This window comes from Tamandua tetradactyla, chromosome 10 (genome assembly GCF_023851605.1).
Source record: "Tamandua tetradactyla isolate mTamTet1 chromosome 10, mTamTet1.pri, whole genome shotgun sequence".
Classification (NCBI taxonomy): Eukaryota; Metazoa; Chordata; class Mammalia; order Pilosa; family Myrmecophagidae; genus Tamandua; species Tamandua tetradactyla.
In genome coordinates, this window is record NC_135336.1 from 76804812 (window position 1) to 76948990 (window position 144179).

Sequence of the window (144179 nt, forward strand, 5' to 3'; positions counted from 1 at the left end):
GGTCAATATCAAATCAAATCAAATATATCTCTAAGATACACAAAGGAAATATACACTGTGACCTATAAAGTAAGTTAATTCATAGTCTCCAACCTACCTCACCACTGACAACTCCTCGTATTTTTCATCATATTTTATAACATATATTCTAAATATAAATACTATAAAATATTATTTTGCCCAAATTAAATTCCAAGAACTCTTTATTAAAAATACCTACTCTGTGTCAGGCACTATGCTAGGCACTACGGATAAAATGATGAATATAAATTAACAAAGATGTTCTCCTTACGGTACTGGCATAACATGGGATTGCCAAAAATTAAAAAAGAAGTTAATATCAAGTGTAATCAGGACAATAATAAGTGGCATACAAGACATTATGAGAGCAAAGAAAAGACACTCAATCTCTGTGGCCTAAGGGAAATTACATTTTGGCTGAGACTTGTAGACTGAGTAATCAAGTGATGACAAAGAAAAAGTGCTCAAGGTACAAAAAATTGCAAGAACCAAAGCCTGAAGGTAAGACAAAGCCTTTAAACTCATGGAAATGAAAACATGTCTGCATGGTACAAAAGCTTGCAGGGTGAAAATGGCCAGATAAGGTAGAACATTTTTAATAATGTTAGATGCACATTAAGTAAATATTGGAAACTATGACCCCGTATTTCAAGCTTATAAGAAAAGAGGTGAAAATGTCCCCATGATTTAGTATTACATAATACAAATTCTGTGTAGTGTGTTCATGTATATGAGAAATTGTCAAGGAGGCACACAGGGCACCCATTGAGATGTTAAGGACAAAGAATTTTATGAACAACAAAAAAAAAGGTTGAATTCAAAAGTTAGAGACCTGGAAGATTAGCCATCTGCTTAGTCGGGAGCTACAGTTTTGAAAATTACTTATGCAAAGATTTGTGCTTACTGTGACAGACCCCTGCTCTAACTTTAAAGAATCAGATAAAAGGACACCCAAAGCAAATATACCCAGAAAAAGTGGTGATGTCTTCTGCTATTTCAAGGGTCATTTGCTGACCCTATGTTGCTCTAAATAGTTTACCAAATGAGTATGAAGGCAAAGGGGCAGTGTGAAAATCTGAGAACAGTTCATTTAATGGCATAAACTTTGTTCTGGATCTTAACAAGCTCTCCTAGAAAACTATTGTCGAGAAAGAATTAGAAGACAGTAGTGTTTCTTTTTTTCAATTATAAATTTGTCTCTAATAGATAGTGAGGCCGGTTAGGAAGTTATTCAAAATAATCAAGACAATAGGTAGTGTATTAGGATATGTGATAGTGAGCATTGAGACATAACGTTTTTAAGGGGGAAATAAAGGAGCTCAGATTGATACTGGGATACTTGGTTATAGGAAATGGTGATGCCTATCACTGCATAGGGAATGCAGAAAGAGAATGAATGTATTTTGCAAGAATGAGATTTGGTTCGTTCATTTTAGTATAGTTCAGTTTTAGTTGCCTGCAGTATATCCAGATCAAGATGTCTCACAGGTGTTTTTCTCTATAGGCCTGAGATGGAGGGAAGAAAATGGAGAAACTAATTGTAGGTAAGTTTTTCAAGAAATTGTAATGAGAAACTGGGCAAAATGTGGTAAAGCTATAGCTGAAGATGTATGTTCAAGAAAGGGTTATATTTGTGATTATATGCAAGCCATAATCATGTTTAAATGTAAATGGAATTAAATAATTAAAGAGGGATAATTGAAGATTCAGAAAAGGGAATTGAGTAAAATAAAGTCATTAGGAAGGCAGGTGGCAACGCAGCCCAGGGGACAAATGTGTGATTTGGCATTTAATTGGATGAAAGAAATTCTTCTATTGTTACAAGAGGGAAGGTAGAAAGATCAGGTGTGCATGCATTAGATACAGAGTAAGGAAAATGATGTCCCATTAATTTCTTGGTGAGTAGAAGGTGTCTTAGCTTGCTGGGTCTGCCATGAGAAGTACAAGCGTGCCTCATTTTATTGCACTTCTTTTTATTGTGTTTCATAGATACTGTTTTTTTTTTTTTTTTACAAACTGAAGGTTTGTGGCAACCTTGCATCAAACAAGTATAATGGTATCGTTTTCCCAATAGCATGTGCTCACTTTGGGTCTCTGTGTCACATTTTGGCAATTATCTCAATATTTTGGAATTTTCATTATTATTATATCTGTTATGGTGATCTGTGATCAGTTATCTTTGATGTCACTATTGTAGTTATTTTGGGATGCCACAAATTGCACCCATTTAAGATGGTGACCTTAATTGATAAATGTTGTATGTGTCCTGAATGCTCCACTAACCTGCCATACTCCATCTCTCTCCCCTTCTTTGAGCCACCCTATTCCCTGAGAAACAACAATATTGAAATCAGGCCAATTAATAACTCTACAATGACTTCTAACTGTGCAAGTGAAAGGACATGACTTTCAATTAAAATCAAAAGCTAGAAATGATTAAGCTTGGCGAGGAAAGCCTGTAGAAAATGAAGATAGGCTAAAAGCTAGGCCTCTTGTGCCTGTTAGCCAAGGTGTGGAGGCAAAGGAAAAGTTCTAGAAAGAAATTCAATATGGTACTCCAAAGAACATAGCATTGAAAAAGTGAAACAGCATTATTGCCAATATGGAGAAAGTTTTAATGGTCTGGTTAGATCAAACCAGTCGCAACATTTCCTTAGGCCAATTCCTAAATCCAGAGCAATGCCCTAATCTCTTCAGTTCTGGAAGGCTGAGAGAGTTGAGGAAGCTGCAGAGAAAAGTTTGAAGCCAGCAAAGCTTGGTTCATGAGGTTTCAGAAAAGAAACTGTCTCCACAACATCAAAGTGCAGGGTGAAGCGGCAATGCTGATGTAGAAACTTCAAGTTATCCAGAAAACCTAGCAAAGATCATAGCTGAAGTTTGCTACAGTAAAAAGCAGATTTTCAATGCAGATGAAATAGGCTTCCTTTGTAAAAAGATGTCATCTAGGACTTTCATAGCTAGGGAAGAGAAGTCAGTACCTGACTTCAAAGCTTCAAAGTACAGGTGACTCTCTTGTTACATTAGGAACTAATGCAACTCATGAGTTTAAGTTGAATCCAATGGTCATTTACAATTTCAAAAATCCTATGTTCCTTAAGGAACGTGTAAATCTACTCTGCCTATGCTATAAGTGGAAAAAGAATGCTTGAATATCGGCACATCTGTCTACAACATGGTTTAATGAATATTTTAAATTCACTGTTGAGACCTACTGCTCAGAAAAAAAAATCCTTTAAAAATATTATTGCTCTTTGACAGTGCCCCTGGTCACCCAGGAGCTCTGATGGAGATGTAGAATGAAATTAATGTTTTCATTCCTGCTAACATAGCATCTATTCTGCAGCCCAGGGATCAAGGAGTCATAACAGAAGGCAAGGCTGAAAATGTGCTGGCAAGATGGTGTCTTGGGGAAGAATTTCTGTTGCTGAATAGAGAGAATATCTAGTAGAGAAGGAGAAAGACTTGTTTGGCAATTCTAAGGACCAAGTTAATGAGATTTTAGTTTTTACCAAAATATTTTCTGTTAGTTTTTCTCCAGCAGGACCCTCTAACCTGTGTACAAGTAAAAAAAATGTTGAAGAATTCACAAATAGGTTTCTGACTTAACCTCCATCCTTTAGTATTACCCCCATGAATTACTCTAATGAACTATTTCTTAAAATAATAACTAAATATTATAAAAGACTTAACACAATACTGGTAAAATCATACTTTTATGATAACTTCAATATGACAAAGTTAAAATTTGTTCACTTATTTGACTGTTACTTCCAATTATGGTTCATTCCACTTAAAAATAAATCAAGAAACATTTTATTTTGCAAAAAATGGCAGAAATATAAACACATTTAGAAATGTTAATCAATAATTGATGTAAATGTCAGTTTCTGCTACACCCATTAAGCAGAACATGTGCACTATCGAAATTTCCCTAACATTTTTAAAGGTTAATTTTCTCCCAGAAGGGAAATCATTTTGGCTTTTTCTGTGCTTTTTTGCTCTAAGTTATTTTAAAATGCTTAATTTCATAATTCCTTTGCACAATGTTCAATAAAATATTGCTTCTACTTTAAAGTCAAAAAAATAGGTTGACAGATTTAATTTTCAGCATTTTTAAAAAGAATTCCTAGAACATTTACTATATGATCATGAAATTCTATTAAAGAATTAGTTCAAAGACGGACTAAACTAAACCATCCACTGGATATGTACAAAGATTAGCATATTTTGATACATGTTCCCTGTTTTTCAATAATTTCCTAAAAAGAATTAATAATTTCTTCAGCCACAATGAACACTGATTCATAGAGCAATGTGCTGTCCACAAGCAAAATGATTTTTAATAGTTTCCCATTTTCTCTGCTTACCATTGTTTTAAGAATTGCTAATCCTATAGAAGCATAAAACATTTGATGGAAGAATAAAATAATATTTCACTTTCACAAAATTCCATCATAATTTTTAAAACATATATTTAGTAGTTTATCTCTAAGTTTGTCCTTCTACCTTGAACTCTGATAAACATCATTTCATTTTTAATTTATGTGGTGATTTCATTTTGTCTGTTCAAATTATCTGTTTAGCATTGCAAGTTAAAATACATAGGGTACTTCTATACAATCTATATAATCTATGTAGTCTTATATTTGAAAATGTTGGTGACTCATATTTTTTTCAAGTTATTCATCTTTTTTTTTCTATAGGCATTTCCAAAAAGTAACAACAATTTTCATATTGTTTCCTCTTCACTTATTTTAAAAACTTCTCATTTTATTTATTTATTTATTTTTCTTTTAAAATTTCTTATTTTATTATAATTTTTTTATAGAGGCTTATAATACAGAATATAGGGGATCTAGAGATATGCAGAATCTTGAATGGGTGAGTAGTTTGCTGCCTCTTCATCTTTTTGACAAACTCTTTTGAGACACAAAAGCATTTGATTTTCAGGAGTTCCCAGTTTTCTTTTTTTGTTGTTGTTGCTTGTACTTTGGGTATGAAGTTTAGGAAGCTACCTCCTATTACCAGGTCTTGAAGATGTTTCCCTACATTTTCTTCTAGGGGTTTTATGGTATTGGTTTTTATAATTAGGTGTTGATCCAATTTGAGTTAATTTTGGATAGTGTGTTAGGTAAGAATCTTCTTTCTATTGATATCTGGTTCTTCCATGCCTATTTATTAAAAAGACTATTTTGTCCCAGTTAATGGATTTGGGGGCCTTTTTGAAGATCAGTTTACCATATATTTGGTGGTCGATTTCTGCACTCTCAATTCTATTCCTTTGGTCCTAGTACTTTTATCTTTGTGCTAGGCCGTGCTGTTTTGCCACTGTAGCTTTATAATAAGTTTTACAATTGGGGAGTGTTAATCCTCCCACTTTGCTCTTCTTTTTTAGGATGCTTTTAATTATTCGTGCTCTCTTTCCCTTCCAGGTGAATTTGGTTACTAGCTTTTCCAAGTCTTCAAAGTAGGTTGTTGGAATTTTGATTGGTACCGCATTGAGTCTGTAGATCCATTTGGGTAGAATTGATATCTTAACTACATTGAACCTTCCTATCCATGAGCATGGAATACCTTCCCACCTATTTAGATCTTCAATTTCTTTTAACAATGTTTTCTGTGTACAAGTCCATTACATCCCTACTTAAATTCATTCCTAGAAACTTGATTCTTTCAGTTGCTATTTTGAATGGAATTTTTTCCTTAATTGACTGTTTGGTTAGGTCATTGCTTGCATATAAAAACATTACTGAATTTTGCACATTAATTTTATAAGCTGCTAACTTGCTGAATTTGTTTATTAGCTCAAGTAACTGTTGCAGATTTCTCAGGATTTTCCAAGTATAGTATCATGTCATCTGCAAATAATGAAAGTTTTACTTCTCCTTTCCAATTTGGATGCCTTTTATTTCTTTTTCCTGCTTGACTCTCACTAGAACTTCTAGTACAATGTTGAATAACAGCTTGTTCCCTATCTTAGGGGGAAAGCTTTCAGCATCTCACCATTGAGTACAATGCTACCTATGGGTTTTTCCAAATAAGCCTTTTATTATGTTGAGGAAGTTACATTTGATTCTTCCTTTTGAAGTGTTTTTTTATCAAAAAAGGATGTTGAATGCTTTTTCAGCATCAATCAAGATGATCATATGATTTTCCCCTTTTGATTTGTTAATGTGCTGTATTACATGATTTTCTTGTGTTGAACCATTTTTGCATTCCTGGTATAAACCCCACTTGATCATGGTATAGAATTCTTTTAATGTGCTGTTGGATTTGATTTGCTAATATTTTGTTGAGAATTTTTTCATCTCTGTTCATTAGGCAGATTGGCCTGTAGTTTTCCTTTCTTGTAGCATCTTTACTTGGTTTTGGTATTAAAGTGATGTTAGCGTCATAAAATGAGTTAGGTAGTGTACCTTTTTCATTTTACTTTGACTTTATTTATTATTTTATGATTTGTGACACTGAAGTCTGAAATATTGTTTTACTTTCTTTTGGCATGATTTCTGACAATTAAAAAAATGTTTTTATCCACAGATATCATAATCACATAATATTATATTAGTGGTAAATTATATTGTCTAAAATATAAAACATTTCTCTAAATGTTTGCCAGGCATAACATAATTCCCTCAAAAAGCAGATAATAACATTTGCAATAGTTTGTGACAAACTTGACATTCACTTATTTTCCAGCTGAACCAGCAGCTCCTCACAAGAAATATTCTTTCCATTTTGAAAATGCTACTTTACTCTGACTCAGTTTGCTTCCCCATACTCTATACTCTTCACCAAGACAACTTTAGCATTACTGTTCTCTGTGTTAAAAAAAAGAAAGAAATTTAAAATTTAGAATGAAGAGAAATGAAGAAAAACAATTTCTTCATATTCTCTTTATATAAAATTTCACAATGGAAAAACTTCCTGAGTATAATGATGCTTGGCTGAAACAAGGCATCCATCTGGCATCTCTGGTCTGTGGCTCAATCTCTTGCACCTTTTAGGAAATACTCTTTGTTTCATTGAAATTTGTGAATTACCTCCCAGCATTCCTTTATAGAAATAATCAATAGTTTTCTGCACACATGAAAGAGACTGGTTGTCATTTCAGAGAGCAGAAATTTAGTTTATGTAAAATTGAAATGTTTTACATGAACATTAAGTGATTTTATGTAGATAAACCTTTATTCTTTGAAGGAAATTAAAATGAATGGGACATTTTCATAGCTTCTAATTACTTAAAAAGTATTAGATACTGCTTAGCCCAAACCATGATTTAAATACTGCATCTAAAGATAACTTTAAATCACAGTAAGGGACTGAAGAAAGTATATTAATAGAGTCTTCACTCCCATGGAAAGTATTTTTTCACAATTTTTTAATCTATTCTCTTATTTTGATAATTGGCTCAAATATGTCAATAGAGGCAATTGAAGTTTTCATCACATTTATAGCACTGTTACAGAGTCTTTATATAAGAGGATCAAAAGTGGCACTTTGATAAGGAAAATGAATGAAGGATTGAAAATGCTCTAAATAGCTTTGCTTAAAAGGGGCAGGAACATGAAATAAATATAGACAACAGCTTGTCAAGTTGGGGAACAATTTAGAGAGCATTATTTGGGAGAAAAGGATAACTTTTAAAATTAAAAAAATAAACCCTGCTAAGGTATTTGGAAAAGAAAAAAAAAGCAAAAATAAAACAAAAAATACTTCATATCAGTAAATCAGTTAAAAATTCCAGTAACACAAGTTTTGGTTTATCCTATAAATTCTCCCCACTTTCCACCATATCATGTATTATTTCACTCTCTAAGTAATCACTCTCAATGGCCCAATAGCATGCAAAAGTACTGATTGTTATTTTTCCCATCTTAAAAAAAACCATCCCCTTCTGACCTTGCTCTCCTCACTATGTATTCCTTATTCTTTGACCCCTTTGCACCAGCTCTTTAAAAAAATGGTTAGTGCTCTTTCTCTCCAATTCTCCTCTCTCATTCTCTCTGAAATCCACCCCAAATTGGCTCTCACTTTCATCAATGCATAGAAACTGCTCAACTTTCATTTTACTAAATCATATCATCAATTCTCACTCATTCTCCATTAATTAAAACTCAACAGCATTCAATCTTTCCTTCTTGAATACATTTCTTTTGGTTGAGTTGCAGGAATCTAAACCTTCCTCTAGCTTTTCTGCTGCCTTACTGGCATTCCCTTTGTCTCTTTTATTTATTCCTCCACTTCTTTCAATTTCTGAATATTTGATATCACTGGGACATATTACTTGAGCATTTCTTTCCATTTTTACTTGGCCTCATTCACTTGGATAATCCTATCCAATCTTAGAGCTTTACATACAATCTGTGCCAATAATTCTCAAATTTATATATTCAGTTTGTATCTCTCTTTTGGACTCCAGGCCTACTTCTACCAACCCAATAATATTCCTTCAGTATTTAATAAGCATCTAAAATACAGCAAGAGCAAAACTAAGAGCCTGATCCTCTTCCCCCAAACCTGCCTTAATATTTGGCAATTTTGTTGCTCAGTACAAAATTTCAGAGCCTTCCTTAATTCCTCCTTTCCTCCCATGTGCTCTATCACGTTCCTCAGTAATTACTTCGGCTCTTCCTTCAGAACATACCTAAAACCTGACCAATTCTCGCCTGTCCAGGTAGTCATCTCTTATCTGGAGCACTGCAATAGCTTATGAAAAAATATCTTCATACTTTTCCTTTCTCCTATTCCATTGTGTTCTCAATAAGGGTGGCCAGTGAATATTGGAAAATGATTTTTAGAAGTCTTGTTAAGAGCCCCAAGCATTGCACGGTGTAAATATATCTTGACCCAAAGATAAATCATATGAGTGTTAACATTATTCAATATTTTTCAAAAAGCAGAAACTCCATAGAATGTAGATAATTTATTGATTAAAATAGAAGTGGACAATTAAAATTGAACTAGCACTTTTGAAATGATTCAATATTATTATGTTTTGATTGGTCACTTAAAATATATTGATCTCATAGAGCTAAAGAAATGTACTCAGCTGGTTGTCATTAAGTTTCAGACTACATGGCATTCTTATCAGGCACTTCATTGGCAATGTAAAATTCAAGGAAGCTACAATGAATTCTGCTGTCTGATCCACTCATGCAAAAAATATATCTCAGATATTGTGCTAAGTGTCAGCATTTAAATTATAAATTTCAGCAAGTGTTGTGTGTAACTGACGCTACCAATCTTAAGGCATAAGAACGCAAGTGTATCTTTTTAATAAATGACATTCTGATTTGACCCTAGCAAGCAAAAATTAAAACAAATTAAAGAGCAAGAGTCAGTATTTTATGACTATCTTTTTGTGATCTCTCTGTAATGAATTCTTCACTCACATGCAGCTGATAAGTAAAGCAGTGTGTTTTAGAGTAAGAATGCAGTAAATATGAAGTCAGAAAATGTGGGATTGTGTGCCAGTTTTCTAGCTCTTGGAAGAATGAAATATGATAATGTGATATAACGTTTCTCATTATATATTAGAAATAAAAAAATGTGTTCAATCTAACTCATAGGCTTGGGAGGAGAAATTTGATGCTAATTTGGTAAAAAAATTTTAAATTATTATAATTGATTATATAACTGTAAATAAATACCATGCCTAAATAGCTCTACAGTATTTATAATCCTCTGTTTACCAAAAAAAGCCCATCATATTTAAAAAGCAGATTATTTTGATACATTTGAAATAAAGTAGGAATGAAAATAAGGATGGAAAGGAGCAGGAAATGCAACTAAAATAATTAGAATATTCCCAGGAGTTTTCTAAATATATTATTTTATATGTTCTGCAATAATTTCCACACAGATATATAATAAGAATAATTGGCTGTAATAAAAATCACAGTAAAATACTCCTAATTATCACATCTAGAAACTTCTGTTTTTTTCCAATTTCTGATTTATGAGCATTTAATTACCCACATATACACAGAAATAAAGTGTCAAATAGATAAATTAATTAAAAACGTGCATTTACATGGTCAAATACGCTACTCAGTTACCTACCATTAAAGTGGATATTCTAGTAGAAAATTTAGGACATAAATGTAAAATATGCACACTGCTTGCTTTTAATTCTCAAGAAGATGGTGCATCTCACAGGCTGTAATAAGAACAATGCTTAATCTAGGGACTACTATAATAGGTCCCTTAACATATATATGAAATCTCACATACAATTAATTTGAAAAAAGTTAAAGATCATAATCTATGTATAGTATAATAATGAACAGCTATCTTATCCATCTAGGATACATTGTTTAAGCTTTTTTACTTTGTTGGCATAGGCAGACTCTGGGAATCGAATCCAGGTCTCACTCAGTTGCCACTGAACCACTGTTGCACCGCCCAGTGCTAAAGCTTTGAGGACATAAAAACCTGCCAGCAAAGTTCTTTAATCAATATGGAGAAAAATTTTCCACAGAAAATAACAAAAAATTTAACTCTGTTGAAATCTATGGAGAACTATAAGACTGCTGCATATTAATGTTAATGATAATGTTGTCCCAATGGCAGGTGCTTTTAAAATTTAGAGGAAGTAATGACTAATCAATGGTACTATCTAGTGCTTTATGAGAAAAGTGAGAATTAGATAAGAGGAGAGAAGAATAGACAAAGTAAACAAAGACAAGGGCACAAACATATCTGTGTATCAAAAGGCTGTCTATACCATGAAAAGCCTAAAAAAAAAAAAAAGATCATATATGACGATATTAAGGGCTGAATTACGTGGCAGATATAACCTGGGATATCTGGAAGAGGACCTGAAACTAAAGACCTCCAATTAGGTAGTTCAAAATGTATTTGGCTAATACAGCTAGATTCTCCAAGGAACCAGAACTGGAAAGATATATATGAAAATATAATGAGATTTTTTTTATAGATATTTGTTCATACAGCTGTGGGGATGTGCAAGTTTGAACTCCACAAGCTGAGCTGCAAGCTGGAAACTCTGATGAAGGTTTTAGATGAATTGTCCAGAAGACATTGGCTGACTGAACTAGAGATTGAAATTTTTCCATCTGATAGCTGAAATCATCAGTTCTTCCAGTTTTAGTTTTCTAGGCTGCTACAGCAAATACCATGTAATAAATTGGTTTAAAAAATAGGAATTAATTAGCTCACAGTTTTGAGACCTGGAAAATGTACAATTCATGACATCATCAAGATGATGCTTTCTACATGAAGACCAGCTGCTATTGGTCCTTATTTCCTCTTCCACAAAGCACAACATATGTGGCATCTCCTGGTCTCCTCCTTCTTTCCTCAGCTCCACTTGAGCTTCCTGTTTCATATCTCTCTCTCTCTCTCTCTCTCTCTCTGGAATAATTAATTCTGTTTATAAATGACTTGAGTAACAGTATTAAGACACATCCTGATTGAGGTGGGTCACACCCTATGATGGTTAGGTTCTGGTGTCAACTCGGCCAGTGATGATGTCCAGTTGTCTGATCAGGCAAGCAATGGACTGACCATTGCTGCAAGGATATTTCATAGCTGGTTGATAAACTAGAGGGACAGGGCATTAAATCATCAGTCAGTTGATTGCATATGTGGCTGATTACATCTGTGATCAACTAAGGCATGTCTCCTACAAAAGAGATAATCCAATTAACCGAGGCCTTTTAAGGGGGAAGACAGATTTTTTTTCACTGATTGATCAGCTAGCAAGCCTCTCCTGTGGAGTTCTTCCATACACTTCATCACAGCTGTCAAACTTCACAGCCTGCTGTATGGATTTTGGACTCTGCTATTCCCATAGTGGCATGAGACACCTTCATAAATCTCATATTTACAGATATCTCCTGTTGGTTCTGTTTCTCTACAGAACCCTGACTAATACAGCTTGTTAAGTTCTTAAGAAACAGAATCTTAAAAGTGAGTTTTTACAATTGGTTTTCTACTCTGATTATATTTAAAAGAACTAATGACTCTGTTACCAATAATCAAGATGGCACTGAGTCCACGGGGTAGGTTGGTAACAGAGATATGCAAATATCACCATTAGATTCTGCTAACTGTATGCTTCTATGAAGCAAGGCTATCAGTGAGAATGTTTTTTGACAACTTTACAGAGTTTTGTGGAATTAAGATGTATAATGTTGCTTTTTGTTGGCTGTTGTTAGATATGCTAGATACAGTAATAAGGGAAAGGGATGAGTTGAAAACTTCAAATTTGCAACTTAAATGCCCTATAAATGATATAAAAGTTTCCATGTGTGCCCTGAATGAAAATCTAATGCCCTGTGGTTTCAGACTTGAGATGTCTTAAAAGCAAATGGAGAGCCTCATTGTGTGAGTAGCAGACTTACAACAAAAAATAAAATCTTAACTTTGCAGAGTGTCTACTGTTAAAGTAAGGAGGTTGATTGGAAAAGAATGGGATGGTGAAATGTGGGATGGGGATATATGGCTCGATAATGATGTTGATGGGGAAATGGAGTCCCTGGAATCTGCTGACCCTTTGCTAGATAGATGTAATGGAGACTGCCTTGAGGAAAAAGCTGCCCAACTTCCAGCCTACCTTGAAGAAACAGCTTCCCAGCCTTCAGTCCACTCAGAGGAGTCTGACATCTAACCTTCATCTAAAAAGAGAAACTTTTCAGTGCATACTAAACATGTTGCCACATTCCCTTGGAAATCGGCCCTTACTCCTCTCTATGGAACAACTAATCCTGTTTCACCAGATGAAAATGCAATGGGCTGAGATAATTGGTTTGAAAGATATAGCTATTTCTTTTCATGACCCACCCATACCACCCCTGTTTTCTTCAAGACCTGTAACTAGACTTTGCCAACATGCCCTGAAAGGTGAGGTACAAACTGTGAACCATGAAGAGGTATGCTACACTCCAAAATAATTGTATAAGTTTTCCAATCTATATAGACAGATATCAGTGGAATATGTGTGGGAATGGATATTAAGAGTGCAAGACAATGGTAGAAGTAATATAAAGTTGAATCAAGATGAATTTATTGATATGGGTCCACTAAGCAGAGATTCTGCTTTCAAAGTTTTAACTTGAAGGGTTAGAAAGGGAACAGTTTGTTTGGATGGTTGGCTGAAACATGGATCATAAGGGGCCAACATTACCTGATGTGAAAATGCCAGAACTACCCTAGTATAATGTAGAGGAGGGGAAATAGAGGCTTAGAGAAATTGGAATGTTACAGTGGATTTATCATGAAAGACCTTCTCACAAGCCCCAGGAATGCCCAGAGGACACATCTTTCACCAGAACCATGAGAAATAAATTCATGAGACTAGCTGTATCCGTGAAGAGCTCTATATTTGCCTTTCTCTGTAGGTCAGACATTACTGTGGGAAATGGCGTCACTGAGCTATAATCATTAAACACAATGGGAATGATTGGACTCCAAGTTGTCAGAAGCCAAGTGGCAACAGTTAATCTCCATCAGGTCCATCTCACAGTAGGCCAAGTAGGTGTGGCCACCTTAATGGACAAGAATATCAAAGCTGCATTCAAAACAATCTGTATCATGGAGATCATAACATTTGTTGGTAGATCATGGGGGACCAAGAAGTAAAATAAATGGGCAATCTACTCAATTCTCATTTGAGCTGCATAAACAGAAACATTCTAGGTCAAGAATTCTAACTTGAATTACAGAAACAGAGACTCATGGCCTCTTAATCAATTCCCAAACTTGAGACAATTTACAGACCCAGAGCTCTTTGAATGAGGGGGGGGGGCAGGTACCCTTGGGGAAAGACACCTTTAAACTGCACAAAATTGATACTGTTAAACTTCCTCACAGGCTTCCCCATATGGTTTTTACCAGGGTGACCAAGCATTGGGGAGAAGGAAATGATTAGATATTTTGGGCATTATTATACAACAGCTCAGAAATGACACTAGTTCCTGGAGACCCAAAATATCACTCTTGTCCACCAGTCAGAGGAGGCACTTATGGAGGTCAGGTGATCCATGAAGTTTTAACTCAATCTCATTTCACATTCTGTGGTCATTTTCCCATTTCCAGAATGTACAATTCAAATCAACATACACAGCAACTGGCAGAATTCCCACACTGGAGTGAAGGTTATTATGGTAGAAAAGACCAAGTGGAAGCCACTAGAACTGCCCCTACCTAGCAAAATAGTGAATCGGAAGCAATATTGGACTCCTGTAGGGATTTCAGAGATTAGTTTCACTCTTAAGGACTTGAAGAATACAGGAGTTGATTGCCACCACATTCTCATTCAATTCTTCTATTTAACCTGTACAGAAAACAGATTGGTCTTTGAGGATGACAGTGGATTACCATAAACTTAGGTAATGACTCCAGCTGTAGTTGCTGTTTGAGATGTGGTATCACTGCTTGAGCAAATCAAAACATCACCTGGTATGCAGCTATTGATCTGGTAAATGCTTTCTTCACAATGGCTATCAGTAAGGGCCACCAGAAGCAGTTTGTATTCTGCTGGTAATGCTAGCAGTGTATCTTCACTGTCCTGCATCAGAGGTATATCATCTCTCCAGCCCTGTGCCACAATCTTATCTGCAGGGACTTTGATCATTTCTCCCTCCCACAAGACATCATACTGGTCTATTACATTGATGATATCATGTTGACTGGACCTAGTGAGCAAGAAGTAGCAATTACTCTAGACTTATTGGTAAATCATTTGCATGTCAGGAGATGGGAAAAAATAGGGGCTTTCAACCTCAGTGAAATTTCTAGGTGTCCAGTGGTTTGGGCTATGCTGAGATGTCCCTTCTAAGCTGAAGGATGAGCTGTTGTATCTGGCCCATTCTATGACCAAAAATGAGGCACAATGCCTAGTTGGCTTCTTCAGATTTTGGAAACAACATATTCCTCATTTGAGTATACTACTCTATCCCATTTACCAAGTGACTAGAAATGCTGTTAGTTTTGACTGGGAACCAGAAGAAGAGACTCTATGACAAGGCCACACTTCTGTCCAAGCTGCTCTACCACTTGGACTATATGAACCAGCAAATCCAACGGTGCTGTAAGTGTCAGTGACAAATAGGGATGCTGTTTGGAGTCTTTGGCAGGCCCCTCTAGGAGAATCACAACGCAGACCTTTATGATTTGGGAACAAAGCCTTACCATCCACTGAAGATAACTACTCTCCTTTTGAGAAACAACTTTTAGCTTGCTACTGGCCCTTAGTAGAGACTGAACACTTAACCAGGGCCACTAATTTACCATGAGATCTCAGTTGCCTATCATGAGCTGGGGTTTGTCTGACTCATGAAGCCATAAAGCTGGCAGCAGCCTCCATCATAAAATGTAAATGATATATAAGAGATAGGACTCGAGTAGGTCCTGAAGGCATAAGTTAGTTGCATGAGGAAATGGTCTAAATGCCCATGACTCTTACTCCTGCCACACCTTCTCTTTCACAGACCAAAGCTATGCTCTCTTGGGGAGTTCCTTATAATCAGTTGACTGAGAGATAGAAAACTTGGTCCTGATTTTCAGATGGTTCTTTACCATAAGTAGGAACCACCCAGATGTGGACAGCTACAGCAATACAACCCCTTTCCGATATGTCCTTAAAGGACAGTGGTGAGGGGAAATTCTCTCATGCACAGAATTTCAAGCTGGGCACTTGGTTGTTCATTTTGCTTGGAAGAAGAACTGGCCAGAGGTGGATTTGTATATTTATTCATGGTCTGTTGCTAATGGTTTGACTCTTTGGTCAGGGACATGGAAGGAGCATGATTGGAAATTTTGTGACAAAGAGATCTGAGGAAGACGTAGGTAGTTAGACCTTTCTGAGTGGACAAAGAACATGAAGATATGTATCCCATATGAATGCTCACCTGAGGGTGTGTTCAGGGCAGGAATCCCCTATATGACACCATTCCCCAAGGTGATCAGCCTGCTATGTAGTGGCAGATTAATTACACCACTTCCGTCATGGAAGGGACAGCAATTTGTTCTAACTGAAATAGTCTGGATATGGGTTTGCTTCCCCTGCATGCAATGTTACTTCAAAAATGGCCATTGTGGACTTACAAAATGACTTATCCACCATCATATTATACCACACAGCATTGCTTCTGATCCAGGAAGCCACTGTACATCAAAGTTCAGGAGCCAGAATATGCTCATGGAATTCTCTGGTCTTGCCATTTTCCCCATTAGCCAGAGGCAGTTGGGGTGATACAATGGTGGACTGGCTTTTGAAGACCCAATTATGGTGCCAACTAGGTGGCAATACCTTGCAGGGCTAGACCAATGTTCTGCAGGAGGCTGTGCATGTTCTGAGTCAGCATATACCCATGGTGCTGCTTTTCCCATAGCCAGGATTCACAGGTCCAGGAATTAAGAGGTGGAAATAGGTGTGGCACCACTAACTATCACCTTTAGTGATCCACAAGGAAAATTGTTGCTTCTTGTCCTTGAAACCTTAAGCTCTGCTGGTCTACATGTCTTAATTCCAAAAGGAGTGGTGTTCCTACCTGTAGATAGAGCAGTGATTCCATTGAGCTGGAAGTTAAGACTGCTACCTCACCAGTTTATTCTTCTAATGCCACTGAATCAAATGACACAAAAAGAGATTACTGTTTGGGGTGACTGATCCTGACTGTTAATGGGAAATAGGAGTGAAACTACACAATGGAGGTAAAGAAGAATTTTCCTGGGATATAGGAGATCCCCTAGAGTATCTCTTAGCATTCTCTTGCCCTGTGATTAAAGCCAATGGAAAACTGCAACAACATAATCCAGGAAGGACTACCATTGACCCAGAAACATCAGGAATGAAGGTTTGGGTCATCTTCCTGGCAAAAAAAAAAACCATGGCCACTGAAGTGCTTGCTGAGAACAAAGATAATCCAATCAGTTGAAGACATTTAAAGAAGAAGGACTTTTTCATTGTTTCTTCAGCCAGCAAGCCTCTCCTGTAGAATTTGTCCAGACCCTTCATTGGAGCTATCAGCTTCACAGCCTGCCACATGGATTTTGGAATCTTCTGTACCCATGGTTGTGTGAGGCACCTTTATGAATCTTATAATTACAGGGATATCTCCTGTTCTGTATCTCTAGAGAACCCTAACTGATACACACCCTAGCCTCAATAATCTCATCAAAAGACCCTGTTTACAATGATGCACACTTAGAAGAATGGGTTAAATTTAAAAACATGTTTTTCTGGTTAAATTAGAGCTTCAAACCATCACAGTCTTCAACTGAATAGAGGAGACTTCCCTTATTGTTGAAGATAATCTCCTTAGTAGATTGTAGATGTAATCACCTTACTGATTATTTAAATCCGAAAAATATCCTTAGAGTAACAATTAAGAGTGTTTGACTGACAGATAACTGGATAACATAATCTAGACAAGCTGATAAATGAACTTAACCATCATAAATTACCCCTTGTCAAATTAGCACCCATTCATATCACTGTAAACTGTACTTAATCTTTAAATAAAAACAATGTCATATTTTGAATTACAATTTTCAGATGTCCTGCATATAACCAGAAACTCACTAACTCATCCCAAGAAGAGAGTATTTGGATAATATTCACTCATAAACTTAATGTTCTGTAGTCTAAATGCTATGACATAAAGTTAATGCAATTTATGTGATAAGGTGATGAGATAGGGAAGAAAATAAAGATATTTGCTTTAGGTATATTTTCCAACATATTCATAAAAGAACAAGAAAGAAATATGTATAACCATTACAGACTTCACTTTTGTAACTGGTCATATGGTCATAGCTTCTACAGTCTTCTATTATGCATTCCATATTCAATATTCAATCCTGAAGTTTCGGGGTAATTATTCTCCCTCCCTGGTTTGAGATTTCACAGTTTTCAGTTTATTTTAGTCACATTTGTAGTTCTAAGAGGCATTTTAAGGAGCTCCTATATTCTGGACCACTCTTCTTTGCCTTCATTGTAGTAGTGATCATGTTTCCACTTGATAATCAGTATCAATCACCCCTGTCAATACAGAAATTCCCATCTTTGCCTTCAGAGGCACTGGGGGTGCAAAACTTCTATGTTGTAGTCTTACCTACCAATTCAATGGAATCATTTTTTTTTCTCCTGGTGGAAATACTCTTCCTTTTGGATCTAAGATCTGTAGACAAGCAGAAATTAATGTGATGGAGACAGGAAGAAAAAATCTTTCCAGTGGATCACTAGGGGTAATAGTGAGTGGTACCACTCCCATTTCCATGACTTCATTCTTGGATCTGTGAATCCTGGCTATGGGATCAACAGTTCCATAGAATGAATAGTGATTTAGAGTATGCACAGACCCTTGGGAAACATTTTTTTTTCATTCATGAAAAGTACTGCCACCCATGTAGTGCTATAATTGACTCTTCAAATGTCATTATTCTATTCCACTGTTCTATCGATTGAGCTGCTCAGGATGGTGGGAAACACGGTAAGACCAGTGAACAAGTGGTCCTTCCATGCTTCATTTGCTGAGGAGTGGGCTTCCTCATCAGAATCAATGCTGGATGCTATAACATTATAGAGAATAAGGCATTCTGTAAGTTTACAGTTGGTAGTTCTGGTAAAAGCATTGTGTGCAGGGAAGGCAAACCTAAATTCAGAGTATGAGCCTAAATGGAAATTTTCAGGAGTTTACTTTACTTAAAGTCTAGCCAAACTGAATCAGAATGATCTTAATCTTATTACTGAAGGCCTTATATGGAAATTCAGAGAAAGAAAGACAGAGGGAATGGCCAGAGGCTGATACTCAATGGAATAGGGTTGAAAAAGGATAAACAAGGGGAGACAGCAATGTGCATTGCCATTTGACAGAAATGCCAAAGACCAAAGATCTCTGGCACCCAGCCCCAGGATTCCACAGTTTCTGGGAGAAAGCACTGCCTTGATGACACCTTTAATTTGGGCTTCTCCCAGAGTCAAAACCATGGGCCAAAAAATTTGCATTGTTTAAGCCAACCCATTGCATGGTATTTTCTTCAGTAGCCAGGAAACTAAAACAAAAAGTTAGCAAATTACACTTAGAGAGATAAAAATGATGTCCATTCATAGATCTGAGCTGAAGCTCCACTTTTCTTAAAAGCTGATAACTAAAATGAACCTATAATGAATAGACTCAGTTTTCTTGTTTACAACTGAAACTGAGTGAGATAACCTAATTGGTATGTGGTTTGACAAATTCAAATTAACACATTATCTTTTCTGGTCTTTTAAAAGCCCAATTAAGCTATTTATTTCCAGCATGAAACTAAGTTCTAAGCTAAAGACTAGTATTTTCTCAGTAGGTCTAAAGTAGCAGCTTTCAACTACAGCAAGCTCCTCAACTCTTCCTGCTGGTTTTAATGCTGAATCTTAATGGTAAATTAGATTCAGTGGCATAAATATTTCAATCTTTGACCCTTTCACACACTTCAAGCCTCTTACCAACCACTCTTGAAAGTACAGGATTTCATTTGAAGAGTTCTTCTTCAGATTTACTGAGTAGATATTGGCATAATTTGGAACCAGAGCCTATCATTTTACTACCTGAAGCCATAGGGTTGTCATACAGTTCTTTACCACTATTTCAAGAACTGAGTTATGGTATAACAATTCTTAAATTGTCAGCAGACTTATGTTCTAAATATTCAATTTATGCTTAATATGAAAAATTGGGGAAAGAGATTTATTGCCCTAAAATTGTGAGTTCTTAAATTTTAACATGCACCAGCATAACTTGGTGGGTTATTCAATGCAGATTGCTGGGTCTCAAACACAAAGTTACTGTTTCAATATATATTGTGTGGTGACCTAGAATTTGCATTACTAGAAAGTTCTCAGGCAAAACTGAAACTGGTGGTCTGAAGACTACATTTGAAAACTACCACTCTAAAATCCTTAACACAGATGTTTGATATACCTGAGTCTCAATTTCTATTTCCTTAGTTGACAATAAGTATAATTATCTCAAGACATTATTGTGAGAATTATGAGAAAATGTGGGTGATTCCTCAGAGATTCTGACACATAATTGAAAATTAGTAAACACTGTCTTCCTTCTCTTCCAAAACAAATAAAACTTTTGAAATATAGTCATTTGAATATTCCCTTTGCAAGATTGGTGAAGAAATCATGAATCAACATTGAGACAGAGATTGGCCTGAAGAGGAACAGGTGAGGCTTAGTATTTTCTTACAGTAGTGATGATCAACGTATGTTAGTGTCATCATGTTTCTTAACAGCCTTGATATTGGAACATACTACAATTTAAAACCAAGCAAGGAAAGTAAAAGACAGGTGTGGAGAAGGTACTATATCACCAATTACTAGTGGGTCTTGCAAGTGCCAGAAAGCCTGACGGAGAACAACTTAAACAGATAAGTTTCGGTTACCTTATCTAACAAAGTGTTCAGACATAGACAATTTTTTCTGGATTTCAGCTCTGCCATGCCATGTTTTTGCCTTTCTGGTCTCAAAATGGTTGCTGCATTTCCAGATAACAAGTCTGTGCACCAAACAGGAAGAAGGCAGAAGAGAAAAACAAACCATTGTTTTCTAGTTTGGCTTCACTCTTCTGTTTTATCCCTTCACTCATGGTTAATTGGCTTGAACTTGTCACTCAACTGCATCATCTGCAAGGAAGTCAGGAAAATTAAACATTTTAACTTTCTCCTCAGTTGAGCAAAGGAAAGTCAGGAAGAAAAAGGTTGTGAAGAGTTCTTGCAATAATCACTTCATGTTGTCCAGTATAGAAACTTCCCAGGATGAAAAGAGTTTCTTGGAAAAAGTTCAAAAATTATTTTAGGCACTGTGTGTTGACAAAGAATGATTGAGTCATGTGCTGGTTGCCAATATCTAATTAGACTTGATGTCTAATAAGAGGGGGCACTAGGACAAAGGCTCAACGCCTACATCTATCTAATAAGAAACAGCAAAATAATGGGTGCTGTTTTAAAGGATGAATCCAGTGGAAGTCAGATGCAGAATGCTTCCAAACTCCAAAAGCCAGAAATACCGACTTTGAAGGCAGCCATAACATTTAGGAACTTCCTACATAGTTAAAATTACATATGCTGAATTGTAGCAACAGACATAGATGCATAGCAATAAACTAAAATGTTAATAAACATAAGATTGCTTTAAAAAAGGTCTAGGATCTATATTTCTTTAAATATTATTTGCTGTCTTATTCTAGACAAGATAAATATTTAGGTCAGTTTTATTCACAGAAAAAGTTCATTAATTTGCTTTGCTATGACAGTTCCATATATTCTTGTTTTAATATTCATTAATATGCATAATTAATTTCCTATTTTGTGATATTCAGAAAGTAATTAAATAGTGAAAAAAATAAAGTTTACTTTGCAGCCAATGACTATCTCATTATGGACCTTGGTTGACCAATTAATAACAATGTTAAAAGATTAATTTTACTATCTAATTATGAGCTTTATTATAGAAATCTTTGAGTAAAAGAATTTTCTTCTGGCCTTGACTGACAAAGTGGAAAATAGACATAGTCATTATTATCCCAGTCTTCCTCAATCACATTTTTGTGATATTCATTTTACTAAACATGAGCTAAAAAAAGGATAAATTCATGCAAAATGCAAACTCTTTTAATGAAATATTATTCAAAATAGCTCTATTAGCTGATTTCTAGATACTTATAGGTAGTCGTGAATTTCTTTACCTATTTAAAAATCAGATTACTAGCATAAATTTCCCATAACTCTTGTTTATTAATACAAGAATATTTACATAGTCTCTTAAATTGCATGAATACTATGAAGGTATATGCTATATAGCACATGGTTTTCTCTCATATAGAAAAATAAGAATTTTCATGGTTAAAAAATTATTTTAGTTTGGTAAAGTTGCTTGAATGCAAAATACAAGAAATTGTTGGCTCTTACAATGGGGATATATTAACTTACAATATACAGTTCTCATGGCATGAAAATGTCCAACACAGGGCATCAACAGGATGATACCTGGATCCTGAAGACAGACAGCTGGTGTCTGGGATACCTCTGTCAAATGGGAAGACACATGGCCAGCATCTGCTGGTCCTTCACTCCCAGATTTCAGTGCTTTCAGCTTCTGGTTCCTATGACTATCTCTCTCAACTTCTGTGGGTCCTCTCTTAGTTTCTCCAGGGTTTTTCTCTATGTGCTTCTCTTAATTTCATCTCTTAGCTTCTGCAGGGCTTCTATTAGATCTATGGACTTTTGTCTGTATGCCCATGATCCTTTTATAAAGGACTCTAGTGAGGGGACTGAGACCCACTTTGAATAGGATGGGTAACATCTCAAATGAAATAACCTAAAAAAAGAGTCCTGCCTACAATAGACCTGCACCTGCAGGAATGGATTAAAAGAATATGGACTTTTCTGGGGTGCATTACAACTTCCAAACACCACAAAAGTAAATAAATCAAAAGGAAACCTCTGTCAAAAGAACCAGTGAATAAATACATAATAGTCAACTAAGTAGTAGGTGATAATTCTTCCTTTTTTAATTCTATTTATTATTAGATCCCATTAAATTGTTATTTTTTTTCTTTACATGTAAGTCCTTGCATTCTAGTTCGCTAGATGCTGTATTGCCTATACCAGAAACAGAACAGCTTTTAAAAGAGGGAGTTTAATAAGTTGCCAGTTTACAGTTCTAAGGCAGGGAAAATGTCTCAATGAAAACAAGTCTATAGAGATTTGCAATCAAAGGCATTCAAGGAAAGATACCTTGGTTCAAGAAGGCCAATGAAGTTCAGAGTTTTTCTCTCAAGTGAGAAGGCACATGGTGAACACGGTCAGGATTTCTCTCTCAGCTGGAAGAGCACATGGTGAACACAGCATCATCTGCTAGCTTTCTCTTCTGGCTTCCTTTTTCATGAAGCTCACTGGGAGGCATTTTTCTTCTTCATCTCCAAAGTGCTGGCTGGTGGACTCTCTGCTTTGTGGTGCTGCAGCATTTTCTGCTCTCTGAATCTTTAGCTTTCTCCAAAATTATTCCAATAAACTAATTAAGGATTAGTTTTTTTTTTTTTTTAACATGGGCAGGCACTGGGAATCGAACCTGGGTCCTCTTGCGTGGCAGGCAAGCATTCTTGCCTGCTGAGCCACCGTGGCCCACCTAGTTGTTGTTTGTTTTAAAATAGGATTCCAGTAAACTAATCAAGGCCCACCTGAATGGATGGAGACACATCTCCACCTAATCCAATTTGACAACCACTCTTGACTGAGTCACATCTCCAGGGAGATGACCAAATTACAGATTCAAACATACAGTACTGAATAGGGATTAGAAAAAATGGCTGCCTTTACAAAATGGAATTTTAATGTAGGATTAAAGCATGGCTTTTCTAGGGTACATACATCCTTTCAAACTGGCACATCTTGTTTACATTCCAGTAGCTATAAAGTCATGCAAATTTAAACTATTGATTGGCTTGATAAATAATTTTGCAATGTGGAGAAAATAAATACCATATAAATTAAAAAATTACCTAAATGTACCTTTCCTTCACTATATCTCTTAGCTATTTTTCTACTAAACTTGATATCACTTGTAGCCTATGGGCCACCCAGGCCTGATTCCTATAAAAGCATAATATATAGAAAAGCTTTCTGGATAGTGAACTCAGCTGTCCAACTTTTATAATAGTCAGTGCTGACATTTGCTGCAGAGTTTCCTTGCTTTGGTCATGTCCTTTTGAATATTATTTGTTTTCTTTCAATCACAAACACTGTTCAGGTGCCAAATATACATTTTTCTTCCCACTCATCCATTTTTTGTGTGGATTTAAATTTGAAAGAATGTCATAATTTACCTGCTTGTCTGGATTAAAACATTTCACCTTTCTATAAAAACATCTTTCAACTTTCTTTAAAAAATTTTTAAAAATAAAAATTCTTAGTTCCTTACATTTGGTCACCATTATTTTTCACCTCCCTATTAATTTAACTTTAGCATCAATTTGTCTCTTCCCAACTTTTTCCATTTAAACCTACCTCAATTTTAGCTCTACTGGTTTCATGTCACACTTTGTTTCAGGCCCTTGGCACTCCATTTCTCTCTGCATGAAGGCTCCAGGGCTTCCTTTCCAGCAGTTACTCAGCTAACTCAGATCATTGATGCTAACTGTGACTGAGATTTTAGCTCACTTATCTTAATCAGGTGTATTAATGCTTTCTTCATGTCCTGGTAATATAATAAATGTTATTATTGCATTGTTTGTTATTTCTTTCAATAATGTGTGTGTATATGTGTGCCCGCTATGTGTCAGAAAGTGTTCTAGGGACTAGTGATAAATAAAACAGAGAAAATACCTTCTTTCATGAAGTGCACAGCACAGTAAGGGAAGGGAACACCTAAATTGGTAACAGATAAGATCAAGTAATAATACCAATCAAAATCCCAACAACTTATTTTTCGGAAATAGAAAAACCAATAAGCAAATTTATCTGGAAGGGCAGGGTGCCCTGAATTGCTAAAACTATCTTGAGGAAAAAAAACCAAGCGGGAGGTCTCATGCTGCCGGACTTTAAGGCATATTATGAAGCCACAGTGGTCAAAACAGCATGGCATTAGCATAAAGATAGATATATTGACCAATGGAATCGAATAGAGTGTTCAGATATAGACCCTCTCATCTATGGACATTTGATCTTTGATAAGACAGTCAAGCCAATTCACTTGGGACAGAACAGTCTCTTCAATAAATGGTGCCTAGAGAACTGGATATCCATATGCAAAAGAATGAAAGAGGACCCGTATCTCACACCCTATACAAAAGTTAACTCAAAATGGATCAAAGATATAAACATTAGGTCTAAGACCATAAAACAGTTAGAGGAAAATGTAGGGAGATATCTTATGAAACTTACAATTGGAGGAGGTTTTATGGACCTTAAACCTAAAGCAAGAGCACTGAAGAAAGAAAGAAAGAAATGGGAGCTCCTCAAAATGAAACACTTTTGTGCATCAAAGAACTTCATCAAGAAAGTAGAAAGACAGCCTACACAATGGGAGACAATATTTGGAAACGACATATCAGATAAAGGTCTAGTATCCAGAATTTATAAAGAGATTGTTCAACTCAACAACAAAAAGACAGTCAACCCAATTACAAAATGGGAAGAAGACTTGAACAGACACCTCTCAGAAGAGGAAATACAAATGGTCAAAAGGCACATGAAGAGATGCTCAATGTCCCTGGCCATTAGAGAAATGCAAATCAAAACCACAATGAGATATCACCTTACACCCACCAGAATGGCCATTATCAACAAAACAGAAAATGACAAGTGCTGGAAAGGATGTGGAGAAAGAGGCACACTTATCCACTCTTGGTGGGAATGTCAAATGGTGCAACCACTGTGGAAGGCAGTTTGGCGGTTCCTCAAAAAGCTGAATATAGAATTGTCATACGACCCAGCAATACCATTGCTAGGTATCTACTCAAAGGACCTAAGGGCAAAGACACAAACGGACATTTGCACACCAATGTTTATAGCAGCATTATTTATAATTGCAAAGAGATGGAAACAGCCAAAATGTCCATCAACAGACGAGTGGTTAAACAAACTGTGGTATATACATACGATGGAATATTATGGAGCTTTAAGACAGAATAAACTTATGAAGCATGTAATAACATGGATGGACCTAGAGAACATTATGCTGAGTGAGACTAGCCAAAAACTGAAGGACAAATACTGTATAGTCCCACTGATGTGAACCGACATTAGAGAATAAACTTGGAATATGTCATTGGTAACAGAGACCATCAGGAGTTAGAAATAGGGTAAGATAATGGGTAATTGGAGCTGAAGGGATATAGACTGTGCAACAGGACTAGATACAAAAACTCAAAAATGGGCAGCACAATACTACCTAATTGCAATGTAATTATGTCAAAACACTGAATGAAGCTGCATCTGAGCTATAGTGTTTTTTGTTTGTTTGTTTTGTTTTTTTATATATATTTTTTGTATTTTGTATTTTTATTTTTTCTCTATATTATCATTTTATTTCTTTTTCTGTTGTCTTGCTATTTCTTTTTCTAAATCAATGCAAATGTACTAAGAAATGATGATCATACATCTATGTGATGATATTAAGAATTACTGATTGCATATGTAGAATGGAATGATTTCTAAATGTTGTGTTAGTTAATTTTTTTAATTAAAAAAATGAAAAAAAAGGATCAAGTAATGATAATTACAATAAAGAAACCTATAGTTGGGGAAGGGAAACTTTGTTAGTAGAGTGATTAAGGAAGATCACAAGAAAAGGTGTTTTTTAGCAAGCAACTGGGATGAGAGCTTCCCCTTTGTTGATATGTGAAGCAAGAATATTCCACATAAAAATAGAGCAACATTAGGGGTCCTGAGGTGAAGGCAAACAATATGTTTGACAAAACATGTATGACATGTATGATATATATGATAAAGGGACAAGTATAGAAAAACTGAGTGAGCAATGTGGAAAGTGGTGCTAATTATGAATTATTGTTTAAATTGGGAGATACAGTCCTTTTATCAGTCATAAAAAACAAGAATACCCAAGGGTTAAACAAAGAAATAAAAACCTGAAAATATCATTAGCTTGAATCACAACGGTTTATTTCTTACTTATGTCCATTATAGGCCCATTATAGGTTAACATTGGGTGTGATTCTATGTTATCACTTAGAAACCCATGCTGATAGAGGTTCCATTTCAATGCTGGTTTCCACAACCATGGAAAGTGGCAATTCATATACTGACTTAAAAAGAATTTGTTTTGATAATTTCAGGTCATGCTTCATTGTGAATTCCACAGAACTGGGATGCATAATTCTTCTTCATGGGAAGACACTATGAGAAGGGATACAGTGCAAGTAAATAACAATAGTCTTACATTCTACTATATGTCATATGTTTAGAAGTTAAGCACATATTACAGCTTTTTGCACAGCTATATAAACTTAACAAGGCACGAATGCAGTTTACAAATAGAAAAGTTGTAAACAAATCAACGGTAAGGGATAGGGAAGTATTTTGAATTTCATACATCAGAAAAGACAAAATTTGTACTGCAAATTGTAACTTATACCAACAGATCAATATAATGAACTTTTAATAATGTGATATATATTTCAACTTCTCAGTAACTTATTTGTTTAAATAAAATTTGGTATACTATAAAAATCGTTATTCATTTTCCTAATAACTACAATTTTCTGTGAAATCGCATCACCATCAATAAGTTCAGGATTGCTATATGCGTGGGAAAAAATAATTTTCCAGTAAATTATCTGTTTGGACTCCAGGAAGTTCAGAGATTTTCTTTTGAAAGATCATGTGGTTTTCTTTTCTAGTTTGTGATAAGAATTTCATTAAGCTAATTTTATTGTTTCTTTTTGCTTCCATATAATATCCTCCAGTATTGATAAGCCTTGTAACAGCAGATGGTGGTTCATGAGAGACTCAGGCTGAGTTCACTATCATGAGGAAAGAGATGGATTTGGATACTTTATTTTCTCCTCTGATGTATTTCCTAAAATTGATTTGAGTTGTCTTTGGGGAAATATACCTGTACCAGTTACCACATGCATAATTTTCTATTAAGAAAGATTCTACATGGGTCTATTCTACCTTAAATTTAAGGAAAAAAATTAAAAATACTATTCTTAGAAATGAGCTGAAGGTAGATGCATAGTGTATATGACAGTCTTTGATTCAAAAACAGTAGAAATTAGTACAGCATGACCTTTTCTGTCTAATATTTAGAAAAAATTTAATAGTTATTGAAATGACTTCTATAATATATTTCCTTAATTTGAGTCAGGCATTTCAATGTAACAAAATTCAGGCTATATGGTTAAATGTGATTTACAGCTATGGTAACTTAGACTAATTCATTTCCGTATATTCAAAGAGGTGTAAATATAAATACACAGATATATCCCAACATAAGCAAATGTCATAGTATGCACTCAGACTACAATGGAATTACACTATAATTCAATAACAGAGAGAGGGGTGGAAAATGCCAAAGTATTTGGAGATTAAACAGGATATTTCTAAATAGCACATGGATCAAAGAAGAAATCATTAGACATTTAAAAAAATATTGAATTAATTGAAAAATATAACATGCGAATTTTGGGGAAGCAGCAAAATAGTGCTTACAGGAAAATGAATGGTATTGAATATATATAATAGGAAAGTAGAAAAGTCTAAAATCAATCATATGAGCATAATCTTAGGAAAGTGTAGAAAGAAGAGCAATTTAAGTCAAAATCAAGTGGAAGATGGGAAATTTAAAAAAAAGAGCACAAATTAATGAAATTGAAAACAGAAGTCAATAGAACAAATCAGTGAAAACAAAAGCTTATTTTTGGTAGATTGAATTATGTACCAAGAAAGAAACATGTTCTTAATCTTAATCTATTCCAATTGATGTAAACCTATTGTAAATAGGACCTGTTGAGGTATTATTTTTAGCTAAATTGTAGCTACCTGAATCAGATTGGGCTTTAATCCTGGATCATTGGAGTTCTTTATAAGAACAAAATTTAGTAATAGAGAGAAGCCAGGGGAAGATTCAGACACTGGAAATCAGCAGAATTCAGGAGAGAAAAAAGATGTCATTGTGTGCATTGCCATGCGATGGGATAGCCAAGAAACCTCACAGCCAGACCTAGAATGCCACAGACTTCAGAAGGAAGGAGATTTTGGACCTCTCCTATCTTCTGAATGGTGATATATAAATCCCTGGTATTTAAACCATACAGCCTTCACAGAATTAACTTGAAATGGATCATAGACATAAATATAAAATGCAAAACTATGCAGTTTATAGAAGTTAACATAGGAGAAAAAGTCAGTGACTTTTAGCTTGATGATGATAATTAGAAACAAAACCAGAACTAAAATCCTTTAAAAATATTGATCAAGTGAACTGCATTAAATGAAAACATAAGCCACATAATGAGAGTAAATATTTAGAAAACACATATGTTAAGGGATTTACATTGAAAATATATAAGAATTCATAGATCTGATCAATAAGAACATGAATAATCCAATCGAACAATAGGAAAATTATGTGAACAGTTGCCTGACTAAAGAGGTATACAGATAGAAAATAAACATATAAAAAGATATGCCACATCATACGTCATAAGGGAATTGAAAATTAAAATAATGAGGAACTATCATACAGGAGTAGTACTATACAGAACTACTACACAGTAGTACTATACAGAAATACTATACAGAAGATATAAAATTCAAAAATGGACAATACCAAATGCTGGCCAGTATGAGAAAAACAGGAATTCTTGTTTATTGTTTATAGGAATGCAAAATGTTTCAGTCATTTTTGGAAGCCAGTTTGGCAGTTTCTTACAAATCTAAATTAGTTTTACTATGTAGACCAGCAACCACTCTGCTAGGTATTTTCCCACTTGCATTGAAAATGTGCGCTCTCAGAAAAATCAGAATAACAACATCTATGGCGCCTTTATTCATATTCACAAAACTGTAAGCAACCAAGATGTTCTCCAATAGGCAAATGGATGACTATACAGTGATAGATCCATAGGGCAGGATGTTATTCAGTGACAAAAAAAACACTGAGCAGAGGAGAAATTCTGGGGAAGAGGGTGGAGTGAGGTACTCCAGGACTCGTCCAAAAACAGATAGTGGACAAGAAGAAACTGTCTGAAATTGGTGTTCCGGGGCCCCAGAGCCCCAGAAGAAGAAGAATGGGGCAGGAGAAAGAGACACTGCAGTGAAAAACTCTGAGGAACCCATAGTGTGATGGCTGCTAGTGCCTTTCCTTCCTCTCAAGGTAAACCCCATCAGATTCAGTCCTTGGCTGACTGGTGAGGATGGAGAGGGAGGTGGAGGCCATCCTTCCCAAGAATAGGTTGGGGACACAGCTGAGTACTTGATTTTTGACAAATTTTGATTTTTGGGTCCTAGCTCTGAACCACTATTTTAGCCAATACCAGATAGGGACAACCACAGCCATTGTTTCAATCCTACCCCCAACAGTGGCAAAAGCAGTGGAAGCTTAAGACACAGGACCTCTCTAGTGTGGCAGGGAACAATTTTCTGAAGAGAAAATGGGAACATATCATAAAGGCTTTTGGGTGTTTTTGCTGATCTTCTAACCACGGCTCTTTGGAACTGATCTGTGTCTTCTTTGTGGGTCCCTGGCCTAGTTTTGACTATGAAATAATGACTTGGAAAAGTTCCCTCCAAGTTGACCCTCTCCCTGAATTTTTGCTCTAAGCAAAGGCAGCTATAGACAATGAAAAGAGAGTAAAAACTACACTGGTTAAAGATAAACAAACAGAAGAGGTCAAGAGTCCTGGAGAGGGGACAGAAGAAAAAGTTTCCCCTAGAGGTGAAATACTGCACAAATAGGGCAACCTTAAATATTGTAATACATACCCAGGACAAGAATCAGATGAAGAGTTGCATAAATTTGAACAGTTAAACATGGGAAATTCTAAAATAAGTTAAACCAACAGTTAAAGAAACCCTAATGCAAAGCCAATCAATTATAACACCTCAAGAAAGACAGAGAAAATGACCTACAGAGTAAATTCATAAAGATAATCAGATGACTAGACATCAGCAAAAACAATTACATGCCATAGTGAAAAAAAAAAAAACAGAAGATGTGGCCCATCAAAAGAATAAACTTTATAAAATGTTGTAGGAGACACAACTAATCAAAGATGTTCAAACAAATATGTTAAATTAATACAAGTAGATAAAGGAAAAAATGGCTAAAGAGATAAAGGGTATTAAGAATACACTGGGTGAGTCTAAAGAAGAATTTGAAAGTATGAAAAAAGAGCAAAACAGAACTTATGGAAATTAAAGACACAATGGAAGAGATTAAAAATACATTAGAGGTATGCAATAGCAGATGTAAGCAGGCAGAGGAAGGAATAGGATAATTGAAATCTTACAGACTAGAGAACAGATAAAGAAAGCAATGGGGCAATGAGCAGGGGCTCAGGGAACTGAATGACATCATGAAGTACACAAGTATATGTATCATGAGTGTTCAAGAAGAAGAAGAGGGGAAAAAAGGGGGGCAGAAAAGTATTTGAGGAAATAATGGTCAAACATTTCCCAACTCTCATGAAAGGTTTAAATATGCATTTACAGAAGTGCAACATACGACAAAAATAATAAATTCTAATGAACCTATGCCCAGACACATACTACTCAGAATGTTAAATGCTAAAGATAAAGAGAAAATTACAAAGGAGCAGAAGTAAAGTGATTCATCACAAAGAAGAGACCCTTAGTAAGACTAACAATTTCTTATCAGAAACAATGGAGGTGAAAAGGAAGTGGTATGATTTATTTAAGGAACTGAAAGAGAAAAGCTGCCATCCGAGAATTCTTTATCTTACAAAACTATTCTTCATAAGTGAAGGAGAGTTTAAAATTTTCAGATAAATAGAAACTGAAAGAGTTCAACAGGAGATCTGCCTTATAAGAAATTCTAAAGGGAGTTCTGAAGGTTGAAATGAAAAGACAGGTCAGAGAGATTTGCAGTAGAACGTAAAAATGAAGACTGTCAGTAAGAGTAACTAAAAGGGTAAAAAGTGAGACAAAAACAAGATACAATATGAAAAAGCAAAATATAAAATGGTTGAAATAAACACTGCCTTTACAGTAAAAACTCTGAATCTTAATGGATTAAATTTCCCATTCAAAAGTCACAGATTGGCTGAATGGATAAAATAGTATGATCCAACTTTATGCTGTTGCAAAAGACTCACTTTCGACCTAAAGACACAAATAGGTTGAAAGTGAACGGTTGGAAAATGATGTTCCCTGCAAACAGTAAGTAAAAGAAAGCTGGGATAATTATACTAACACTGGGGAAAATAGACTTTAAATGCAAAACTACTAACAGACACAGAATGACTATATATTAATTGAAGGGGCAATCCACCAAGAAGAAATAACAATCACTATGTTTTTTCACATAACCAGGATGCCCAAAATACATGAAACAAATGCTGGCAAAACTCAATGGAAAAACAGATGTCTCTATGATTATAGTTGGAGACTTCAATACATCAGTCTCATAGGTAGAACATCTAAACGGAGGGTCAATACAGAAACAAAGAACTTGAATAATATGATAAATGAACTAGATCTAACAGACATACACAGAATGTTGTACCCCCAAACAGCAGGATAAGCATTCTCAAATGCTTATGGATTACTCTCCAAGATGGACCGCATGTTGGGTCACAGAAAAAAATCACAACAAATTAAAGTTTGAAATAATACAATGTATGTTCTCTGACCATAATGGAATGAAACTGGAAATCAATAACAGGTGGAAAACTGGAAAATTCAGAAATATGCGAAGGTTGAGCAATTCATCTAAACAGTGAATCAAAGAAGAAATTGCAAGAGAAATCACGAATATATTGAGACAACTGAAAACAAGAAAAGTCAATTTTCAAATTAATTTGGAAAGATAAGGTACCCCAAATAGCCAAAACCATCTGGAAAAGGAAGAACAAAGTTGGAGGCCTCACACTTCCTGACTTCAAAGCATATTACAAAGCGAATGGTACTTTCAGTCCAAATAGAATGGTACTGGCCTAAGGATAGACAAATTGACTAACAGACTTGAATTAAGTGCTAAGATAAAGACCCTAATTCTAAGATCGGTTTATATTTCACAAGGCTACCAGATCCACTCAGTTAAGGCAAAACAGTCTAATAAAAGGTGCTTGGAAAACTGGATATTCATATGAAAAAAAAATGAAAAAAGATACTTACCACACACCTTATCCAAAAATTAACTCAAAATATATCAAAGACCTAAATATAAGAACTAAGACCATAAAACTTAGAAGAAAATGTAGAGAAGCATCTTCAAGAGCTTGTGTTAGGCAATAGCTTCTTAGACTTTATACCCAAAGCATGTGAAATGAAAGAAAAAAAATGATAAATGGGACCTTCTCATAATTAAACTCTTGTTCTACAAAAGACATTTTCAAGGAAGTGAAAGGCAACTTACTCAATGGGAGAAAATAGTTGCTAAACCACCTATCTGATAAGGGTTTAATATCCAGAATACACACAGAAATCCTACAACTCAAAAATAGAAAGACAAAAACCCAATTAAAAAAATAGTTAAAAGATTGAATAGACATTTTTCCAAAAAAGAAATACAAATAGCTGAGAAACACATAAAAAGATGTTCAACATCACTATTAAGGAAATGCAAATCCAAACCACAAGGAGATATCATTATACATCTTCTAAGACCATTATTTAAAACAAAACAAAATAAAACAGAAAACTATAAAGTGTTGGAGAGGATGTGGAGAAATAGGAACACTCGTACACCACTGCTGAGAATGTTAAATGATGCAGTCACTGTGGAAGACAGCTTGGCAGTTCCTTAGGATGATAATGACAGAATTGCCATATTATCCAGCAGTAGGTATATGCCCAGAGGAACTGAAAGCAGGACTCAGACATTTGCACACCAATGTTCATACTGGCATTATTCACAATTGGCAAAAAGATGGAAGCTACCCAATTGTCCCTCAACTGATGAATTGATAAAATATTTGGTTTATACATATGATGAAATATTATTTAGTTATAAGAGGGAATGCAGTCGTGATGCATGCAACAGCTTGGATGAAACTTGAGGATATTATGTTGAGTGAAATAAGCCAGACGCAAAAGGACAGATATTGTATGATCTCTCCTAATGTGTATTATTTATAATAGGCATAGAGTTAGAATCTAGATATAGGTGATCAGGAGTTATAATGGGCATAGTGAATGGGGAGCTGATACTTAGTTTGTGCAGAATTTCTAATTCGGTTGATTGCAAATGTTTAAAAATGGATAGTAGTGACGGTAGAACACTATTGTGAACACAATTATCAGCACCGAATTATGTGTGCCAATATGGTTCAAAGGGAAAATTTGGGGTCGTGTATGTTACAAGGAGAAAAGCTAGAAAATAAAACATAGAACTACATAATTTACAATGAATCCTTTTTTGGATGATTGCTGTGATTAGTAGTACAAATTTAAGAATGTTCTTTCATGAAATAAAACAAATGTAAGTCACTATTATTGGGTTTTATTAATAAGATGATATATGGGAAAATGTATCTAATGCAAACTATGAGCTACTGTTAAGAGGGACATTTTAATATTCCTTTATAAATTGTAACAAAAGTATCACACCAATGCAAAATGTTAACCATAGGGGAGTATATAGGACACTGTATTCTTTACATGACATTTATATAAACTTACAACTTCTTCAATTAAAAAATGACAGTAATAAATAACACTGTGCTAAGTGAAATAAACCTTACACAAAGTACTACTTATTGTATGATTCCATTTATAAAAAAAATTAGCTATACATAAATCTAAAGAGGCAATTAGATTAGTGATTATGTAGGTCTAAAGAAGTAAAGAGGGATTGAGAGGTTACTGCAAAGTCATATGGTCTATTCCTTTCTGGAGTAATGAAAATATTCTAAAATTGACTGTGGTGATGAATGCACAACTCTGTGGTTTTCTAAAAGCCATTGATCTTTCACTTTGGAGGAGCTGAATGGTGTGTGAATATATCTCAATAAAACTGCTTTTAAAAAAAGAAATGAGCCATGAAAATATGTGGAATAAACTTAAATGCTAAGTTATTAAAGCCATTCTGAAAAGACTACTTACTTTATGATTTCAACCACACAATATTATGAAAAAGACAAATATAGTGAGAGTGAAAAGATCAATAATTGATAGGAATCTAGGGGAGGGGTGTATAGGTAGAACTTGGCAATCATAGAGCTGTGAAACTATCTGTATGCTACTGTACTGATGGGTGCATGATATTATGCATTGGTCAAAACCCATAGAACTCTAAAGCCCAAAGAGTGAACCTTAATGAAAACTATGGAATTTTTAAAATAATAATGTATCAATATTGGTGTATTAATTATACTACAGCAAGGCAAGGTGTTTACAATAAGAAAAACTTTGTGTGGGGATGGGAAGTGAGGAACTCTCCATACTATTTGTCAATTTTCCTGTAAATCTAAAACTGTTCTACAAAAATATCTATTAATTAAATAAAATGAAAGGTCAGCATTTTGCTAGTATGACTTGAAACTAAATAGGACAAACCTGAGCTCCATCTTCTCAATCTCATTTATATTCTATCTTTATAGTATTACTTTAATAATTCCATTGCAAAATTCACTTTTTCTTGCAATATTATATGTGGTAGTTAGATTCAGTTGTCAGCTTGGCCAGGTGAAGGTACTAGTTCTGTTGCTGTGCGCATGAGTCAATGACACATGAACCTCACCTGCTGCTAGTTACATCTGCAGTCAGCTAGGAGGCATGTCTGCTGCAATGAATGATGTTTGATTTAATTGGCTGGTGCTTAAATGAGAGAGCTCAATGTAGCACAGCCCAAGCAGTTCAGCATACCTCATCTCAGCACTGGCTGCTCAGCCCAGGCCTTTGGAGATGCAGAAAGAAATCACTCCGGGGAAAGTTGTTGGAACCCAGAGGCCTGGAGAGAAGGCCAGCAGAGAGGGCCCTGTGCCTTCCCACATAAGAAAGAACCTCAGTTGAAAGTTAGCTGCCTTTCCTCTGAAGACCTAATGAAATAAATCCCCTTTTATTGAAAGCCAATCCATCTCTGGTGTGTTGCATTCCTGCAGCTAGCAAACCAGAACATTATAAGAAGATATTCATTAGCTCTTTAAGGGAGAAGAGCATATACATGTATAAGTGTATATAGTGTCTTTTTATACAGTTTTAATTTATTTACATTTGTATTAGAGTCCAAAAAGTATACAGATTTAAATATCAAATAGTTCCAAAAAGCTTGTAAAGAAAAGAACATTTATGTGACTTAAGACTTCCTGTATTCATTTGTTACTCCCCAGTAGCCATGAATTTAATCTTGTTCACCTGCTGATTTAATTCTGTGTATTACATGTTTTTATTGACTTTTCTCAGTGAAGCCACAATATCTCATTTGTCAATATTGGCCTTTCCCTCCCTGCTTCGATATGTCCAGTATAATTTTCTCTATCTCAATTTCAGTTCCATCAATATTAAAGCAATTGTTTAAGTCTCTATGTCAATATTTTGTATAGCTAAATCATGTAGTGAATTATGAAATTTCTCTGGTCTTTTATTTTATTTAATAGCTGCTTTATTTTTAAATTAATTTTTATGTATTTATCAAAAATTTGTCTCCAAATCTCCTTTAGAGTTATAAATGGGCTCTCAATTTTTTTGTTGCTGTTGTTGTTGTTGTTTTTATGTGTGGTTTGGGTACCAAACTCTCAAGTTTTTATTTCAGAAACAAAAATCAACCTAATAACTTCATTTCCTTCCAGGAAATATACCGCTTGTAATCCTCCAGTTCTCCACTGCTACTTGGATTATGTGTTTTGCATTCAGAATATACACATCACCCCAGGATTTTTTTTTTTTTTACATTCACCATTATTCTGGACATTTTCTTTGCCTCCATTTTGTTAAGATACCATATTTCTGGGTTCTATGCTCCTCTTTTTGGTTTTGCTTTTTCATTTTGATATTGCAGACTTCCTTCTGTAGTAGCATCGTGAGAATAATTTCTTATGAAATTTCTTATGAATTTCTTATGAAATTCTTATGAATTTTCTTATGAAATTATTGAGATTTTTTTTTGAGAAGTAGAATATATGAATATGATTGGACTCTCTTGTGTTTGATAATTTTGTCTAGATTAAAATTTATATGTTAGCAATATTTCCTTTTAATTTTGAAGCCAATTCATTGTGGCATTCTAGCTCTCAGTTTTGCTGTTCAGAATTTTATCCTATTAAAATTCTATCATTTGTGCTGAACAATATTTGCTTATTTACTTTATTCTGATTAATCTTTATTAATCCATTAAAGGGTCTTTGGGTTCTCTTCACTCTAATGTGAATGAGCTTTATAAAATTGCACTTTCTATTTTTTTTTTTAATTGCTCAGAACTTTATGAGTTTTTTAAAAATGTAAGTTAAGAGATCAGGGAAATTTATTGGTTAATATGTAATTTCTTCTTTCTATTTTCTCTTCTTATTTATCATATATTGCAACACTTTGATTTATTCAGAAATTGCTGAAAGGAAACAACAATTTTCTGTGACATTGTCTTCTATCATTTATTCTACTTTTTGCATAATTTTCTCAATTTTATCTTCCAAAACTTTGCTATCATATTTAAAATTCCAAGTACATTTTTCTTATTCCCTGTACGTTCTTTTCTAGTACCCTGTCTTTGTATCATGGGTGTGCTAGCTTCATTTATCCTTTATAATTTACTCGTTATGAAGCATAAGTTTTGGGGTTCCATTCTGTTTGCTACTATATTTTAACTTTCTCTGGGGTTCTTATAGAAGATAGCAAAGACAGAGGAATGCTTCTTCTTTTTACTTAGAAACATGCTAAATTCCCACAAAAAGCTAGTTATATTCATGGTGGCTGTTTTGAACCTATCTATCATGAAACTAAGTTTAGCTAGATCTCCATTTTCCCTACTAGTTATGTAAGAGTTGGTAGCACAAAAATGTCAACACAGGAGAACATGGATGTGGGGGTTGGGTGTCTGGTACAATTAGAAACAAAAGGGTGATATTGATATATATCTTTTTCAAGTATCATTGAAAACAGTCATTTAAGAGTTCAGCCCCATGATTACACTTTTGATATTCGGGCAAATATATTTTGAAAGAAAATTCTCTGGAAAGATTGGAGTTAGTCAATATATATGGAGGGAGATGTCTCAAAACAATTAATATATGATGTATTCATTTATTCATGCATTGACACCATAGTCAATTGCAATGCTTTGCATTTAGTGTACAATGTTAACACAAAATAGACACGGTCTATACCTACAAGAAAAAGACAGTGTACTGAAAACATGAACTTTCACAAAAAGATCATAAAATAAATATATAATTACTATATTAGGTTTCTCCAGAGAAACATGGTGTCTCATGCAACCATGGGAATAGAAGATTCCAAAATCTGGAGGGCAGACTGTGAAGCTAGCAGGTCTGATGAAAAGTGTGGACTAACTCCACAGGAGAGGCTCACTGGCTGAAGAAGCAGTGAAAAATTCTGTTTTCTTCCTTAAAATTCTTCAACAGATCAGATAAAATCTGTTTGGTTCTTCTATTTGCAGGAGATGTGTCCTTATTGATTACATATGTAATCAGCCACAGCTGTAATCAACTGACTGATGATTTAATAAACCAGCCTTCTGGGCTATCAACCAGCTATGAAATATCCTTGCAGGAATGGTTAATCCAGTGCTTGCCTGACCAGACAACTGGCCATCACCATCTGGCCAAATTGACACCAGAACCTAAACATCACAGTCCATCCTTGTTAACTCGGCAGCTATATGTACCACCTTGAAACATGTTTAATTTCTAAATAGAACACAATAGCAGATATATGTTTCACATAACAATACTCTACTGTCCTGCATACAAACAGAAATGCACTACATCTCTCCAGAATAGTGTGCAAGTACTTAGGTAACATTTGCTCTTAAACTTCATATCCTATAACTTAAATTCTATAACACAAACAATACAAATTGTGTTGTATGATAAGAAGAAAACAACATATTTGACAAATACAAACATACTCATAACAAACAGGAAGAAATATTCATACCATCAGAATCCTTGTATCTGTACCTGGGGTCTTGTGGTTGTGGTTCATATTTATCACTAACTTATTCCACTACCCATTCCATGTTCTCTTTACCCTCAACAAGCACTTCAGTTGGTTCTTTGCCTGGTGGGATGACCCAAACCTTAATTACTGAGGTATCTATGCCATTGGTAGCCCTGTCTGGATTAGGCTGCTGCAGTTTTTTTACTGACTTTAATCACATGGCATGACAATATTAAGAGATGCACCAAGGGGATCGCCTGTATTCCAGGAAAACTCTTATTTACCTCCATTGTGTAGTTGCACTCCTATTTCCCATTGAGAGTTGTAACCAGTCAGTCCAAACAGTACAGTAATTCTCTTCCTTGCCTGTTGGCTCAGAGGCATGAGAAGCCCAAAGTGGCCAAGTGGCTGTACTGACTTCTAGTTTAATGAAATCATTGTTGTGTCTTCTGGTAGGATTATATCTCCTTTTGGAACTAAGAACTGTAGACCAGCAGAGCTTAAGGATTCGAGAACAGGAAGCAAAAATTTTCCTAGTGAATCATAAGGGGTCATAGTGAGTGGTGCCACTTCTATTTAAAACCCTTAATTTCCTGGACCCAAGAATCCTCACTATGGGAGAAACAGCACCATAAAGTGAACACTGATTCACAGCACATGTAATCTCCTGGAGAACGTCTCCCTAGCCCTGCAAGGTATTGCCACCTAGTTGGCATTGTAATTGGGTCTTCAAAAGATCATTCTCCTATTCTATCAACCCAGCTGCTTCAGGATGATGGGGAACATGGTAAGACCAAAGCACTCCATGAGCATGTGCTAATCCCCACACTTCATTTGCTGTGAAGTGGCTTCCTTTATCAGAACCAATGCTGTGTAAAATACCATGATGATGGATAGGGCATTCCATTAGTCCACAGATGGTAGTTTTGGTGGAAGCATTGTGTGCAGGGAAGGTAAACCCATATGTACAGTATGTTTCTATTTCAGTTAGAAGAAATTGTTGATCTTTCCGTGATGAAAAGTGTCCAATATAATCAACTTGCCACCACATAGCAGGCTAATCACCTCAGGGAATGGTGCTGTCTTGGGTACTGTGTATGGGTCTTTGCTGCTGGCAGGTTGGGCACTCAGGGGTGGCTGTAGCCAGGCCAGCCTTGGTGAGTGGAAGTCCTTGTTTCTGAGCCCATGCATAACTTCCACTCCTGCCAGTCTGTGCACTTCATCCATGAACCCACAGGGCAATGACTGGAAAGGCTGGGGAAAGAAGAGGACTTGTATCCACTGGAAAGATAATCTTATCCACTTTATTATCAAAACATTCCTCTGCTGAAGTCACCTTCTGGTGAGCATTCACATGGGACACAAATATCTTCATGGTTTTTACCTACACAGAAAGGTCTATGCACATACCTCTTCCCCAGACCTCTTTGTCACCAGTTTTCCAATCATGCTCCTTCTAAGTCCTTGATCATCCAACCAAACCATTAGCAACAGCCCATGAGTCAATATACAAATGCACTTCTAGCCAATTCTCCTTCCAAGCAAAATGAACAACTAAGTGCACTGCTTGAAGTTCTGCCACTGGGTGAATTTCCCCTAACCATTATCCTTCAAGGACATCACAGATAAGTGCTGCAGCTGTCCAGTTCAGGGTGGTGCTTGCATGTCATGCAGAATCATTGGTAAACCAGGCTCCACTTTCCTCTTCCTCAGTCAGTTGTCTATAAGGAATTTCCCAAGAGGCTGTAGCTTCTGGAAAGAGAAGGTAATGTGCAAGAATGCGGGGTCATGTAACTTACTTGTGCCTTCAGGACTTGCTCAAATCCTTTCTCTTATATATTAATTTCCCTCTTATGATGGAGTGCTGCTGTGCATGCCAACTTTATGGCTTTGTGGGCCAGACAACATGCAACTCATGATTGGTAACTCAAGACTCATTGTAACTTGGTGGCCCATGGTTAAGCATGTAATTTCCATAAGGTCAAGTAGAAGGCCAAAGATGTTTCTCAAAAGAAGAACAGTTATCTGCAGAAGATGGTAAGGCTTTACTCCAAAATCCCAAATGTTTGTGTTCTGATTCTCCTCTAGGGGCCTGAAAATCCTCCGGATAGCATCTCTATTTGTCACTGACACTTCTAGCACCACTGGATCTGCTGGATTATATGGCCCAAGTGGCAGAGCATTGCACAGCAGCCTGGATCTGTTACAGAACCTCCTCTTGTTCTGGTCCCATTCAAAACTAGCAACTTTTCTGTCATGTGATAAATGGACCAAAGTAGCACACCCAAAATGAATATGTTGTCTCAAAAATGCAAAGAGAAAAACTACATACTATACCTTTTTTTAAGTCGTAGAAGAGGTCACTTGCAATACTCTATCCTTCATCTTAGAAAGGATATTTCAACATGCTCCACGTCACTGGACACCTAGAAATTTCACTAAGGTGGAGGGCCCCTGTAATTCTGTTGGATTTATCTCCCTTCCCCTGACACACAAATGTCTTACCAATAAGTCTAGAGTAGGGGCTACTTCTTGCTTACTAGATCCAATCAACATGATATCATCAATATGATGGACAGTTTGATGTCTTGTGGGAGAGAGAATCAATCACATTTACTACAGGCAAGATTATGGCATAAGGCTGAAGAGTTGATGTACCCCTGAGGCATAACAGTGAAGGTATGCCTCTGGCCTTGCCAGCTGAGTGCAAATTATTTCTGGTAGTCCTTACTGACAGCTATTGAGAAAAAAGTATTTGCCAGATCAATAACTGCATATCAGATACCAGGGACTGTTGAGTTGCTCAGACAATGATACCACATCTGGAACAGCAGTTGCAATTGGAGTCAACATTTGGTTGAGTTTATGATAATCCGCCTTCATTCTCTAAGGCCTTTCTGTTTCTCACACAGGTCACAGGAGAGTTGAATGGGGATGTGTTGGTAATCACCACCCTTGCATCCTTCAAGTGCTTAAGGGTGATACTAATCTTTACAATCCCTCCAGGTGTCCAGTATTTCTTCTGAGTCACTACTTTGCTAGGAAGTTCTAGTGGCTTCCACTTGGCCTTTCTTACCATAATAACCTTCACTTCATGAGTCAAAGAACCAATGTAGGGATTCTGCAAGTTGATGAGTATGTTAATTCGAATTCTGCATTCTGGATTTTGGGAGATGACCACAAAATGGGTCTGGGCACCTACTGGACCTACTGTGAGATGAACTTGAGCTAAAACTCCATCAGTCACCTGACCTCCATAAGTGCCTACTCTGACTGGTGGACCAGAGTGACATTTTGGGTCTCCTGGAATTAGTGTCACTTCTGAATCATTGTCTAATAATCCCCGAAATATCTGATCTGTTCCTCTTCCCCAATCCACAGTCATCCTGGTAAAAGGCCATAGGTCTCCTTGGGGAGGACGGGAGGAAGATTAGCAGTGTAAATTTTGTGCGGTGTAATAGAGTCCTTCCCCAAGGGTACGTAGCCCTCCCCTCATTCAAGGAGCTTTGCAAACTGTCTCAGGTCTGGGAATTGATTATGGGGCCATGAGTCTCTGTTTCTGTAATCAAATTAGAAATTTTGTTCACTTGATGTAGAATTCTTCTTATACAGCTCAAATAAGAACTTAGTAGATTGCCTGTCTATTTTACTTCTAGGTTATCCATTATCTATTAAGCAACACCACAAGTCTCTGTGAGTCAGATTATTTTGACTCCTACTTTGAGTCTGTGGTCTGTCATGGTGACCACACCCACTTTGTCTATGGTGATTAACTGTCACCACATGGTTTCTGCCAACTCAGGATCTGATCATCCCCATTGTGTTTAAGGATTACAGCTCAGTGACAGCAGTTCCAGCAGTAATATATGCCCTATAGAGAAGGGTGATTGCAGCACACTTCAGGGATGATGAAGCTAGTTTCATAAATTTATTTCCCTAAATTCTTGTGAAAGATGTGTCCCCTGGACATTCCTGGCGTGTGTAAGCAGGTCTTCCATGATAAAACCATTGTAACATTTCAATCTCACTAAACCTCTGGATACCCTCCTTTACCTCACACCAAGGCAATTCTGGTATTTTGACATCAGGTAATGTTGGCCACCTTTTGATGCATGTTTCAGCCAAATACCCAAACTGTTAATGCTCTTTCTAACCCCTTAAATTACAACTTTGAATGTAGAATCTCTGCTTAGTGAGCCCATATCAATGAATTCAGCTTGATACAACTTTATATTCCACCATTATCCCACACCCTTAATATCCATTCCCACAGATATTCTCCTCATTTTTGGTCTATATACATAATTGGACAACTTAGGCAGTTCTTTTGCAGTAGAGCATACCTCTTTACGGGTCATACTTGTACCTCACCTTTCAGGGTCTGTTGAGATTTAGTTTAGTTATAGATCTTGAAGAAAAGAGAGGTGGTGGGTGTGGGTCATGAAAAGAAGCGTCTTTCAAGCCAATTTCCTCAGGGCATAGCTTTGCAGATTCACCTAGTGGTTCAGGATTAATCTCTCCAGACAAAGGGTAAAGGCTGTTTCCTCGGAGGGGTGATTACAAGTTTAGTAGACACTGAAGGGTTGATCTCTTTAGGTGGAGATTGGATGGCACTATGAAATATCCTTGCAGCAACCTTTAGGCCAGTGCTTGTCTCACCACATAACTGGGCACCACCACCTGGTCAAGTTGAAACCAGAACCTAGCCATCACAATTACTAACTGTTAAAAACTGCAATGAAGAAAAAGTTCAAAGTCATCAGAGAACATATACTATGGGACATGATTTGAAGCAGAGAGATGTTTGAAGGGAGAACTGAATAATGAGTAGGAAGTCCCTCACGAAGATTGAGTGGGGAAAAAAAGAAAAAAAACTCTTCCATTCACAGCAAAAGTGAAAAGCAGAGAATATTGAAGGAATTAAAAGATCAACTTGTGTGTCTAGATGACATACAGAAGACAGAGGGCATACAAAGCCCTCACTTTAGAAATGAGTGGTAGGATTATGTAGTTTCTTGTAGACCATAGTAATATTTTTGGATTTTATCTCAAGTATTATTAGAGTAACAAAACAAGTAACTGATCTACTATAAATTCATAAGTTATTTGTATATTAATGAAACAGTTTTATTTTACTGCCATTGGAAAAGTACAGACAAGTGTTTACAATGTCATGGAGAGCCAGATTCCAAGCACAGTGCTGCTACTTCTTAACTGTGTGGCACTGGCAATTTACAACTCTTTTTCTCGGTCTCAATTTCTCTGGCCATGAATGGAAATAACACCGTCTATGTTTAGATAGTATGGGATTTTATATTGAATAAGAAATGCATGTGGCACAAATTTGCAGCTAATTAAACACTTGATATCACTGTTTTTAAGATTGTTCTACACCAGATAATCTCTCTGAGTAATCAAGTCAATGACATATTTTTCCATTAGAACTTCTCTGGTTGAAAAGAGTTAGGCTCTAATCTGTCTATATAATAAATGCTCTAAATTCAAATTTGATGTCTGGTATGAGAAAAGCTTAAATCTAATGGTAGATTTATAATCTGTCCTGTTGACAATCTAATAATGGGAGGTTCATACTGAAAAATACATTTGTTTGGGTAGGTTCATGCTCTGTAGCTACTTTCTGGAATTATTTCATAGATAAGTCACTGATTTTATATGCAAAATATGACATTTAAAAGAGGACAGCTATTCATTTTGATGTCTTCATATGAGACTTACCAGAAAGAGAACTTTTGATGATGTAATAATTTTGAACAGAATTAAGTGAAGATTCAGTACTTCTTAATTTTTCTTTATAATACAGTGCCCCTAAGAGATTAAGTGTTTTAGAACAGTAAAAGCCTGCTGATATTGTGACTGATATGAACACTAAGATCCAGAGAGTTTAATGTCCCTGAAATGTACCCAGAGGAGAGGCAACCAGGCTGATGCAATTATAGAATTTATAATTCACTAACTAGCTTCTCTACCCTACACAAATTTGTAGGTGCCAACTTAGAGAAGCATGTGTTCTTATGTCTCCTAGTACCATATCAAATGAATTGCACTATTAAATATAAGGTTCTCACTTACAAGATCTGTTTAGATGCATTTAAAAGCATACGCTTAATGTTAATTAATTGCAGTGAGATTGATATTTGCTGTTATAGTGATTTTATTCATCATGATTTGCAAGACCTTTATAAGGAGAGATACACTACTAGCAGGACATCTGCTAGGAAAGGATTCCTATGTAGGGAGATGAGGTAGCCTCTGTGGGCTCTGATTTCAGGCTTACTGGAAAAGCACCTTGAATAAATATTTTCTTTCATGTTCTGTAAGATAACTGCAATTCCTTTAGCAGGACCTAGCGCTTAAATAAAAATAAAAATAAAAAAACAACCTTGAAAGGTGAGAAATGTTGAGCTAATCTTCACATTAAAGTATAAATTATTCATAGTCAATCTTTTTCCATAGAGAAGGGTATACAAAGGGGAATCATAAGAAAGCAGAAGAGTACATACCAACTATGGACAACATAATTAGAAAAAAAGGGTATGAAAAGCAAAGAAAAGTTAAGGAACTCTGGAAGCAAATTTCCTTTTCTCATTTTTGTTTAGTTATATTATGCTTATGTTATGTTGTTTATTCATTACCAAAGCCATTCCTTTAAAATTTTCTTTTTAATTTACTTAGGAACTTTATTCATTTTTCCTGGAAAATAGCAGTAACATTGGGCTTTATATGAACTAGTTTCAATCTAAGCTTTTCCCTTTTTTTTCTTAGGGAGAAAATTAAAAATGAAGTGCTAATAAAAGTGGTAGTGGTGGATGGGGGGGGAAATTCCAAAATCTGTACAACCTAAAGAATACATCCTATAGATATGCTTGGAGTATAGGAAGTATGGAAACTTGATACCATAAAGGGGAAGTGATTTATGCAGAACTAACCAAGAAGGTAAACTTCTTCTGGAAGATGTATGAGTAATGTTATTTGCAGAGTGAAGTGTCCTTGTGATGAGATGGAAAGAGGGAGTACAAACATCGCCTATTTAAAATAAAACTATAACAAAGTATATTCTTAATATAGTTCAACCTTAGGAGTTATGGTTTTTATGTTTGGGTTAAGAGTCCATCTATGAGAAAATGACAAGTAACAAAAATACGTGTTTCATTAGGGGAAATAATGTCTACTTCTATAAACATAATAGGAATCTTGCAAAGACATGCATAAACATTCTGATCTCTTTGAAAAGTGTCTGATTAAATTCAAAATATCCTTCCATTTGTTGCTGTTGTTGTTTTCCCTGGTTTCCTTGGTTTCACCTTAAATTTAGTTGACTCTTTCCAAGTGAGATTGATTACCGAAAACATTCTTCCATAAATAATGACATCTAAAACTCTTGAGGGTATCCAGAATTCCTATAATGAATATAACAAGGTCAACTTATAAATAACATATATTTGGTAAATGGTTTTATTGCTTTATTATTGTTTTAGACTTGAACATTGTAACTAGAAGGGAGATTTTCTAATAAATCTGAAGTCAGTACTGACTTCTGGTATAAGAGTCACAGAAGAGATAATACAGCCACTTTGCCCAAGGTATGCCTATGTTACTTCGTTATTTATGAGTCACTGGCACTGGTGGAAAACAAACAGCTGCATCAGTATTTTCCTGGATATTAAAGTCAGTTTTATTGATGCTTCTGAACTTGATATATCATCTCATAGGGACACTGCAAACAAAGCCCTTGTAAATATACAATTTATTACCAAGGAACCTATTTAATGAAAATGTCTGCTGCATGTAATAAAAGTTACAATCGTCTGTTTGGAAAACATTCAAATTCTATTTCCAATTATGTGTTAGTGTTAGGTTTCCTGGGGTTTTGCGCTTTATCTTTCTCTTTTAAAACCCTGGGTAAGATGATTATTGATCTGTCTTCTACAAAGAGACAGCTGTAAATGTGAAAAAGCAGTATATATATTTGGAATATTATGAATGTGTTGTAGAAGTACACTTCTAACACATACACGCTCTCTATAAAATAAAGTTTATTTATTTTGTAAGTTGGCTGAAATGAATATAACATTTTATTTCAGGTAATATTCGAAGTTCAGAGTCATTTTGATCTTTAGCCCATCATAAGAAAACATTTAGCACATCAAGTGTATAATTATTAATCACTGAAAAATTCTTTTCTCCTCAAATACAGCTGTATTTATTGGCTTTCACATAAAATTTATAGAAAACATCCAATATAGTTTCTTTCATCATAAACATTTGTACTTTTTTAGAACAGGATCAATGTATATCTATGGAAAAAATGTCCGATTTAATCCAAATCAAGCCATGTCTTTCTTCATCGAGCATGTAGTTTGTTTTGTTGTGGCCTAGATCGCAAAATCATTCAAAAATTCATTTTTTTAGAATGAGATTATTATCATAGTATGCTAATTTCATTTTTAAAAGGAAAAATGCAGTTACATAAATGTAAAATATTAAATTACAATGTAAACATGACTGTGTGAATCAACAATATCGCTTCTTTCTTTTGGACATCAAACAAAGGAACAACAAAATTAAACACACACACACACAAATTCTCAGCTCTATTTTTAATGAAATTAGAAAGCAGACATAATTCACATACTCTAACTATATGGAAGATTATTCAGGGCTGTATTTGCACAGAAGCTACTTAGGAGGAAGTTAAAGGACAGAGTATGGTAATTGTGAAAGGGGCAGGCAGCAGACCATCTCAGAAACCCCAACAAAAATGTCATGTTCTGTGGATTAGTGCCATATCTTGATGTGGAACACCAAATCTCCTGTTCTTTACCCTACTCCAGTTGAGTTAAGAGAAACGTGGTGACCACAATTATTTAAAAAGTCAGTCAGATGTTCTCTGAGCCAGCAGAAAAGGGGATGAGCACTTAGACACTTTCAGCTTCTCCAAACTTCTTCAGACTTCTGCAAATAGGGAAGGCAGGCAACTTCAGTTCATTTATGATTAGTAATTCAAGGGAGCAAACAAAACAAAACAAAACACGCACAGTACAAAGCTATGTTAATATAGAAGATGGAAAAGATAAATGAAACTTACTAACAGATGATGGATGCTAAAAACTGACATGACAGAAAATAGGAATCCTAATTAAATATTTGTCAATGGATTAAAGAATGCATAAAGCTATTACCTCCATAAAGGAATATCACAAAATTATAAAAAAGGACAGAGTGAAACAAAATAATGTCATGATATATGAGCACTGCCAGCAATTGGGAAAGCCGAAAAATGAAAACCATCATGAAAAAGATGGAGTTGGAATGGACTTTTGAGAAAAGAGACGCTGAAAAAAAAAAAAAAAGCCATGAAAAATAAAGAGAATAAATATTGGAAAAGAGGAAAAATAAAGAGGTAAAAAAAAAGTTGGCATTTAAATTACACCTCAATAAAGCTGATCAGCCATAAAAACCCAGAAAAAAATAATGTGATATTTTGACAGAAGCACTTGACTTTATGTTATGGCAGCAAGATGAAAGGCATTCCACTGCCCAGAATTAAAGTCAATTATGACCCTATGGAAAATAAAATACAGCAGTTCATTCCACAAATGAGAGTGGGAAACTGGAAGTATTTATTCTGGAAGCAATGCTTAATGAGCAGCGAGGAGGTCAAACTATTCAACACATCTGCACATTTGCAAGAAAGCATGAAAGAGACATGATCTCATCTGCAGAATCATGTATTCTATCCATGATGTGTCACATGACATGTCACCCCTGATTTCTAAAATTTATTTTTCATGTAAGATTCACTCCTTGGCATATCTTTGGATATTTGGAAACCTCTGTAATCTTTACGGATAGAGATACAAATTCGTATCAATAGTACTTTTGTCATAGATGCAGGTTCTCATTTCATAGATGCAGGTATGAAATGACATGTGTACAAAATTATTCGTTATAATTTAGAATGCACTAACAAAAGTTTAGAAACAATTAGGTTAACAATGCTAGGCTATATAAATTAATTCACATGGGTACAACAGAATGCTGTGCTCCCTATAATAGAATGAGAAATTCTTTTTTGTTCTGATATGGAGAGGTCTCCAAATATTACTGAGTGTATTGAAAAGAGTTTATAAAGTGTATTTATGTTATTTAAACAGGAAGAAAAATAATAGTATGTATTTGTATTTTATTATAGGTACCTTAAAATAAATCTCTGGAAGCAAACATAAATCCTAAAAGATAGTGCTAGCCTGAAGGTATTATGGTGGTAGAGTTGTCAACGTTAGGAAAACGAGCTGTTGGGAAACAGGAACAGGAGGTTGAGTTTCCAAATAAATTATAGTTATTAAACCAGTTGACTACAGTAATGGTAATACTAGATTAAAACTAAGCTAGAACACCATTAAACTCTGTGTTTATAAATCATATCTGGAGCTTTTTGAATATAAAATATTTCCTCTACCTTCTCACAGAAAAATTAATATACAGTTATTAAGAAGAAGAAAATCCATTAGTATAGGCATAACAGTGAGTTAAAAGTTTAAATTTTACTGATTTCCCTTGCTAAAAGCACACTGGGCAGTCCTATGTGCTTTAATCTCTCACACATTATTAAAAATGCCCCAAACAGGCACACATAAACAGTGAAATAATATAACAAGACATTTTCCATTTGGAAAATAAATCATGCAAAAACTGTCTATTGTGTTCTTTAAAGAAGTATTATGGGACTAAATAAAATAAATAAATAAATAAAGGCTTTTTGGTTAAGATGAGGGTTGAGGAATCTGCTTTCAGAAATCTATCACCTCCTAATATCATCTTAACAATGACAATAAAAACAAATCCCAGTCTACACCTAAATGAAATTTTTCTTCCTGCTTTAGGCAAGCACAAAGTTTTAGTAATCTTCATCCTAATTTTAGCTATTTTCCTAATAATACCTTTTTCTGTATTCTATCTTAAACAACTATTTTTCTCAGAATAAATAATACTTGTTATTAAATAATGATACTTACAGAATTTGCACATAGGCGGGACCATAAGGTGAACAAAGCAATGGGCGTGTAGGATATGATCTTGAAAAAGTGTTATTTAACAGACATTGCTTATATTACGTTATTCATTATTCATTTGGAATGGCTTAAAAGAGGCAGATAAAATCTATGGTGTTTACAAAGTAAGTTAATTGCTCAATGAAAATTTTTGAATACTTTTATGAAGGAAGAATATCAAGATTAAAAAACTGTTTCAACTAAAAATAATTTATGAAATTTACTGTTTGCCAAATATCTGTTTAACTTTAATGTATATATCTTTACAATCTCTATCACCTTGACTTTACATATTTAGGAATTCAAGTACTCAATATAGTTGAAATAATAACCAGTGGGAAAATAATTTTTATTCACTTTTTTATTTTAATATTTTAACATAAATTAATTTTTGTTGTGCAAAAACATATTGAGCTCCATCAAAAAGTGAATGAAACAAGATGAAAATTAAAAAATGAAATGAATTAGATCTGACTTGTCATCTGTTTTAAAGATTCAAGTGTCCTGTATTTTTCCTTCATTAAAAAAATGCTCTATTACTTTAGAGTGTTTAATCAGTTAGGAAAAAATATTAACAACCCTAAACTGGTTATAACTTTCTTATTTGTAATTTTTTCCTATTAATTTGAACTCTAAATAAATGTAATCCTAATGTTTTGGAGAAACAAAATGAGATTGATAGTTTGATTCGAAAATGGTGTATTAATGCTCACAAGTACTGTCATTATATTCTATTTACTCTAAAGAAGATGATGCTTATTAAACACCAACTATGTAGAAGAGCCAATATATATTACTTTTTAGTATGAAAAAATGAATATAATTCTATTCATTTGACAGTAGACAATTGGGTTAATTTATAATTTGTTGATATTTTCTGAATCCAAAACCCATTCTTGTGCTGTTACCTACAGAGTCTGTCTAGGAAAGATTGACCTATTGTGTGAATGTTGTCACTCATTTTTATTATTTTATCATGTTGTTGAATGTCTTATTCCCTTTTAAGAGATTTTCCCCAAGCAGGAAGAACTTCTAGAATATTTTTGTCATAATTTGATTTAAAATAAATTTAATATAGCTGTCACACTTGTGATAGTTTGTCAAATCAATCAGTTCCAATCTGTCTAATAGCGTTCTGCTTGTCCTTCCCCGATTGTCAGAGACATGCCCATTGAGTGGGTGAAATGCACAATCCCAGGACTTAATGAGTAAGATAGGACATAGCATTCTATTTTAGGTCTCAAATAAACCAATTCAAATTACTCTTATGCAAGTTTTTCATCTATTTAATTTGGATTGTGCATTTGCATTTATTTTAGTAGCGAAACGACGATAGCAATTGACTCATCCCAAATAAAAGGTCTGAAAAATTTATTGATGAAACAAAATATTATTAGCTCATAAATTTATTTGGAGTTCAAGTTATTGTCAAAAGTCCAAAGACTCTAAAGGAATGAAGGCACTCTTTTTCTATTAGTTTCCAATGTTTCTCTGAAGTATTAGAGTTACATATATTTAGAGTTTAATCTAATAGAAAATATTCTTTTAAGGAGAAAGTTATAATTATCTAATTTAAGATTCAATCATTATTTTTAAATATACTGAAATGTTACAACTGTATAAAGCATTATTTAAAAATTAACAAATTTGATTTAATTATACTATAGATTAATCTTCTAAACAACTCTAAAATATTTATTTTTAAAAATTTATATTATGTTAAACATATATTTAATTGAAATATTAATAGTAATTGAAGTATTAATAGTAAAAAAATTGAGATATATGGAAATGTACACAATGTAGCTTAAGAACAAGAATATTCCTGACCTCAGAAACTCCTCATAAGATAACTTCCCAGTCACATCTAAATCACTCATTGCAAGAGCTACATTCTATTCTGAATTCTGAATTTTTGTATATCAAAAATGCATTTTATATTTTCTACATATTTTGAACTTTGCATTTAAATACATCATGTTGAATGGTCTCTCATGACTTGGTTCTTTTGTTCAAAGTTACTTTTGTGCTGTTTTTCCACATTCATATCTGTAGCTGAGTTTATTCTTTAACTTATTTTTTGTTTATGGTACTCCATCTACTTGACATTTATTTAAGGGGTTTTTGTTTGCTTCTTCTTGCTTTTATTTCCAGGTTTTACAAAACTTGCAATTATGGGTAAAGATTCTTTGTACATAGCTCCTGAATTATAAGTACAGGTGTTTCTCTAGGAGCAGAGATGCTGGGTTATGTATTTTTAACTTATTAAGTGAGCTGGGACAAATCTACATGCCTCACCATATCATTGACCCCCAGATATTGGTTATTTGTTTAATGGACAGCCTAGTGCATCATCTCATCTCCATAAATATCTGTTGTGCTCAATTGGATAGCACTCACATAGGCTCCATTATCAAGGACTAACCCAAGCAGACCACAGAAGGTCAAAAAGGCTTCATCACATCACTCTAAGTACTCTTGACTTAGTACCAAATGGGCCAATGGTGACCAAGGACAGATGAGAGACAGGAATAAAATGACATATTTCTCACCTTTTGTCCCTTTATTAGACTGTTGGTACAATGGTTTCATAAAAGCTTTCCAGAAACGTCTTTCATGATCAAGCAAGCAGCTTCTTTTCCTGGGAGGTTGCAGTATTACGCATTTGTTTTTCCTCCTTTCCTTCCTCACTTCCCTCTTTTCCCTATTCTACCTTGGGTTAAGAATTTAGGTAATGCCAACTCTCTGTGAAGTAACTGACTACTTTTGCTTCAAACAAGAGTGGTTGAGAGACATATTCCTTCATAACCTCATTAACACTTTCTATTATCTGATTTCTAGCTTTTTGTCAATATCAAGGTTTAAAGAGCATTTAATTTTAGGTATGTATTTTCCTGAGAATTAATAAAGTCAAAAGTTTATAGACCAGCCCTGCTTCTTTTATGGAAGATCACTCCATGAAACTTGACTCTCCCTCCTCTGTTTCGCTTTTCTTGTCTTTATAGTTGCATGATTCTTCTTATATATGTATGCATATAATCTAGATATTGATTTTTCATCAATTAGTACAGATTCTCCTGATTTATGATTTTGAATTTATACCCTTTATGGTCTCTGTTAAAATATAAATTCTTAATTTTAATCCTAATGGATATATCAAGGTTTTTATTTAGGATTTATATGATTTTTGTCTCTTTGGAAAAATCCTTTGATATTCCAAAGTCATAAAGATATACTCCTTTATTGCTTTCTGAAAGTTTTAATGCTTTCCCACATTTAAGTATTTAATTCATTTGGACTTGATTCTTATCTGTAGTATATTTTGGCATACGAACTTAGTATTATTTGTTATAAAGTCCATGATATACTGATAAACAATATTTGTTCCGGCATCAAATTTAGATCATGTTTCTTGACCCTCTATTCCATTTTAACAGATTAATGTTCTGTTCTTGCTCTAAGCCCTAGTGCCTTAATTAGTAATGTTTCACAATGTGTGGAATATTTAGCAGAGCAAGTACTAACACATTTATTTTCTTCTCCTTTGTAGAGCTTGTAGATTCAGAAGCTATCTTAAAACCATAAACACAAGAACAAAGAATTTGACCCAGCTGTTTCGCCACCTACCTGATGGCACAATTCTCCTACTTCTGTGCCCAAGTCTTTAAAAAAAAAAAAAAAAAAAGAATTTGACCCAAAGATCATTGAACTGCTGAATAAAAATCAACATCTGCCAACTTGAGATTTCTTGGCACATAGAAAAACAATAATTCAGTTTTGGAAGGGAGTGTTGAGATTTCTGTTGTATGAAATCAATATATCCCTAAATGACAAAAACCTGTCTGTGAGAATAATTTCCAGATTCTAAAAAGTACTTTTACTTAGTGCCGATGCTTAGTTATTACATGCAACCTAACTAGTTTCTTACTGGTAGCAGTCATTAAAATGCTTCAGTCCCTATTCCTTAGGGATTATTGGATTTTTGCCACCCAAATTATTGCAATTTTCTACAGAGATCACTTAATATCCCCTAACTATTCCAACCTCTCCCTGAGTATATAGTCCACAATGAGCCACACTCTGCAGAATTCCTGGGAAGTAAACCATGGACTGACAGTTTTGACCCTTTAGTTTTGAGAAGAATTACCTCTAATGATTTTCTTAAATTTTACATAAAAAAAAAAACACAAGCTTGAAAAGCATAAACTAGGTATAGCCCTATTAGAAAATAAAAACTGGACCATGTACTTATAAAAGTTGCATATTGATATTTAATGCTGTGCCAATTTGAAACTATTATGTACCCCAGCCATATTATTTATTTATTTATTTATTTTTTACATGGGCAGGCACTGGGAATCGAACCCAGGTCCTCTGGCATGGCAGGCAAGCATTCTTGCCTGCTGAGCCACCATGGCCAGCCCCCTCAGCCATATTTTAATCCTGATCCAATCTTGTGGGGCCAGACCTATAATTGTTAAGGTGGGAAACTTTGATTGAATTGTTTCCATGAAGATGTGACCCATACCCAATTGTGGGTATGGCCTTTTGATTAGTTGGAGATGTGACTTCATCCATTCAAGGTGGGTCTTGATTAATTTGCTAGAGTCCTCTAAAAAAGAAACATTATCAATAAACCTCAGATGCAGATGCTTAGAGAACAGTTGTTTCAGAGCTGACAGAGGCTCAGATACTTGGAGTGCTGACAGAGAGAGCAAGCTTAGATGTGAGCAAACTCCAGCAGACATCACCGTGTGCTTTCCCATGAGATGCTAAGCAAGCCAGGACCCAGAGTTATGGAAGAGCTAACTGAAGGCCCACTAGTGCATAGAGACAATACCACTGGGATCAGAAGCTAGAAGCAATGGAACCAGGAACAAGGACGAGAATATGCCAGCCACATACTTTCCCATGTGACAGATCATGGCCTTTCTTTGGAGTAAAGGCATCATTCACTGGATGCCTTAATCTGAACATTTCTATGGCCTTAGAACTGTAAACTTGTAATGTACTAAATTCCCTTTATGAAGGTCATTCCATTTCTAGTATATTGCATTATGGCAGCATTAGCAAACCCATACAAGTGCATATCAAATTATGTCAGGAGCAATGATGAGTAAGCATAATAAATAAATAATATTTAATCTGTATATTCCTCTTGGAGTCAAGGATGTTATGTATTTTTTTATCTCCAGCTAAACATATTTAGGTCTGAGTAATTTTTGTTTCTTCAATTGTCCAGTAGAAAGTACTCAATGTCAGAAAATGAATAATATAGATTATTTGGTTTGCCACAAATGCCATGTTCTTGTACTCTGTATCATAGCATTTTGTGGTATCTTTCTGGCCACTGTTATTAAATCTAACTATAGAAAGTTGACCAGCCTTGGAAAATGTTCCTGCGGAGAAACACATGTATAAAGTTCTCCTGCACAGATCACTGATGAAACATCTGAACTCTGATGTTAATTGAAAAGCATTCTTAGAGATTCCTATTAATTCTCCTCTGATTGTGCCATCAATTGGTTTTCTTCACTCTTTTGAAATTTCCTTTCTTTTGTCATGTTTTGTTTCTAAATGTCCTGTGGAGTATAATTGCCACCAGTGCTAAGAAATTCCAGTATGATTCTCTGACATTGAGAAGTGGTATAGTATGGATTGAGTCAGGGCTTCTACAAAGACATGCTCAAAACTTGACATCTAGTTCTATGGCCGTGAAATAGGATGTCAAATGTCCTGTTAAGAGAAAGCCATGGGCGGGCCTTCATGAGGTCTTGCCTGCCATGCCAGAGACCTGGGTTCAATTTCTGGTGCCTGCCCATGCAAATAATAAATAAATTTAAAAAAAATTAAAAAATAAAACCATACCGAATCAGGGTGGACCTTAATCCAATGTGACTGGAGTCCTTATGAGCAGAGGAGCAAGAGTGGTCGCAGGCAGCAAAGAAGCAGCCATATGACAGAGGCAGGAATTGAGTTATAGTGTCCAACAAACCACCACCCAAAAACCAAAGACCAGAGAAAACATGGTCTGCCTTTATTTTGATTTTGGACTTCTAGCCTCCAAAACTATGAGACAATAAATCCTTATTGTTTAAGACAAACAATCAATGATATTTGTTATATACAGCAACCATGGAAAACTAAGACAGGGTATGAATTATGACAATATTGTTAGCCTCTTTAGATTCAGTTTTCATTTATAGAGTGAAAGAATATTCAGTGACTCTAAATGCTGCTAAATTTTCAGTTTAGGCAATTGTATTATAGAACTTTCATACTTTATTAACTAAAATAGTGCATGTCATCTATGTAGGAGTTAACTTGAAATGTCGAGTTCAAAATTAGGTTACTATGGTGGTTTAAAGCTGCATGTACCCTGAAAAACATTTTAGTAAATTTAATCCATTCCTCTGGATGTGGGCCTATTATAAGTAGTTTTTTTTTTTTTTTTTTTTTTTTAAGAAGGCTCTTCAGTTAAGGTGTGACCCACCTCAATAAGAATGGGTTTTAATTCTTTTATGTGGTTTTATAAGAGAATGAAATTCAGACAAAGAGGGTAAAAGTCACAAAAACAAGAAGCTGAAAGCAAAAAAACTTGAAAGAGAAGAGACAAACAAGCAGACACCACTATGTGGTAGAGAAGCCAAGGATGCAGGTAATAAGTCTTAGGGAAGAACTATCATCTTGATAACAGCTTGATTTGGATACTTTTCTGGACTCTCACTGTGAGTGAATAAATTTTCACTGCTTAAGCCAGTCCATTTCATGGTATATGCTTGGAGCAGCCTAGGAAACTAAAACAAATTTTGGTACTAGAAGTGGGGTGCTGAAATTACCAATATCAAAATAGAGAAATTACTTTGGAATTGGGTAACAGATAGAGACTAGAAGAATTGTGAAGTACTTGAAAGTGAAGGCCTAGATTGCTTTGAAGGCTGTTAATAAAAATATGGAGGCTAAGGTACTTCTGATGAAGCCTTAAAGGAAAATGATGAAAGTGCTACTGGAAACTGAAGGAAAGGTGATACTTGATATAATGTAGCACAGAAGTTGACAAAATGGAATTTTGAGGTTGGATATAAAGTAAAATTTGAGAGTGATGTGCTTGGATATTCAGCTGAAGAGATTTCCAACTTAACTGTGAAATGTACAGTTTTGTGTCTTCCTCTAAATTATAGTAAAATGCTAGAGGAAAGGGATAAACTGATAAGTGAACTCCCTGGCACAAGAAAATCAGAAATTGATGAATTTGAAATGTCTGAACTTCTGGAGAATGGATCACCAGAGAATAGTGAATCATGTGAGGATTTAACTGAACATGGACCCAGTAAATCATTTCAGGGGAAGTCAGGATTGAAGGGCCAGTTATCCAGGAAGGACTTGGAAAAATTCTTTTGTCTGGTGGTTTGGATCCCTGTGTTCTACCTGAAAAACTGACAAGTTTTTTTGTGAGGTCTGTATGACTGGACCACTGCCAGCCTGGAAAAAATTGGACATGGAGTGGAAAGACAGAAGGAAAACCACTTCAAGGGAAGAAACATGGAAGCGGAGGTCTGATTTGAAGACATCTTTTGGACCCAGAGAGCAGTCACACCCATGTAGCAATAGTGAGTCTGCCCTGGTGTTGAAGAGGATGGGCTTTCCATCCCATTGTTCATGAAGGTTATGACCACCCCAGTGGTCTCAGAGGTGATGTCTCTACTGTGTGGATTGTGGAGAGTAAGCTCAACATGTCAGTGTTCTGAGTGGATTCAGCGTTTGCTCTGGGGACTGCAGAGAGTCTCCCTATCATGTCAAAGCTTGGAAAGGGTGGAACCTTCACCCCAGTGTTTGGAGAGAGAATGGCCACTGTACAAGCAATTGCAAAGGGTGTGACCACCACTTTATCAGGCCTGGAGTACAAAATGTCATTTTTCAGATGACTCTAAGACCTTGAAATCTCATGTAGTATACCTTGTATGGTTTCAGAATTGGGGGGATGTGTCACTTGTTTTCCTTCCTATTTCTCCTTATGGGAATGGGACTGTTGATCCTATTCCTTTCCTTCCATTCTAGTTTGGAAGCATATAGCTTGTTCTCTGGATTTCACAGGTCCACAGACAGGAGGAAATTGTGTCTGAGGGAAGACCACACCTATGACTGATTGTGGTGAGACTATATACTAGGCATCATTTCTGAAATAGCCTAAGGCTTTTGGGATATTGTGGTGGAATGAATGTATTTTGCATATGGAAAGAACATTTATTTTGGGAGTCCAAAGTGTTGAGTGTGATGATTTGAAGCTCTATGTACACCAGAATAAAAACATGTTCTTAAAGTTTATTCATTCCTCTAAGTGTGGACTCATCATAAATTCAATCTTTTGATGAGGCTACTTCATTTCAAGTGTGACCACCTCAGTCAGAATGGGTCTTAATCCTCTCACTCAGGTCTTTTATAGGAGAATGAAATTCAGCTAGAGGGATAGCCATAGGATCAAGAAGCAGAGAGAAACCAAACCCAGAAGAGAACAGAGAGACAAGCAGAGGCTGCCTTGTACCTTGCAATGTGATAGAGGAGCCAAGCATCATCTCAGCTGGTCTTCATTTTCCCAGAGTCTAACTGTGAGTGATTACATTTGAATTGTTTATTTTCTTTGAACAGTCTAGGAAACTAAAGCAGTTGCTTAACATGTAGAGATACTGGCTATCTTTACTTAAAATGGCTGATGGGGAGTCCAGCACAGGCTTGTCCTTTGTCTTTTATATACTGCCATTAGAATACTTGTTCTTCAAAATGCAGACTCCTTTAATAGTCAACACCAGCCACATGTTGATTTGGAACTGTTATGTAACCCAGAAAAGCCATGTTCTTTTAATCCTAATCCACTACTTTAGAATGGGACCTTTTTATTAGGTTGTTCCCAGGAGATGCTTGGAGAACCAACTTAGACACAGATGTTTGGAGATGCTTGGAAATAGACAGAAGCTCAGAGAGGAGGCCACTGGAATTACGAGCTGAGAGAATGAAATCTGGGAACAAAGGACCAGCAGATGCCAGCCACATGTCTTCCCATGTAACAAACACTGACCTTTTTTTAGAGTCAGGGTATCTTTTTCTGAATGCCTTAGCTTTGACATTTTAAAGGCCTTACATCTGTAAACTTCTAACCTAATATTCCCCTTGTAAAGCTGATCCGTTTCTGGTGTATTGAATTCTGGCAGCTTTAGCAAACTCAAACACCCAGCAAACACCTTTAATGTATACTGCACTGTAGTTTTTTCCTGTATGTGGCTTTATCTGCAGCTTTTCCTTTAGCCTGAAATGCTAGTTTGAAACTGTTAAATATCTCAAAAAAGCATGTTCTTTCCTAATCCAATTTTGTGCAGGCAGAACTATTGTTTAGGGTGGGAACTTTGATTAAGTTGTTTTCATGGAGATATTGTGGATGAGATTTTTTTTTATTAAGTTGTTTACATGGAAATGTGAACCATCCAACTGTGGGTGGGACTTTTTTATTAGGTGGTTTCCATAGAGATGTATTCTGCCCATTTCAAGGTAGGCTTTAATTTGCTTACTGGAGTCTTTTACAGCCACAGCCAACACAGAGACATTTGGAGAATCAGAAAGAAAATGTCCCTGGGGAAACTATAAAATCAGAAGTCACAAGACCAGCAGATACCAGCCATGTGCCTTCCTAGCTGACAGCATTGTTCCAGATGCATCAGCCTTTCTTGAGTCAAGGTATATTTCTCTGGCTTAGTTTAAGCATTCTTATGGACTTAGAACTCTAAACTTGCAACTTAATAAATTCATTTGATAAAAGTCAACCCATTTCTGGTGTATTGAATTTCTGGCAGCATTAACAAACTAAAATACTTGGTTTCACTTTTATTCCAATTTCAACCTCTTTCTATCTTTCTTGAGAAATTCCTTGAGGGAGGCAGGGCAAAACGGTGGCATAGTGAGGTGTGGAATTTAGTTCATCCTCTAGAACAGCTAATAAAAAGCCAGGATGGTACAGAACAACTGCTGGGGGAATATCACTTACAAGACACACACCATACACAAACCTATACCTGGCTGGAACAGCTGAGACCCCACAAAGAACTGTAAGCCCCTCAAACTGTGGAGACCAGGGCCACTCCCCCACAAGCACATCAGGCTGGTTCCCTACGGGGAAAGGTAACAGACTTTATTATCAGCAAGGGTTTAGTATCAATGAAGCTCTAATTGCAGAATAAATTAACAAATTCTGACTACTGAAAATAGGCTCCTGGCACAGAAAATCCTGGAATAAGTTCTAAAGGTACTAGGAGTTCCATGCCCCCTCTGACAGAGAGGGTATGGTTGATGGGAAAATAAATCAGAGGCTTTTTGAGTTGGACAACACAAAACGCTGGAAAAGGGCTGGACCCCAAGTAAAGGGGATGCAGAGAGCCTGGAGATACATAGAGCCATAGAACAACTTAAACTGTTGATTGGCAAACCTGAGGAGCAGGGATCAGGGTTGTTTTTTTTTTTCCTGTTTTTTCTTTTTTCCTACTCCTTAACAGCTCATTAGATAGGTATGGAAGCACTCTCAAGCTCAAGCACTGCCCCAAGCAATGAGAGAATCAAGCTAGTCTGAGAGACAAAGTAACTAGTCAGGTGAAAGGAGATAATTCCCTAAAAGGTGTGCCTTCCCCAAAACAAAGGGAGGCCCATCTCAAGTGGAATCCCATCTTTAGAGAATTCAGTCCCCAGGCACTGGAAAACTGAAACAATTAAAGCATCACCTCTATCTTAACAACAACTCTGGCAGGGAGAGTCTGCTGAAATCAAATGCTCCACATCACTTTAAGCTGGTGGAAAGCTTCAGGTAGACAAACCCCACATACTAGAAAGGACAGGAAAAAGAAAGATTCTAGAGGCTTCGTAGTAAAGTCTGACAACCTGCTGGATCTCACCCTCAAGGAAAAGTGATGCTAACTACTCTTTCCTCATGAGATACGGGCCTATCTGGTCTCAGAAAATCTAACTGATGTCTATAATATCTGAGGACACCCTCTTCCTCCTCCTCAAAAATAAAAGGCTCTGTATAGGCAGGGCAAAAACAGGAAAACAAGAATTGAAAAAGTATGATCAGTTAAAACAAAACCTATGCTACAGGTCTAGAATAAGTTGAACTGAATTTCAAAGAACAGATAGAGAACAAAGCCATCCATCAAGAAAATTCTAGATAAAAGAGTCAAAAGAATATCCAGAATAAACTAATTAAGGAATTCAAATGCCTAGATGCCAGCAAAACAAACAAACAAAACACAGGTCATCTGAGGAAAAATGAAGATATGGCCCAGTCAAAGGAATAAACCATACTTCAAAGGAGATACAGGAATTAAAAACAAATTCAGGATGTTCAAACAGACATGGAAAATCTCAACAAAAATCAAATCAATAAGTTGAAATAGGATATAAAGAAGATATTGGGAGAATAAGAAGAGAAACTCAAAAGTTTGAAAAAACAAATAACAGAAATTATTGGGATGAAAGATATAATAGAAGAGATAAAAAAAGAATGGGAAGCTACAAGAATAGGTTTGAAGAGGCAGAAGAAAGGATTATTCAACTAGAGGATTGGACATCTGAAATCTGACACAGAAAAGAAAGTTATAGGAAAAATAATGGAAAAATATGAGCAGGATCTCTGGAATTTAATATGTCAACATGAAGGGCCTGAAATGAATATAAGTGCTGTGGGTCTTCCAGAAGGAGAAGAGAAGGGAAAAGGAGAACAAAGACTAATGGAAGAAATAATCACTGAAAATTTTCCATCTCTTATGAAAGACATAAAATTAGAGATCCAAGAAGTGCAGCATACACCAAAAAGAACAGATCCAATAGACCCACTTCAAGACACCTATCAAGCAGATTGTCCAATGTCAAAGACAAAGAATTCTAAAGCAGCAAGAGAAAAAGCAATCCGCACATGCAAGGGAAGCCCAATAAGACTACGTGTGGATTTCTCAGCAGAAAACATGGAGATGAGAAGGCAGTGGCATGTTATATTTAAGATTCTAAAAGAGAAAACTCAGTGAACTGAAGCTGAGAGCATGGGTTATCAGGTTGGGGTCTACTGTGAAGGATCCTAGATTGTAAGCTCTTATAGCAGTCACATATATTCAAAAGTTGTAACTGTTATTTCTAAATTCTTAAATACTGAGCTATTTGTATATAACTTGGTCATTTCCAGAAACTTTGTGTATTTATGTGACACCTGAGGCCAGAGTTAGATCTCAGAAGCTGTGAAAATCAGCAATGTCCCATACAGGAACTGTTTACAAAGTTGAAAAAGGGATCAGATATTGACTAGAGATGTGAAGGAAGCAGATATGTACTAAGGTACAGCAGAATATAGGGTAAAGAATGATATCGTCCATATTTTAAAAGTTCAATTTCTGTGTGAGACCAAAGGGATAGATGTTTATTTGGTGCAAAATTTATATTTTGAGTAGTGTATTACCTAATTTAACTTGTGTAGTCAGTTTAGTTGAACACCACAAGTACATGGAATCTTGGATAAGGTGTGAGATTTTATTGGTTTTTCCAGGTCAGTGTGATACCCCAGTATATCCCTAAGTCATTTGGACAGTGAATAAAGAAGGATTTGCAAAGTCCCATTGAGGGATTTGAGAGAAAGGAGGAAATATCCAACTTTCCCATTTGGAGAATTTCTGGTATTCTCACATTCAGTGGTGACAACCAAGTCAATAGGCCAAGGCTTTGATCTTGAGGTTTGCCTTTATGAAACTTATTCCTGCAAATAATAGGCTAAACCTACTTAAAATTATGCCTAAGAGTAAACCCCAGAGACTCTCGTTATTCAGATGTGGCCTCTCTCTCTAAGGTAACTTGGCAGGTGAACTCACTGCCCTACCCCTACATGAGACATGATCCCCAGGGGTGTAAATCTTCCTGGCAATGTAGGAAAGAATTCCCCAGTTGAGCCAGGACCCAGCATCAAGAGATTCAGCAAGCCTTCTTAACCAAAAGTAGGAATAGAGAAATTAGACAAAATAAAGTTTCTGCAGATGAGAGATTCAAATATTTGTTGAGTGGTTAAGCTGGAGGTTATTCTTATGCATCATATAGATAATCCTTTTTAGTTTATAGTGTATTGAAGTGGCTGGAGGGAAGTACCTGAAATTGTTGAGCTTTGTTCCAGTACCTTGATCCTTGAAGATGATTGTATAAAGATACAACTTTTACAATATGACTGCTTGATTGTGAAAACCTTGTGTCTCATCCTTTTATCCAGAGTATGGACCAATGAGTAAAAAAAATACGGATAAAAATTAATAAATTATAGGGAGCATAGGGATAAATAAATTGGGTAGATGTAAATATTAGTGGTCAATGAAAGGGAGGTGTAAAGGGTATGGTACGTATGAGTTTTTTCTTTTTTCTTTTATTTCTTTTTTCTGGAGTGATGCAAATGTTCTGAAAAAGATCACGTTTTGATGAATTTAAAAAAAATCCTTAAAATGACTGGATTTGCTAAAAAATCCTTTTCTGAAATTTACCATTGTGGGTGGATCTATTTCTTTAGAAGATCCTTAACATCATTTCAAATGAAAGATTATGGGAAAATGTGGCATTTCAGAAAAATAAATAATAATGCATGGAAACAAATTTAAAGTGGGGAGGAAACAATGGCATAATAAGAAATGGCTCTAAAGTTTTTGCATTGTAAAATAAGAAAACATTAGTACTACAGATATAAAGGGAGTATTCGGAAAGCAAAATGTGTTTAGATGAAAAGAAAAATTCAGATTGTTACTGAAATAGAGAAAACCAGTAAGATTTGTTTGAAAAGTTATTTCTTTCCCTCCTCTCCTATATTAGGACTGAATGAAAGAATTAGTAAAAGGTTACTTTTATATTGAGGAAATTAAGAGGGTTAATAGGATATTAAATGACAGATTTCTCAATCTTTTCTCAATAAGGTAAGAAATGACCTCAATTGAATGAGGGCAGATTGTGGCTAAAAGAAATGAGTGTTTAAGAGGGAACAATGAGAGAGTAATCAAAATATCTATAACCCCCACACACACACAAAAAAAACAAGTTTAAGTTAGAGATCATGAATAATTTATATCTCTTCCTATTAATCAATGATGCTTTGTTTCTCAGGGGAGAGACAAAACAGAGAGGACAGTGAGACATAAGTTAGTTCATTAACTATTCAATGTATTATTTCTTTCATCAGTTTTTTTGTACTTATTAGGTGGTAGGCAGGTACAAATCAACATAAAAAAAGATTTTCTGCTGTAATTTTTTTTATAAAATACCATGGAAGAGATGTTTATTGTAAAGGTTTTGTGAAATATTTGAAGGTAATTTTCTTAGACAGGATCAAATCAGGGATTGATTTGCAAAGAGGATATTTTTTTTTCAAAGTATGTATTATTCATTAGACTCTAATTGAATAATTTGGAAATTTTAAAGAGTTAATGATGTTATATCATTGCAGTTTTCACATATCCATAGGAAAAGAAAAACTCTCGTTCAATAAATTTGAATTAATTACCATGCTCATAATTTCCGTCCAACTGACATATGCCAATCTATGCGCGTATATGTAAATTGTTAGTTATATACCATATTCTTAAGGAAATATATCAAGTAAAATTGAGAGAAATCTCCAAAAGAGCATTCTCTAGCTTAAAAATAATTAAATATATAGAGCTAAATTTAGTCAAATATTCCCTTTGTACTTTCATCTGATTAGGAAGCAATTATTTTTCAGAAGGAAAATGTCTTTTTGAGAAATAAGGAAATAGATTAGTTGTAAAGAACTTGCCTCACATTGTTTTCTTAACTATTTATATATGTATGTATATGTATGTATATAATTGGTTACTTGTTTGAGCATGAATGTAGAAATACTTTTATCTTTGTGTTTTCTCTAGTCATTGCTTTTCAATTTGATTTTTTAATACTGATAAAAATATAGGTAAATCATTTAAAATGTAGAGCAACTTAATAAAATGTGATTAAAACATTCTGAATGCCTATCATTCGGCACAATGTGCCATCAAGAATTATAGTGCTGGAAAATACACTGTAAAATGTATTCAACATAATATGTTAATGAGAGTAGTGATCAAATCAGAGGCTTGTGTTAAAACCCTATGGAGTTGTGCACTAAAAAGACATATGTTTTATCAGTGTGTGTGGTGAATAGTCTAGTCCTTTGAGGTTGTTCTATTCCTCATAGATCTAATGCAATTTTATCAATTGTTTCAAAGTGGAGATTAGGTATTTGAGAAATTAGAAGACAGGTCAGCTGACTTTGGAAGGGAAAGGGATATTCATAACTCTTTAACTAATGAGGATTCCTAAAGAATGAAGAACCCAATTGTAAAATCTGAAATTAACATGAAAGCATTTTAACCTCAGAAAACAGTTTGTAGTAAGAAGACAATACTAAAAATTGGCTAGTCTGTTTCATGATTTGCTTAGGAACTAGCTTCAATGAAACAAATTATTCTTTTCCTATATATGATTTGCAAATGAAAACATTCTAAGAAATAAATGTTAGAACTTGGGAGCTATTTGCAAGAGAAAAATTACCATTTCACATTTGTATCTTTCTTTCTCTTTAAAAATGCATACAAATTCTTTTGTGCACAGTTGAATTTGCATCCCTATTCTTCCTTCTTCTCTTCTCTTCTCTTTTCTATTCTCTTTCTTCTCTTCTCATCTGCTGTACTCCTCTATTTCTTCCTGTATGGCCTGAGATGAATTTTTAAGTTTGTTGTCTGAATCACAGATTTTATTTTCTATTAATGGATTGTAAATTTTAATTATGTTGCTTTTTCATTTCTTTAAGGTCTTTCTTAATCCCATCCAACTCTAATTTTCTATCTGCCTCTAGGATTATCTTATTTTTCTCATATGGCCTATATTTTCTTAAAACAAAGAATGAAAAATAAGCAATTTCCTAAACCTCTTTTTAAAATCATTTACACTATTTTCTCTTTTAATTTACGTTATTTTTTCTAGGTTTCATATTTATTTATGATTTTGCTTTGCTCCTTTGACTGAAAGATCATCAAGGTCTATTGGCCTACATACCACAGGCCAAACTCTCTGTGGTGCGTCAAACCCACTTATTGGTGTTTTGGCTGGTAGGGTTCCTGATTATTTGTTATAAACTTAAATGGTAGCCCAGAGATTCTTCTCCCTAGGAGAAATGAGGCAGGCTAAAAAATAAAACAAGGAGTTCCACTCCACTGCAGAGTGGGCCAATAATTAAAAATTCATAAATATTCAAAGAGGATTAAGAAAGATTTAAGGTTTAGTCCAGTCTGGTGTTCTTTGCTTGAATGATAATTTTAATTTGTAAGTAGTTACAAATTAACCATTGTATCCTTGTATTAGGATTATAATCCGGGGGTTCTCATTCCTGCGATTGTGAGCTTTCTACCCTCCCCAAAGGCTAAGACCACCTGAGACAAGTGTATACTTTGTACTGACGGGAATCCTGGAATATGGACGCTGCTCATGACAAAGATAGCTTGGAGAGTCCTATTTGAATGTAAGGGAGATTTTATTGTAGATGAAGCTTTTTCCTTATTTTTCTTATTTTTACCCTAACTTCAGGATCTTTCTGAGTGAATTGGTGGTTTGGTTTTAGAGCCTTACTCCATCTCAGCCACAGCATATTTCACAATGGTTTGCAAGATTTCTTGACGCATTTTCCACACACGCTTTATCAAGGCCATGTAGCAGGTCACACGCGCTGATAGATATTTTCTTGTATAAGTTTTATAAAAGACCAAACTGCTCCATCCAACTGCACAGAGTAACTGAACTAGAAACAAGTCCTCTGACACATCTATTTAAATCCCTATCAGGGGTGAAGATGATATTTCTCTAATACTTCAAGAGAATGAACCAGCTAAAATTACATACAGTATACAATACTAAAAAGAATACTTAGTATTTTAATCTGCAGAATCTGTAGTTATTTGTAAACTGACACAACAAATTCCCCTCCCCACCCAAGAGCAATATTTGGTTCTTTATATTTCTCTTAGAAAAGATCCCATTTTGAAACATATTTCCAAAACAAAAGAATCAGATCTGAAAGTAAATTGTTGTACAAGGTCAAAAATGTAATGACTAGCAACATCTAAGGGCCATTCTGCCTGTTAAACTAAAATGGTATATTCCATACTCCACCGTTTGTCCATTCACATATCTGTCTGTCTTCCTGGCTTTGATGAAGCTAATGTGCTTCTAGGCAAAGGGTGGTGGTTTCAGAGATGCGGCAGCTTTCTCCATTCCTTTCTGCTTAGCCTGACGTCCTTACCAGACACACACCATGGCCATACCCTGCTACTCTCTGGGTTTCAGTCTGCTCCATTGTGGAGACGCCTCTACTGGTTACAAGAGCAACCAGAGAGGAGCATTTTTGAATGGCACTGACAGATAGTCATAAATGCCATCTTAATTGGAGATCTTCTCAGCAGCCAGAGGGCCAGGGCCCCATCCCAAATCAGAGGACTGTTCTTCAGAGAAATGAACCCACAGGCTACATACAGATATACACAGCTTTCAGGACTTAAACTATTTCATCATTCTCAACTCAAACTTACAGCAGTTATCTAACTATTATAAATCAAACAGAAGAAAGTTAGTGATGTCAACCATATTTTAATCATTCTGATGTACTGTGTAGCACTCAGTCTCTTCAAATTAATTGGCCCATGCTTCTAAGCATTTTTTCCTTTATTAGAGAAGTTTTGGGTTTACAGAATATTTTTGCATGAAATACAGGATCCCCATGTACTACTCTATTATAACACCTTGCTTTAGTATGGAATATTTGTTACAATTGATGAAAGTAACTTTCTATAATTGAAGTGTTAAGAACATCCATGGTTTAACCTAGGGTTCACTATTCCTACTTTATCATAATTTTTTAAAAATCGTATTCTGTTACCCTATATACAACCAAACATTTCCCCTTTTAATCACATTCATATATATATTTCAGCACTGTTAATTGTGTTCACAATGTTGCACTACCATTGCCATCATCCATTACCAAAACATTTCAATCATTCCAAAAACCCAGTACATTTAAAGCCTTAACTTCCCATAACCTATCCCCACCCCATCTCCTGCTAACTTATGTTCTAGATTCTGACTATATGAACTTTCTTATTCTAATTATTTCATATCAATGAGATCATATAAAATTTGTACTTTAGCAACAAGTTTTATGGCTTATTTCACTCAACAAAATATCTTAAAGATTCATGCATGTTGCTACATTTATCAGAACTTCATTCCTTTTTATAGTTGAATAACATACCATTTCAAAAACAGATCCCATTTTATTTATCCATTCTTCTGTTTTTGGACACTTGGATTGCTTTTACCTTTTGGCAAATGTAAATCATGCCACTTCGAACATCAGTGTGAAAATATCTGTTTAAGTCCCTTTCTTTAACTGTTTTGGATATATAATTTCAGCCTTTTAATCCCATTTCTTGGGGGTTAAAGAAAAAAAGACAAAGGAGACAAACAGCATCACTGGAGAACTGGGGAGTTGTGAACCTTCTGAGTCAAACCCAGGATTTGAATCCCGCACTCTCTCTTACTTTGTATGCAACCTTGGACAAATGAGTGAAAATCTATGAGTTTCATAATCATCTTAGATAAAGAAGATATAACAATAGTCCCATCCACTCACATCCAATGAATTATTGGAAAGATTATAGAAAATAATCATTAAAGCACCTAGCACAGTGAATAGCATGCAGAACTAATTTCATAAATGGCTGCTATTGTTTCATTATGATTATTATTAATGTTTAAATTTATGGATAAATCAGGGCTCTAAACTTTTGAGTGCAAGTTGAAAGTCCTGTTAAAAATTCCTCATGACTTTTCTGGGATTTACTACTCATGAAGTCCTCTGCTGTTTCCAACCAGAAGCAAGGGAAGATTATAACTCCCACCTCCATTGACCAGTACAAATTCCAAAGGAATAGTGAGAAACTAAAATAAAATTGGTTGTGGATTACAACATCAGCCGTGATTGTTTATCATATGAGATAGATGTGGCTGTCTTTCGAATCTGTATCTTTAGCCCAGAGAGTACATGACTGGGAATCACGAGACAAAATGTTTAAAAATAAAAATGTAAGGAAACCATGCTGATCAATGGGCCTGGAAATTATTTATATGAACTGAATAAAAGTCTTAGTCCTAGTTCTTCTTACAAAAGTTAAAATATTGAACCAATATATCACTTTCTGTATTAAATGCTGATAATATCCCAATTTCATTATTTGTCTTTATCTTTTTTGCTAGAATCTTTTTTATTCAGAAAAAAAAAGAAAAATCAAAACAAAACAAACGAAAAAACCCCAAAACAAAACTTTTCCAACCACACACAGGAGGGGTGTGGGTAGGAAGAGGTGTCTGTACATCCAGCCCCGGCTCCAGCCCCATGTGGTTTTGGCAGCAATAAAAGATGTGGGGTAATGACCCCCAAAATAAAAATGATGTATGTGTGTATGCATGGGAAGGAGAGGGGTGCAAAAGCAGTGGGGAATGGTGAGGGGAAGGGATGGACGAGGTCCGTACTGGGAACGCCAGCAGGTGGGAGGCCATTTCATAACATTTCTTGTTCATCATACCACCGTGGACACCTTCTTTGCCCATCAGCAGTACTAGCGTCTTGGCGGTCATGGTGACAGTGAGGTTGAAGGTAGGGGCTCCACCCGTGCTCTTGGTACGAAGATACATGGTGAATTCTCTGTCCTGCTGCAGTGAGTCCTGGATCACAGAACATTTCTGGCCCCCAAGTGTCAGCCCATACACGAAAAACTTGACCGGTCTTTGCCAACCAGGACACCAATCTCAGCCGGTGTGATGCTGATGAAAGTTTTCCCGGGGACTGTCAAGTTATTAAAAATAATTTATTATTTTTTTAAAGTTTCAGTTAGTTAAAACAAATAAATCAGCCATGTACTCCCCTAATTGATACATTTATGTACCAAATGTTCATCCTTTGAGATATAATACCACTTACAAGGGGTGCCAGATTTGGTGAAATTAAGATATAAATTCAAAGGAAAATAATTAACTATGTTGATATCTTCCAGATTAGGGAAATCATACCCATTCTGTGCTACTTTAGTATGAGAAGGGAGCTTTATGTCAACAGTAACTTCCAAATAGTGAGAGATATAAAGAAAGAGCCAATGTTTTTAGTAAATTAATGACTTTCAAACTTGGAGGACAACAGGGTCCTAAATAGAACTCAGGTGTGTACTCTTATTCAAAGAAAGGTTTGTAATGCAAATATAACCATTTTTAACTGAATCTATTGTACTAAAATAACAACCTTTACCTCCTGCTCCTCAGGAGTGTGTTAAAAATAAAGAAGTAATATGTTATGACAAGTTAATTAAATGTAATATAGCAAAGGAAAAAAGTCAATATTTTATTATATTTGGAGAGTTTCAAAGTATTTAGGAGGCCACCAAAAATTTTTGCATTATGAAGAATAACACAGTATCTAGACATAGGCACATTCAACCTCTCTCCTATTTCAGCATTATTCATATCAGTTACCTGTCCAGTTTGCTTTCTCTGTCAGACCTTTATGCCTATTCCATTTGATGTTTACTTTCATTTACATTTCTATAACACCTAGGAAAAAATACGTCAGTCTATTTTGATACCAACTCTTTCTGAAGCCATAAAATATTTCTTGATCAATTTCTTCATTAGGTATAAATTTAAACTTACTCTATTAGCTTCCCTTGGTGTTGTAATAAATTATCATAATATTAATGGCTTAAAACAGCACAAAATTAATTTCTTAAAGGTCATCAGAACTCCAAACTGTGTGTCAGTGGGCTAAAAACAGTGTTCAGTCAGGTCTGAGTTCCTTTATGAAATTTTCCAGGGGAGAATCAATTTTCTTGACTTTTCTAGCTTCTAGAGGTTTCCCACTGTTTTAGCTTGCTAAGGCTACTGGAAAGCAACACACCAGAGATGGATTGACATTTAACAAGCAGATTTATTTGTTACAAAGTTAAAATTCCTTGGAGGAAAGGCAGCTAGCTTTCATCTGAGTTTCTCTTTACATGGGAGGGCACATGGCAGCATCTGCTTGCCTTGTCTCCTGGCTTCTGGGTTCCAACAGCTCTCCCTGGGGTATGTCCATTCAGTACTTCCAAATGAGCTGCCTCTGGCTCCTCTCCTCTGATTCCATTTAAGCCTCATTCATTGCGGAAGGCCCTTGCCGTAGCTGACAACACATGTAGTCAGACATAGATGAAATTCACATGCTCATGATTTAAGTCCACAGCAACAGAACAACTGGACATCATTACTTGGCCAAATTGACACCTGAATCTATTACAGTGTCCACCCATTGTCAACTTGACAACTATACACATCACCTTAAAACATATTTAAAAAAATAGGAAACACTTACAGACTTTTTTTTTCCCTAACAATGCTCATGGTCCTGCACACAATGCACTACATCTTTCCATATTCAAAATACATTAATTTCATCACAATATCGCAAAAGCCCTAAACAATTTTGGTAACAATACAAATACAATACGTACTCAAAAATAGTATGCAATCTCATCAAAGACAGTTACAGGCATGGTTTGTCTTAAGGGAAAATTCTCTTATACCATGGACCTGTGAACCTAGAACAAAGGATCTGTTTCCAATATACAAAGAAGGAACAGTTAAGGGATAAATGATCCTATTGCCATAAAAAGAAATTGGTAGGAAAACAGGGATTACCAGACATAAACAGTTCTGAAAACTTACAGGGCAAATTCTATTAGATTTCAAAGCTAAGAGTCATTCATCTTTGGGGCTTTTGAAAGCAGCAGTTTCACTTTTTTCCAAGGGCCTACACAGCAGCTCTGCTTTCTCCAAACCCTGGGATGAGGATTGTGATATTGAGGAGTATTGGGGAGACCACCTTTACTTCAGCCCCACCCTCCAAAATCACCAGTTTTGAGAAATCTTCACATGGGGCACTCTTCTCCAGGATCTCACTTTCCAGAAGGCTGGAATTTTCCAGACAATCAATTTCTGATTTCTTTGGACCCGTAAATTCCGTCCTCTGTCTATCCATTTCTTGTCACATTTTACTATAAGCTGCATGGAGAAACCAGGCTGCATCCTCCACATATAGCTTGTAATTTCCTCAACCAAGTACTCCAGATTGTCATATACAAATTCCCCCTTCCATACACATCAGGGATCAATTTTACCAAACTTTCTGCCACTTTAAAACATGGTCTCCCTTCTCCCAATCTGCAATGGAAGCATCTTTAAAGTTCTTATTTCTACAACAGTCTCTTCAAAGCAATCTAGGCTTTTTCTATCAAGCTCCTCACAATTCTTCCAGTATTTTCCCCTTATCCATTTGAAAAACCATTCAACATGTTTGGCATTTGAAAACGCAGAAGCACTCCATTCCTCTGGTGCCAAAATCTGTTTTAGTTTGCTGGGGTTGCCAGAACGCAACACACCAGAGATGGATCAGCTTTTAGTAAGGGGATTTATTCAGCTACAAATTTACAAATTTACAAAATTTCTTTGGAGGAATGCAGCTAGCTTTCATCTGAATTTTTCTGTCACGTGTGACATCTGCTGCCCTTATCTCCTGGCTTCTGGTTTCAAAAAGCTTTCCTTGGGACATGTACTTTCTGCAGTTCCAGAAACTTCCCCAGTCAAGTAAATTGAAACAATCACTTTCCTTGGCTCATGGACCCATTCAGTTTTCGAAGCCAACAATGTCCAGTACACTCTAATATGGACTTTTCTATTTTCCTCTTTCATATTTAAGAACCTTCTGATTATTCTGAGCTTGGATAATTCAAAATAATTTCCCTATTTTAAGGACAGAATATTAGTAACCTTAATTCTATCTGCTCACTTAATTCTCTTTTGCCCATTAATGTTACATATTCACAGGTTTCTGGGATTAGGTCATGGATATATTTAGGCGAGCTGTTATTCTCTTTACCAAAGTTTCTAGCTGTAATGTTAAATCACAATCTTCAGTGTCGATGTTTATAGCCACCTAGCACCCCAATCTCTGAGATATTATTGCTTTAGGAATTGAATTTAAACACTAGTAATTCTACACGCTTCATGGAAATTATTCTCAAAATGAGATCATACAAATAGTTTCAACAAAATGATGAATCAAATTTTATAAAGAATTCTGAGCAGACATATTCCTTTTGTTTGGATGCCCACCAAAAAGCAGATCCAGACAAAAGTCTTGAATTCAGATAGTTTATTTGGTACATGATCCCAGGAAGCACAAATGAGGCAATGAAATATGAAAGGGAAAGAAATTAATAAGTGGTTCATTAATCAGTAGCAATGTTGAGAGCAACTGGGGCTCAATCTTATTGCAAACATCCTAAAACATTGTGTAATGCACATAAGAATTTTCCCATAAGAAGTTGAGGAGGTTAAGTGTTTTCTACTGACTCCTTTTTCTAATTCATTGACTGTTAGCCCCAAAATCACAATAATATTGCACTTGAATAAGGCAGAGCAAGACTTGTAGTGCTGGAGAAAGTCCTCAGGAAGAAGAGAAGATATACAGGTGCTAGAGGTAGGAAGCTGTTAGCATGAAGAAAACTGCCTACAGAAGTTGCAGATAACTTCAGAAGTGGTATGAGCAGATAAGTCTGGGAACACATTTCAATTCACTTCTTGCCCATTCTTATTTGTACATGTCATATTCTAAATAAGCTCTGAAACTTCAGGGTGATGACTGACTACAATCTCTAAAAATAATCCATAAAATGAAAAATTACTGAACTAAATTCAGTACAGATTATTTACACAAATTCAATAATTCATTGATTGGTGCAGCTGGTTCTGGGGACATGATGGCTATTATTCATTAATTCTCTACCACCCATTCTGTATTTCCCAGATCTCTGGACAGCAGTTCTGCATGCCTAGTTGGCTTGCTTATACCTGATCCTTGGTAACTATGCTTTGTGACATAATTGCTGTTTACTGTTAGCGCTAGGCAGGCATGCACTAAGAGCCACTACAGTAAGTGCCTCAAGTTCCAGATGTACTGCTTTTTTCTCTCATTATATTGTGGCAACCCCAGATTATCATGATAATTATGATTGTCAATTTTTGACTTGATGCTTGATCAGCATGTGGCCAAATTACTAGGTGACAGTCATAGTATGAATATAAGGGAAATTCTTTTTGTATCCATGAGTGTAAAATTCCTTCCCACACATTCCATTTCCAGTAAGGACCAGGACATATAACCCTCCTAAGCCTAGAGTTGCTGGAGTAGGAAACATATATTTCTTAAGTGGGTCTCAGAGCGTTAATGAGTAAAGTCAATCCTACCTTCACTCTTTTTTTCCCCTTTGCACTTTAGCTGTTGGGGCCATAACATCACACTGTCTCTATTGGTTCAACAATTACACTGTCTTCTGAAGGGAAGAGCCAAACCCTGAGAGGTATCATCCCCAGGCTGGTATCCTACATTTAAGGTCATTTCACATCCTACCAGGACAATCATTTCTGGGCGATATATATATTCCTTTTCTATACTCAATATCTTTAGCCATAAATGGGCCTCTTCTTCCAAGGTGAAGATTTGTGAAATCCATTTTACTCTAAAAGGACTGACAGAGGCAGTGTAGGCAGGAGTGACAAAATCAGATCCAATATATGCATCAATCTTAAAAATATAAGTTGCTACTTCCTCCAGATAGGAGAGGGTGTCCAAAATCATTATCCATCAACTTGATGGTTTCTTCAAGAATGGTACCATATTGACAGCTGAGTGTCACTTCTGTCACTGACATGCCCAGACATTCATCAGTGGTAGTAGTTACAAAGGCCATGATGAGAGAAAGTATATAGACTTCATCCTAGTCACCATGAACCTATCGTATGAACATGCAAATGACTGGAGAAAAATATTGACTAATTTCCTTCAGATGTATCATCCTTTCTAGCTAATTTTTCAGTGTTTGCACTGCAGTGGATGCTCTCTGATGGGCAGAGATATGGTACACCAAGATCTATTTGCTTTGAGACCCATCCCCCAGGCCATTGTCATTCCACTTTCTGAGACATTATTGTTTTCTGACTTCCAATCTTACCCTTCCCAGGTACTTGGCCATACAGCCAAGCCATTGCCAGTGCCTGTCCTTATCTCAGGATAGCAACTGGAAAGATAGGTTGGATCTAAGCAGTAAAAAGTCTTAATGTGTTTTACTCCCTTAGTCAATATAGAAAAATGAGTAACATCTTAATGCCGGAAATAACTTGGATAAATTTCTCCCCCATCCCCTTAGCTGTTAAAGAGGAATTTAATGCGATGCTTTAACTCTGAAGTCTCATGTTGGAAAACTACCAGAATAGAATATATTTAATTTATATAATATGTGATACAGAAAGAATATGAACAGTTGTGATTTTAAGGAAGGTGGCAAAAATATCTTATGTCATATATGGCTAATATAAGCAACTCTGAAAGTAACAGGAAATGAAATATTTGCAACTCAAATAAAAAATATCCATTCCATAAAATTAAGACAGTGGCTAAAACATGTTGATCAATCCCATTTGCAATAAAATGTCCAGAAAAGGCAAAACTCTGGAAGTAAAAAGTAGATGGGGGCAGGTAATGGGAAGAAAGAGGAGACTGAATGGGTTATGGATAGTGATTGCTAAGGAATTTAAGATTTAATTTAGGAATGATAAAAATAGTCAAATATTAGATTATGGTGACGGTTGTGCAACTCCATATACTAAACTCACTTACATATTAAAACCCATTGACTTGTATACTTTAAATGGGTGAACTTTATGTATGTAAATTAAATCCAAATGAAGCCGTTAAGAATAAAAGTAAAGTAATCAAGGCTGTATCACATAATATGAGAAACTCAATTTAAGATGCCACCCTCTATTATTTGGGGAGTAGGGAATGCCTTATATTAGTATACATATGGTTTTCTTCACTTCTTCTAATGTTGGAAGGATATTAGGACAAGAACTGTATTTGACAGAAAGGCCAAGCATGGTTATCTGTATATTTATTGTTTATTTGGGGACATTAAGCATCACATTTCTTGGTTTTTGAAAAATTGAGTATAAACAGGATAAATACATATTTTCATAATTATTTCCAGGTAAAACCTTGGTCTCTTGCTCCTTTGATGGAAAACAAAAAAAGGAGAAAATAATTTACATTAAACAACTGAACAGGGAAAATAATCTATTTACAAGTCTACAATATAGAAGCAAAGGAAAACTGAATTTCTTGCTTAACTTTCAAGTCTGACATCTTCATAAGTAGTATATAGTTTCTAGACGGTACAACTATGGTGTTTGTGCCAAATAGTCAGCTGGTCCCACCGTCTGCAGCTCATCCTGGCTCTCCTACAGATATGCTCACTGCCTTATAGTTAGTTCTTGGCTGGCAGCCAGGGTGAAAGGTTGATAAGTCCCGACAGAAAAGTGTTCTTGGGTCTTTCCTCTCTATTGAAATCAAGATGCAGTTATCATATTTATTTATTATATCAAGATATCTGTTTCCATCTACAATATATTGGATTTCATCTTCCAAGTTTAAAGCCCTCTCATGAACCATCTGACATTTTTCTTCATAATTTGTAGGTTCTTTTTGTCTGTTTTGTTTTGTTTTGCTTGCATTTTATGTCCAGGCCATAGTATTTCTCTCCTCTTGATCTTTTCTGTTGTGGATCATTTTTAAGTCTGTTTCCATTTAATGCCCTTCAGTCAAGCTTCTGTTCTCCCTGCTCTAGTGAGATTGCTCCAGGAAATGTAACAGAAGACCTCAATATTGCCAAATTCATTGGTCACTCTAAATTTCTTTTACACAGAGTTAATCTCACTGAACACAAGGGTCAAATAAATCAACTCTCATAAATGACACTTTCTGATAATTCATGTGCTGTCCATTTCTCCAACCTAGCACTTGCTACAACATAAATTATATTCCAAAAAACAAATGCTTAGTAATATATTAAAATAATAGAATTGTTTAATCTATATGGATGCTTGATCAATATTTCTTGGTCCATAATTCTTCATTGGAAGGCAGATTTTTTTCTTCTTCATCTTAAGCCATAAGACATATTCACAAAATTTTCAATGTCAGTACTAATTTCAAGAAACAAGGTCGGATTTCTAGGAAAGAAGATATGTACATATCTGAAATGTATTTTATATATATTTTATATTTTATATATGTATACATAATAGAAAATCTGCTATTCGATGCAGAAAAGATATATTAATTCTGATAATTCTTAAGAAACCCAGAAAGACTTCACCAAAGATGCATAATTTTATGATTTCTATAATTGAAGAAGCAGTCTAGCTGTGGGAACAATCATGGATGCAAAATGTGAAAAAACATGTAAAAAAACGTGAAGGCAAAAGTGCTCAGAGACTGATGAATACAATTATGACCAGAGTCTAAGTTTCTTTAATACTTCTGTTGGACTATGAGGTAGAAAATATAAATTGAGCTCAGTGTGAAAGATATTTTAACCCCTTCGTCGAACAGCAGATGTTAAAGGATTTCTCCATTTCACATCTTTGTCACTCTTTTTCAAATGTTATAACTCCTTGATTAAAGATCATGATGCTTTCATTTGTAAAATTTTTTCAAAGTTTGTATAAAGTTTCTATCACTTGATGAAGGTCATTGAGCCTATATATTAAATTAGTAACACAGAACAATTAAACATTTTACTGGATTGAATACAACATTTTAACCTAGTTTTGAATTCTCATGTTCAGTTAATTAGTTATGGATACCCCCATTCCTGTGTGGTAGTCATGAACATGCCTTGATCAGCTCTGCCTTCCAGAGGAGGGTCATTGGCTCAAAACTGTCAGTTGCTGCAACCTTGGATCGTCTTTGGCCTGTTTTTGAAAGGGCTTCTCCCAGTCTGCCCCTTACACAGTGATGCCAGAATCCTGGAACAGGTAATTTTTGCCTGGGTTAAATCTTTTGCAGACCTGTGCTACAATTTGAGGCACTTTTTACCCAAACCACCTATCCCTTTGTGCTTTCATCCATGTCTGTAGGCACACATACCTACTCCTGCTCCTTAACTATTTTACTCTTCATAAATAATTTATCTAATAAATGTTGTCTAATTCCAGCCAGTCAACTGCTTCATATAGAGACTGAGCTGACATAGCCTGCTTTGTCAGTTTGGCTTTCCAATTGCCTTCAACCACTGGCCATTTCTCAGTCATCCCATGCAACTTACTGTCTACATGCCCTGCTAAATGTTCTTTCCTCTATCTGGGATATCATTCCATTTTTTTTTTTAAGTGGAAAATCCTTTCCCAACTATGAAAAGTTATTTAAATGCCTCATCTTCAGTGAAGGACTTTTATACAGGGAATTTCATTATTATTTAACCACATTTGAGATGCCAACTCTTTAGGTGAACTCACTAACTAGAAAGGGAAATTACCAATCATAAATACAAATAATTTTTATATTTTTTATAAAAGAATATAAAATCTTACATTGATTCCAGACAGTATGGGGAAAAGATATTGTCCATACACTGGCAGTAGGAGTGTAAGTTAATAAAACCATTTATGTGCAAACAAATATGAACATATAAATATCTTTTGTCTCAATACTTCCATTTTTGGAATTTAAACTAAAGAAAAATCCAAATCAGTGAATCAAAGTGTATAGAACCAATAAAGATCAATATAACTTATTTATATTACTGAATTCGAAAGAAAATCCTCATATAACCAAATGTAAAATTAAATTGGAATCATATATTAACACATACAATAATGTGTTAATAAATTACACATGAATGTATGTGTTACATAATAAAGAGCAATTCTAAATGATAAACATTTTAATGAATGGATATCCACATCCATATGAAAAAGCATATTATAGAATATAATGTATAGCTCAATCTCTTCTACACACACACGCACATATACACACACATGAATCATTTATATTACATATTTACATGCATATACATGGGGGAAATGTGAACATATAATGAGCTATCTTTAGAAATCTAGAAGTTCCTTATTTTTTTATCTCTATAAGTTTTTGCATGTATATATTGTTAAAAGAGAAAAACAAAGGAAAAAAAGGAAAAAGAGTGATCACTTCAATAGGTAAGAGGTAAATATTTTTAAATGTAATGGATTCATATGTCAGGTAGTAAATGGTCTTCTAATTAACAACTCAAAATATGTGCTACTTATTTTTTGAATTTAATTTCTATAGTTTATTAACAATATTTGTAATATCCCCTAGAAAAGAAATCGTTTTAGCATTTTATATATAAAATATAGCAATACAATTCTGAAATCAGAGTGTACTTATCCTACCCCTAAGTACAATCAGGTATCAGCACTACAAAGTACATGGAGATTATGTAGATAGTCCTTGGCATTTCATTTTTCATTGTAAAATGAAAATATAAATGTAAATGAAAATACAAAATGAAAATGAAAATATAAATATAAATGTTTATATAATTATAAACATCTACTTAATATTTTACTCATAGTGCAGTCAACAAACAGAGGGAAGGTATTAACTAGATACAAAAAATACACAGCAGTGATATATAATAAAGCATGCATTTCTAGTAGATTTCTTTGTCATGTGCTTATTAATTAATTTATAGGAAATACAACTGAAGTTAAAAAGTGTAATCAGAACAATCATTCTGTTCATACAAATGTTCAGCATGTACATTACATTGAAGGATAAACAGTGCTTATTTTTGTGTAGTTTAGTGCTAAGTGATTTATAATGTAAGTCCAAAACCAGACTATAACTTACTCTTTCCCAATTTGCAATTTAGAATTGGTGTATTCTGGAAATATTCTTAATTTAAAAACTTAAATATCATACTATGTGACCTCATTGCAGTCCCTTCTTACTGTTTTTCAACCACCTTTAGATGTTATGTTTCTTATTTATTTTGTCCATTGATCTTTGTTTACTTTTTAAAAGTCAATTTTCATTTTGTTTTTGAATTTTTACATTGATTATGTCTTTCATACACATGATACTTAATAGTCTTTTCAGTTTATATTCTCTTCATTTTGTAAAAATTCTTTGTTGTTTTTACTACATGATTAATGAGAGATTAGAATGTTTTTGATTTAGCAAAATTTCTGAGTAGTCATGTAAAAAGATTTTTAAAGCAAGCTGTTTTATTATTTAATATTGCAATGTCAATTTATATTCTGTTTATTTATAGATCATTTAATAAATATTAGCAGCAAAATTTCATATTTTCCTAGAAAAAATGACATTTATGTAAGTAAAATTTGCTCTTATTTTCCATTTCAAGAATTTTCTACTGAAAAGTATTGATATAAATAAGTTATATAAAAGCGGTTATTTCTTCACTTCGCTATGCAGTATATTACATAAATTTAGAAACTTTATCCTAATGAGTAAATAATTTATAATTCTTCTTCTTGAAATGAATGCAGTTCTTAAAAAAGTATTTTAACTTTCAATTCTTAACAAACAAACATACAAATATTCTATATATGGTGTACAATCTATGGCTCACAAGATCATCACATAGTTGTGTATTCATCACCATGATCATATTTTTGAACATCTGCATCTCTCCAGCAAAAGAAATAAAAAAGTAAAAAGAAAAAATTCATACATGCCATACCCCTTACACCCCCCCTATTATTGACCACTAGTATTTCAATCTATTCAATTTACTTTAACTTTTGTTCCCCCTATTATTTATTTTTATCCACATTTTTTACTCAAATGTTCATACCCTAGATGAAAGGAGCATCAGGCACACAGTTTTCACAATCATAGTGTCACATTGTAAAAGCTATATCATATACAATCATCTTCAAGAAACATGGCTACTGGCACACAGCTCCATAGTTTCTGATACTTACCTCCAGCTACTCCAAAACACCACAAACTAAAAAGGAGGTATCTGTATAATGCATAAGAATAAACTCCATGATAATCTGCTGGCTCTGAAAGCTCTCAACCACTGACACTTTATTTTGTCTCATTTCTTTCTTTCCCCTTTTGGTTGAGAAGGTTTTCTCAATCCCTTTTTGCTGAGTCCCAGCTCATTCCAAGATTTCTCTCCCACATTGCCAGGAAGGTTTACACCCCTGGGAGTCATGTCCCACATAATGGGGAGGACAGTGAGTTCTCTTGTTGTGTCAGCTTAGAGAAAGAGAGGCCACATCTGAGCAACAAAAGAGGTTCTCAGGGGATGACTTTTAGGCCCAATTTTTAAAAACTTTTTTTATTGTATAATATAACATATATACAAAGCAAAAAAGAAGAAAAAAAAAAAAAACAATAGTTTCCAAAGCACTTTTCAACAGGTAGTTACAGGAAGATCCCAGATTTAGTCATAGGTTACCATACCATTATCTCAGAATTTTCCTTCTAGCTGCTCCAGAATATAGGAAGCTAAGGAGGTGTAAATATTTTTTTTTTATCACCATAATTGACTTTTTTTTCTTTTTTTTGAGGAATATAACATATATACAAAAAAGCAATAAATTTCAAAGCACAGCACAACAGTTAGTTGTAGAATGGATTTCAGAGTTTGGTATGGGTTACAGTTCCACAATTTTAGGTTTTTACTTCTAGCTGCTCTAAGATATTGGAGACTAGAAGGAATATCAATTTAGTTATTCAGCAATCATATTCATTTGTTAAACCCTACCTTTTCTGCGTAACTCCACCATCACCTTTGATCTTTTTCCCACACTTTAGGGGTATTTGGGCTATGACGATTCTAACTTTTTCTTATTGGAAGAGGCTGTCAATAATGGGGTAAGGAGACAGAAACAGCTGATGTTCTGGAGAGGCTGGGCCTTCTAGGTTTCAGGACTTATCTGGTCCAGGGACACATCTGGAGGTTGTAGATCTCTGGAAAGTTACCCCAGTGCATGGAGCCTTTGTAGAATCTTATATATTGCCCTAGGTATTCTTAGGACTGGCTAGAATGGTTTTGGTTGTGGTTTGGCAATTTATGATAGGTAGCAATGTCTAACTGAAGTTAGTGTAAGAGTGACCTCCGGAGTAGACTCTTGACTCTATTTGAAATACTCTCTCAGCCACTGATATTATATTAGTTACACTAGTTTTCCTCTTTTTGGTCCAAATGGAATTGTTGATCCCATCATGCCAGGCTGGACTCATCCCTGGGAGACATCTCCCATGCCACCAGGGAGGCTTTCGTCCTGTCCCATGTAGTGGGGGAAAGCAATGATTTCACTTACAGAGTTGGGCTTAGAGAGAGTTAGATCACATATGAGCAACAAAAAAGATCCTCCATAAGTAACTCTTAGGCATACCTATAGGTAGGCTAAGCTTCTCTACTACTTACATAAGCTTCACAAGGGTAAGCCTCAAGATCAAGGGCTTGTCCTATTGATTTGGGTGTCCCTAATGTTGACACAGTATCATGGGCTTCCTTGATGGTAAAGTTTAATAGTTCTATATTTTTTCTCCCATCCCTCAAGGGACTTTGCCAAGACATTTGGATTATCTGCTTAATATATTCTAGGATATATCCAGGCATTACATTAACAATACAGGATTAAAGGCCCTCATTCTTATTCTGGGTTCCCTGTGTTTCAATTATTCAAATGAGCTGAGCAGAAAGGTTGAGTTAGATTATATATTACAGAAAATTCAGGTTCTAGACAAAATAAACCTTTCTTACCTTGGTCTCACAGAATAGGTGTAGTTTTAAAATATAGACAAGGTGCAGTTCTAAAATATAGACAATGTCTCCTTTACCTCTTTGTTCTGAATTACCTGAATCTCAACCTGATCGGCCTTGTTCTTTTCTCTAAATATCAGGTAATAAATATATAAAACAGCCTCTCAAAATCCAGAAGTAATAATCACCACTCTGGACTAAATTTGTCTGCTATAAGAGCTTACAATCTAGCCCCTGTTTTCTTATAAGCATTTTCTAAAGGACAGCATATAATACTTCCTCGTTAATTTCTGGTTTATGTTGCCTCACCAAATGTCCCACAGGTTCATTCACATCACTGTATGCCTCACAACTTTGCTCCTTTTTCTAGCAGCACAATATTCAACCATATGTATACACCATCATTTGCTAATCTACTTCTCAGTCAGTGCATCCTTCAGCCACCTGCAATGAAAGCTTTTTTTTTTCCACATGGTGTGGTAGTTAAATTCAATTGTCAACTTGGCCAGGTGAAGGTGCCTAGATCTATTGCTGTGGACATGAGCTGATGGTATGCTCAACGGATATGAACCAATCATCTGCTGATTACATCTGCAGTTGGCTAGGAGGCATGCCTGCTGCAATGAATGATGTTTGACTTAATTGGCTGGTGCTTAAATGAGAGAGCGCAACGTAGCACAGTCAAGCAGCTCGGCATTCCTCATTTCAACACTCACAGCTCAGCCCAGGCCTTTGGAGATCCAGAAAGAAATCACCCTGGGGAAAGTTGTTGGAACCCAGAGGCCTGGAGAAAAGGCCAGCAGAGATCACCCTGTGCCTTTCCATGTCAGAAAGAACCTCAGTTGAAAGTTAGCTTCCTTTCCTCTGAAAACCTAATGAAATAAATCCCCTTTTATTAAAAGTCAATCTGTCTCTGGTGTGTTGCATTCTGGCAGCTAGCAAACTAGAACACATGGGCAGGCACCAGGAATTGAATCCAGGTCTCTGGCATGGCAAATGAAAATTCTGCCACTGAGCCACCATCACACTGCCCTCAATGCATTTTTAAAACATCAATTCACCCCTATATCATTATTTAAAGCTTTTGTAATGGGTTTTCATGAGTAGTTATAGTTAATTTAGGCTAACTGTCTTTATTGTGACTTTTGTGATGTCATAATTCAACAAACTTCCCCCTATCCTTTCTGCCAAAATAATCGGTTTCCTTCAATGGCCCACACTCAAACATTTTTATGCCCTGAACATTTTTATCTGAACCAGTTTATCTGAATTTCTTTTGAGGGTAGAATTTGTTGCTCAAAATAATTAGTCTCAAGGACATGGGCTAACAATTTTAGTGTGCATTTCTTTTTCTTTTTCATTTTTTTAAAGCAAGGATGTGGAGGTGGGAGAGAGAATGGGGAGAAGGAGAGATAAGGCAAAATGCCAAAGAGAGAGAACAACCAAGTAGATTATTATTAGAAAGGTCTATAAGCAAACAAGTTTTACCAAAAGATGTTCAGTCAATGGGAAATCAAAGAGACAGAAGTAAAGAAGAATTATAAGAGAAGCCAGTTTAATTTCTCTCTTTTCTGGTGGTCTGTTGTTAACTTTAGAAACTTGATATGGGAAGCCTTAGGCATGTAGCAAGAGGGGTAATTTCTCTACCAAGCTCTAGTATTCCTAGATAGATTGACTCAATGTGCCTTGAAACATTCTGACAATCTTTCCAGAAAGGGATTTCTGAGAACCAGAAAAAATAGAAAAGAAAACGTTAATATCTAGATTTCACAGCATGTGTATATCTGCATAGGTGTGTGTGTATATATGTGTGTGTGTGTGTGAGTGCAGTTTCTACTATTCTAGCACTACCTATACAGGGTATATTGCAAAAATAAACTCACTAACAAATCTCCAAACAAATATAATTATCACTTTGCAGAAAGGGAAGTCAGGTCAGGTCTTGGTGTTTAAGAGATTTACCAAGGGAAACCTAGAATATTAGAAATAATGAGTAGAAAAAAGCCTTATTAAAAGTGCTATGAGTAAAAAGATGCTGCTTTGCTGCTTTTGCAGGAAAAAAATGTATCATTTTCTTTTAAAAATAAACTCATATTATTATTAAAATATTTATACATATACGCACTTTAAGAAATATACCTGCAGACATTTATATTTCTAACATATTTTAGATCTTCATCTCAAGTTGGTGATTGCCATGGGATTCTTGGAAAATCAAAGTTTAATACCCAATACCATTGATATGACCTTGTATCCCTGATAAATGGATGCATTAAGACTCTACCCAACAGGGTTGAATTTTCCACCTGCATTTTGACCAGTTTCCTTAATGACCTTGCCAGCTGATATAAATTGCTTTTTGGAAGGAGCCCAGAGAAGTGTTAGAAAGCTTAAAGATTTTGCTTCATGTTACAGTAGATGGCTTTTAATAGTGAAAAAAAAAAAGTGGCAACTACTGACATTTAAAAATACCTCCTTTGATTTTGACAGTAGATAACAAGCTCTTCACTTTTAAAATGCTGGAGTAGAGTTGTTATTTAAACAGGTATACTAAATAAAAGACAGTTATTCAAATTAGGTGCCATTCTTTCTTCTATTCAAAATATGAGCTTTCTATGGATTGTCCCCATTGTGATCAATTGTTATGGTACAATTTATTGTCTCTTATTTTCTACATAAACTTACTGCAGCATATACTTTTAAATCATAAGTGTCTCAGCCTCAGAGTTAGGCACATAAAATATCTCTTAAAACCATATAAATAAGATCCATGGAAAAATTTCAAGATCATTGCTTCCCATGGATTTGTAAAGACATATAATTTGTGGTTTTCCAAAGAGATACTGGACTTATGTTGAGTAGTCTTTCAACTTGAATTGAAAATGTAGTATCAAATAAGTGATAGAATATGCAAACAACCCTTAACATGAGCCAAATGAAGCATATTTGACATTAATAGCTATATCTCCTATTAATGACACATTTTTATTTTATATTTACCATATCTAATACAATTAAGGTCCTCCAATTCTGTTTAATGTGTGAATAAAGAAATGTGTTCACTGAGAGCACCAAATAAATTATTAGATAATTTGATTAAAATGTAGACACAGTAATACACTGTTAAAGTATTTAGCACACATAGATTTGGAAATTATTATAGCATTTCAAAGGTTATTTGCAAAACAAATTTGCATTCTTTCGTCCACATTCCACATATACCATACACTTTCTGACAGGCATATTTTACTTTGGTAATTGTTTTCAGTCATAGGAAACAATCCACATCTTCAGAGATAAACATATTATAATCTACCCATCACCAACCCAAAATCCCCAAAAATAAATATAAAAAGGCATGAAAATGAAAATAACAGAGTTTATTACATATCTATGAGTATCTGAAAGATTTTCTAAAGATGGTCATTGGGCAGCAAAACAGAAAGATCCAGGAATGGTGCTTATATTTCAAAATACAGCAATCAAACATGTGAAAGTGAAATTCGTTTAGGAAACATCAAGTGCAATTTAAATTAAGTTTAACAAAATGGTGAGACAACAAAATTGCTTTATGTCATGGTTCAGGGACATCTACCTTTTACTGCCCTTGAAAAATGTCATCTGGCAAAATTTATCCCTTGGTATTGCTTGATACCAAGGGGTATTTTTTCTTCCTTGGAGACTTTATAAGGATATTCTACATTCAAACAAGTATAGAAAATAAAACTATGTAAACAAATAAAATACCACTTTTGACTATAGATTCTTATGAAACAGCATCTAGTTGAGGTGTCCATATAAAGTTACAGTTACCAAAAGCTCAACTGGTCGATATATTCATTTCACTTGCTTGACTTAAACAGATTGAGACTTTCACAGTAAAAATTCAATTTTACCTATCAATCATTGTGGCATAGGCTGTGATCAAAATTATGGTTCCAGTAGCCACTTTCAATGTAGCTCAAACATTTGGTGGCTGTGAGTAAGATATAATATATCTAGAAAATTATAAATTGGTTTTTGCTGGTTTGATACATGAGCAGGTAGGCAATATCATAAAACTGTCTATTTCATGTGGTTAATATTTTGTGTTTCTGTAAACATTAATTCACACTTCTGTGAAAGTTTGCTAACAGAAAAAAATAACTAATGAAAGTACTGATGGTATCATAACTTTTTTCCATCACCTTTTGTTAGAATATAAATATGGTTGACATTTCTTTCTTTTCCACATAAAGCTGTGAAGGTAATCAAAAATCCCACAGATGGCAGGTTTAAAATTACAGTGAGGATGGGTTAATTAGTTAGAGCATCACCTTTATAGGAAATTCATACCCAATCATTTGGAATTCATATACAATCTTTGTTATGAAATGAGGTAATAAATCCAAGTGCCTTAGATGCCCTACAAAGAGCAGTGTTCTCCTGCCCCATGCTGCCTGTTTTCAAGTTTATGCATCTATCATGTGGGATAATTATAACAAGCATTGCTGTGCTGCTGGCTTCTTGGTATTCAGAATTTGCACCTGAAGATTTAGAGAGACATTGTTGTACAGGAGAAGCACCTCAAATTTTCACTCAGATACAAATTTATAGGTGATTGTGTTTCAGAGCCATTTATTTGAACATTACTCATCCTATTTTTTATAAATATTAAGATGGAGAGAAATGAGAGCTCAGAAATGGGGTATAATACCCCCTAAAGAGATAGCATAAATTAATATCTCCAACTCAGAGTTGGCCCCAAGCCTTAGCAATAAACACACTCATTTTTCTCTCCTTCACATCAGGATTCAATTTTCTTTTGTAAGGCAAATTTGTTTCTAGCCATTGCTAACCTCAATAGGGGTTGCAAATTGAAAGAGAAGAGTCAGGTTTTAAAGCACAGCTGCTTTCTTAATCATGAAAGACAGAAGTAGAGAATTAAGAGAAAATTTAAAGGGGAGATAATGCACTTCAAAATAAAGGGAATCTAGAACAAAAATGGGCATTGCCTGACATTTATATTTTATACTAGTCTTCATTTTGTATAAGAAAGCAAACATTTTCAGTATTTTTATGAAAATAATTCCCCAGGCTGCATACCTTCTTGTATATAAAGCATGCACAATCAATTCCAATTCAAATGTAAACATGTAACTGTATATATCACTGAGGTGTGAGGTGTCTTGTTAGTCTTCCACAGGAATTTAATATTCATACTATTTACTAGGCACTGTATCTGGTATGATGACATTAGGTGAATAAAACTAGACCTGGACTTTGCCTTCGATTATGAGAGACACATAGTAATCCAATAATTATAAACATTGCTTTAATTTAGCAAAATACCAGAAATGTGTTGGTTTTTATTAAAGGGATTCATTCATTGACAAGTTTGCAGTTCTAAGGCCATAAAAACATCCAAACTAAGGCATTCAGAGAAAGATACCTTGACTCAAGAAAGGGCAATGATGTCTGGAACATCTCTGTTAGCTGGGAAAGCACATGGCTGACATCTGCTGGTCTTTGGCTTCTGGTTTCAAATAACGTCTCTGGAGGTGTTTGTTTTCTACATCTCCAAACATTTCTGTCTGTGTTGTCTCTGGACTTTTTCCAAAATTCTTCCCACTTAAAGAACTCCAGTGCGTAGCTTAAGACCCGTCTTCAATGGGCCGAGATACATTTCAGAGGAAACCACCTAATATAAAGATTCCACACACTTCTGTGAGTCACATCTCCAGAGAAACAACTTAAGGAACCCACCCAATTGTGGGTGGGTCACATCTCCATAGAAACAAAGTCATCAAAAGTTCCCACACTAAACAATAGGTCTGCCACCACAAGATTGGATGTGAGAAAAGGCCACAGATTTTCTAGGGGTACATAACAGTTTCAAGCCAGGACATTCCACATTCTGGATCCCCAAAACATGTTATTCCCATATTGCATTCCAAAATCAGTTACAAGCATGGTCTGTTCTAAGGCAGAAAAATATCCTCTGGCTATGGACCTGAAAAAACTCAGAACAAATTATTAGCTCCCTATATATAAAGGACAGTTATAGGATAAATATTACCATTGCATAGAGAGAAATTGAAAGGAAAGCAAGGGTCACTGAATCCAAACAATTCCAAAAACCTGTAGGGCAAACTCCTTTAGCTTTCAAAGTCTGAGAGTCATTTATCATACTCAGGGCTTAGGACAGGGGCAGTTCCATCTTCTCTAAGGGCTTACTTAGTGGCTTAGGCAGTGGCCTTCTTCTCTCCAAATGCTGTGGGTAGGGCTGCAATCTTGGGGAATTTAGGGGAGACCACATTTTTCTTGGCTCTATTCTCTCCAAGCACTGGGAGAGCACCTGCGCTCTCTGATATCTCCAGAATACATACTCAACCCCCTCAGGACAATGGCGTTTCAGCAAGGCTTTCCTCAATCCCCAAGGATTGTGCTCCATGCTTTCTGAAGCCCACAGTGGCAGAGCTCTTCCTCTCACATTCTGCCTACAAGGCAAACTCACCCTTTCCATGTACATGAGTGGGTCTGCTTTTATGGCAAGAAATGTCTTGGCTTCAGATCTTAGCTACCCTGATTCTGCTTTTGAAGTATTTTTTCCTTCAATTTCTCCCTTTCTGTACCTTTTAGTCCAGATTGGCAATGGTTCTGTTTATACAGTTCTCACAAGAAACTTGACAGTTTTCTGTGTAGTATACATGGATCATATCCATCAAATAAGAGGACCTTCCATAAAGGTCTTCCATTATGGGTAATGTAGTTATCCATAAAATCCTTTCTGGATAATTCCATTTCAAATTCTGGCTTTTTTCTCTGAAATGTCTGACTGGTTACTTATTTTGTTAACTCTTCATGTGGAGAATTATTCTCTGTAATCTCCTTTTTTGGAATCCCAGAATTTTTCAAACCATCAATTTCTGGTCTCCTTGTATCCAAGAGCTCAGTTATCAGTTTATTTCCTTCCTGTAACATTTTACTACAAATTGTGAGGAGAATCCAGGCTGTGTTTCCCACATTTAGTATGGAAATCTCTTCTGCTAAATATCTAAGTTCATCACTCTCAATTTCTGCCTTCCATCCAAAACAAGCACTTAATTTTGCCAAATTCCCCGCCACTTTAAGACAAGGGTGGTCTTTCTTCCAGTTTGTAATAACACCTTCATCATTCTGTTGAAAGTATCATTGGAAATATCTTTAGAGACCATATTTCTACCAATAGTCTCTTCAAAACAATTCAAGCCTTTTGTATCAAACATATCATAATTCTTCCAAAGTCTTCCTCTTATCCATGTAAAGAACCACTCCAACATGTTTGGTATTTGCAATCTACAATGCCCCACTTCTCTAGTACCAGGTTGTATTAGTCAAGGTTCTCAAGAAAACAGAATCAAAAGAAGAATCAATAAATATGAGATTTATAAGAGTGTCTCACACAACAATGGGGATATAAGATTCCTGGATGGATTGAAGAGATTAGTACCACTCTAAAGGGCAGGAAGGATGCAGGGCTGGTGATTCTCGCCACCTCTCTATTCAACTCTCCTATTTGGCTTATGCGGAAAATACATGGGTCTTGGAGGATGACAGTGGATTATTATAAACTTAACCAGATGGTAACCCAATTTCAGATGCTGTTCCACATGTGGCATCATTTCCTGAGCAAATAAAAACATCCTCTTGTTCCTGGTGGCAGTTTTTGATCTGGCAAATGCTTTTTTTCTCAATAGCTATTATTAAGGACCATCAGAAACAGTTTGCTTTCAACTGGCAAGGCCAGCAATATACCTTTCACTGTCCTACCTCAGAGGTGTATCAATTCTCCTGCCCTGTGACATAACCTTGTCCACAGGGAACTTAAATGTTTCTCCCTCCCACAAGCTATCACACTGGTCCATCATATTAATGATATCATGTTGACTGACTTTGTGTACAAGAAGAACATCTACTCTAGACATATTGGTAAGGCATTTCCATATAAAAGAATGGTAGATAAATCCAGCACAAATACAAAGGGCTTCCATGTCAGTGAAATTTATAGGTATCCAGTGGTGAGATATCCCTTCTAAAGCGCAGAATAAGATGCAGCACCTAGATTCTCCCGTGACTAAACTAAAAATGGGGCGCAACACCTAGTTGTCTCTTTGGATTTGGGAGGCAACATACTATCTGTATGGTTGTGCTACTCCAGCCCATTTACAGAACAGAAAAGCTGCTACTTTTGAGTGGGGACCTGAAAAAAAAAAAGAGGCTTTGTGGTAGGTCTAGACTGTTATACAAGCTACTTTGCAAGTTGGACTATATGATCCAGCAGATCCAAAGGTGCTGGAAGTGTCAGTGGCAAGTAGAGATGCTGCCTGGGGTCTTTGGTAGTCCTCTGCAGGAGAACCACAGTGCAGGCCCTTCAGATTTTGCAGTAAGGTCTTGTCAACCTCTGTAGATAGCTATCTCCTTTAGAGAAACAGCTTTTGGCCAGCTACTGAGTGCTGTTAGGAAGGGGAATAATGCGCCTGTTATTGTTTTCTAGTTAGAGGCTAAATATGATATAGGTGATGTGTACAGCTGCCAAGTTGACAAGGGGTGGACTGTGATGATTAGGTTCATGTGTCAACTTGACCAGGTGATGGTGCCCAGTTGTCTGATCAGCAAACACTGGCATAAGTGTTGCTGTGAGGGTTTCCTATGGACTTAAATTATCAGTACCTTGGTTGCATTTATAGCTGATTACATCTGCAGTCGCTAAGGAGAGTGTCTCCTGGAATGAGTGATGCTTAATATTATCACCTGACGTGTTTAAAGAGAATTCAGAAAAGAGATTTAATTTCCCTCCCTGCTTCAGCCTGCCAGATTGTCCCAGGGAGTTTGTTAAGGAACTTCACCAAACCTGCAAGCTCGCAGCCTGCCTGACAGATTTTGGACTCTTGCATCCCCACAGTTGTATGAGACAGTCTTTGTAAATCTCATATTTACAGATATCGTTTGTTGTTTCTGTTACTCTGAGAACACAGACAAATAAAATTAGATAAAGGAGTACAGCTGAATCATAATGATTATTATTATGAGACAAAGCAGCATAAAACCATATCAAATACAAGAAGAGGATATAATCAGTTACTTTCTTGAGGAAATATTTCAGATGAGATCTGGATGATTAGTAATTAAACAACCAAATATAAACAATAAAATTGTAGACTTAGAACATTATAAGCAAGAGTAGCAAAATCCTTGGCAGGACAAAATAAGGCACAAGAGAATGTGTAAGAAATTCAGTCTGACTGAAATGGAGAAAGTGAAAGCCTGCAGAAGAGATTGTTAGAGTTTCAACAAATCATGCTTTTTGTTCTCCCTGGATAAAAAGTACAGCTATATTTCCCATCCTGCCTTTCAATTGTATGTGAGCACGTGACAAACTTTAGCCAATGGAAAACGAATGGAAGCTGTATGTGCCAAAACCAGGTCTAGAATAACCTCCTTCTCATGCTTCTCCAGCTGGTTCCCTTTCCAGCAGTTAATAAGAGATAAACTGATCCATAGTTTGAAATGGGCAAAGACATCACTACTGTTGCTAAATGATTGCAGAGTATAGTGGTTCACCAATGTTATTTTGCATCAAAAGGACCGGTTAAACCACAGATCACCAGGTACCTCCCTCAGGATTTCTGACATTATTAGCTTTAGGAGGGATCTGAGAATATGTACTTATAACAAGTTTCCAGATGATACTGATGCTGCCCCAGAAAATCACAGTTTGAGGTTTGATAACATTTGCATAAGGAATAGCATTCTCTTATTCCTAAGGGGGAAAAAAAGCTGAAGGTCAATATGTGTGAAAGACATGTTTCAGTGGTATGACACTTACTCAGTGCTAGTTAATGTGAGGGTAGAGAAAGTTAGTTGCAAGATGATTACAACCATGTTCTGTTCTGTTTTGCTTTGCTTTCCATGTCCATATAGCAGGCACTGTGGGATGGTCAGTTTCTGCCTTCTATGGAGGTGATGCCTACAATTGCTGCAGACAACTTGTGATGATAAGAAAAGCCAGATTGTGAGCAAAACCACACTACTGAGGATGACAGCGTGCAGTACAATAATGCTGCCAAAATGGAAGCTTCCCTGTAATAATGGAGTGGAGATTAGTAGCAGTAATGTTAGAAATAACCCAACTCAAAGTCTGTGAGTTGTGGTAGGTGGTATTAATTCAGTGGGTCATATTCTGGGGTATTTAACTCAATCTCATGCAGTATTATGTATTTAGTGTGTTATAAAAGTTGTTTCTATAGGTAAAAATTGAATAGAACAAAACAGTCATATGCTGAAATGAGCCATTTAACTAATATATTCATTTAATTTACTTAGTAATATTTGTCATGAAATTGAAAACTTTGATGTTGCTGTCATTTAAGGCATGTACCACTAGCTCCAAATACTCATTAGATAGAAGCTTTCAGAAAAAAGACTATCTTTAATAAATTGGAAAATTATATTTGAATTATTTACAATGAATTTAATAGAAGTTTTTTGACTTGAAGTGTTGAGATTAATCACCATTGAAAGGCAGTATTTCCTGAGAAAGATAAAACAGTTAATATAGTTTTACTTGGCCCAAAGTAAAGGAACAAAATCTAAGGGTATTTCTGAATGAAAAAATAAATAAAAAATAAAAGACTAAAAAATTAAATCCAATTAATTACATAAAGTTAAAAGTACTTATTACATATTTCATCGATTAATTTTTAAGATCAATTCACTTTATACTAAAAATAGAAGTCTCTTTCCTCCTATCAAAATTAGTTTCCTCAAATATTAAAACAAATTGAGTAGATTGAAATACTAGTGCTAAATGAAAGGGAGTGGTAAGGGGTATAGGAAAAAAAATAGGGGAACAAAGGTCAAAATATATTGAGTATGGAAATACTAGTGGCCAATGAGAGGGAGGGGTAAGGGGTATGGGATATATGAGTTTTTTTTCTTTTTCTTTTTCTGGAGTGATGCAAATGTTCTAAGAAATGATTATGGTGTTGAATATGCAACTATGTGATGATATTGTGAGCCACTGATTGTACACCAAGTATGCAATGTTAATATGTTAAGAATGTTTGTGTTTGTATGTTGTTCTGTTTTGTCAATAAAAATATATGTAAAAAAAGTTAGTTTCTTTATTTGTTCTCTGGATTCCAGTCCTCCTATACTTCTCCAGGACATGTAGGATTTCCCCTGCTTCTATTTTGTTTTCAATCCCAACCGCCACATGGATAAAAGGAGCATCAGACATCATAGGCTTTTAAACATTTTCTAGTCCTACCTATCTAAAAAAAAAAAAAGCAATAAATAGTCTGAACCATCTTTTCCTTCCTCATATTTGTCTCTCTCTAGTCAGGCTTTTGTCGATGGGAACATAAGCATTGTGAACTCAAAGGACTAGAGAGAGGTAATTTATTTGGTCAAATTGGATATTTGCAAAATTCAAGTTTAAGCTGTTTTTCTCTGTACAAAACTAGTTTTGGATATTAATCAAACATCAATATTCTTTTCATAAAGATATGCTCTTCTCTCATCTTTCATAGGAGCCTTTTGGTCTATGTTTATTTTCCCATTTTTTGTTCGTGACAGAAGGAAAAGCAATATTTTGCTTCCATCTAATTATCCAATAAGAAAACAAGATCACAAACAGGATGAGAAATAGCAACTGACACATAACCTCAGTGTCAAGGAGATTGTCAAGAGCAGTACCGTACAAAGTGACAACTGCAGATTTTGCTGACATGGGCACACATTGTTACCTGTACTCAAAGACATACGTATAGAAATTGAAAGAAGGCTTTTAGTTCATCTCTTTACAGATCCACAGTTGTTACAAGATATGTGTAGTTTTCTTACTCCCCACCAGTAAAAGACCAAACCCCACCTAAAGCATACATATCATTTGAAAAGAGCCAGCAATTACTTAGTCTTAGCTATTTTTAATTTCCATGGTGGAGGGTTGGAAAGAGTATTGCCATATTATCAGATTTTTAAAGAGAAGTCAGAAATCTGAAAGTTTATATAAAATAACTTCTTAAAATTCGTGACTAATGCCAATAAAACAATGGAAAGGGGTCACAGTTTACTAAATCCATTCTGCAGGCCACTTCAGGTCAACAATCGTTCTCTCCATTTCTTCATCTCTTATTTCAACCTCAAAATACTCCAAATTGTATTCTCTCCCCTTTACCCTCCATGCTGCCCTCACAGTCCTCACCAGTTATCTCCATATGGCTAAATTCAGTATAGACGTTTCAAAATCATCATTATACTTGATCTCTTAGCGACATAGATACTTATTCCAACTGCCTACAGCATTGCGTTCTCCCAACTGCCTATCAACATCTCTGGCAATTCTTTTCAAGCTCATCTATTGGCTTTCCTGCCCCAGTTTTATTATGAATATAGGAATAACTGAACTCTCTTCTATTCCCACACTGGAATCTCTTTACTTGCATTTTCTTATGATTTAATGTACCATCTAATGCTGAAAATATACATTTTTATATACTGAGGCCTGATTGACATTTCTTGTGTATCTCAGGCACCTTTAAAAAATATCATATCTAAAATACTCCATCAGTCATTAACTCTTGTTTATTCTAGTCCTGACTCTCTCCTGTGATGCCAACATCACAGGTTGTACATTTGGCACAAGGTCATGTTGCTCTGAAGACAAAGTCTGAATTTTATTTAAGTATATGTATCCAATTTATGGTCTAGCCAGCATACTTATTCCATAATTGTTTCTAAAATAAATTATTGTTACCAGGATTCTTATGTATTGCTTTTAAAGTAAATTACTGTTACCAGCAGATATATTTATTGTGGTGCAAAACCAATGAAATATTAAGACATTTTCAGAAAGTTTGGATTCCAGCATTGTCTCACGGTAAATAGCATTGGTGATTGTGATGACATATGTGCCTCAGAAAAGATCATGTTCTAAAATTTAATCCATTCTCATGGGTATGGACCCATTTTAGGTGGGAACTTTTGATTATGTTGTTTCAAATGAGATTTGACACATCTCATTCAAGGTGGGTCTTAATCTTCTAACCGGAGTCTTTTTTGAGACGATAAAAAGACAGAGAGAAGCACACAGGGAAAACAAACACACACACACAAACACACACACACACACACACACACATACACACACAGAAAACAGAGAGGAAGTCACTATCACTAGAAGCTGGAGCAATGAAACCCAGCATCACCATGTGACAGGAGTCCAGATACCCTCTGATGATGCCTTGATTTGGGCAGTCTCACACTGCAGAACTGTAAACCTGTAAATTGATGAGCCTCATTGCAAAGGCCAACCCATTTCTGGTATACTGCATTTCATCAGCTTTAGCAAGTTAAAACAGTGATTCAATTAATTTTGCTGCCCTTTGCTTTCTGTCTCTGCAAAGCGCAATAGTTACAGCATGATTCTAACACATTCCTAACTGATGCAATGATGTTTATAAAATTCCTTTGCAAATTTTAAAATGCTATTCAAATTCGTTCAATCATTAATTATTTTTTAATTAAACTTGGAAAGTCATTCCACATATTTCTTATATCAATCTCAAATGTTTCTTTTAGTCATAGCTACATGAAAGTCGTTATTTTATGTAATTTAATTTAACATGTAGAATATTCTAATAATCAGGAATCAGACATATTGGGTTTTCAGTATTTCCTTTTATTTCTATATATTTAGACTTTTGACTCCATTCGCTTACATCTGCACAGTCTCTTGTATATTTCCCCCCTAGACTGAGAATCTAATTGCCATTTTTATTCTCTGCTTTATAATAGCTGTCATTGGATAATGGAAGAATCAATCAAACTTTTTTCCTTCATGTCCCTGCAGCAACAGAACTTTATTATTTTTACTCCACTGACACTGAGAAGCTTGAATCAATATTGACAAAACATCAGGTCCTTTTGAAAAACTTTGCTGTGATAGCACTCAAAGCTTAACCATTTCACATCTTTTATAGCTATGAAAGCTCAGAATTTACTTTCCTCACAAATACATACATCTTAATCTCTTGGAAAATCATTCTGTTGCATTTGGAATGCAGTCACCATAATTGACTTCCAAGGCACAAATCTTGGATTCATCTCCATAACTGAGGAAAGAATCAAGCCCTAAAAAAAGGTAAATTTGTAACTAGGTTTTGAAGATTAATGTTGTTTTAGAAAGGGGAAAAGATCTTGGGAGTAATCTGATTTTGTTCCTGCTATTGATAGAAAGTTGAACTTCTAGCTGAACTAGTAGAAAAACTTACTTGCAGATAAATGGATCCTTTAGCCATAGTAATTCACACTTAAATCTTGTTCATCATTGATATTGATCACTTGAAATCTCTGAACCACACGCATACCAAATCATCTTCCTGTTTATATACTAATAATATTTTGATGTTTTAAGATCAAAATAGACTATGTAACACCATTTTATTTGCACAGGTCAGTTTCTCATGCAACTTCATGTATATTCTTCTAATATATTCCCTTCCAAAATCCAGCTTCTACCATGAAGTTTTTTTTTTTTTTTTGTTTGGATAAGTTTGTTTGTTGGGCCCCTCTTTTGGCCCTCACTTTTGAGAAATTTTATCTGCATCTTCAGCTGTGTCATTAAGCAATGCTTGTCAGATGCATTTTAGTACTTGCCCTTACTTCCATGTCTGAGATCATATGTTAGAAGAGTCAGGAGAAAAAAGTCCTAATCTACATATTCTCTTTCCTAAAACACTCATAGGGGCATATTATACCATCATGGCCTAATGGCTTAGTCATATCCAGTTAAAAATGGATGACAGAGAATATTTTACTTTGTAACAAGAAATATTTCTGCACATTTAAAAATATTCCATCATCACAAGTGGAGATCACAGCAAATATTATCTGCATGCTTCATTTTCCTAGCTCTGGATATGAGTATTTATTAATTAGAAAACATTTCACCCCCCCGATATGGATACCATGCATTATAAACCACAGACCAGAAATTCAAAGCAAATTTTTGACAACCCTCCTCCTACCTAGAACACACTGCATACCTGAGGCTTAGAACTTTCTCACTCTCAGCAGAAGCAGCAGCTCATTATAGCATTGATTTGTGTGTGTGCCTATGTATGTAGATACATATATGCATGCATATGTTTGTATATATAGGCATTTATTTCAATTTCTTAGATATCATGGGAGTTCAATGATAATAAGGATATTAATAGTGACATAATAATGATAAGAACAATCAGAAAACCATTTACTCAATTCCTATTATGGGCTAGTTACTTTGCCTTGGACTACTCTCAGGGAAGTTCATTAATTTCATTCTTCATACACTAATAACTTTTATGGCAATGATAATGTATATGCACATATACACTTAATATATAAAGATCACCCTCTATTATCCAGTAGTAGGAGGAGTAAGTGTGTAATTCACTTTCTATCAGTTTCACCTTTTGTAACGAATACTTCTGGAGTCCTCAAGGTTGGCAATTACTTAAACGAACTTTCCTCCTTTTTGAGCAGTGGTTTATTTTGATGTCTTCATCTGGGTAGTTCCAGCTCAGCACTGCTCTAGTATCTCAGGGCATCTCCCTTAGATGGGAGGATTTCTCTCGCTCAGCCTTAAAAAAAAGGCAGCCTACTAGTGAAGGCGTAGGGAACAATGAATTTCCCTAAGAATCTGAGACTTAATCCCAATAGTGCACCTCTAGAAGCCATATAGTACTCATTGTGGAGGTCATTCTTTGTTAAGAGCTTAACACCTGAAGAAAATTCAGTGACAGAAAATGTGTAATGGAGTAAATAAAAAGCAGATTATGGAGAGAGAATGCATAAAGATACTTGCTTTGTAAAGTCATTTACGCTATTACCTTTTTGTCCTCAAAGCAGCATGAATTTATATGAAATGCATAATCTGTGATGCAGGCATTACCTTCTTTTAAATTTATCAAAACTGAGTCAAATATATTTATCCAGTCATATATAAGCAGTTGACAAATGTGCAACTGTAACTGAGCCTTCTCAATCACTCATCCATAGTTCTTCACATTACATCATCCTGCTTATTCATCTTTACATATGAATATGGAGGCTTTCATTCTCCATTGTTCCTTGAATTTGTTTATGGGCCAATATATTTCTGTGATCCCCCACTCTCTATTTTATACTTCACTTTGCCATCAGTGGTTTTAATTTCTGAGGCAGCTTGCTTAAGTATATAAAAGAGCTAATATATTCTCAAAAATTCACTATTAATTAGTGATTTCCAAAATTTCAAATATTTAAGTTGATGTCATTGCCATCAAATGCATTTTTAAAAATATGGTGAGAAACATCATTCTTAGGGAAAATTTTTATCTGTAACTTTTCTAATACGCAGGATTTCATCGATACTGAACTGTGTTTTATGTTTAACATTGTATATAAATCCTAATGGTAGCTTTTTTGATAATAGTTGATACTTGAAAAAATAATAATAGCACTTTTTAGAGAAAGGAAAAAAAGGGAAATGGGAAAATAAATATTTTGAGAAAGCAATGGATATATGAATACCTACATACATATACCTATTTATCTATACATAAAAGTTCAATTACAAACCTTTCTTTCAAGTTGGTTTCAATTTAATATGTTTGCATCTATATAATTAGTAGATAATTTTTTAAACAGATATACACTGTTAATAAGCACATACATGATTTCCTTAATAGCATAGATAAACCTATCACGTTTAGTTCATTATGGTCAAAGGATGGAGTGCTTATGCAGAAGAAAGTTTGTATTAAAAAAATAGAACATGAGTTAAATCGCTTCCTCAAAAAAGTCAAATGTGTTGCAAAATACTGTTTATGTACCCTTCATTCTCCATCTGGCAGAAATGAACTTTACAAAGGAGAAAAATATAGATTGATGCTTTAAAATCTACAACAGGATATAAACTAAAGTTTCACTGTGCAACAAGCCTAAACTCTTAGTAGAAAATGCCAATAAAAAATAGACTTTTTAAAGCAAATTTACATTGCTTCATCATGGTTATGCACTGTGTTTCAGACAAAGTTTATACTTTGAAATAATGATTGATTTATGAGCAGTATAGAAGTAAGGCAGTAAGTATTAGACTTTGTTGCCAAGTAGTCCATTTAGGACAACCAATAATTACACTGAGAATTATATTGTATGAAATTGGAAAAGTGTAAAAGAGTCCATGACATCAGTAATTATGCTGAAAATGAAATGAATGTCTTAAAGGATTTGCTTTCATACATATTTCATATTCATCCTCTGAATATATTTCCAGAATGTACATTTTCAGCTCTGGTTGATAACATGGTGTTCACATCTGTTTTAAAGTTAAGAAAAAAAATGTGAACTTCCTTTAAACTTTGTCCATGAAGAAAAAAAAAAAAAAAGACAGCGAAATAAACATTTTTGAGAATGTTAACGCACTTCCATAAACATATCTCCTGTCACTTATGAATCATTCTGTGTAATCATTGGTCAGATGAGAGTTGGCAAATTCATTCATTTTAGCATGCTGGGGTCTTGCTATATGGAATATTTTGTTTCACTGGCTATAAATACATACCCATACATATTACACACACACATATATGTCTTCCACTGAATTCTATAGTTAGGTAACTTTAAAAATAAATTATTCAAATCTTACCCATCCCCTCTCAGTAGAAATCATAGGACTAAATAATTTACTCATTGAACAAATCCAAAGTTAAAAATGAAGCATCTAAGAATTATGAAATTTGCTTCTAAACCTTGCTACATACCATTCAAATAAGCATATTTCATTCAGTTTATTATAAGCCATGGAAAATATAATTTATATACATTTATCATTAAAAATTGTACATTTTATAAATTATTACTTAAATCTATTTATAATTTTAAAATATTTTAAAGGCTGCTTATATTCTGTTTCCAACTAAAATCCTTTCCCAGCCATATGGAAAATTTTCACCTCATGTCTCCCAGAACATTTATTGAGTGATGGAAACCAATGATCTTTTGAATCATACTCAAATTTCTTTTCCTGTGATCATTGGATCAATCTCTCTAAAATAACATTTTAAAATGTCCTATTCCAATTTCAATAATCTGAAATGACCCTTGGTTTCTTATAAGTTCAAGTTCAAAATAAAATGGTCTTAAAATAGTTTTACTTTGAATATGTACTTTGATCTTTTATACACTGAATTCTTTTTGTCCTGTTCATTTGTTTTTTAGAAAGAAAAGTATAACCTGGAAGATATCAGTAACTTATTTCACCAGTATTATTGGAAAGTCCAGTATAGACTCTGTAAAAAAGATCATGTATTCCAAAAATATGGGTATCAAGATAGTATGCTATGACATATTTTGGGATATATTTTCATGTTCATTAAATTTGCAGATCCAAATTATTAAGTAGATATCATTCACTCCTTCAAGAGTTGGAGGAAAACTACTGAAAATAAAATGGTCTATGACACTTGAGTCTCAAAGCTGGCTTCGTTTTTCAGTCCAAAGTTAGATATACTCTTAAGAGGCAGGCATTTTTCAGGAAACAGAGAATAAGATCCAAATTCATTATGCCATCACTTCCTGTCTAAAGCATAGCTTAGCAAGTTTCACACACGATAAGGAGAAGCAGATGTCATGTAAAAGGAATTCCACGCATATGGAGGGGTGGTAGAAAAGATACTTATTACTGCCCAGGGAATAGAGGAAAGGAGAGAAAAAGTGACCAAATATTTGCTCAGTGAGATCAGTGCCCTTGTTTTCCCTACTTCACTGGAAATAAAAATCTTAATAAGTTATGGAAGAAATATCCAGATATATTTGAAAGCCACAAGGAACATCATAACTGTTATCCTGCTGTCCTGAGAGTCACCTAGAAGGCTAGAAGCTTTTTAATGAAGCCTCACATTCTCATTTCAGCTTGAGGCAATATCCAGTATGTATTGGTATGGAAACGTTGCAGGGAGAAAGTGGCTAGAGGGTAAGTCTGAGGAAGAACTCTGTCTCCTGGAGACTGCGAATGATGTGCAGGTGATTTAGAAGTTACTACGCGCCTATATTTGGTGTGTGTGTGGGGGGGATTGTCAAATATGAGCCTGAGAGTTTCAGTAGACAGCAAATTCATCAAAGAAGAAACCAGAGTTCACAATCTTTGTAATCAGAGTCAAATTTGATTTAATTTCCAGCATTATGACTGAAGGGCTAGAAAGAGTAGCCTCACCTGGTAGATAGGTGCTCAGTGAAGTTAGACAAGCCTTGAGGTAACAGGGTATCTGATTCTCTTCTCCCCAGTGCATCCGGTTCTTTTACCACCCCAAATACCCAGATGATATCTTAGGGATAAACAGAAGTTGAAAGAGGATTGATTGTCTATTATCTGTCATCTATCCTGAAATCTATACAGCAGTAATTCAAAGCTGATGGTATTTTCATTTCCTTTCTCACCACCTATCTTTATGAATTATTGCCAAATTGAATTCCTTGTTTCCTTTAAAATACTGGATGAAAAGAGTGGATCTTTCACACAGATTCTTTTACATAAAAGAATGACTAAGACTGTTACATTCTTAATCACTCAGGCATGATTTAGAATGTAATATTCTTAATGACTGAAGAATGCCACATCGAGAGGCATGAAGTGAAAGTCTGAGTAATAACCAGAAAAGATGATATATATGGAAATCTCTGAGATTTACTTAATTGCAGTTTTTCAACTCCCTCTTCATCCTAGTAGGATGGTCATTTAAGGGAATAACTAAGTACATTTCAGGAAATAAAGAGGCTAAATTTTCTTTGCATATCTAGTGTTCTGATAACTTTGTTACTCATTTCATGATGTATTAGTTTCCTATTGCTGCTCTAACACATAACCAGAAATTTAGTGGCTTAAACAACAAAAGTTTATTTTCTTTCAATTCTGTGGGTCAGGGGTTTCACTGGTCTTATACCAAAGTGTCAGCAGAACTTCATTCCTTCTGGAAATTTTAGGAGAGAATCATTATTTTCCTGCTTTTTTCTGTTTCAGAAGTTGTCTGCATTCCTTGGCTCGTGCCTTTGTCCCAACCTTAATGCCAGAAACACAGCATCTTCAACCCTCTCTCTGAACTTAATGTTTTATCGCCTTCTTTTAAAGATTCTTGTGATTGTACCAGTCCCACCTGTATCATCTAGGTTAATATTCCAAAACTATTAATTTAATCATATTTGCAAAACCACTGCTGCCAGTTAAGTAAACATTTTCATAGGTTTTGGGGGAGGGTCATTAATGTCTTTGGGAATCCTTTACTCTTTCTACCATACATGTGATAGCTAGAGAATAAGAAAAATTCAAACATTCCTCTTAATCAACAGGCAATTGTTATTCAAATATAAAGAAAAAACTGAGACTTTTAGGTGAAACAAAGCATATATATCACACATGTATAGTGTTAGAGAATGTAAAATTTATTCAATGCAAGATCACCTTATCTATAATCAAATCAAATAGGAAATTTCAAGTTAAATTCTGTAATTAGATACATGATTGTGGCTATTGTCTTTAAATCATCCCAGGAAAATCAATTTAAAATTGATGTTACTTTTGATGTGTATTCCAGATTAAAAAAAAGTGCATGGGGAGAAAAAAAAAGTACATGGGAACCTGACCAGAGATGACTAGCTTTCTCTTAACCTCTATGTTCTCCATCTTCATTAATAACAAAATAAAGATTTGATTCAGTAATATTTCACATCTTCTGTTTCAGGTTTGTATGTTCTTATGGTAACTTCTGATCAATGAGATAGATGCAAAGTATTCCATGGGTTTTCCATAGTGTGCTCTTAAAAAAAATTGCCTTTCTTTGTCACTTCTTACTTGCAATTGCTCGAATTGAATGCTCTGAGGAAGGATTTCAAAAAGTCCTCTTATAGCATGAGGCATTATCTAAGAATATAGAGCAAAAAGATTAAAAAACTTGGGCTAATTTACCTCCAAATGCCTACCTCTTAATTTTTATGTTAGGAGAAAGAAAGAAATGTTCTTTAAAAAAAAAAAAAAAAACTCCTAGTTTTGATGCATTTGTTGTATGCAATTGAATCTAAATCTAATAACAGATCAAACATCTAGTTTTGGTCAGTGAAAAATTTATTCCATCGAAGAAGCATTTCTACATCAAGAGAACAGTCAGAGATTAAGAATCCTTTTTTTTTCATCAGTCTTTGCTTTTTCCTCAGATTATGGAGAAGTGGATACATTTGAGAGGACAGGGAGGAAAAAATTGATTTTTCTATACAACAGGATAATTTTCTGGTAGATGAACTTGTGCTGCAAGAGCTGTATATTTCTCTTAACTTTTCTAAGTTAATGTCTTAATGTTTCTAAGACATATTCAAGTTTTTATTTTTGTTTTGATTCAGCAAAACTAATTTCATTGCAATTGCTTTTTGTTTGTTTGTTTTCAGATGCCCTTATGAGCAGTAAGCAACTGGGGAGAGAGGAGTGATTTTTGATTACCTGGGAACAAAAAAAGAAACATTTGGGTATCAAAAACAGCAATGGTGAATAAATTCTAGTTTTCTGAGGTTTAAAATCAGCTTCCATTATATAGTTTGTTTAATAGAATGAAAGCCCTCAAAACGGAAAGGGCAAGGCGTACCCAATCTGGAGATTCCGTCTTATTAAAATGATGATATATAACAATTGGCAAGGAAGCAGCAGAGTCTAGCTGAAGGATTTATATGGACTGGGCCAAGGAATGCCTTATTCATAATTAGAGCTGGCTAATGGGTGCTAAGAGTAGGATTTAATTTCCTAAACCCTTGAATCCATACATTAACATGCATTTTCTAGTTTTGATACTAACAGCCTATACATATATTTCCACAGTGAAGGTTTGAATGTTGAAATTTTGGTCCCTTGAAATTAAATAATGGAAATATATAGTCTTCTTGAATTCCGAGTGCTGTAATTTCCACCTTCAACCCAGGCATAACAATAGGTGGTTTATTTCAAGAATTTTTCAAAGATTATTCATATTTGAGGTCTAATATACCTATTCACAATTTTCTCCTTCTATATCTATCTTCTACATCTGTAGGACCAATCTCTTATGATCCCCATTGTGTCTTCCTTCTGGATCTTTGCTGGTGCTGACAATCCTCCAGCATGTGCTTTCTATTCTACTTCATATGAGCTATATGATGTTCGCCTTTCAAAGAGCTGGGTGAATCCTTTATGAATAACTTAGGCTGAGCATATTCTAAAACCTCTGTGAATTCTTACAACATCTGGAGACTATGCATGATATTAAAATATCACCAGTTTTCCATTTTTATTTCACATATACAAAACACATACACAAACTGTGCAGTAAAGTCTGAATAGACAAAAACTCCTAAAGTTCCTTGGCATTCTAAAATGAAATACCTTGGCATATCTCTCTTTGCCACATACCAAATTACAACATTTCACTCTAGAAGTCTGATTTATTTACACTAAAGTCAGTAGTAACTGAGTGCATTTACATTTGGCAAATTGATAGAAAAATAATTTTACATATATGTATATTTTATATGTCTCACCATTTTTATATATTATTTTATGATTATTTTGAAATCCTGTACATATTCTATTAATTCATCAAATCTACTTGGTTTTCCTGTGTTGACTCGGGCATTATCTTTCTGTACATTTGTACAGTTTGTATTTTTTGCACAATTTGTATCTTTTTGTACATTTTTTGCAAACATCTTTCCATACATTTGTATAAATTACTTCTGTTTATCTTTTAATTATTTAGATGTTTAATTCTAATAGAATTATTTTGGTACCAGGGAGAGAGCTACTTTTTCCAATAAAGCATATCAAAAAATTCACTGTTATAAAAGCCCTATAATATCTGTCACTAGCTTCTTTCAGAAATGATTCTCATTATATAATAAATGACAAATCCGTTGAGATAAAATATGAGGTAAATTTTTATTTAATACACTCATAGGAAAATTTTTTAAACTTTCTCAAAATCTTTGCTGAACTCACATATTTCTACTTAATTTTTGTTTTCTTTTTCCTTAACACGTGCAACATTCAATCCTGAAGCCCACATTTTCTTAAAAATTACAACTCTAATCCCAGCACCAACACTACTATGCCCCTCTAATCTGTTGGTGTTATTCACAAACCCGTCAGTCTGGGTCATGGCGACTTCCATTTTACCAGCTAATTCCAAGAGTCTATAAGTTCTGTTAAAAGTGTGCCTCAGCTAAGGTCTAGGCAGAAGTAAAATATGATTTCAAAAGAAGTACATATGAGTCCAAAGGCCTGGATAACTCCACAAAATAATGTCAAAATAAGTTTCCAGCCTCGTATGTCCCCATTTCAGCACTCAAAATGAACAATCCATCAGCCAAAATTAATCTAAAATAGTTCTAATGTTCTTTTTAACTCTTGAAAATCATTAAAGTAAGTCGCCTACAAATGCTCTTTCTCCTTTCCTCTCATTTTGCAAACCTCTCCTCCCAGATATGGTCCTAATGAATTATTCATTCTCAAATATTTGTTGAAGCTAGAATTCCAAAATCATCCTGATGGCAAGACCGCACTCCTTCAGGAACTTCTCGGGGAGAATTTTTCCTTGCTTCTTCCAGCTTCTAGTAGCCCATGGCACTCCTTAGTTTGTGGTAGCATAAATCCAAGCTCTCCCCATTTATTTAAAAGGTTGACTTTCCTCTATCTTTCTCTGAATTTCTTCATCCTTTTAAAAGTAAATTTGGGGTGGGTGATGGTGGTGCAGTGGCAGAGTTCTCGCCTGCCATGCTGGAGACCTGGGTTGGATTTCCGATGCCTATCCATGCAGTAAAAAAAAAAAAAATCAGGGTGCACTCTTATTTGGTACGACCTGTGGTTACTGTAACTCCATTACCTCTGCAAAGGCCCCATTTCCAAATAAGGTCACATTTTGGATACCAGGATTTAGGATTTCAATCCTTCTGAGGGATACCATTCACCCCATTAAACATAGCAAACTATAACAAAGGTTATGTGTACACATGTTCCTGAAGAAGTGCCAAGAAAATACTTACCAAGATTGTCTTTGGTGAGTAGAAATTAGAAAATCTATTGATACAAATAAATATTTGTCTATGTAGTGTTATTTTTGTGACTCAGCTAGATACATTGTTATGAAATGATATCCTTTTTTTATTATAGGGAAAAATCCTTCTCTCCTCACCCAGCAAAGTGTCATAGGAATGTAAGGTGAAGTTGAAATCTCTAGGTTAGAGCCTGGATGGAATCAATCCACTCAAAAAAAAGTAAGAGGAAGTGCTCAGAGGCCACTTTTGGGATGGGCTTCTAGAATTATGCTGTCTAATATTCTAGGTGCTAGCCACTGTGGCTATGTAAATTGATTAAAATGAAGTTAAATTAAAAATTAAATTCCTTAGTTATATTAGCCACATTTCCTTGGTTGAATAAGCACATGTTGCTAGTGTCTATTATATTGGACAGTGCAGATATAAAATTTTCAGTATTGTAGAAATTTCTATCAGACAGCAATAATATAGAAATGGAAGGGTTAAAAGATACTCATAAGGCTATTTAACAGAATATCCTCTAGGGCACCCCATTAATTGATGACCCATGATGAGGAAAGTGATGGGAATTTTAAATGAGAAGTGCTAACATCAAATTTTAAATAGTTTGTTAGTAAGTTTCTACCTTAAAACCTTCAATAACAAACACAAAACTTTGGAATGGAGTTACCTGGAGTAGTGCATAAAATGGACAGCTGTTTCCTGAGATAATACTAAACTAAAACGTCAGTATACACTGACAGAATCTTCCAGACTGCTAGCCATGAGTGTGATTTTACTTTTAAGCCTTAATTCTTGGAATCACCTCTGACTCAGAGTCAGTATTTGTTTTTAAGCAAGTGAGTCTCCACACAGGGTTGATGGCTTTCTGTGTGGTTCAGAGATATTTCCAAGGCTGACCCTCCCTTCTGGCTCTGATCGTATCTGATTGGCACAACCTTTTAGATCCCAGGATTGACTGTGATCCCAAAAAGGCTCCTCTTGGTTCTCCTTTATCCTGGTTTTCTCTGTTAAACTTCCATGTAATCTGCTCTTTTGCTAGTATCACTGAGCTACCTGCTTCTTCTTAATTACTATCCACCAAGGTCTTCGTTGTTTTCAACAGCACACTTAGATATCGAGTTCTCCACTCTCTGTTCCAAATAAAGTCAGTTATTTTGGGCAAAGGCTCAGAGCTCTTCATTCTTTAGATCTTCCTCTCTACCTGGGCAAAAATTCTGTGCTATTACAGTAGGTCTAGGAATGGGGACTCATCTTTCTTGCTTTATTAATGGACTCTGTGTGTGACTGTGGTTGGAGGGGGAGATGGCAGCTCCTGTCTTCACGGATTGCCCCTCTTGAAGTGAAATTTACCTTCTCCTAACAAGCTGGTACAGGAGTGATGGGGCTGCATTATCCTTGGCATGCCAAAACTAAGGTGAAGCTTCCATCCAATGAGTGGACCTGGACATGAGTTAGGAATAATTGGTTTTCTCCACCATGCCTGGTTGGAATAAATCTGCAATAATGGTCTGGGGCTATGAGAAAAGCAGACAGCCTGCCCCTCCTGGGGTAAAACCATAGTCCCATATTGGTAGCCAAGCGAAAGGAGACCTTGATTTCCTTGGCAGCACCTGTCCGAGATAGAGTAATAACATAGCAGGTGATGACTCAAATGCCCCAGACTCTTACCCACAGGATTGGGCATCAGGTTTTGAATGTTTCTTTTCAAGGTAAACATGAGAAGTGCTAATATCAAATTTTAAATTGTTTGCTATTAAGTTTCTACCTTAAAACCTTCAATAACAAACACAAAGAATGTAGTTACATGGAGTAGTGCATTAAATGGGCCACTGTTTCCTGAGATAATATGGGGTACAGGATTCAATCTCAAACTATACATGTGTGTGTATGTATACCTATCTATCTATCTATCTATCTATCTATCTATCTATCTATCTATCTATCTATCTATCTATCTATCTATCTATCTATCTATCTATCTATATCTATCATCTATCTATCTACTAAAGAGAATCATTAAAGTTTGAGGTGATTTTTTTTAAAGTGAGTATTTACAAATGCAGTTCTTCCAAATATATAAAATCATACCCTAATGTCACTAATTTTTTAGAAGAGCTGTTTTTAGAATTTTTTTTTTAAGTACAGCCTTCATTGTATTGGGATAATATGCATGTTTTATTCAAAAAATTCTTCTGTGCTTCATGGTGGCTAATGGCAGAATTTTCTTGCCTCTACTGGACTCCAGCTTTCAAAACATAGTATTTATGAAGTACTAATTCTTTAATACAGAATTTCTCAGCCATGGAATTGGGAAAAGTTGCTGCGCCACATTCAATTGTGAATTTATGTAGCAAATAATTTGTACTCAGATTTGCGATTGGTTTCTTTCTTAAAATATATGGACTTAGGGAAAATCAATATTATCCCAATACTAATGTTCAGTTTCACTTATCTGTTGCCAGCCATGCTTTCTGGAATGGGAGAGAATGAGGCAGCATCTGATCACACCAATTTATTGAGAGTGCTGCACATGTGAAATTCAATCTTCCTGTCTTTTAGGATGCTGAGAAAACAAAATAGAGTAAAACTACTTTGACATATATGTTATGGGAACTTCAGTCTTATAGAAAAGTTGCACTGAATGATGCATCATGACACTATTCATAATGAAAAATGGCACAGCTGTTGATTTTATCAACAAACTTCTCCCCATTAGACAAACATTTTCTAATATGTGAAAATAAGCTTTCTTGTGATTCCTGGTTCTTGCATATGGTGATATCTGGTGTTGCTGTTTCAGGGAGCAGGTGTCTAGAATTACCTCATTATTCAAAGTAACAATGGGAAGGTTAAGAGACAGCAGTAGGTTATATTTTAAAAAAGAAATCTCGTAAGCAGGCAACAGATGATACTTGTAACACATTTCAACCCCCCAATTTCCTCTACGACTAGAGTAATTTACTCTAGTTTAATTTAAACTGAGACAGGTTTTCAAGAAATTGTTCCTTCAAAGGCAACATGTGACACTTTTGAAAAATTTATTCTGGGATAGTGCTTCCCCTCCAAGAATGCTTCTACTGTTTCTTATCCCCAGTGCTTACACACTCATAATGTTTTATTCTTATAAAAATGACATGGAAAAGAGGAATATAAATAACAGAATTTGCCATGGACCTTCTATCAATGTACCTATGCATCCTAATCTGCTATTTTGTTTTAAAGATAACTCAGTTTCTAAATATATATGGAGAAATTAGTAGGCACACTTTAAAAGAATATGTTTAATATTTCATTTTCAGAAGTAAAACTTTAAGAAATTTCTTACACAGAGCACTCTCAATCAGAATTCTTTTGTTTCGTTGTTTTTTAGAGATTTTATTGCTGTATCTCTTTGTTCCTTTTCCTTTTCTTTATCAACGATAAAACACTTTCTTATTTGAATTTCTGACAAATTTGAAGTAAACTGCAGAAGATATTTTTTTCCTAACTAAAATTAGTGCAAGGGATTAGCTTTAGGAATAAATCCATTTAAGTGGTTATGAGAGATAAATTCTTGATAGGTATGAGAATGTTTTCAAGAAACAGATTAGGCTTTGTTTCTGTTTCTATTTCTTTATAGTATGCTAATTTAGAAAAGTCATTTAACGACTGTGATCCTCAGTTTCATTACATGCAGAATGAGCAAATATTTAAATGGTATTTAAATGGAATAAATAAGTTAATAAGTGGAAAACATTTGTAACAGCAATTGGTCCACGTTACTATTAAATAACATAAATTAAAAAACTATTTTAATAAAATGTATCACATATATGCATACATATGCATAAATTCAATGATGTAATTTTGTTTTTAAGTCAGGCAAAAATGTGGTGATGTGAAATATCAATAATATATTTTATATTAGTTTACACTGCAGAAAACCTATATTGACTTTTGTCGTATAAACAATCATTTTCAAGCTTTATATATTTATATGTAAATGTAAATCTAATATTTTGCACCAAACTGCCTTAGTACATATTTTCCATTTGCAACATTCCTGTTGCAAAACCAATAAATCTACATCAGTTCCTTGCTCTCAATAAGTTATGGATATGCACTCAACTAGGAATAAGTCTTTTTATGAGTTATATTTATCTCAACAACAGACAAGTCTCTAGTTACTGCATGGAGAATGTGTCTATTAGAGGGAATTAATTTTATACAATCAATAGGGAAATGGCGGTTAAAGCAGAGGTTAAAGAAATCTCTGCTGACTTTCAGGAAACCTGGAAGAAAATTGTTTCTGATGACTGACCTGCATGTTGACAAAGTGAATGGTTCTCAGGATGACAGATGGAAGCTGCTGGCAAATAGTCATGATTTTCTCTTTTGAAGCACTGTTGTCTCCTTGAAGCTCCCACCTGTGAACAATGGCATCTTCTGTTACTTTGCCCCCCCAAATTCATAAGCATGCCTATCTTTGGCCAAACCTAATGTGCAAACCTGCTGACAAGGCAGGCTTGAAGTAAGGAAAAGTATAGAAGGAGTGTCAGAAGAGGCAGGAAATATTTATAGACACACATGTACATATACATGTATACATATAATTATTGATTATGTAATCAGTATTATTCAGCAATGATTTATGCATACATTAATTTGTATTTTGCCATTTTATTAAATTCATGTGTCTATATAAGATATCATCATTATATAGTATTCTCAAATCATGTAATATATATTCAGTAATGAATTATATATATATATGTGAAAAGGCACATACATGTGTGAATGTTTACTGTTTATATATATAAGTATATATAAAAATGCATACTTCACAATATATGTATTCAATTACTGTGGGAAAAGATTTGAGTCCACCATATGATAATCTTTTGTCTATTGTTACCACAAAGGACCACAAGACTTTCTGGCTTGACTGGCATAATGAAGTTGGTTCTTTCCTTAAGCAATTTAAATCCAAGACAATAATGATCAATATTAAAGATAATAAAATCATAGAATCACTGAATTACAACAAACAATAAATTGATGCACAAATGACAATACAAGATTCAAATACATAGAATATTTCAATTTTTCAAAGTCTTTCAACTACTTTATATTATTTAACAGATAATATCTTTAATATGTCTAATATTTGAAGAATAAACATGCTATTAGATAATAGATTGCATTAACAATCATACCTCAAAATTTGAAAATATTTATCTTTTACTATTTGTTGAAATCATGTTACATAATCAATTCTTAAAATTATATTTTAAATATTAAGTTCAGTATTGCATTAATTACTATGAAAGCAAACAATTAACAGATCACAAGGAACTTAGTATATAAGGTGAAGTTAAATGCTGCCTGCCTGTGACAGACCTAGCCTTTTAAAGTTGCCCCAGCTTAATTATTAACAGAAACCATTTTTCTTTCAAAATAGTCCTGGTTTAGATTATAAATTTTATGACAACCCTACTTGTAAACCATACAAGGATACAAGGACATTATATCATAGGTTATAAGTCATTTACTGATTCAGTACTTATTTCATATATGTATTATTCATTTCTTCAGCAAATACATGTTTGTACTTAATAGCATATCATGTGTCATGCACTGTTATAAACACAGGCAAAAAGGAATGATGAGAAAAATAAAGATGTACATTCAAGGGAGGGATACAATAAGTAAGGAAACAAGGAAATGTATTTCTAACTTCTTTTGAGTGAAGATAATAAACTGTGATTGCAGCAAGAAATACAGTTTTAGAGATCAATCACAGCAGAAAGCTGCCACAACTGCTTAAAACCCATCTAACTGTTTAAAGACACTAGACAATTGAGATCTGCCAGTGCCCAAGGAAAGTTTTAGTTTCTTTCTGTAGCAATGATTATAGGTAAAACATATGACAACTTGGATTCACAAACCTTTGCTTTATTTATTCCAACCACCACCGATTCAGTTTGAGATAGTAGTTCTACCAACAGCCAAGAGTGTGTCAAGATTGAATGCTTAACACACTCCATTTTATTTTAGAAAGTGTGCCAATTGAAACTGTTATGTACCAAAGTAAACCCATGTTCTTTAATACTCATTCAGTATTGTTGGATGGGATCTTTCAGATTAAATTATTTCAACGGAGATGCGACACATCTAATTGTGGGTGGGACCTTTGGATTCGGTGGTTTCTTGGAGATGTGTCTCCACCCATTCAAGGTAGGGTTGCTTACTAGAGTGCTTTAAGAGGGAATCATTTTGGAAAAAGCTTCAGAGCTGACACAGACCAGAGACCATTATAGATTGTATTAGAGTTCTCTAGAGAAACAGAATCAATAGAAAACACTTACAAATATAAAACTTATAAAAGTGTCTCACGTAACCTTGGGAACGCAGAGTCCAGGATCCACAGGGCAGGCAATGAAGCTGACAATTCCAATGGAGGGTCTGGATGAACTCCACAGGAGAGGCTTGGCAGCCAAAGCAGGAAGAGAGCTTGTGTTTTCTGAGTCCTCCTTAAAACGCTTCCAGTGATTAGATTAAGCATCACTCATTGCAGAAGACACCTTCCTTGGTTGATAACAAGTGAAATCAGCTGTGAATGTAGCCGACATGATCATGATTTAATTCTATGAAATGTCCTCATCGCAACAGCAGGCCAGCACTTGCCCAACCAGACAAACAGGTACCACCAATTGTCCAAGTTGACACATGAACCTGACTATGACACAGATGTAGAAGAAAATCACCCCCAGGGAAGCCAATTGAAGAATCCAGAGAAAAAACTAGTAGGCATCATTATGAGCCTTTTCAGGTGAGAGAGAAACCCCAAACATCATCAGCACCTTCTTGACTCAAGGTATCTTTCCCCAGATGCCTTAGTTTGGACATTTTCAGTCAATGAACTGTAAACTTGCAACTTAATAAATTCCCTTTATAAAAGCCATTCTATTTCTGGTATATTGCATTCTGGCAGTTTTAGTAAACCAATACAGAATTTGTGTCCATCCTGTCCCACAATCTCACAGTGAGAGCAATTCAAACTTCTCAACTATCCTCTTTGATTCTTCCTTCAGGGAAGTTAACCAGACAATAAAACATGAAACCAATAATTACTTTTTAGGGGTTGTTGTTTTCATTATTATGCATTTTTGTCATTATAATGTCTTTAGCCTGGGAATGTCTATTTAACATGGGCAAATGAGCGGGTCCTTTTCTTTTTGCCTTAATCGTAACTTGTCCCCTATTTGGTTGACCAGCAACCTTCTTCTTGTCCCATTTCATTCTTGGTATTGAAAGAATGTAAACTCTTATCTAACATATTATTTATCAAGAGATTTTTACATACACCAGTGTGCTGACTTGAATCTGTTATGTGCTCCAGAAAAGCCTGCTTCTTTTAAACCAATCTTGTGGGTGCAGAACTGGTGTAGGGTGGGACCTTTTGACTAGATTGTTTCTGTGGAGATGTGACCCTACCCATTCAAGGTGGATCTTAATATACATTCTGGAGTCCTTTAAGGAAGAGACATTTTGAAGGTAGCTCAGAGCTGAGAGAAGCTGAAAGAGACAGAAATGCCTTGGGAGAAGCAAGCAAGGACCCATAGAAGCTCAGAGAGAAAGCCACTGGAATCAGAAGCTGAATGCAATACAACCCAGGAATGATGGACCAACAGATGGCAGCCATGTGTCTTTCCATGTAACAGAGGAACCCTGGATCCCTCTGGCCTTTCTTCAGAGTCAAGGTATCTTTCTCTGATGCCTTAATTTGGAGATTTTCACAGCTGTAGAACTGTACATTTTTAACCTAATGAATCCCCTTTGTAAAAACCATTCCTTTTCTGGTATATGACATTCCAGCAGCTTCAGCACACCTAAAGAACCAGCCGTGTACATTTTATCTAAGACAACAATAAAATATTTTCAAGTACTCTAATGGACAAATATTTTTTAACATTCAAAACAAATAATTATTTTATACTTATACTATAGTCACTATAGTTTTTTTTTCCCCATGCTATTTTATCTATCAGTAAACCTGATAATTATAGATTATAATTATAAATTTCAGCAATTTCTGTAAAGCAGATTGACATGGTAGTGTTCTTGGGAGTAAGGCAATAGGGAGATGAAAGGGTAGTTAAGGTAGGTGAAACTATTTTGAATAAGAAGGTGCCACTGACAAGGTAACAGCTGAGTTGAGATGATCTTGAGAAGATTCAGGGGAAATGCATTACAAGCAAAAGGAAGAGAGAGGACAAAACAAAAATGATATTCTTTAATTGACAAATTCAATTTTTCATTCCTTCATTGACTCATTCATTCTTTCTTTCTGGCATTAGAGATAAAGTGTTAAGAATCTCAAATCAATGCCTTTATGAAATTTAAAGACAAGTGTTTAAAAAAATAAACTGTGATGAATATTAAAAACAGAGTGACTATAGAGAACAATGGGGAGCTATAGAGAGAGCAAATAAATTGAATTTCAGTCTAGAAAATTAGTTCTACAGTTCATACCATTTAAAAAATTACTGAGGCTTTTTTTTAGCTTTCAAATTCATGATAGAGGATTATTGACAACATGTTGTAATCATTGCATATTTTATTTTAAGCAGAAAAATATAACTACTAAGATACAAAATGTAGTTACCATTCACTTAAATTTGCAAATCCATTTTATATACTTCAAATAGATTTTTGTTTGAATTTTCAAGTTAAACAGAGATTATGCTCATTTTGAGACTCCTATTTTAAAGTTCTGAAAAAGAGACAGCTGCTTCAGAGTATGAGATTTATGTTTACCTTATGCCATAAAGAAAGTTTTTGCTTTATACACGTAGTGGCAAGAGAGTGGAATGCATTTGAGTAATGAGGAATCTAGTCTTGATTCTGATCTTAATCATATATTCTGGTTTATGCACATCAACTTTGCACATAATGCTCATTAGCTTCAGAACCAGTCCTATACTTTCTTTATTAATGATCTCAAACATATTTCTCTCGAAACCTGCCCTATAGTCTTCAGAATCTATGACTTTACAAAATTATGAAACTTATTGCCATGAAAATCCAAATTTCCAGAAATAGCATGAGTTCCAAAGACTGACATGGTGTCTTTTATATTTTTACAGTGTCATTTTCCAAAAATATTCTGTTTAAACTCAAAATAACATCTACATTCCTTAACACCTGTCAGCAACGACTCATAACTCACCGACGTAACTGTTCACATTTTGACACATGAAGTCTATGCATATTTTGTAAGACGTCACTGTCAGAAGCCAAAAATAAAAGGAGGATGTGACTGCTCTGGTACTACCATGCCAAAAAGCCACAGATAATTGTGATCAAGAGAGACAATTTCAATTATTGGAAAAACACATCCACCTTCTACTGCTTCCAAAGTTTTTTTTTTTTCCCTTTGGTGGGGGGGGACTGATTTTTTTATTATTTAATCTTTCCCTATTTTTGCCAACAAGATCATTTTATGATTATAACAGTGAAAAGTGTACAAGATTATTTGCTCAAATACTGGAAAAAGTGATAGACTTGTGAAGACTTTTACTGAAAATAATAGACTAAATTGAAAACACATGGTTTAGCTACTTCTCAGAAAAGGTCAGACAGCAACTGAAATGGAGGCTATAAAAATGCATAAGAAGAGTAATTCACAAATGAGGAATGATAATAGTGATGCAGATAAAACCTTTGGTGATATATACACGACTGATTTTAGAAAATACAACAAAGAGTAATTAGATTAAACTAAGTTATAAACAATGAGCACATAAAAAAGATACCAAAAATAACAGATTTTAATATTATGCTCGTTCGGCTGAAAGCATAAATTGTTACCCAAATGGAGGAAGTGGTATGATTTAAGCACTTTTGAAGCAGAAAACTCATTTAGTTATTTTATGAGATAAAGACACTCATTGTAAATCATTCCTACATTTGTATGAGGGCAAAATAAATTGCCTTGATAAAATCAAGCTGATTTAAAGTATGCTTCTTTAATAGCACTGGATGAATTTAAAGCATTCTATATCTTGGATCAAGGCTAAACCAAATTTCTCTCCAACACAGAAGCAAACACACATACATACATGTAAGTGCACACACAAAATTCCAGCTCAAAATATCTATAAAATATTTCTAAAGAGCAGTTCATAGAGATTTGCTGTATTATAATATGAAAGAAAAATAAACTTCTATAAAATGTTTACTTATTAAGAAAAGCTTCAAAGACGTGATTTTTAAACCACCCCCAATGTAAGCCTTATGATCGTTCTCCAAGATAAATTCACATCTCCAGTTTCACAAAGATTTTTTTTTTGCTTTAAACAGTTATAACTTGAATTCAATTTTTAGTTTCGTAGTATAACAAAATGTTTCAAAATAATAATTGGAAAGAAAAGGATTATTGTAATAAAGATCTGAAAACACTTAAATTTCATAGACATATTTTGGTGAAGATTAAATATTAAAGGCTGTGTTTCATAATGGAAATAAGCTTCCAGCTAAAATATGAACTATCTTTTTATTTTCACTCACATTTCCTTGAGCTATATTGAGCAGTAACTATTAGGGCTGGGAAAACAAAACTCAAAGAAGTTACTGATTTGCCAAAAGTCACAGTAGAGCAAATGCCAAAAACAGACACCCAAAGCCACTCTGAAGGCTTCAGTCTAGGAGAAAAAGTGTTTCCCCCCATTTCAGAGCCCTTGGTGAAATGCTCACACTAATATAAATTAAACAGAATGAATGAACATACTGCATTATATAAAAAGAGGGATAGGTGATATTTTATATTTTACTTTTTGCATACTGTGTGGGGGTCACATTTCATTCTTTTTCCATGTGACTATGCTCTTATTGCAGCACCATTTATTGAATGTTTTTGTTTTTTTTTTATCAAGTGCTCAGGGAGGGAATTGGACAGGGTCTGTGGCATGGCAGGTGAGAATTCTACCACAGAACAACCCTTGCACACTGTGGTATTTTATTATTTTTAACATAATGTAATTTTTTTCTTTTAACCAAATATTTCCATGAATATGCACAATCCACCGAGTAAAGTCGTTTCATGTCATTATAGCATGCATTTTCATTATTCTGCAGTCCTGCTTCCTAACTAACATCAGCGATTTGAGTTGCTGCTCAAAAATTTCAAAAATATTTGCAATATTTAATAATGTCCATAACCTTTTTCTCATGAGTCAACTATGTTTCTGTCTAATTTCATTTGATCTGAGCCCTTGTTTACCCTCAGATTCATTCCTTGCTTTTCCTCTTCTCTGCTTAGTGTCTAAGCAGTTTCTCGGTTGTGAGAGGGCATATTAAGTTAAATGTAAGAAAATACAATGAAATAAGCAGTTAAAAATCCTAAAGGTTTTCTTTCCCATTCTCCCATTTCACCTTGCTTTTTCTGGATTCTACCAGCAGCGGTGTTGGCAGTGAATGGGCTAGCAAGGAAACCTGAGGAGCTGAGCTTTTACTTTCCCTTTGCCTTTGCCCAGAAGGCATCTCCAGCAGAGATATGTCTTCTTCAAAGCTGTGGCTGTGTCATGGTCAGGGACATGTGTCAACTTGGCAAGTTGTGGTACCTGTTTATCTGGTTGGGCAAGTGCTGGCCTGTCTGTTGCAATGCGGACATTTCATAAAATTAGATCATGATCAGTCAGCTGCATCCACAGCTGATTCCATTTGTAATCAGCCAAAGGTGAGTGTCTTCTACAATGAGTGATGCTTAATCTAATCACCAGAAGCCTTTTAAAGAGGACTCAGAGGAGACAGGTTCTATTCCTGCTTCGGCTGGTGAGCCTCTCCTGTGGAGTTCATCCAGGCCATCCATTGGAGTCATCGGCTTCGCAGCCTGCCCTGTGGATTTTGGACTCTGCGTTCCTGCGGTCACGTGAGACACTTTTATAAATAGTATATTTGCAAGTGTTCCCTATTGATTCTGTTTCTCTAGAGAACCCTAACTAATACAGGCTGCAACCAGGATTTGCTTGACTTGAGCCTCTGCAAGAAGACACGGGCCTCTGGGCTCCAGTATCGCTCCATTTCTCCCACGTCCCTGCAGACCGTTGGGGTTGATGCGGCTTGCAGTTGCTAAGCCCTGGGTTGCATCACTTTAACTTGTTTGGTGTCTCAGCACTTGCTCCGTGGTTTCTTTGTAGATTTCTTTTACTTTAAATACTCAAATGATTTTTCTGTCTGGGCTACCTCATCTTTTTTTGAAAATTTTTATCACTAACTAAATGAATATTAATTGAATCAGTGTTGGACATAAAATACAGTAGATGGTTTATGAATGCTAAAGTAATCAAAATGTTAGAGGGTGTAAGGGTAGTTCAGTGGTAGAATTCTCGACTGCCATGCGGGAGACCCGGATTCGATTCCCGGTCCATGCACTTCTCAAAAACAAACAAACAAATAAATAAAAAATACTATGACAAAATTATATAACATCATTTTATGACAATAAGAAATAATGCCAAAGATAGTTTCTTGTTCATCTCATTAACCATTGATACTATAGAAATCTTAAATTATTTCAATGTCATCGTATTCAAGTGTAGATATATAGGAAAAATTGCATTTAAAGTAGTATGATTTATGTTTTGTTTTGAAAAATCCACATTGTCTTAAAAAATTACACCATCATATAATACTGATGCAGGTAATTCATGATGTAAATTATTAAGAACCAAAAACCCGTATGAAAGTATTTCTATGTAGTATAAAATTAATGAAAGTGTTCAAAAGATTTTACTTTTATTTTTGAGGTTATGCTATGGAAGAATCTAGTAAGCTAAAATTGCTCTCATTTGTGAAGTATCAAAAAATGTATGCCTGCTCTCAGGCTGAATATTTGTTAGAGAAGTTGCTTCACCAAGGATATATTGCATTCTAGTTCTGTTGTATTTGGATGGATGCATCTCTTCATTTATATCCAAAAGGGAAATAAAAGCTCACTGCTTCTACACAATGAGGTAATGAACAGCATAAATAGTTCATATAATTTCTAGTTATGCATCATCCACATAGTAACAATCCACATAATATATGAAAAAGTGATATTACTGTTTTTGAAATAAATGTTTATATAGAGGCAATTATTTTCTGCATTCATGTATTGCATGAGGTTTTAATGCCTTTGCTATCTCAAATTCATTTATTTTAATATTCACTTCTTCAGTAATAATACCTTACTTTGATTTCAGCTTATACAAATTTTCTTTCTGCATCTCTGTTATTCCTCTTTGTCTATAGGATGCCTTTTCTCATTTGTTGTTTATTTTAATACTGTGCTCTATTCTTATTTAGAATCATTGTATCACTTTTAAGTCTTTTTATTTTTGACATTAATTTCCCAACATTAGAAGCTATATTCATAATCTTGTGCCCTAAACCATTTTGCATTTAGATTTCTCTTAAGTAAAGATAAAGTAATTCTACCAAGAATATTGGTAAAAAAGTTTCCCTTGACATATCTCATTTCTCATCTAAAAGTAGTGAGAAACCAAGTATATTCTCTCCTCAAAAATCTCCTGCACCCATCTTTTCCTTTCAATTTTCTTTACCACCATCCAGAACTCTTAACTCTTTACTTTTCCTCTTCTGTGGAGTGGAATTATATACTGATATCATGAGATGGTCTTTTTTAATGGCAGTAATAACAAGTTAATATCACACTGGCTACTCTAGTTCCTATCACACTTCTCCTCGTGAGGTAATCTTTTTTCAAATGATGTCATCCCAACTTCCTACCAGTATTCATTCTCAAGTATTTTTTTAGGATTTTTTGATTTGTAGAGAATGAGGACTAATTTTTCCAACTTGGTCTCCAACATTTTCTAATACTGGCCTTGCCTATAATTTTATTTTCTATTTAATATAACTTTCCTACACAACACCACCTCAGCTAAACTGTCTCCATTTTTATGCTTCTTTGCATATGGCAGGTGAATCCTTGCTTCAACCTGCTCACATTATTTTCCTTGAAGGAATAAGAGAAAAAGAAGAAAAAGAGAAAAAGAAAGAAAAAGAGACAAAGGGCATAAGGGAGAAAATTTATTAATATTTATGAAATGGATTAAAGACTAGGTGATGTGGGCATATCCATAGGGAAATAATCTTTATATAGAGGTTCTCTAAAGTATTACTAGCTTCTAGAATATCTGTGAAGAACCTTTCTCAGGATGTGTATAATGCTTGATAGGAAGAAATAACTTTATGAGATTCTTGGTGTGGTGGATTGAATTATATATCCCGATTTAGACATATTCTTAATTTCAATTTGCATTACTATGGATATGTACTCATTATAAATAGAATTTCTTAAAGAAGTATTTTATTTGAAGTGTGACTCAAAAGAATGAGGATAGACCTTAATCCATATTACCGGAATCTCTTATAAGCAGAAGAAATTCAGGCATAGTAACATAAAACCACAAGGAAGAGTTAGAAGCCAGAAGTCAGTGGGAACCCAAAAGAGAATAGAGAGGTCATTACCAAGGATTGGGAAAACCAAAAAACCCAAGGATTGCTGGCCAGCCAGATTGCTACTGACTTTCAGAGGAAGCAAGCCTTTTAGCATTTGAAATTGTGAGCTAATAAATAAGCATATTGGGGAAAGTCAATCCATTGTGCGGTATTTGTCTTAGTAACATGGCAGACTGAAACAGTTGGAAATAGAAGGTCGGATTCCAAGGCCATGTAGTAAAGTTGTAGTAAATGTGCATCACGTCAAGTTAACAGGAGGAAGTTCCTATGAACTTTGGGTCTTTTTCTCTGTTTTGGGAGTAAGTGGGGGGGGGGGGAAAGGGGTATATATAAATTTGCACTCAACTGAACAAATCTTGAAAACTGTGAAAAATAATTGATTCTAGCAGTTACCTTTGCTTTCCTGGCTTCTTTCTATACAGCTTTCACTCTATTCTCTAAATAAATATGGAGTAAATTTTTAAAGAACATTAATTCTCAGGAACACAAATTATTCAACAGCAAAGGATGTCCATGGTGCTTAGTGTGCTCTTATGGTTTAATGTACTTTAAAACACAGTATTTTATATAATATTCATGAAAACTATAGGACTTGAGTGTTAGTAACCTTTAATAATTTCCGGGGCTGTCATAATAAGTTACCACAAACTGAATAACTTAAAACAACAGAAATTTATTTTCTCACAATATAGTATGATAGAGGTCCAAAAATCAAAACGTTGGCAGTGTTCGTTCCTTTTGGATATTCTTCAGGTGAATCCACTCCAGGCCTCTATCCTAGTTTCCGGTGGTTGTCGGAAATCCTTGTCATTCCTTGTTTTATAGACGTAACTCTCGAATCTTGGCCTCTATCCACACATGGCCTTCCTTTGTATGTCTTGGTGTGTTAGGTCTCTCTCTCCTTTCTCTTTTAATAACACCAGTTATGAAACATCGATCCCACCCTAAATCCAGGATCAACTCATCTTGAGATCCTTAATTATAAATCTTTGATAACCCTTATTCCAAATAATGCCACATTTTGAGGTCTTGGGTGGACATGTCTCTTGGGGGACAATATCCATCCCACCACATATCCCAATTTTGCATGTGAGCAGACATAAGCTTTAATATGATTATGCATGTTTCCAAGGTCACTAACTACATAGTTGCAAGTCAAACTTATATTTGTCCCATTGTTAAAATTTATGCTTTGCTTCACAAATTTTCAAAACACTTACTGACTTTTATTTGTTGACTAAATGAAACAGTTCTGCTTATTGCTTTGTGTATATGTAAGATTTATTTAAGTGGAACTATTATTTCTGGATTTAGTCCTGAGTTGTCTTTTGTAACTCCTTTGCCTGTTTGGCTTCTGCATTATCCCATATAATAAACAGTTGCATAAATTTCATTTACTATGCAATAAGAACCATTTTGCTTTAAACATCAATGAGATGATGTTTATAACACGTAAAACAATGGATAATTGTATTTTTTAATAATTGGAAATGAGTATGCAAATTGCTTAGATGTAACAAGTTATAAGAGTGTATATGTACACTGTAATAACTCAGGTAAGGGCTATAATTTGGCCTTTAAAAAGATCTCTGAAAAAGTTGTAAACTTGGTGAACTTCATTCACATTTCTGAAATGAAAGAAATAATAGGCAATTTCTGTCAAGTACCTAAGTTTCTCCCTTGAAGGAAATTATTTGTTTACAGAGCCACTTCTAATCAGGAGGGGGCCATTCTGGATTACAGAATAGAAGCAGAGAAGGAATAAATGTCCTCTAGTGGAATGAAGAAGTTATTGCATTTCTTCATTACTAACCAAAGCTACAAAGAAAATGACCGTAATACAATGAAATTGATTATGGTCCCTATTTCCCAGGAGGAACTATGGGTAAGATAGCTATACGTTTTATTTTACAACCATTACAAAGAAAACACTCTTCCTTATATTTTTTACTTAGCTTTCAACATTAAACTTTTTTCTTCAACATTGGAGGCCTTTCTAAAGACATCCGCAGGAAGACTCCCACCTTGGAAGTAAATTGTTGTCTTCCCAGGATTTGGTCATTGGTAGAAAAATGGTGATGAGGTGATGTAGACTCTCAGAATGTCATGAGGAAAGATAGAGTTAAACTAGCTTGCCTTGGCTTGATAATAATGCTTTCCTATGAAAAATCAAGCTTCTGCGGATTTTCAGTACTTTGAATAAAACTGATTCACAACATTACCAGTATAACAGAGCACCACTGGGGGATGAGCGAGGTGCTGCTGTGTGTCATACAATGTGGAAGAGAAGAGTTCTCCTTTATATCAGCACAGAATGACAAGGACCCTTACTTATTGTGTTACTACATGTGACAGTACCAAGGCACTTTTGCAGCCCCCTTGTTGCTACATGGCTGTAGAGACCATCAGTGGGAGGTGATGGCAATGGCTGCAGATGTGGAATGGAGCACTGGAAACAAGGAAAGAAACCAAGAAGATAACAGTCCCAAAGAGACACTTAGAGGACTGTACCATTACCATGCAGGTGAGTAATACCATCCACTCTCAGATTTACTAGAAAAGCCTTGGGAATTCCATCACAATCTCTGCCTATCCAGTTCAATACTTACTCAGGCCACTACCAAATTATTATTATTTTTTTAAATTTTGAACTCTTTTCATGGTAAATATTTATATTATTCTTTACAAATTTAACATGGTTTTGAGCGCATAATGTTCAAGATAAAATGTTGGTGTCCTTTAATATATGTACTTATTTTCTATTTGAAACAAGTCCACAGTAAAAAAAAAAATTCATGCCTATCCAACAAATCTTTGAGAATTGCTGTAAAACAAATCAGTAGATTAGTACTACTATTCTAGCTCCCATAGTAAATTCTTGAAAACAGTTTTATAAGTAATTAGAAAAGTTAAAAGTTGAATGGATTCAAGTAAATAAATGTATTCCCATTTTTGAAGCTAGAAAGGAGAAAAAGTATAATGCTGGAAGAACATCAAAAATAATATTGTAGTTTTTCCTAGAATCAAGAATTAATTTGAGTCTGGTCAGATGAAATTTACATATTTCATATTTCATGCTTTTATTTTATCAAAACTGAAATAGAATAATACCATTGTGCAGATTTGAGATTCTTCCCCAGAAAAGACCATGGTTCTTTTTTTTTTAATACATGGGAAGGAACTGGGAATTGAACCCAGGTCCTCCGGCATTCCAGGCAAGCGTTCTTGCCTGCTGAGCCACGTGGCTCACCCAAGACCATGTTCTTTTAATTCATTCTTGTGGGTGCAGACTTGTTGTGGGTTGTGTGTGGGTCCATTAAATTAGGTTGTTTCAATTGAGTTGGAAACCGCCCAATTCAAGGTGGGTCTTCATCCTTTACTTGAGTCCATTATTAGGAAAAGAGAGAGAAAACAGAACAGTGAGCTCAGAGAAAAATATCCAAAGAGAGATGACAGAGAGCCACTGGTATCAGAAGCTTAAAGTAACAGAATCCAGCAGTGAAGGACCAACAGACACTAGCCATGTGCCTTCCCATGTGGTAGAGGAATCCCAGATGTCATCGGCCTTTCTTCAGAGAAGGTATCGTCCTGTTGATGCCTTAATTGAGACATTTTTATGTCCTTAGAACTGTAAAATAATAAATCCCCAATGTAAAAGCCAATCCATTTCTGGTATATTACTTTATAATGGTGTTAGTAAACTGAACAACCATTTTAAGTTTCGTATAGTCAAAGACTGCCAAGCACTGTGTAATGTAGCAATGAGGTATTCGACTAGACAGACACTTGGGTAGAATTTCCACTTTGTGCTTATCACTAAGAATTCGATCCAAGCATGGTGCCAAAGCCTCTAAAATCATCTTTCTCATGTGGTAAATTGTGCAAACACCAGCACCCTTTCAGAGATGATTTAAAGACAGGATGTAATTCTTTAGCAAACAACAAAAGTGAATCTAAAGCAAATTCTAGAAAATAAAAGATTGAGAACTAGAACAGAATAGAACATAAAATAAAGGTAGAAGCTGAACTATATACAGTTCTATTGATCTCTATCTGAAAATTAGATGGTTATTTCATTTAACTTTTCAAAATGTTTTTTTGTTCTACTGTGTAAAATAATAGTGACATAATAAAACATATAAAAATGATTGGAAAATGATGGGGAATTTTACCAGTGAAAAGAGAAGAACAACTAAAAGATAAACCTCAGATATGCTCATATGCAGAATAAAAGTCTCCCTTAAGATACTGCCTTACCTCAGGTTCCCTAGAAATAAGGTAGTGCATGTCACACATTTTGAATTTTTCAATAGGAAATTTGGCAACAGCTGTGATATTTTTGGATTAAGTCAAAGTTATATTTTGTATTTTCTGAATATGTCTAACAATAGTACAATTACAGCATGTATCCAATATGACCTTAACCTTTTTTTAGAAACAACGTGAGAATAACAATTGATCTTTTTAAACCAACCAGATTTATTGCATATAGTATAGAAGAAGCACGAAAAAAGTTTAGTTGTACAACAGAAAACCCTTAAGCACATAATAAATCATGCTGTTTGGCAGAAAATAAAATTAATTTTGAATTTAAGATGTCAACAATTATTTGGTATATATTGCATATCATTAATAATACCACCAGCAGCCTAAAAAAGCATATGCTTAGCTATTTCTAGAATAAAAAGCATATGAAAATTTTTATTTTGAAAGATTTTTTTTGATATTATGAAGTTAAATGTGTCAAGCTAAGAGAGTAAGCATTCTATATCTTATATTTTGCTAACTAGATTCAAAACTGCAAAATATTTACACATATGATCTGTTGGCCTTCATTTGTACCCTTTCCCTAAACTCCACAAATTTTTGGACAATATCTACTCTTTCTCCCTTTAAAATCATACCTAACATATAAATGAGTCATCTCTTTCCTCACTGTCTCAGTTTCTTAGCTGGTAAAACAAATGCCATGAAATGGACTAAACAATGGCAATTTATTGCCTCATGATTTTGAGGCTAGAATTCCAGAATTGAGGCATCAGCAAGGTGATGGTTCTCTTTCAAAACTGTGGTGTTTTGGGGCTGGCTGCTGGTGATCTTTGGTGTTTGGCTTTTTTATCAAATGCAATTGATATGGCGATGCCTTCTTTCTTCTCTGGGTTCCATTGACTTACAGATTCTTCCTGAGACTGTCTTTCTGTGAAGCCTCCAGTAATAGATTAAGACCCATCCTGATTCAATTGGCCACACATTAGCTAAAAATAAATTTTCAAAAGGTCCTATTTATAATGGGTTCACACTTATGGGATTAAATTAAGATTAAGAATGTTTATCTGGGGTATATAATTCAATCTCCCACACTGACGATATTACAAAACAAATGTGGAAATGGGTGACAAATTAGTTACATGTTCTCTCAGTCTGTATCAGTGGTTCCCCAAACTATCTAACATAAGTGTATATAGTCTAAGGTTCTGTACATCGTAGGGTCTATAATAGTGCACTGAGCAATATTTGGGAATCGTGATCAATCTGATCATAGACCATACTATAGAAAGGTAAAGAGAGTTATACACAATTATAATTTCTTATAAAAATACACTTGAAAAATATTTCCTAGGTGTCAGAGTTTATAAGTACGCACTTCATTAGAAATCTATATAATTATTAATTCTAAGTGTGTCATATTTTTCGAAAGGGGAAACAAATGAATTGCAGCCATCTCTACATCAAATCAGGCTTTATATGATATCATATAACATGATAAATTATATGCCATTAATCTTAAACTATATATAGTTGTGGTGAATCCAATGAATTGCTTCTAAAACAAAAACTAATCAGATAAGAGTGGGGAAAATGACATTTAATCCTCTAACAGGAAGATAAAACTATAAAAGAAATCATTTTAATGATATTTTCATGAAACATTTATCAGTTTTTAAATGACAATAGGTCCTCAGATGATTCCCTTTTCAACCATATTCTTTACTCTTCACTCCTAGCGTACTCTGACTCTTGCATCTTGTCTCTTAAGTTCTAAACCATGCTGGAGTCATGACTCTCCCCAGACAAACATGCCCACCGGGAAGGCAGACTAAATTACACTCATGTTTCGGCAATGGTTCCAACCTTCAAAGGGGTAATAATTTGTTGGAGTGAAAGATATAGTAGTTAAAAAAAATTGGATAGGATGAAGTTTTTAAAAGGAATTTAGTTTTTTTGTTTTTGTTTTTGTTTGGCATTTGCCTCCTCTGGCAATATAATCTTAATTCTCAGAGTTCAATGAGGCTCAGTACATCCAAGCATTAATATCTTTCTTTCTCTTTCTCTCATCTATCATCTATTTAATGTCTTGTTAAAAAAAAAAAAGCTAGTGATAACTTTCAAAAGCTTTGCCTAGTAACATATCAACTTTGAGTACAATTTAGATTTTTCTTATTCTTTGTTCTCCTACTCCTCTTCTGAGTACCTCACTCTTTGTGTGTGTGTAGGGGGGGAGGGGGTCATAGAGAAAGCCAGTATTTTTACATCTTCTATTTTGCATCCTCTATCTTTTCTAAAATTAGTTTTATAAATAATGAGTTATGATTTCCACAGATGCTTCCTCCTTCCGGTTGTTTGGAAACCAATTACTTACTTTAGTTAATATGGGCTTCCTCTTTGTTCTTTAACTTGAGTATCTTTTTTTATGCATCACATAAGGGTCAGTGTAACCACCAGTCCTCCCTGCATTGTGCCAATGGGTTTTGGGAGGGGTATGACACAACAAATATTCAGTTGTGTTGGGCAGAATTAATCACTTTTTAATTGAGAAAGAAAGTACATTTTTATAATTAAACAAACTCTCCCCTTAAACTTACAAAATGAAATTCTTGTTTAATAAATTACCTTTATTGTTATAGAGTATATTATAATACATCCACTATCCTGCAAATCAAAGGGTAGCCCTTCATATCACCCATAGTAATGAGCAGAAATCAGAGCTCCAGAAGGACATATAGTACCTATAGTATATGGCTATACTACCATAGGGTGAGAGTTCTGCCATATAAATACATTTCTTAAACAGTAATGCTTTCAACTTGTTTTCACAAAAGAATATGTCATGAATCTGAGTGCCAGGAATATCGGGCAGTCTCATCACCCCAAAAGACAACTAAAGTATTATAGAGATTCATGGAAGGTAATCCCATGATATCTTTCTTGTTTTCTCCCTCTTTTAGGGTAGTAAGGATGTATTTCAATTATCTTTATCAAACCTTAGTAATCCCATAAAGATTTCCTGGCAGTCCCCTGGTTTCCTCTGGTATCATTAGAGGAATTGTGAAGAAGGTTCAGAAGTGTGAGTGACTCCTTCCTATTTACAATGAAGACACCCATAAAAACCCTGTTGGGATAAAGGGGAAATGCTATTTATGGGTTTAATGTGGTGAAAATATGGCCAGATCAAAGATAGATTAATGCAGATCAGTTATTCCAAAACATAGTTATTAATTTTCCATGCTAATCACATAATAAATTGTTTGCCATGCTGGTTACTTTCAGATTAAATACACAAACTACAAAGAATTTAGATCGAAAAAAATTTCCCTTCACTACCCTAAAGGACATGGTTATACACTGCCTTATGCATGCAGTATGTTAAGTAAAAGGTTTTTATGCTGTTCCAAAGGTATTTCTAATTCTCAAAACAGTTTTGCACACCTTTTCGATCTTGCCTTCAGAAAGTTTTATCAGCTTACAAGAAATATTCATGTTTTTTAACCATAAATGGAAGTATAAATTATAATCATCCACATTAAATCCACACCTGGCTACTAATGAGTTTAAGCTATTTTCATAAATCAAATACTATCTTTAAAGAGAAAATGTATAACCGATAAAAATATTTACATGATTTACACAGTATTTAAAGACAATATCAATGTGTTAGCTTTAAAACTTTATTTTTATTCCAATAACGCTATCTCTCAAAAACTTTTAAAAACTCCTTACAACAGTTTTGTTCCATCACAATTATGGAATTTTAAAACTGCTGTAAGGAGTTTTTAAAAGTTTTTGAGGAGTAGCATTGACCTGGACTATGTAATAACATTTATGTATATATGTTTCTGTGTGTGTAAAAGTCATATTATTTCATATTATTGGTCATTATTTACTAGGTGGACAACCGAAAGAGGAGAAAATGAGTGCTAATATCTGTAGAAGAGGGTGCATAGGTGGTTCAGTGGTAGAATGCTTGCCTTCCATGCAGGAGACCTGGGTTCGATTCCTAGACCATGCACCCCCCCAAACACACACACAAAATATATATATATATCTGAAGAAGAGGTTGAAAGTGTAAGTAAATGGTCCTTATTAAAAAGTATGGTTGGTAGATGGATTCTTTTATTTGATTTTATAAATTAATATTTGATGCCTAGTATCTTCCTTCTTCCACTATAAGGAAGTGAAAGAAATTGTGTCTGGGTACAAGGTAAAAGGAATTCAAGATCAAGGGAGAATTTTTCAAAATATAAGAAAATTGAACTGTTCATACAGTATGCATAATGAATTAAATAAAAAAAAGTTTTAAAAATATTTTTGAGAGTGAATAAATTACAGAGAAGATTATGGAAGAAATTTGATAGCACCGATCAAAATCCAGATGGAGGATTTTTCAATAAATTGAATTATTTTGCTTACCGTTTTATATTTAGAAGATAGTAATCAACTAGAAACATATTAGTAGTCCTATAGATATCTGTATATATTAAAAAGAGAGGGGGAAATATAATAAAAATAGACTCACACTGTAATAAATTTGTACATGCGGTAGGGGAAACTAAAAGGAAAACATTTATGAACAAGGCAATACAAGCATGCATTCTACTACATTAATCTGAAGGTGTCAACAATAATTCAATATTTAAAAGCTAATGCTGATTGAGTGTTATATAGAAAAAAATTCTTAATTACTTTGCTATTCAATCAAATACCAAGATGAATATTCCAAAAGAACTCAAAATAAGCATTTACACTTGTCAAAAAAGTAACAGAAATATATTCAAATAAATTACATTCTTAGTTTCAGAATGGAAATTAATATAAAAACCACCTTGTAAACAGAGCAAAATAAATTTTTCTGACAACATATCCAAGAACATGTTCAACGTGTTATTTAACAGTTAAGGATAAAAATATCAGAAGTTAATAAAAACGAATCCAAAAACATGTCTATCAAATAAAAAGTTTCACAAGGGGATAAGACAATGAAGCATTTCCTTCTTTAAGAAGTAATATGCAGTAACTCATAATTCAGTCCTAAATCAGTCCCTTAGTAAATAAATACAGCTCAAGTACTTTGCCATTGTAGGATCTATTATTTTTCAGTTTCGAATATTTGATTTTTATTTATCAAAGTAAATTTAGGTGACTGTTTGCATTTTAGACATATTTCATTTTAAAATTCTATCCATATTTAGTATATTAACAAACTCTTTCTGATATATAACATCATTTGCTAAGACATCAGTGTAAATATTTAATTTCAGTAAACGTGCCTTTTACATCTAATTGACCTGCACGCTTCCTAATGCTGATAATACTCTATTTAGTATCAGGAAACGTATTCCAAAGTTTTAATATGTCTACATGGTGTTTACCTGTGCTTGATTTGATTTGATATAAACAAATGTTCATTAGAATATCAAAAAGGAGACAATAATATTCTAAAAGTTGCATCTTGAATAATAATGACCAAGAAGCACTTGGTGCATGTATATGTGTGTGTGTGTGTGTGTGTGTGTGTGTTTTAAGGTGTCTATAAAGAAGGAGGATAAAAATGGGAGGTTGTGTTTAGAGGTAGATTATAACAAGTTATTCAGTAGCTGACAACTATATGATAGACACTAGGGAAGAAATAGATTTCAGAATCATCAGTTAAAAGAGAGCAATAGATGCCATAAGAGTACTTGATGAGAAATGTGTATAAAGAAAAGTAGGTGAAGGGTTCTATTAGTTATCTATTACTGTGTAACAAATTAACACAGACTTAGATGTTTACCATGGTATGCAATTATTATCTTGCATTTCAAGAAGGCTTCTCTGGATATAAAAAAAGGCATTGTTTGGGCCTGTAGTCTCATCATGAGTCTGATTTCAAAGGATTTTGGAACTGATCATAAAAATGATTTGACTGCCAGATGATTTAACTCAAAAGTTTTATTCAGATGGCATTGACAGTTTGCCTGGCAGGGGAGATTCCTCACAGCATGAGACTTTCCAAAGATTGAGGCACAAGGAAACACTCTGAATGAAGGAGAAGCAAGGCAAGAGAAGCACCTAGGAAAAAGAGGATTGGGAGGGGGTTGTAATGGTGCTGTGTGATGGTATAGAGGCAGCATAGTAGCGAGTCTCTGAGTCGGAAAACTCCAAGGGGCAGAAGCAGTTTGGAGTCTTAAAACCACAAGGATTTATCTTATCTAAGGCAAGTAGATGTTGGATGCAGTTTCATCGATTATACAAAGTGAATTAGCCCTAAATGGCTAAAAATTCCTTGCTTGGATTATTTTTAAAGCAATTCTATTTGTAAGAATTTGAGTTTGTCATTGGTAAGGTTTTTTGGCTAATGGACACAGCCTGCTCTGAAGAAGCAAGTAATGCACAGGACCAAAACGTATAGGCCATCATTAGCTCATTTGCATACTATCTATCTCAGGGCTCTACTGAGAAAAGCTACAGTTACAAGCTGATGTGCTTGTTGGAATAATTTAGTCCCTGTTTTTTTTTCTTTTTTTCTTTTCTGCTTGTTGATTCTTTATTTATTTGTTTGTTTGCTTATTTATTTATTTATGCTAGATGTTGGCTGGAGTTCACCCTCAGTCCCTTGCCAGGTGGTCCCCTCCATATGCCACTTGCAACGTGGAAACATGTTTCATTGATGAGGTAGAGGCAATACAGTGAGTCTGAAGGCAAGGCAAAAGCTGGAACCTTATATAACAAAACCAAGGTAATGACATCCCATCACTTATGAGATACTCTGTAAGTGCAAGCGCACATCCCATGCACCCTCAGGAGGAAGACATTATTCTAGGGCATAACTACCTGGTGTTGGAATCATTAGGGTCCAGTTAAGAACTTGTGCCTCACAATGGCAATATAAGAATTCAGTTCATATAACATATTCAAACCTAGCTCGTTAAAGCAAAATTTGTTTCATGCTAACTAGATGTTGTGCTGTACCCAATTGTACTCAATCGTTTTAATGCCTGGAGAGAAAGACTCCAAATGAAGCCTTCAGAAACCCCAAAACCAAAACACTAAAGAAAACAGATCCAGTCCACTATGGGATCTTCCGCATCTGCCATGACCAGGAAGCTAAGAACCAGGTGCAACTACAACTGTGGCATCCTAGGTCCTTATCAGGACCCACAGAGGCCATACAGATGCCTCTGCCATAGAGCTCAACACTCATAAGTATAAAATCTGGTCAACAAGGTCTACTTTCAGGCTACACCCTTACACCCACACATGTCATCAGCACCATTCATTTCAGCAGAAAAAGCTGGGACAGATGAGTCACAGCCTTCATAACCTAATGCTAATTTTCAACTTTCAGATCATAAGCAGACATATTTGCTTGACACAGTTTTCTTACTTGCAGAGCAGTTTTGAGAGACCCTAGAAAATATGCTTAGGCTTCTAAATACGTTTGTGCAAAAGCATGTTACAGAACTTTGGAAAGAAGTGGGTGACATAATCTTCTTTATCTGCTCTAATCTACAACTCCATTTGCCACTCAGAGCCCCAAAGAATGCAATTATTTTCCATTTAAGCTTCTAAACAATAAAAAAAAAAGCCATATTCCTTTACCTAAGATGATGCAATCATACTACCTACTGTTGAAGAGAGCTTATATTCTTTCTTAAAAGAAACAGTGATTAGCCACTAATGCCATTTTTAATGTGTTCATTTCTCCTCTATCTCATTCTAGCTAATATAGAACCAAAGAAAGGAATATTTATATATTATATTACCAGCATGCTTCACCTAAAATTTAGAGGAAAATGATGCTTAATTTATAAAAATATATGCATGACACAACATGCAATGAAAAGAGCATGGGTAAATACTATATCTCTCATTTCTTCAACTCATAATAAACATCAGCTGTATTTGGTATCTGTAATTTTCTTTTTTTTTTCTTTAACTAATTGTGTTAGTTAGGGTTCTCTAGAGAGACAGAATCAACAGGGAACACTTGCAAATACAAAATTTATAAAAGTGTCTCACGTGACCATAGGAACGCAGAGTCCAAAATCCACAGGGCAGGCTGTGAAGCCGATGACCCCGATGGATGGCCTGGACGAACTCCACAGGAGAGGCTCACCAGCCAAAGCAGGAATGGAACCTGTCTCCTCTGAGTCCTCCTTAAAAGGCTTCCCATGATTAGATTTAGCATCACTAATTGCAGAAGACACTCCCCTTTGGCTGATTACAAATGGAATCAGCTGTGGATGCAGCTGACATGCTCATGACCTAATCCTATGAAATGTCCTCGTTGCAACAGACAGGCCAGCACTTGCCCAATCAGATAAACAGGTACCACAACTTGGCCAAATGGACACCTGTCCCTAACCATGGCACCAATCATTAATGTTCTCCTGTCCTTCAGTCAATCTCTTAGTTTTTCATTATCTTTTTATTGATGATATCACTGAAATATATTTGAAAGACTAGAAATCTTTCAGGTACAAACTTGTATGAGATCCCTGTAATAATCTGCTATATTTTATCCCTGGAGAGGTAGTATTAGGAATTTCTTCAGATATATGTCTCCATGGCCTCATTCTATAATGTCAATTTTATTTCCCTTTGATTGATATTTTAAGTCTATATTTATGGACTCATAGAATTCTAAATGGATCACAGGACATTGCATATAAATAAATTGTGAAGATCTTTTTTTTCCAGACATGACGACATGAATTTGTTTTGTTTATTGTAGTTAGCATGTATTAACGTCATTTGGCTGACATAAATCTAAACTTTGTTTATGTACATATATTTTTATTTCATCTTGATAACAACCCTATTTTAATATGCACTTCAATCAAATGAGAGAGCTTAGAACATTGGGGTTATCCTAGAATTTTAATGAGAGTTCAGATGATCGGAATATAGAATCTGCACTCTCACCTGTAAGTTTTATTGACTCATTGCATAGTGGTATATTGATCAATGAAGAAGTGACAAAATCATGTGCTCTGGAATATCTTTGTTATGCTGAAAGTCTCAAAAATGATTCAGAATTAAGAAATAAAATAAAATCCAAGTCTCATTATTCTTTCTAAAGGGAAATGACCAGCATTGGGCTTAATTTCATTAAACACTAAGGTTTAATTTACATTAAATTACTTAATAATTTTCTACCTTACTCAATAAATTACTATTCTAAATACCTATCCTCCTCTGACTAGTTACTTCTATTCCTGAAACAAAGTATATGAGGTGAGCTCCCATATTCTTGTCAAAGAAATTGTTAGAAGTTTCTGAAAAAGAGATTGGATGATGAGAGTGGGAGGATAAAAATATTTCTGACAGGAGAAGTAATACTTTTGCATGAGGCAGATTATTTTAGTTGTATTTGTTATCACCTTTTTATATAACCCACTCTTAACTTTTCCTTGCCAAGAACACATTGCTGCCCAAATTATTATTATAAGTTCAACTATATCCTCATCTAACTTCTGTGAAAACTTACCATAACACTATGTGAAAAATGAAGGGCTTAGCTATGCTAGGATTAGCAATCTTTTTGAAATTCTACAAGTCATCTCATTTATAAAATGACTAAGTTAAAATTGTATTGTAGCCATATTAAATTCCAAATATGTTGGTAACCCCGTAAGGGGAGTGATGGTTTTTAACACAAGTTAGCAAAGCCCTATTCATTGGCCAAAAACAAACATATACAAAGGAAGATGACTTTCTTTCTTCTAAATGTTTAAATGTACAGTATTTGTTCTGGGCATTAGCCAAAATCATATCTACATATGCTAAAGTCCTTTTAAAATTAAAGATAAGCTATAATAAATTATAATATTATTTCCTGGTGCCATATTAACAATCATCCATAGGGTGACTAGTATAATTAAGGTGGCAAATGAACAGATATCACTGCTTTGTAGAAGGAGCATATATATTTTATCTGTCTAAATGTATACTTTATATAGTGCAAAATTTGCATAGTGAAAAATATATATGAATGGGTGATTTTGGTTATGTGAGTTTTATTAAATATATTAATTTTATTACCAAACACATCTGCTAGAATAAAAACACAGTGGTTATGCAAGTTTGCCACATTGTAAGCTCTCTCTAAATTTGCAGATCCTTAGGAGCTGTAGAAGGGTAACTTGGAGGGAAAAAACAGCCATCTAAAGAGAACGGGGCTCCAAGTTTCCTATTCCTACATTTGAAAGCTGTGCTGGAGCTGGGGTTGGTTCCAAAAACATTTAGAAGACTGCTTTTTTAAAAGATTCCCTCACCTGAAGAATTTTTTCTTGTTTCTGTCATGGTAATTTCATACCTACTTGTTGTGTTTTGCTCTCTCCAGTTATTTTTATAATACATGGCCCTGCGAAATTTGCTCCTCTTTCTGTATTCTGGATGCTGTTATTTAAAGGTTGTTTAACTCCATTCACTATAAGCTTCAGGTATGGTCCTGCTGTTGAATTTCTCCCAGCACCATCTTCCATAAACATTTTTTGGTTGGGAGACCCTTATTGTTCAGAGAAGTCATTAAGAAATCTAAAATTGAGGTTTTAGCATTATAATAAATTGAATGTTATATGTTAATGGATTGCACAGCTATTTATAAATTAATTCCCTAATTATTATATATCTAAAAAGTCAAATGATAAACATACTTTCACTCTTGAATTTTTATGAATAAAACTAATTTGATGAAATTAATATAATCCATTTCAACCTGAAGGTTAAATTCAGTTTCTTAAATATCATTATGTGTAATTATAAGTACAATATATATATATATATATATTTAATTTAAAACATCTATTTTCTTTCTAGTAGAGTGGGTTCATCATTAGAGCCGTATGGCAAAAGAACTTTCTTCTCATTCTTTTGCGATTTTCCTCTTTGTGTATATTCATTTCAGTTGGATCGTCATTGTGTTAGAGATTACTGTGTCCAATATATTGCTTCTTTTTCCTAGGCACACAATTAGACTATATTTTCCAGCCTTCCTTGAAGTAATGTGTGGGTGATCTTACAACAAAGTTCTGGTCAAGTGAATGTGAGTGAAAGGCATGTGCACTTCTTCTTGGCACCAGCAAAAAATTCTTCATATCATTGTTTATACTCTTTCTTATTTTATCAGATCAATGTTTTCATGGTCAGGTTTGTGTCAACTTGGCCAGGTGGTGGTACCTGTTTTTCTGGTTGGGCAAATGCTGGCCTATCTGTTACTATGAGGACATTTCATAGAATTAAATAATGATCACATCGACTACATCCACAGCTGATTTCATTTGTAATCAGCCAAGGGAAGTGGCTTCTTTAATGAGTGATACTTAATCTAATCACTGGAAGCCTTTTAAGGAGGATTCAGAAGAGACAGGCTCTCTTACTGCTTTGGCTGGCAAGCCTCTCTTGTGGAGTTCATCCAGACCCTCCACTGGAATCGTCAGCTTCACAACCTGCCCTACACATTTTGGACTCTGCGTTCCCATGGTCACATGAGACACTTTTATAAATTTCATATTTACAAATATTTCCTGTTGATTCTGTTTCTCTAGAGAACCCGAACTAATACAAATGTATTCAGAAAAAAACACGAATTTGCAAATCAGATGGTAAAGATGGTAAAGAAATAATATGGCTCTTGAATCAAGAAGAGGCTTAGAAGAGACTTGCCCACTAATCAGGACACCCAACTTGAACTTTGTCTAAATCCACATAAAACCACTGTGATGGGCGGGCCACAGTGGCTCAGTGGCAGAGCTCTCGTCGGCCAGGCCCGAGACCTGGGCTCATTTCCCGGTGCCTGTCCATGTTAAGAAACAAAAAACAAAACAAAACAAAAAACACCACTGAGATTTAGGGGCCTTTATGATATGGCAACTAGTGTTGGTTAATCCATAACTAAGTTAGAAATTGCTCCCTGAGGTAGGATGCTACCATTGAAAGCATGCACATGTACACCTTAATGACACGAACATAGAGAACCCAACCAATTGGTGATTGAGTGGAAATTGATATAGATGCTGAAAACATGGAGGCCCATGATATGCCAGGACAAAATGTCACATAACCACTGAGCCTATAGCACTGAGGCAAATGGATGAAAAGAGTCAAAATATGTGTTTATGGTTATCGTTTACTTTAAGGAAGATATCTCAAGAAAAAGAGATTCTTCAAAAAAATAACTAACTGGTTTTAAAAGAGAAGTGAAAGAGAATGGATAATTCCAAAATCAACAATCTTTACAGGCTGAGAAAGTCAACTATTTTCAGCCCTCAGACAATAAGCGATAAGAACACAAGAGGCTTTGAGAGTAAAGATACCCTTTAAAATTTTTCTCAGGATTAAAAAAGAGATCAGCTTTTCTGCAAATGTACAATTTCAAAGATATCCTTCCAACTGTACCACAAGAAATCCTAAGTTCAGAGAGAAATTCATAAAGAATAAGAGGTAATAAAATATTCAGGTGCAATTGATTCCCATGTTCATCAATATAAAAATGTAAATTAATTCATATTTTCTTATCTCGGAAATCAGGATGCTTCTAACAATTTCTGCTATCCAGATGGCAACAGTGATTTAGTTACTGATGACAGTACATGCATATTTGGAGAATGGGTTCTGTAGCTTGAAACTTCAGGAGATAATATTTGAGCACTCTTAGGGCGTATTTTATCATCAATACACTTATGAAGCATATTTCAATATTGTATGAAAGAACATGGACGTGGATAACTCTGAGTTGAAATTCAAAAAAGTCAGCCATAATATGATCCAGCTATATACCAGCTAAACACTAAAATTTAGATAATGAGAGTGACAATGCTGGTGAATATGTGGAGAAACTGGATCTCTCATGCATTGCTGTTGGGAATGTAGAATGGTGCCACCGCTTTGTAAATCAGTCTGGCAATTTCTTGCAAATATTGAACTTACATCTACCCAGTAAACTCAGTCCTGAACATTTATCCTAGAGAAATGAAAATTTATGTTCAGACAAACTTGTACACGAATGCTCATAGCAACTTTATTTTTAATAGCCCAAACAGGAAATTACTCAAATGTTCTTTAAATAGATGAATGTTCAAACTGTGTTACATCTGTACCATGGAATACTGCTCAATAATAAAGAGGAAAAAATTATAATGCATGTAACTGCTTGGATGGGTCTCAAGGGCATTATTCCAAGTGAAAAAAGAAACAAAACAATAACAAATAATTACATCATGTCTGATTCCGTATGTACCATTCTTAAAATGACAAAATTATAGAGATGGAGAACAACTCAGTAGTTGCCAGAAGTTGAGGAATGGTGAGGAGAGTCTGATCGGGAAGGAGGAAAATGTGGAAGTTCTTTTATGACAAGGGAACCATTCCGTATCTTGAATATAGTGCCGGCAAGAAAAATCTAGATATGACATGAAATGTTAAACACCGTGCGTAAAAATATACCATGCAAGCATGCAAAAATGAATGCATGTAGAAACTGATGAAATTTGACTAAGTTCTATAGTGCAGTTCATTGCATTGTGCCAATTATAATTTCTTGGTTTTGATAATGTGCTATAATAATGTAAGATATCACCATTGGAGGAATATCAGTGATATATGTGATTTATCCACAGATGATTATAGGGCCTCTCTGTTCTATTTTTACAAGTTACTATGAATCTATCATTAGTTCAAAAGGAAGTTAAAATTATATCAGCCGGTATTTGTTTCATTATTTCTTGCTTAATGTATGTTGTATAATTTGTTTTAAATTTTGGAGTTCTTAAAACCACTTCCTTTAAAGTCAGCTTGAGAGTGTCCTGTTCTGTAGTTGTTTACTTTTGTTTGGTTTTTTTTGCATCTGTGCTCTGAATTATTTCATCTCATTATTTTAATTAAAAATTGTTTGGTTGTCTTTCTCAATGCTGCCATTTGAATGTAGTAGATTTATTTTGTTTCTTATTCATTTTCCACCCCTATGCTTACCTAATACAACCATTCTATTTTGTTGCATTTATTCATGTAATTGGTGTCCCTGAATAGAACCAGGTGTAATATTTGCAATTTAACTCTATCAGGAAGAGATTGCAGCGCAGTACAAGTGCTCTCTCCATGGCATTTTATGTTTTTCTCTCACTGAAGTAAAAATCTCATAATTAAAATGATCTTGAATAGTGACCAAAGAATTCTATGGCTTGCTTTCATATATGAGAAAATCTAGTCGTAAATTCTATTTTCGTGTATTTCACTCCACCTGTGCCTGACAAACTTAGGGTACTCCTAGACTCCATTAGGTGGTATTCTTTGCCTACATCCCAACACAGAGCTGAAAATCCGTGGTTTCAGCCTTTTCTCACTCTTATGTGATTATATTCTATTTTAGGCCCCAAGAAAACTCCACGTTGTTTCTGAGGATGGTTATTACTTTTCTTTCTTTTATAGTTTATATTTTCAGAGAGTAGGGATATTTAAAATGCAAATTTACATTACCATCCTGACTGGAATGGACTTTTATCCCCATGTGTCTATTCAAAGAATTCTTTCAGAACCTTTGAAATTTTATATATGAAGCGATCATTAAGGATATGTCTCATCTTTCTGTTTTATTTTTCATGTACTGTGGTTTACTTTCATTTTGCAAATTTCCTTTTTCTTTCATTCAGACAAATGATCTGTTTTACACCTCTGAATAGTTTTCTATTTCATTTGTTTTATTCTTTACTTTATAAACACAAGTGTGCATATCCACCATGTATGATAATCACCTATATTATTGTTTTATTTCTTTAATATCTAAATGTCATTTGTTTCTGAGTCCACTATTGATCTCAACCCATTTATTTATTTTAGTCATTCAATTTTTAGTTGAATATACACCCTGAGAATTCAAATGTTTAGCACACTTGTTTGTTTTTTCCTTCATGCAAAATCGATTTAAGTTCTTCTTGGTCTGGCACACTAAAGAGGCAGAACAGGAAAATAACCTAAGAAAATGTTCACATATTCCATTTACATAGGGGGAAGAATCAATATTTTAAAGAAATAATCACTCCTAAGATAGGCTACAAATTCTAAACAATTCATGTTAAATTAATTTCATGCAAAGAAATGAAGAACATGAAAGGGAAAAAAGGCAGGAAGAAAGGAAGAAAAAGAGGAAGGAGGAAAGAAAGGAGGGAAGGTAGGATGGAAGGAAAGAAGGAAAATTTTTGAAGAATAAGGAGTTAGAGCTTAGTAAGACCAGATATTAAGGTTAAATATAAAGCTTTATTATCCATAACCATATAAGATAAAGTATAGAAATAGATAAATGGAACATAATAGAGAACATGGGAATAGTAGCATGCATATATAAAGGTTTGATATATGGTAGAGGTGGCATTACCAATCAGTTGATCAAGAATAGAATCAATGAATGATTGGAAGAAATGTAAAACCATATTTGAAAATATATGTAGGATGTATGTGCATGTGTGTTTGCAAGTGTATATGTGTATATGTATATAGTATATATGTGTGTGTGTTTGTGTGTGTATATATAAATATATAAAATTGGGCTCATTACCACAAACACTACACTAAAATAACTATTAGATGAATTAAAGACTTCCATGTGAAAAAATATCCTACAGCTATTTATAGAAAATATCCTGAAAAACTTTATGAACTCAGGGAAGGGAGGATTTCTTAGGCATGAAGTGAAAGATTTAAACCATTTAAAATGATTAGTCTATTTAAAAGCATTAAATTTGACTTCAATATATGTTCTGAAAAAAATATTATTTCCTGTGGTCACAGACTTGAGATCACTGAAAACGAGATTCAGAATCTCCATGTAGTCAGTAGCAGATTTACAACGTAAACTAAAATCTCAACTGTACAGAGTGTCTGCTGTTAAAGTAAAGACATTGATTGAAAATTAGCAAGAGTACCTAAGGAGTGATAATGACAGCAGTGGGTAGTTGGAACCCTGGTTTCTGCTGAGTCTTTGCTGGGTAGACTTGTAATGCCCTGAGGAAATATCCACCCCACCTTAAGCTTGCCCTGGGAAGACACCAAAAAGACCTCCAGCCTGCCTTGAAAAATGACTTCCAGACCTCTAGTCTGCCTTTAGGAGTCTGTCATCCAACCTCCACTTAACAAGATTAACCCTTCAGTGCCTGCTGAACATGCGATTACCTCCCCTGGGTAAATAGTCCTCACTTCTTCTGTCTGAAGAAATTAATCCTGTTTCACCATATTAAAATGCAACAGAATGCCCTGAAGAATTGGCTTGAAGGACACTTCTAATTATTCTCATGATGCACCACTACTCCCACACTTTTCTTCAAGACCTATAACTAAACCGAAGTCCTAACAGGCCAGGAAAGGTGAGGTAAAAAGTGTGACTCTAGAGGAAGTATGCTATATTCTTAAAGGATTGCAAGAATTTTCCAATCTGTACAGACAAAAATCAGGTCAAAATGTGTGGGGATAGATATTATGGATGTAGGATATGGTGGACGGAATATAAAGTTTGATCAAGCTGAATTTATTGATATGGGCCCACTAAACAGAGATTCTCTATTCAATGTTGTAATTTAAGGGGTTAAAAGGACATCAACAGTTTGGGTGCTTGGCTGAAACACGGATCAAAAGGGGCCCACATTACCTGAGGTCAAAATACCAGAACTGAACTGGTATAATGTAGCTGAGGAAATACAAAAGCTAAGAGAGACTGGAATGTTAGAGTAGGTTTCTCATGGAAGATCTGCTCACACACCCCAGGTATATACAAAGGATGTACCTTTCGCCAGGATGGTGAGGAATAAATTTTTGAGACTCACTCCATTGACCTGAAGAGCTCTGTAGTCATCCTTCTCTGGTTTGATATTACTGTGGGAACTTCTGTCACTGATCTGGAATCTTTAAACACAATAAGAATGATTATATTCTGGTTTGCAAGAAGCCATGTTGAAGCAGTTAATCATCAAAGACAAGATGAGCATGCTTACCATAATGGACAACAGACTCAAAGCAGCAGTCAAAATAACCTGATTCACAGAAATTTTTGGCATTGGCCAAAAGATCATGGGATACCTAGAAGTAAAATATATAGGCAGACTACTAAATTCTTGCCTGATCTGTACAAGCAGAAGAATTCTAGGTCAAGTGAACAGAAGTCTAACTTGAATTACAAAAACAGGGAGTCATGGTTTCTTGATCAATTCCCAGACTTGAGACAGTTTATAGAACAGAAGCCACTTAAATGAGGAGGACCTTGAAGTGGAGGGCCAAGTATCCTTGGAGAAGGACCCTGCAAAACTGCTGAAAATTTATACTGATAGTATTCCTCCCAGTCTTGCCCAAGGAGACCTATGAACTTTTACCAGGGTAACTGTGCACTGAGGGAACAGAAATCATCAGATATTTTGGATATTATTAGACACTGGCTTGGAAGTGCCATTAATTCCAGGAACCCAAAATGTCACGCTGGTCCATCAGTTAGAGTGAAGATTTATGGAGATCAGGTGATGAACTGGAGTTTTAGTTCAGGTCCACCTCACAGTTCTGAAATGCATAATTGGAATAGAAATACTCAGCAACTGATAAAATCCCCACATTGGTTCCCTGACTCACGGAGTGGGGGCTATTATGGTAGGAAAGGCCAAGTGGAAGCTATTGGAACTGTCTCTACCTAGCAAAACAGTAAATCAGATGCAATACCAGATTCCTGGAGGGATTACAGAGATTAGTGCCACTCTTAAGGTCTTGAAGGTTTCAGGGGTGGTGATTCCCACTACATCCCCATTCAACTCTCCTATTTGTCAGAAAGCAGATGGGTCTTGGGGAATCACAGTGAATTATCATAAACTTAGCCAGTGGTGACTACAATTGTAGCTGTTGTTCCAGATATGGTATCATTGCTTGAGCAAATCAACACATCCCCTGGTTCTCGGCATGCAGCTATTGGTCTAGCAAATGCTTTTTCTCAGTCGCTGTTCATAAGTCCCATCAGAAACAGCCATGGCCCTTATAGATCACTATTCTGCCTCCGGGGTAAATCAACACTCCAGCCCTAAATCATAATTTTGTCTATAGGGACCTTAATCATTTCTCCCTCCCACAATACATCACACTTATCCATTATATTGATGCTATCATGCTGATTGGACTTAGTAAGCAAGAAGTTGTGACTACTCATCTTATTGGTCAGGCATTTGTGTATCAGAGTATGGGAGATAAATCCCACAAGATTATAGCAACCTTCCACCTCAATGAAATGTTTAAGTGTTCAGTGGTATGGAGCATGTTGAGATGTCTCTTATAAGGTGAAGGATAAAGTGTTGCATCTAGCTCCTCCTGCAACCAAAAAAAAAAAGCACAATACTGAGCTGCTTCTTTGAATCATAGAGACAATGTATTCCTCATTTGGGTTTGCTACTCCAGAGTATTTCTTTAGTGACAAGGAAAGCTACTAGTTTAAAGTGTAGGCCTGATTTATATGTTGTACTATGTACTTGTTATGTTCACATATGATAAAGGAAAGGTCAGGATTACAGCAAACAAGATTAATTATCTTGATCAATGTTGATAAAAACATAACAAGAAGAAGAAAAATTGTAGTCTAATAGTAAAATATATTGGTTAGATC

The 144179-nt window shown here is 35.0% G+C and overlaps 1 long non-coding RNA gene across 1 annotated transcript; it reads left to right on the forward strand.

Moving 5' to 3' along the window:
* The first annotated feature begins 1511 nt into the window (after positions 1–1511).
* LOC143648000 (uncharacterized) lies at positions 1512–53539 on the forward strand. The gene is made up of 3 exons (XR_013158304.1): positions 1512–1565; positions 26832–26915; positions 53419–53539. It is a non-coding gene; the product is annotated as an uncharacterized LOC143648000 (long non-coding RNA).
* The last annotated feature ends 90640 nt before the right edge of the window (positions 53540–144179 follow it).